Genomic DNA, 114140 nt, shown 5'->3' on the forward strand with positions numbered 1-114140 from the left:
GCTCCAGCTGTGTTAGAAGTTCACAATTACTTCCCCTCCTTTGTTACTCATTATTTCCTGGCGAATTTTCTTAAAAAAAAAAAAAAGTAGTACTTGAGTGCTTTGGTTAACAGCTCGAAGTCACTATTGTTTTGGAAAAGTTGATCTGTCTGTTTAGCCAGTTCTGCAAGAATTTTACAGAAGAAAGTTTGTATAATGACATCATCAAGGAGCATGACCCTCTGAAAGTAGTTCCTAGGCTGGGCACCAGTGAAGCGGTATTTCCTCGGCATCCTTCACTAAGCTTTACACCCTCACTCAGGTACTCTTCTTCCTTCCCAGATGGCTGTATCCCATTAGGAACACTCTCCTTTCCCTCCCTTTGCCTGGCTCATTCCTCATCCATCAGACTCCCTCTCTGTGGACATTTTCTTCTGGTAGCCTTTCCAGGCTCCCAAGTCTGGGTGAGGTCACCCTCCTAAATGCTTTCACTCACCTGGTGTTTTGCACTGCCCTCATGGCCCAGTCTTGTAGGTATGGATTTACCTGTCTCTGCTCATCTCCCTGCAGATTGATAGTGCTGTGAAGAAGACCCTGGCTGGCCAGTCCGGTTCCTAGTTCCCAGCCCAAAACAGACACAAAAAGAAGTGAATGGTGGGGGGCTGGAGCCAGGAAGTTGGGGGTGTGTGTGGGATGTGGAGAGACTGTGTATTATCTTTGCAACTTTTCTGTAAACCTAAAACTGTTCTGAAATTTAAAAGTTTATTGAAATTAAAAAAGAATCATAAAAGGAAGGAAGGGAAGAAAGGAGGGAGGAAGGGAGGGAGGATAGAGAGAAAGAGAGAGACAGAGAACAGTTGACAAAATCAGCATCTCATGAGTGAATCATGAGCCAGCAACTTTTACAAATGGTTCTTCCTTACTTAATATTTACCATTTTAACCCAGTGAGGTAGGTGATTATTAAACTTACTTTATAAATAAAGAATTGTAGCCAAAAAAGTTTAAGCAACATTGACCATTTGGTTAGTTAATAAATAGCAGATCCAGGAATTAAACTTCGATATTCTTGTTCCTGAGGCCCTGCTCTTTCTAACCCGCTCTGCCCCCCTCCACCCAATTACCCTCAAGTTCAATGAAATAATTATAGATGCTTTGTGGGGAGGAATGTGTTTCATGATCAAATGATTTTAGAAAATTCTGGGTTAATTTAAACAGGTCTCTTAATCCAAGACTTCTCAGAGCCTTCAATATGCTAATATGCACTGTGACTGTCTAAGAGGGGGCTATGATATATACTGTTCCCCAGCCTCTGTCTTCTTTATAGAGTCCTTTGAAGAACACCTTCTGAATGACCACCTTAGGAACGCTGGTGTTCTGCGAGAAACAGTTCAGACATCTCTAACGGTTATTTTTATTTAACAATGTATTCCTACGGGCCTCCAAGCCTTCAAGGGCAAAGAAACACAATTTTGATAACAGAATTTCTGGCACTCTACCAGATGCGGGAGATACTCTGGACAACCGTCCTGATTTTACTGAAACCACACCATATGAGTTAAAGCCTGTTCTACTCTAAAGATATCCTTGCCATTGAACATTTCCTTCTGAATAACATTTAAACACACATCTGCCTATTTGAAAAAGCTGGGAGGAAGAAAACCCCCAATACCTTTTTACCATCAAGACTACTTTTATTTCTTCTCCACGAATGTTTTAAAAATTGTTATCAAAAAAACTGCTCTTACTAAATGGCAACAAATTGATTTTAATAATCCCCACTTGCAGTGCACGTTCATGACTGTTTATCCTACATCTTTTCCCCTTCTCCCTGGTAACAGCATCTCTAAGTTGCCTTTGTTCCTCTTCCCTCTTCTTCGCTATTTGATGTGGGTGGTTGTACTTGTCAGGATTCTCTAGAAAAACAAACACAATAGGATATATATAGACAGATATCAAGATCTATATAGCTAGATCTATCTATTTCTCTATCTACCTATAGATAGATAGATAGACCTATGTATATATAGAGAGAGAAAGATGTAAGGCATTGTTTTATTTGATTATGTAGGCTGGCAAGTCCAAAATGTGCAGGGCAGGTTAAGCAGGCTGGAAACCCAGGGAAGAATTGCAGTTCTCGTCCAAAGACCATCTGCTGGCAGAATTCCCTTTCTCTCAAGAGAGGTCACTCCTTTTCTTAAGGCCTTCCATTGACTGGATGAGGCCTACCCACACTATGGAGGGCACCTGCTTTACTCAAAGTCTATTGATTTAAATATTAATCCCATTCAAGAAATACACCTAGAAACACCTCAGATAGTACCAACTGTTTGGGTACTGTGGCCTAGTCAGAGTGACACATCATCCTATGTGTCAACATAGGATTAACCATCACAGTGGCATTGACACCAATCCCAGGGCCTGTGTGTGTATGTAGTGAGGGGAGAGGAAGACAGGGAATCCCAGTTGGTTAAGGCAACCAGCATATCACATTCTGTCGTGAGCTTTCCTGGAAACAGTGGGACACAAACTCTTTTTTTTTTTCCTCCACTGCATTTGAAGTGGGAATATTTGAAGTGTGGAACTGGTGAGGTGGTTCCTGCCAGAGCTGGAGACAGAGTCAACCCACGGTGAGAGAAAACAACCCTGAGAGGCTGAGCCTAGGAGTGTCGCCTGAGTCCTGGATTGATTGAGTCCTGAAATTGAAACCTAGACTACCCACAGTTACCTGGCTCAGTACATTCTCAGTGTTTGCTTCTTACAGCTAAAAGAATCTTAACTACTATGTCATCAGAGCTTATAATCAGTGTAAGAAACTCTCTGTTATCAAAATTAGTTGTTACAAATGGACTGTTGCAGTTTCAGGCTCAAGTAAGGATAAAGGCCTAAATAAGCCTGTAGAGATGGCCGAAGGTCTAGCGCATCACTTCTACCAAAGAATTTTTCTATAGCTAGAGGGCACCAGATACCACATCAGCCAAGTGATGAAGAAAATTGAATACTGTTTCCATCCATGGATAGAAATATATTTGAGTTCTTGGGAAATGGAAGAAAGAAGAGGGAATGTTTTGATTTGGGTATGTAATCTGTGAACCTGATCACTGAGACATTTTCATCTCCCAAAGAAGATCTTATTTCTCTCAGGGTTAAAGAAATGACATATCCAAAGCACCTAGCACACTCAATAAATACTACTTACTGCTTTGGCACTGCTCTTCCTAAATGAGGTGCCGTCACAGGACAGGTTGCTAACTGGGGTCACAGTTCAGGTAGAAAGAAAGACAAGTTTAGTAGCTTACAACCACTTTCCTGTATTATTTCCTATATGAGTGTGTTCATGGGCCCAGAGGTACAGGAAGGTACTTTTCCTTTTTCTCCAAGGAAAAGTGCTTGGAGCCTGGCTGACAGAAGCTGGAAAGCTTGGCCCTGGGACGTGGAGCAAGTTACTCAATCTCCCAAAGTATATTGTACCTACGATATACTTTATTATTAACCTACCTCTTCAGCAAGAACTTGAAAAAGACAATGGATTAGAGAGCATTTAGACTGCAGTGGCTAGGACGCAGAGAGCACCCTGAGAAGCACGTAGTTGGAGAAAACAGCTCTTCTGTAGGGCCTGAGTTTGTAACCCATTGGGCACTCCTCCCCTGAGTGCCCCGAAAGTACAGATTTTCTATGAATCCACACGCGGAAAGTGGGCCCGGGCCCACCCAAGGTGTTCAGAACCGACACACGAAAAGGTAGGGACCACTTTTCAAGAAGTGCTAATCTGGGGCAGATGAGATTTAAGGCTTATTTTAAGGCTGTATTTCTTAAGCCTCAGTCTACATTTTGCCATATCTGTGGTCCACTTGTACTTTCATTTAACTAATATATATTTTTGCTTTGTTTCTTAAGTAATTTATTTTTAAAAGCAAAGCATTACTTTGTAACTATAAATGGAAAATCAGCATTCCTTACCAAAGATAGAAGGTATCCATAAAAATAAATACACAACCATTGAAACAAAATATTTGCCTGCGTACCACTAAAAATGTTTCCCAAACCACCTGTGGTAAGGATACCACTACACTTCTGGAAAGGTTGGCCTAAGACATGAAAGTCTCTGCTTTAGCCTTCCTCTCTGCCTCCAGAATGACAGCCAGAGAAAAGACCAGCAAACCTGGACCTCAGGCCCATCTCTAGGTAATGTCAACAGCAAGAGATGTCAGAGCAGCATGGGGTTAGGGACAGTCATTGCCTGTTAAGCCCCATCTAGTGCTGGAGGAGTGTGATTGGGGGCAACCCTCCACCAGGGCACAAACCTTTCCCTATTAGAACAGGCTGAGTGACAGATCAAGGGAGATGATGGATGTGGAAGAGGGGAGGGTTACAGCAAGTCCTGTAAAGCTAGAGAGAAAATGCAGAGTGAGGTATTAGAGGAGAGATGATAGGGGAACAGGAGGCTAATTTAGAGCACAGAGCACCTGGAGAGAAGGAAGAAGTAGATGGTTTTCTGCAGAGGATGGCCTTAGTCAACTAATACAGAAGAGTCAGGAGGATAGACCCGTGGATTTAAATCCTAGTTCAGTTACTTCACTAGCTCTGAGAAGCTTTACATAATATTTAACCTCGTTCGGCCTCAGTTTTCTCACCTGGCAAACCTAAGTGCTTGCAGTGATAATGATTTGTCTGGGAGTTGGTCTTGTATTTTGTAATATTATTTTAATCTTTGCAATGTGCAAATGTCCTCTCAAGACTACGTGATCACCAACACCTTTCGTAGGTAACAACCTATGTGGCCTTGGCCCAAAGTTACCAACATTGGTGCCCTTTTATTTATCTGTACTGCTTTTCCTTCTTCACCAGGTCAGAGAGCATAAACATTGCCTGCAGCCCCTCATCTTGGCTTCTCCACAAAGGAAACAGTATATTTTAAACTCTTTGGAAAAGAAATAAAAAGAAATCATTGGCTCAGGCTCCTCGTTCTCATGATCATCTATTGTTGGCTCTGATCAGGTCTCTCTCTTCATATGTGACTTGACCATTTAGACAGGCCCAAAGGTTTCATGAAGAACTAAATGCAAATTGCATGCCCAGTTTGTGCTATGTCTGTGGTTCATTTGCTGGTTCAAGTCCACCAAATGGGTATTGACAAAGAACAAAGATCTTAATAACTTGCTTTGTGACGTGCCTCAGTGATTATAACAAAGTTGTTCAAACCCATAATGAGAAATGCCCAAAAAGGGAGGGTGTCATGGATATATGATTTAAAATTGTTTTAAATTTCTAAGCATCCTCTCCTCCCATATACACACCACCTCCTAGGAAGGATGGTTCTCTAGAAGACTCTCCCAAGTGTTGTAGTGGGTATGAGTCTGCTGGGTTTGGAGAGGCTGAGACTGAGCAAAGATACAAAGCAGGCATCGCCCACTCACCTGGCTTTGAAATCTTGGAATTTCCAAGTCATCCAAGGGGCTTTAAAATTTTTCTTCAAACTTATTTTTATTTAAACCATGAAAATATGTTGGGGAGAATTGTTTAAGGAGAAAGGAATGTGAAATCCAACAAAACTAAGGTATTATTCATAATAATATCCAATAATATTAATTAGATTTTTTTAACATCTTTATTGGAGTATAATTGCTTTACAATGGTGTGTTAGTTTCTGCTGTATAACAAAGTGAATCAGCTATACATAAACAGATGTTAATAGTAATGTCTAACGCTTAATAATAACTAATCTTAACACAGACATTTGTGCGTTCTTCGCCTTCCTATTAACTCATCTAAGCCTCATAACTACCCCATGAAGTAGGTCCTGTTACCATCCCATTTCATAGACAAGAAACTTGTTATAGCAACTTACCCAAAGTCACACGGTTATGTGGTAGCCGAGGTGAAGTTCTGAAGTCCATGCTGAATCTACTTCCTCTTCAAACAAGTTACATCAATGGCCTTATGATCAAGACATAAACTCTCTAAGCAAGTACAGAACCTGATTGTTTTGTGGTTCCGTTGAACACATGGTTTCCCATTGATTAATGTCATACTTTTATCATTTTATTTTCTTCAATTTCAGGCTTTATTTCCTAAGACTTCATGAGTTAAGGGTACTCTTTATTGTACTGAGCGATTCTACCAAGTAAGAAATTTTGCTGTCTTTATATCCATTCGCCCCTTCTAAGAATCATAGCTCTTGTCCATGTCAATTGGATTGAAATGAAGACTGTGATGATTAAGATTGTGTGGCCATAACTCCACACTCGAACTCAATGCTTTCCAAACCTTCATATGGAGATAAATCTCCTGGTGATTTTATTAAAATTCAGATTCTGATGCAGTAGGTCTGAAGAGGAGCATGAGATTCTGCATTTCTCACAAGCTCCCACAAGATGTAGATGGTACAGCTGGAGAGGACCCTTGCGTTGGCAAGGTAATCAGCTCAGGGAAACCAGCCATCAGTCCAGTTGTCTGATCTCATACAGATACAAACAAGCTGACTCCACTTTTAACATTTTGACCAGGTGTATTATTATTTGAGGATTTCTTTTATGGTGTTAGGTAGGGAATGTAGGGAAGTCAACAAACCAAATAATGTCATAATAAACGTATTTTTATCCGGTTTCCATTTAGCTTATTCTTATACTCCCTAGGCCAAATTTTCACTTAGCAGAAACAAGTCTGCCCTGACTACATAAATAAATAGTTTCTATCAAGAGAAAGAAGGGGAAAAAAAAAACTTAGTTCATTTTCAAACACACTGAGCTTTTATTTCCGTGAACAGAAAGAAAACTGGCAAGAAGCCTGCTGATCCCCTCAGCCAATCAGAATAATATGACCATAAATGTCCATAAATTCCCCCCTCAGTGAATCTCTGCCTTCTTTATTTCTGTCATGGGGACATGTATCTCACAGTTCGGTGCCACATACTCTGCCTTTTATGTCTTACTTTCCCCTTCTCAAAAAAAAAACAAAAAACCCACATTGGATCTCCCATGTAAAAATTTTTTTATGTTAAACTTAGTACACGTGCAGCTTTTGATTACCTTTTAATGATAATATCTAACACATTTAGAGCATTTAATATGAGCCAGGTACTATTCTAAGGGTTTTATAAATATCATGTCATTTAATGCTAATAAAAATCCCGAGAGAGGTCTTTCTTATACCCATCACATAGGTGCAATAAAGTGAGGCCCCAAGTGGTTAAGGATCTTGCACTTGTCACATAGTGAGTAAATTGTAGAGCTGGAATATGAACCAAACAATTGCTTCTTACATTTAACAGTGTGCTGCCCTCTTCCTGAGCCAGCACATACTAGCTAACTGAGCATTTGCTATGCATCAGACCCTTTTCCATATATTATCTCATTTAATTCTACCCACATCTACAAGGAAAGACTAACTTTTTAAAAATTTTTGATTTATTTACTTTTATTGTATTGGAGTATAGTTGATTTACAATGTTGTGTTAGTTTCAGGTGTACAGCAAAGTGATTCAGTTATACATATACATATATTCATTCTTTTCTTATTCACATAAGCAGGTACCTTGATCAAATTCTCAAGTCAAGTAAGGGACCCAGGTCTGTCTGACTCTAAAGCCTGTGCTCTTTGCACAATATCTTGATATCTACCACCTTTTTAGTGAATGAGAGTTTGCCTCTTGCTTTTTTTTGTTGTTGTTAATGTAGGGCCAATTGGAAACCTTTGCATACACCAGAGCACAGACTAGAACATATATTATCTGGTTCTGGGACTCTTTCTGAAAGGGTCTAAAATACCTTGCCTAAGTTTTTCCTACCCTTTTCCCCACCTCACCTTTCCTACCTCTCTCACAGTTCCCTCTTCCTATGACCTCATGTCTCTCATCTCTGCCCATCTACCTCATTGTGGCCTTATTAACAAAGTAGACATTGGATGGAATTGGAAAATATCCCTCCCTTGCTTTCGCTTGGGGCTTCCCCACAGTGTGGGATTGCATCTCTTCATTTTGCTTTCTTTTCCTTAGATACTAGTCTAGCCCTCATGCAAAATAGAATTTCCTATCTTCTTTTCATGTTTGTCAGTAGAGCGAAAGTTCATAAACCACAATGATGAAGGATAAAGCATTGGCCAATTTCTTCAAAAGAAGCATTTCCTCTCTCAGCCCAATGATTGACACATTACTAACATTTATGAAGAGTTTAACTGCACTAGAAAGCATTTTATGCACAATCTCATTTGATCCTAATATCTTACTATTTAAGATTATCCTCATTTTACAGGTTAAGAACCTTAGGTATGGTGAATTTAAGTAACTTGCCTGAGTATCGCACGCCAGTGTATGTTAGAGCTGGGTTGGACCACCTGTCTTACCCCTCTGTCAACTGACCCCACTTCCTCTTTGATGGTGTATTGTCTTTTGCCCTTTGCTTTTGCTGACTTCCTGGCAGTTGGCCTCCCCACACCCTCTCCCCACCCTGTCATCAAACTGCCCCTCTGGAAGGACCCTCTTCCTCCACTTTGACAATCCAAATCCCACTTCTCACATAAGAAAAAATTGAAAACTCGTAGCCTTCCCTGACTTGCTTCACCCCATTGGGACCTTTCCAAATGTAGAACTTTCTCAGCACTTTCTTTTCTTTTTCATCGTTTTATTTATTTATTTTTAACATCTTTATTGGAGTATAATTGCTTTACAGTGTTGCGTTAGTTTCTGCTGTATAACAAAATGAATCAGCTATATGCATATGTATAGCCCCATATCCCCTCCCTCTTGCGTCTCCCTCCATCCCACCCTCCCTATCCCACCCCTCCAGGTGGTTGCAAAGCACCGAGCTGATCTCCCTGTGCCATGCAGCTGCTTCCCACTAGCTATCTACTTTACGTTTGGTAGGGTATATATGTCCATGCCACTCTCTCACTTTGTCCCAGCTTACCCTTCCCCCTCCCCGTGTCCTCAAGTCCATTCTCTACGTCTGCGTCTTTATTCCTGTCCTGCCCCTAGGTTCATCAGAACCAGTTTTTTTAGATGCCATATTTATGTGTTAGCATACAATATTTGTTTTTCTCTTTCTGACTTACTTCACTCTGTACGACAGACTCTAGGTCCATCCACCTCACTACAGGTAATTCAATTTCATTTCTCTTTATGGCTGAGTAATATTCCATTGTGTATATGTGCCACATCTTTATCCATTCATCTGTCGATGGACACTTGGGTTGCTTCCATGTCCTGACTATTGTAAACAGTGCTGCAATGAACATTGTAGTACATGACTCTTTTTGAATTATGGTTTTCTCAGGGTGTATGCCCAGTAGTGGGATTGCTGGGTCATATGGTAGTTCTATTTTTAGTTTTTTAAGGAACCTCCATACTGTTCTCCATAGTGGCTGTACCAATTTACATTCCCACCAACAGTGCAAGAGGGTTCCCTTTTCTCCACATCCTCTCCTGCATTTATTGTTTGTAGATTTTTTGATGATGGTCATTCTGACTGGTGTGAGGTGATACCTCATTCTAATTTTGATTTGCATTTCTCTAATGATTAGTGATGATGAGCATCTGTTCATGTGTTTGTTGGCAGTTTGTGTATCTTCTTTGGAGAAATGTCTACTTAGGTCTTCTGCCCATTTTTGGATTGGGTTGTTTTTTTGATATTGAGCTGCATGAGCTGTTTGTATATTTTGGAGATTAATCCTTTGTCAATTGCTTCGTTTGCAAATATTTTCTCCCATTCTGAGGCTTGTCTTTTTGTCTTCTTTATGGTTTCCTTTGCTGTGCAAAAGTTTTTAAGATTCATTAGGTCCCATTTGTTTATTTTTGTTTTTATTTCCATTTTTCAAGGAGGTGGGTCAAAAGGATCATGCTGTGATTTATGCCATAGAGTATTCTGCCTATGTTTTCTTCTAAGAGTTTTATAGTGTCTGGCCTTACATTTAGGTCTTTAATCCATTTTGAGTTTATTTTTGTATACGGTGTTATGGAGTGTTCTCATTTCATTCTTTTGCATGTAGCTTTCCCAGCACTAATTATTGAAGAGGCTTTCTTTTCTCCATGGTATATTCTTGCCTCCTTTATCAAAGATAAAGTGACCATATGTGCATGGGTTTATCTCTGGGCTTTCTATCCTGTCCCATTGATCTATATTTCTGTTTTTGTGCCAGTACCATACTGTCTTGATTACTGTAGCTCTGTAGTATAGTCTGAAGTCAGGGAGCCTGATTCCTTCAGCTCCGTTTTTCTTTCTCAAGATTGCTTTGGCTATTCAGGGTCTTTTGTGTTTCCATACAAATTGTGAAATTTTTTGTTCTATTTTTGTGAAAAATGCCATTGGTAGTTTGATAGGGATTGCATTGAATCTGTAGATAGCTTTGGGTAGTATAGTCATTTTCACAATGTTGATTCTTCCAATCCAAGGACATGGTATATCACTCCATCTGTTTGTATCTTCTTTAATTTCCTTCATCAGTGTCATAGTTTTCTGCATACAGGTCTTTTGTCTCCTTAGGTAGGTTTATTCCTAGGTATTTTATTCCTTTTGCTGCAGTGGTAAGGGGGAGTGTTTCTTAAAAATTTCTCTTTCAGGGCTTCCCTGGTGGCGCAGTGGTTGAGAGTCCGCCTGCCGATGCAGGGGACACGGGTTCGTGCCCCGGTCCGGGAAGATTCCACATGCCGCGGAGCGGCTGGGTCCGTGAGCCATGGCCGCTGAGCCTGCGCGTCCGGAGCCTGTGCTCCGCAACAGGAGAGGCCACAACAGTGAGAAGCCCGCGTACCGCATAAAAAAAAAAAAAAAAAAAAAAAAAAAAAATTTCTCTTTCAGATTTTTCATCATTAGTGTAAAGGAATGCAAAAGATTTCTGTGCATTAATTATGTATCCTGCTACTTTACCAAATTCATTGATTAGCTATTTTAGTTTTCTGGTAATGTCTTTAGGATTCTCTGTGTATAATATCATGTCATCTGCAAACAGTGACAGCCTTACTGTCTTCTTTTCCAATTTCAATTCCTTTTATTTCTTTTTCTTCTCTGATTGCTGTGGCTAAAACTTCCAAAACTATGTTGAATAGTAGTGGTGAGAGTGGGCAACCTTGTCTTGTTCCTGATCTTAGTGGAAATGGTTTCAGTTTTTCACCATTGAGGACAGTGTTGGCTGTGGGTTTGTCATATATGGCCTTTAGTATGTTGAGGGATGTTCCCTCTATGCCCACCTTCTGCAGAGTTTTTATCATAAATGGGTGTTGAATTTTGTCAAAAGCTTTTTCTGCATCTATTGAGATTATAATATGGTTTTTATCCTTCAATTTGTTAATATGGTGTATCACATTGATTGATTTGCATATATTGAAGAATCCTTGCATTCCTGGGATAGACTCCACTTGATCATGGTGTATGATCCTTTTAATGTGCTGTTGGATTCTGTTTGCTAGTATTTTGTTGAGGATTTTTGCATCTATGTTCATCAGTGATATTGGCCTGTAGTTTTCTTTCTTTGTGACATCTTTGTCTGGTTTTGGTATCAGGGTGATGGTGGCCTTGTAGAATGAGTTTGGGAGTGTTCCTTCCTCTGCAATTTTTTGGAAGAGTTTGAGAAGGATGGGTGTTAGCTCTTCTCTAAATGTTTGATAGAATTCGCCTGTGAGCCATCTGGTCCTGGGCTTTTGTTTGTTGGAAGATTTTTTGTCACAGTTTCAATTTCAGTGCTTGTGATTCGTCTGTTTATATTTTCTATTTCTTCCTGGTTCAGTCTCGGAAGGTTGTGCTTTTCTAAGAATTTGTCCATTTCTTCCAGGTTGTCCATTTTATTGGCATATAGTTGTTTGTAGAAATCTCTCATGATCCTTTGTATTTCTGCAACATCAGTTGTTACTTCTCCTTTTTCATTTCTAATTCTGTTGATTTGAGTCTTCTCCCTTTTTTTCTTGATGAGTCTGGCTATTGGTTTATCAATTTTGTTTATCTTCTCAAAGAACCAGCTTTTAGTTTTATTGATCTTTGCTATTGTTTCCTTCATTTCTTTTTCACTTATTTCTGATCTGATCTTTATGATTTCTTTCCTTCTGCTAACTTTGGGGTTTTTTTGGTTGTTGTTCTTCTTCTTTCTCTATTTGCTTTAGGTGTAAGGTTAGATTGTTTATTTGAGATTTTTCTTGTTTCTTGAGGTAGGATTGTATTGCTATAAACTTCCTTCTTAGAACTGCTTTTGCTGCATCCCATAGGTTTTGGGTCATCATGTTTTCATTGTCATTTATTTCTAGGTATTTTTTGATTTCCTTTTTGATTTCTTCAGTGATCTCTTGGTTATTTAGTAGCGTATTGTTTAGTCTCCGTGTGTTTATATTTTTTACAGATTTTTCCCTGTAATTGATATGTAGTCTCATAGTGTTGTGGTCAGAAAAGATACTTGATACAATTTCAATTTTCTTAAATTTACTAAGGCTTGATTTTTGACCCAAGATATGATCTATCCTGGAGAATGTTCCATGAGCACTTGAGAAGAAAGTGTATTCTGTTGTTTTTGATAGACTGTCCTATAAATATCAATTAAGTCTATCTTTTCTAATGTGTCACTTAAAGGTTGTGTTTCCTTATTTGTTTTCATTTTGGGTGATCTATCCATTCGTGAAAGTGAGGTGTTAAAGTCCCCTACTATTATTGTGTCACTGTCGATTTCCCCTTTTATGGCTGTTAGCATTTGCCTTATGTATTGAGGTGCTCCTATATTGGGTGAATAAATATTTACAATTGTTATATCTTCTTCTTGGATTGATCCCTTGATCATTGTGTAGTGTCCTCTTTGTCTCTTGTAATAGTCTTTATGTTAAAGTCTATTTTGTCTGATATAAGAATTGCTACTCTCACTTTCTTTTGATTTCCATTTGCATGGAATATCTTTTTCCATCCCCTCACTTTCAGTCTGTATGTGTCCCTAGGTCTGAAGTGGGAGTCTTATAGACAGCATATATATGGGTCTTGTTTCTGTATCCATTCAGCAAGTCTATGTCTTTTGGTTGGAGCCTGCCTTCTCCAGCTTAGGGGCTCTGGAAAACCCTTTCCTGCCCCAATCCACAGTTGTCTGAGAAGAGCTTAAAAATCAGACTCCATCACTCTGGAATATGTCTACTATTTGTCCCTTTTATGGATAAGAGTAAGCGAAGACAAAGTTTGTCATTACATTTTGCTGTGTTTTGGTGGTAAAATCCCAGTGTCAGACACAAATTCAGACATATCTCTTTGTCAGATTTTTGGATTCATAAATACCAAGTGGAAAATTCTAAAGCTGCACAAAGTGTCTAATTTCAGGACTATCTAAATGCAATATTAATATTCTGGTATGATGTCCTTCTTCCCACCCCCTAGTACTCACTGCTAGGGCTGAGTTGTTTTTAGCTGGAAATAGCTCTATTCAGATGGTCCCCGCATTCCTAACTGAATGCCCTCTCTTAGGAGCAGGGGCCTGAGCTCCAAGGAAACCTTGGGATAAAAGTGGGGATGGAAGTCAGAGAACACTCAGCAATTTGCTGCATTCAAAAGGGAACTCAGAGGAGAGGACAGTCAGGTCAGCAAGACTTTTCTGGGATTTCAGAGTGTTTCTGGAGAGTGGAATAGGATGTGGAGATTGGAGTGATGCTTCTTGGAGAAATAGATCTACTTGAATGGAGTGGTGACTTTGCCTGTGAGTGGAGAAAGAGCTGGTAAGCTGCAAGCTTTACTTTTTTACATAAAAGTAAAAATTTTTCTTAAGCATCATATCCTGCAGTTTAACATTAAGCGTGAGGAATTTATGGATTCCCTGAATATTGAAAACACTGTTCTATCACTAGAAATGCATTTAAATTCATCTTTCTTTAGTTATTAGTGTGGTCTGCTATCAGCATATTTTGCAAAAAGTGCCTATTTCCAGAAGGATTAGAGGCATTCATTCATCATCAAAGTCCAGGCAGAGTTGATCATTTACCAACATTCACGTGAGAGACGTTTACTGAGCACCTGCTATGCCCTTGGCACTTAATAGACACTGGAGATACCGTGGTGAACAGTCAGGGTCCCTGCCCTAGCCTAGTGAGAAAGGTGCGTATAATGAAAGAATCATACACTATCACAAATACTGATAAGTACTACGAGGTGAAGTTTGAGTGCTCTTAAATTACATACTGAGATCTAGTTGGGAGGGAGTGTGGTGTTCAGGAAAGGCTTCCAAGAAGTTGATCATCTCAGAGATCTGAAAATTCTGAGTGGGAGTAAACCAGCCAGAAAAGGATGATGAGAGATGAAACCAAAAGGTCTGAAAGTTTCCTTTGCACAATAAGACAATACGCCATTCTGGGCGGGTTGTTTCCCTTCAAATAGAGACATCAAAGTCATATCAAGGCAGAGTGACGCTCAGGTTACAACATGTGTTTAGGCACAGTTGATGCCCCAAACATACCAGAATGTGGAAATATTTGTTTCTTACAAAGCAGTTTTTTTTTTTTTTTTTTAAAAAGATGGAATATTGACACTAAAGTCAAGAAAGTTTTTCGGGAGATGAGAGAAGTGGCAGGGCAAACAAGGCACTGGAAAAAGCTATTTTAATTTTATGGAAATAATGTGTCCCAATTTCCCCCACTCCCATCACTTAGGATTACACTTGTTGGTTCAACCATCAAGATCCTACTTTTAGGGGTCTTCCCTGGTGGCGCAGTGGTTGAGAGTCCGCCTGCCGAGGCAGGGGCACACGGGTTCGTGCCCCGGTCCGGGAAGATCCCACATGCCGCGGAGCGGCTGGGCCCGTGAGCCATGGCCGCTGAGCCTGCGCGTCCGGAGCCTGTGCTCCGCAACGGGAGAGGCCACAACAGTGAGAGGCCCGCGTACCACAAAAAAAAAAAAAAAAAAAAAAGATCCTACTTTTAAATTGTCTTGAGTACCATTCAATGTGAGGGAAAAGATCTTAATGCAACGTAGATAGTAATTTTCCAAGCCCCTACACCTTTACGTTTTCTGAGATGTTTCTTTTTATTCAGAAGGATCTTCTACCCAGACACATTTTCCATCTGTATGTAGTCTGGGAAAAAAATAAAACAATGTGGTGTTTTACCACCAAATGCCAAACCCATATAAAGTTCTGATGGACAGAAACTTTTCCTTCTGTATGTCTGGGAAATCTTCCATCCACATCCACTTTCCAAGAAAAAGACTTTAAAAGGGGTGAATGAGGTATAGGGGTCTGTAGAATTTCCACAACACATACACATTTTGTTACTAGAAAAGAGGACAGAAATTCCTAAATCAGCAGTTGCCTGAAACATTTTTAGCAGAGCCTCATTCCAGGCCAGCCAGTGAGAATTAAGCAGGAAAAGACTTTGTGACTCAGAAGCTGCCTTCCCTTATAAAGTCAAGGTTCTCCCGAGTGGTATTTTGACTACTTTTGGAGGAGGGGTTGCCTGCATCCAGTTCTCTGAAGAAGCCAGAATTTTTTGTTCCTCTCTACCAAAAAAGTACTCCATCGACAAATATGTGCGCAAGATACAGACCCTGCCTGCATTCTTTCAGGTCAGCGGAGTGCCTGTAATACCAGCATCCGCAGCTGGGTTTTGGGTAAAGTCTTTGTTGTCATGGGTTCAGGAAAACAAACATGTTTTATTGCTCTATTATGAATTTTAAACCCAAGGTGACCAAAGACCCTGCCTGAAGTCTTCCTGGGTTCCTGTGCCTGTGAGGAATCACCTACATTACATATAAGAAAATTACTGCAAAATAAAGAATTTCATTAATGCATAGGTGGGACCATTATGGAAACACAATTAAATATTGTGATTAGTCAGATAGTCTGGATAAATGAGAGTTGCTAAATCTAACATATCTGAGTTATAAGTTTTCCAAGACTTACATATAGATTTATTATACAACATGCAAGCTGTCCACAAATAATTATCTATACAACCCTACTGAATTGAATACTTTATTTCTGAAGAACTGTCAGGACCATGCCACACCTTCAGGTCACAAGTGAAAAATCTCAATTATTGTTATATGTTACACCAAAAAAAAAAATTTGTTATTTGGACACTATAGTTTGAATTCTGGATAAAATATAAGATTGCAGTATGATGATAATAACAACAAAATCTTGAGATTCATTTAAAAACCTGAAATTTATATTTATTTCTAGTAAGGTCCCAAGTTAGGGGATGGGGGAAGACTTGTCAACCATCTTCCTATTTTTTAATTTAGTGATGATTAAAATGGGTTCAGAGTATAACCTTTAAAAATTGCGAATCACTATGTTGCACACCTATAACTTACAGAACATTGTACATCAATTATACTTCAATAAAAGAAAAAGAATAAATGCATAAGGTAATCAGATATATCACCAGAAAAATAAAATAAACTGGATTCAGGGATGTGAATTTATGGCTTCTGGACTGGCTGAAGTATTCACAGAGATTCAGCCTGTTTTTTTTTTTATTGGCCTTTACAAGACATGGCCTATGATAAGAAAACTATGAAACAATTTGTTCTACTTTATATATTTATCTTTAATCTTTGAAAGTTTAAGATACAAGGGTTCTTAGGCTTATTTTTGTTTGTGTTTGAAGGTTGCCAAGATGTGCTGCATTTGCAATTTGGGTTCAGGTAATGTGGAGTGTGATCAAATGCATGTAAGAATGGAACAGTGCTGAGGAACATTCTATTACAAGTCACCAGAATTCAGTATTCCACTGCGTTCTCCTGTCAGTACTCACAACAATTTGATGGAGTAGATGTTATAATATTACTGTTTTACAGATGAGAAAACTGAGGAGCTGAGATGCTGGATAATTTGCCCAGTGACTCAGATTAGGTTGAGTTTGAGTCACAACTGACTGGTGTTTGAATCCAACTTAATTCTGAAGCCCATATGCTTTCCCCTACTTTATGAAGCTTTTCATCACATACAGTGAGAGTTTTGGCCTGTTCCAACTATCTCAAATTCCAATCAGGTTTTAAAGAATTGGGAGTTCCTCAGCCTGAAATTACCCTATAGGGTCTCAATTTTGTTGGAAAAGGAAGTGAATGCCTTGAATTCCAAATTGTAGCATTTAGACTTCTTGAAGCATCCAAAGATATCTCATGGGACCCTTCCTGTTCACTTTCTTTTCTAGGGACTAAAAGTGTGTCTGATGCTAGAGAGAGAGTGTTGTGTAAGCTCCCGGCCGATCTCGGCACACAGCCTGCCCTCCCTCAACGCCAATCAGGCCACATTTGCTCTCTATGGAATCATCTCACTCAAACCTTAGCATCATCTAACAGAACCCTAAGTTTCCAAAGCTTCCCATGGCACTCTGGACAACAAACATTTCAGCATCTCCCGACACCTGATATTCAGCTGAATTAATCCTCCTTTAGGTGACAGCTTATAATATGCCCCCTGGATTGGCATTTTATAGTTTTCAAGACACTCGAGCAGTTTATGTCTTTCTGTAAAGTCTACCAGCTCAGGAACCCGGTGCAGTGGTTGAGCCAGTATCGTTGTCATTTTGCAAATGAGGAGACTGGGGTGCAAGTCATACACAGCCAGTGGATAATAAGGTACCAGGTCTTGGGGCAGAATTTCAGCCACTGTATCTGGGTCACACTTTCCTTCTGTGAAAACTATCAACCTCTTTAGCCTATTACCTCATAGATGCCATCAGGCCAGTTTATACTATATATTTTCAGATTTAATATTTCAATCAGAGATAAGTGGAAGTAAAAAGGACATTAAAATATATAGGCCCACACACTTATAGTTATGGATGACAAAACCAAGGCCACAGGGGTTAGTGAACTGTTCAAAGCCACACAGACACTTAGTGACAGAGCCTAAAATAGAGCAAAGCCTTTGGGTCTTGCCTAGTTGCCTTCCCCTGTCTCTGTGTCTGCTCTCTGGAGACATGTGCCTGGGACCTGTAATCTAACTAGAGATGATAATGATAATAATGAACCGACCTACACAATTTTCCTATACTTTTGATAGTTCTATGTCACATTATCTGCCTACACTCTGCTCCAGTGCTTCTGGGTTGCTCTTGTTTAAATGCACATCTTCAATCCCCACCCCAAAGAATCTGTTTCAGGTGAACCCCAGGAATGTTCATTTTGAGAAACTAATGAGTAATTCCAATGGCTAAGGTTTTATAAACTTAGGCCACGCTTTAAGAAACTCTGCTCTAACTCACTATTTTCAAGGACTGGGTTGGGAAATGCATTGGTTAACTGTATTTAAGCCTTACTTTCTGTAAGGCTGTCCCAGAGACCAGTTATAATGGTGATCAGTAATCGGTTAGCAGAAAGTCAACCCAAACCAGTGGTGTATCATAAAATAGAGACTCCTCCAATGAATCTGTTGTTCCTTTAGTAAAAAGTTCCTCTGCTCAGAAATCCTGGGAAAATCTGCCCCTTGCAGCAGAAGTGCAAAGAGAAGCCTAAATGGCCACCCTAGGCTGCTTTGCTGAGTAACCTGACCTCCCAAACTGTGTGGTCCAGCCTGCTTGGCCGAGGGCTCTGTTCTGGGCATTGGTTTTCAGCAGCGGGTGTATACTGATGCAGCTAGTGTGCCTGACCTCCTAAGGCTTCGATACTAGACAGCCACAATGTTTAAGAGAAGGAGGGCAATGCTAGAATGTTGTAATAACCCTGAAATGTGCTAAAGAAAGCCTAGAGCCACAGCACTTCCTTATCGTATGCATCTTATCTGTTCTTTTCTTAAAATACATTAGGAAAACTTTCTGAAAATAACAATGTTATTTTCAATGTCTGAGATGGTCATTGCAGCTCTTTTAAGGTTTGGGAGAAATAGGAAGTTGCTTAACTGCATTCCTGTGTTCCCACTCTGTGTGGAAGGGCTCTGTGCCCTCAGGGAATAACGAACACACAGGCTGCCTGTAAAAGTTGGCAACCTAATGGTGGGCGCAGGGCACACATGAGAAAATGTAGAGGCTTATAACAAGGAAATGTAATGAGGGAATCACTGGAGTGATAGAACATTCTCCACGTGGAAAAATTAATCTAAGAAGCTTTATTTGAGCAGGCTTTTGAAATAAGGCAGGAACCTGATTTAGCAGAATAAGAAGTAGGAAGGTAACTCAGGCTCTGGAAATTGGACGCATGAGGGCTCTGAGGCAGAACGGTCTAAATTTGAAGGAAAGGGGAAACTCAGGACATTAAAAATGTTTGTAAAGCTTGAAGTGGAAATTGCAAGGGGGCAGCAAATAGGAGGTGTGGAAGGAAGCCTCCTTTGAATGTTCTCGCCCTCCTGATAGTTGAATTCTTACAGCAACATAGAAGGAAAGAGGTCTATTGGTACAAGATATATAGATACTATACGTATATATGAAATATTCCTAATTGAGACCACCTCCTTCACTGGATTTGTTGCCCTTTTGCCTGCTCTTCTGTGTATCGTGTAAAGTATTGTTTTAAACAAACCCTTGATAGCAATCCACACTTCTGCTCCTCCCCTTTTAAAATTAATAATCTATTGAAATACTGTAGGATGGAGTCCCAGGGAGCACTGGAATTGTGATTGGACTGGTTGTTATTATTTTGTACCTCAGTTTACAAACTGAAGTCCCCCAGAAAGGACTTAACCTCCTTAAATTTTTTCTTAATGTGAATTAATTGCCATCGTTGAAAAATCAGGGGATTGTCCATAAAAATTGCAATTTGCCTTCTCTTAAAAAGTGGAAAACCAAGCAACTCTGAACTAGCATATCAACAACAGATGAGAGTTGAATGGGGGAGGACCCCTTTACAGGATACCTGGGTTCCCTGTTCATCAAAGTTATCACCTGACTTTTTCAGTCATTTTTGCCTCTCTAGGCATTTAGATTTGCAAAACTTGCTGTAGATTTTGGGACATAGATGACCGACACATGGCAAAAATGTCATATATAAGATTGTGCACACCTAAAAAAATTAGGAAGTAGAGAGGTCAATCAATGCAGAAGTTGTTCTGTTGTTAATTCTGTTGTTCATACCTTCTGCAGCATCATCAGTAAAACCTAGTCTCAAAGCTTGTGATTTTTATGGACTGGTAATGCCTAGTACTTTCTCACTGAGATTTAGCAAACACTGTCTAAAGATAAAGACAAAGAGGATATGGAAGAGAATGTCAGAACTAGAAGAAAACCGAGAGGCAAAAGAGCTCAAACTTTCATTTCAGAAATAAGTTCTTGAGATTCGGCGATGCAGAGATCTTGTCCCCAGTCACAGTAGCTTCTTCGTGGCAGAGTCAGAACTGTGGAATTCCCATATCAGAGGTCTTTCTTTTGCACTGTGGCTACTCCCGGCTTGCCTGCACTAAGTTTTCTTCTGAAGTGTGTAAATCAGCCACTATAAGAGCTGCATGTTGCGTATTTGTAACAGGAGATATTATTATTGATCTTTCTCATTTTTTAAGGAACAGAGGTGGACAGTATCATTCAACCAAGAAACTTAGTATGGTGTCACTCATACTGCAGCGAAAGACTGGAGAGCCAAACAGTAAATGGGTACTTAAAAATCTCTTCAAATTTCCCACATAGTACAGGAATCCATTCTACAATAGCCCTGAAACCATCTGGCTTCCAATTAATTCATTCAATGGACAAGGTGTTCTCTACCCCATAAGGCAATTTGTCCTCCGTGTTATTGGGTTGTTAGAAATTTTAACCTAAGTTTCTAGGTAAGGGGGAATGAAATCTGTTTTCTCGTAGATGTGACCCATAGTTGCTAGTTATATTTTCTCAAGAAACATGTAGACACCCACTCTCCTCCCTGATATCACTTCAGGCCTTTAGGCAAACCTCACGTCTCCCCAAGAGCCTTTCTTTTGACTAAGCGTTCTTGGGTACTCAGAGCCATTCCTGTCTGTGGCCAGACTTCTGGGTCACTCACAATCCTCACCATCATGAGGATTCTCACCGGCCATTTCCTTGATAATTTACATGTAACACTCTGCCGATCAATGCCTTGAGAAACCAACAGATTGAGTTTCTAACTGCAGTTTGCTAAAGCCAAACTGGGATCCAGGTTGCAGAGACTTTCTCTGGTTTATAAACAGCAATAATAAAAAACTTTCCTCTTGGTGTAGCAGTTTGTTACTAGCTCAAGGCTTCTGTTAAGGACAAATGAGTCTCTGAATTACCTTTTACACCATAAACTCTCTCAACAGTTCATGTGCCCAAACTCTTGCTATTGGTTTCATCTTCAGCTTGCCTTCCCTGTATAGTTTTTCTGAAGTCAGCGACTTTCATAGATGTACTTCCCAAGTAGGAGCATGGTTGCTTCTCACCCGTTGTATGTGTACTACGGCCTTCAGATAACTTTGGGAATGACTCCTTCCTCTAAGAATACAGCTTACCTAATCCTTTGCTTTAACCTCAGGTCCAAAGTCATACACACTTGTATTTGAATCCTAAATCCGTCACTCAGTAATGGTGTGACCTTGGGTTAAGCTCAGCTGCAGTTTCCTAATTTAAAGAATGGATATATTAGTAGTACAACTGAAGCCTGATACATGCCAGTAGCTTAATAAATGTTCGTCATTGTTGTTGTTAATGCTGTTGTAGCTCTGAGGTGCCCTGTACTGCTCGTGTGCCACGTGACCCTCTTCCCACAGCCTTATATATCCCAGGATCCTGGGCCCCCATGACACCATTCCTCTGGTTGACATAGCTGATACTTTCTCTTCTTTAGCTGACTCCTCAGCAGTGTCCAGCACTCCCATCCAAAGCGCTGTATATATTCTCCTTGGTATGGCTTTTTTCTCCTCCAGCATGCTGGGTTCCAATTCCAAAACACTCCACGCTGGTAATATCAACAATTCTATGTTTATCCACTGTTTTGTGTCTAGAGGATCCAAGACTCGGTTTCTAGACTAAATAAGTGACTATCAGTCAGTCTCTACAGAAGTCCAGCAAATCCAACCGTCCACCATGTCATCCACACTCAGACAATCAGAGAGTCATCAAGCTGGAAGGAACCCCAGGACATCAGGTGATTCTGCCCTTCGGCCCAGTGATTCCCAAATTTTGGTTTGGATAAGCATCATTGGAGGTCCTATCAAAAATAGATTTCATGGGCTTCCCTGGTGGCACAGTGGTTGAGAGTCCGCCTGCCGATGCAGGGAACACGGGTTCGTGCCCCGGTCCGGGAAGATCCCACGTGCCGCGAAGCGGCTGGGCCCGTGAGCCATGGCCGCTGAGCCTGTGCTCCGCAACGGGAGAGGCCACAACAGTGAGAGGCCTGCGTACCGCAAAACAAAACAAAACAAGACAAAAAAACAAAAACAAGAAACATTTACTGCATGTTTTAGACTCTAGGAATACAAAGATGAAATCATGCATTTAGTCTTTGCCCTCTAGCCTGGAATTTAGGTGCACTATAGAAGAGCAATGCTGTGGGTCCCAGAGGAAAGGTGAACATGGTATGGTATGGGCAAACAGAGGAGGGGCACTTAAACAAAATGGGGCTTAGTGACACCTAGCTGAGTTGATATTTTGGACTTCTGACCTCAAGAACTGTAATATAATAAATTTTGTTGTTTGTAGCAGGTTTGTTGCAATTTGGTAAAGCAGCAAAAGGAAACTAACACAGAGTGTCACATTCTTTTGGTTAAACGTTTAAGTCTGTGCTTTTTTTTTTGTCTGAGAAACTGTCTCGCCTCTAGATCTAACTTTCGCTCATAGAACACTGGATGATGATAATAGCTAATAATCCCATAGTGTTCTCCACGGGCGAGGCAGTATTCCAGGCACTTCTCATTTATTAACTCTTCACATCCCACTACCACCTTGTGATAAGATATGATTATTAACCCTATTTTCATATAAGAAATCTAAGAGTCAGAACGAGGACATGTTATGGTTACCAGGGGGGAAAGCTTGTGTGGGGGGAGGGATAGTTAGGGAGTTTGAGATTGACATGTACACACTGCTGTATTTAAAATGGATAGCCAACAAGGATCTACTGTATAGCACAGGGAACTCTGCCTAGTATTCTGTAACAACCTAACTGGGAAAAGAATTTGAAAAAGAATAGATACATGTATATGTATAACTGAATCACTTTGTTGTACATCTGAAACTGACATAACATTGTTAATCAACTGTACTCCAGTATATAATAAAAAGGTTTTTAAAAAGGAAGAGAGAGAGAGAGAGAACACAGAGCTAGTGGTAGCTCTAGAACTTGAACTCTGAATCAAAATCCCTTATGTATTGCTCTAAAATTTTTTGCCTTTGTACAAAGACAAGGACTGAAGGCTGATTTTCACTGCATTTCCTCCTTATGCTTCAGGTTGTTTCTCTCACATTTAGTGTGCCAATTGTCTTCTCTTATGGGACATTCCTTCAAACTTCTCAGATTTTGAAATAAATAAGAGCACTGTGAAAATAAACACCATCTACTGAGTATTAGCATATCCCCCAAATACCTGCATTTACCTTCCCATAGGAGGTGTCAGATCAAATTAGCAATAAAAAACTTCTGATTTGCTCAAGCAAAGAACAGAACGGAGTCCAGCAAATCCCTGCAGATGTGGCTGGAATGGCCATTGTGCCAGCATGGGCTGGGTGAGTTTGTCTGCTGGGGCTGTCTTAGGAGAACTCAGCCTTTGATTCTGACAATTCCAGAACCTGGAGAATTCTGAGAATTAGAAACAGAAAGGATGCCTTGCTCTCACTGAGTCTCCTCAGGCAAAATGATTTCTATGAGCTGAACAAAATAGTTAATGAGTGTGATCAGTCTAGAGAAAACAATTTCTACAGCCCAAATTTTCAACTGCAGCAGAAAATCATTTTCCTTGCCAGACATCCATATTATATGGCTGTTTGCCAATACTGACACGGCCAAGTGAAATCCACATGGTACTGGGGGTAAAGATTAATCAAGAAATCATTAGGCAATTAGTGAGCACTCACTGCTTACTCAGCTCTGGACTGAGGATTAAAATTGTCCCAGATCTCTAGGAATTTACAATAAATCATCATTGGATAATGCTACCAAGATGGTGTGTGCTGTTTGTAGAAGCACACGTCTGGGCATGATTCTTGAATGTGCTTATAGCCTGGAATTTATTTTATAGTTTTCCTGAATGGCAACCAAGTCATCAGACACTACTGTTTTTCTAATTGCTCCATAACTTCTTGGATACATGGCTGAGAGCTCCAGAAGATATCTGGCCACTTGACTGGAGATGTCTCTGTACACACACACATACTCATCCAGTGCTGTTTTCTCTCACTGAGGAGACTTGGATGGGATATGAAAGTATAAATCTCAAACCCAGACAATGAGACCATTTAATCACTGGTTCAGAAATTTATTTTCAGTTAGAGGTCCTCCCTGGTTAGTGTCATAAATTTTAAAAAAGAAGGAAAGGGGCTTCCTTGGTGGTGCAGTGGTTGAGAGTCCGCCTGCCGATGCAGGGGACACGGGTTCGTGCCCCGGTCCGGGAAGATCCCACATGCCGCGGAGTGGCTGGGCCCGTGAGTCATGGCCGCTGAGCCTGCGCGTCCGGAGCCTGTGCTCCGCAACGGGAGAGGCTACAACAGTGAGAGGCCCGCGTACCGGAAAAAAAAAAAAAAAAAAAAAAAAGAAGGAAGGAAAGAAGGAAGGAAGGAAAAAGGAAAAAAAACTTGTAAGAAAAACTGAACCTGAATCATCGTTTTGTATGTCTGTTCGTGTCGTCATAGTCTGATTGCTATCAGGGCTGTGAATGCACACTGGTAGAATCAAGGGAGAAAATGACATAAGAATCAGGAAGGTGAACATCAAAACTCTTATTTTCGGTATTTAAAGAAACATTCACTACATAAACTGTCAGGGACTACACAGACACTGCTTGAGACAGAAGTGGGAGGAGGCAGGATCCTACCTCTGCTCAAATTGCCCTCCCAATGAAGAAAATATGGAATTTTTGCTTCACGTGTTCCCTGTGATAAAAACCACTAGATTAATTCCAAATGCCCAACTTTATGTTATATTGCATAGTCTTCAAGTTTGAACATTCACACAATTGTGTTTTCTGGTTGACAAAAACTAGAAACTGTTGACAAATCCTTGAAAAATACAGAGCAATCTGTTATCATTTAGTCTTAAGCCATATAAAATTACATAATCATCAATGGTGCAATTTCTCAAAGATAAATGTGTGTGTGTGTGCGCGTGTGTGTGTACCATAAATCAAATGGGTCAGACACAGTAACATGAGTGAAGGGCTGGCCACAGCTGTAAAACAGAGACATTCATCCTGGGATTTTTCTCATATGTCAGCAGAAATGCTCATGGTAGCTGTCAAAAATATTTCTACCATGAATTTAGTTAGAACCTTGGCTTGGCAAAGAGGAACAGGCAAATGTAAAACCATTGAAGTTATTTGTTGTCACCTGGGAATGAGAGCTTAAGGTCAGACTGGTGTTTACTCACTACCTTCCTCTGAGGAATGCCTGGGTCACCTGTTATCTGTCACCTGTCAGGTGCATCAGCGGGGCAAGAGGAGGCTCAGAGAGGCTTCCCTTAAACACGCCCTTTGCTCTCAGACTGCTTCTGTGACAGGTGCCTGCATGGACTCTGCTTGAAGGACAGCCCCTATCATGCTGCTACATCGCTCAGGACAAATTAGCAGACACAGCTAATGAACCAGGGCACCAAAATGGTCAAGGTCGTGCTGACTTCCAAGCGCCTCTGTGAAAACACGGGCCTTCAAACCTGTCTCCACTTCAATTCCTACTTCCATCACCCCCCGCCCCGCCCCAGACTTGATTCATAAACCCAGCACTGACGACCACAAAGTTCTCACTCCCTCTCTAAACTTATGGACCATTGCAGCATCTCTTTCTTCATTGCAGACCCCGTTTTTAGGGGAATTTTTAAAAGTCCCTGCTCCTCAGAGGCAGCTTCTTTCTGTGCTTGGTTCATGAGGAAATGACCCGAAATGCTAGCAAGACAGCCGTTTGGCATCTCCTGAGGAATGTGCGAACCATGCCTGCATCTGCCCCATGAGGCTCACTCAGTATCTCTGGGCATTTCAGCAATTGTTCTGAAGGCTTGGGGTGTTTATCTCCCACAGGCAGCTGAGCTGCCTGCCTTTTCATGAGCAGAGCAGTGGAATGCGGTGGAAGAGACCCAGACCTCCGGCCACCCAGATTAGAGAGTTTTGTGCTGAGGTCCCTATATGGTTGTGTTAGACTGAACGGAGGGCTGAAGTCTGTCTTTGTTCCTTGTTTGGGAAGCAAGTGGGAGGGGAGCAGACCAAGGAGCTATATAACCCTTCAGCGTTCAGCTTCCCCGAACACCAGCCAGAGGAGAGGAGCCCAGCCGAGCACTTTCAGGGTAAGTGGCACCGGCCCAGGGATGTGACTTAGATTCCAGCGGCTCTGACATTCCCCAGCATAATCAGATGTCATCTCTGGGGATTTTGGCCAGGCTCACACACTCTGAAAGTTTTGAATGAAGGTTGTACTACTAACACGATCGTAGCTTTTAGCTTTAATTATCTAACCTTAAAATCCAAGCTAAGACGCAGCCTGGTGTGGGAAAGGGTGGGGAGAGCAAGATGGAATGAAATCTATGTGTGTCACCTGCAACATCTGTTTATACTAAACCAACTGCCCGGGTCTTGCAGTGCATTTCAGAGACGCAGTCAAGCTGTCTGCAGTAAGTTACATGATGATTTATATTTAGGCACTGGAAACTCCAGTATCTGCTTGTGGTTCAGATTTGGTGTGGGGATTTCTCACTGGACTGTACTTTTGGTGCAGCTACGGTGTCTGGAAGTGGATTTTAGAATTGAACCGAGGTTGCCTAGCCTTTGATATTGGCTCTTTGTGTATTTGCATCTGGGCTCCTCTGGCTCTCATTGGTAGTGTCTTCTGTGGGAAAGTCTCTTGAGTGTAACTGTGAGCTTACACTTCAAGATATACGCGTCTCAGTGAAGTAAGTCAGAAAGAGAAAAACAAATACCGTATGCTAACACATAGATATATGGAATCTAAGAAAGAAAAAAAAGGTCATGAAGAACCTAGGGGTAAGACGGGAATAAAGACACAGACCTACTAGAGAATGGACTTGAGGACACGGGGAGTGGGAAGGGTAAGCTGGGACAAAGTGAGAGAGTGGCATGGACATATATACACTACCAAACGTAAAATAGATACCTAGTGGGAAGCAGCCACATAGCACAGGGAGATCAGCTCGGTGCTTTGTGACCACCTAGAGGGGTGGGATAGGGAGGGTGGGAGGGAGGGACACGCAGGAGGGAAGAGATATGGGAACATATGTAGATGTATAACTGCTTCACTTTGTTCTAAAGCAGAAACTAACACACCATTGTAAAGCAATTATACTCCAATAAAGATGTTAAAAAAAAAAAAAGATATATGCGTCTCGGTTGGTTGGTCATCTGCAGCAGAGCGCAGCAGGCGCCCCGCTGAATCTTTGTGAATAAAGAGAGAGGGAGCCGGGTGTGCGTCTGACAGCTGTTTGCGTCTCAGCCTGTGCGATGTCTGGTTTGCATTTCTCAGCCGGGCGGGACCTGGGAGCCAGCCCTGCCACCACAGGCTGCTCTTTGCTGTAAATCAACAGTTGGCAGCTTCAGCCCGGACTGGAGTTTTCACACTGAGATTTTCCTTCCATTTTGTGATTCATGACTAAATATGGTTTGTGTTTCAAGACTGTCGAGCTGGGACCTGGAGCGTTCCCCTCCCACTAACTCCTCATTTTTGGCACAAGATGCACTCGAGTCGGTTAGAGCAAACCCCCTGACCCGGGTGCTGTTCCAAAAGCAGACATTCGAGTGTGTTTTACCTAATTAGGAAATGCTTTGCTCCAAACCCAGCTGCTCATCAGGTTAGGTAAGAGTTGCAAACCACTGAGCTGGGTCCTTTCTGGGGACACAGATTTCTCTAACGACAGTGCTCCTTTAAGAGATTTTAAAATTCTTCCTGGACGTTTTCTTTCTTTCTTTTTTTGCCAAATAAAAACACATTTACCAAATGTTGAGATCTTTTTATTTTCTGCAGGCTTGCTGATCTGAGCGTTAAGTCTACTTTGTCTGCAGTGCATTCTAACACTCCCCCAAACCCTTCCTGCCCCAGGAAAGGGTTACTAAGGACATGTGTATTCATAGTGACCACACCATCACATTTTTAGAGCCTCCTAATTCCAAATATTTTATCCTGTTTTCAGCCCTTACTTTTGTTTTGGCAAGTCTGCTTAGCACATCCAGAGAGGCTGCTGGTCCAGTGCTGACAGCCTCTGACACATGCCTCCGACGCCGACTGCTTTTCCGCCTTCTCTCTCTTACATTTCTCATCTCTCTTTTTGCTTCTTAATCTGCTAGGAAGGAAGCCAAATCACATGACTGCCAAACATAATTCAGTGTCTGGAAAGGGAAGGGAAGGGTGGGAAAAGAAAGAGTAGGCCATTGATAAACCTCATTTTCCATTCTCACAAGTAGAGTCCACAAGTTGAAGTTTTCTGTGGTAGGCCTAGAGGGAGTGTGGAGAGAAAGCAAAGACTGGAAGTAAAAAGATCTGGATAATGACAATCATCACATAATGATGCTAAAAATTTTAAAATAATATTTATTCATAATGTATATGCCACCATAAATTATTTTTAATGCCTTTTAGAAAATCTAATCCCCATAAGAACTCTATGGGCTACATACAGATTTTACTGCTGTTTCATAGATAAAGAAACTGATTTAGAGATGTTACATAACTGACTAAGTCACATAGCTTCTAAGCGGTGAAGGCCACACTCAAATCCAGAGTGAGACTCCAGGATCCAAGCCCATAATCCTCACGTGCTGTGATTTTTAGTGTCCTAACTCTACCAGTTTTGGGATCTTGGACAAATCATTCCAACTTGAGTCTTGATTCCCTGGTTTGTCAGTTGGCGATAATAGTACATGTCCTGGATTTTAAGATATGTTCTCTCAGTTGAGGTTCATGCTCTTTGCAAAGGGTTATGTTGTATGAGACGCTGCCATGGAAGTTCTAGGCATTTGGAAAGACAGAGCATTGGCTTCATGGGAATGGTCTGGTGCAACTCAAACTGTAATAGCTTTTTTTTCTTTTCTTAGGTCCCAGAAATTTCCTTAAAAGAGTTGCCATTTATATCTAGGCCTGGGGGTGCAATGAGTTCACCAACTTAGAAGACTCTTCCTGAACCTTAAATCCTATCATCTCAAAGTCAGGCAGAGAACTCTGGGTGTCCTTCTCTTTAAAAACTATTTTTCACCTAATTCTGCTTAGAAAATGGAAAGGGTCTAGATTGAAAGCTGAAGGGTAGCCAAGGGGACCTGATCTCTGGTTCAACTTTGCCCGTAAGGCCCTGTGTGCCCTTGAGCAAATCACTTCCCCTGAGTTTTCTCATTTGAGAAACGAGGGCATTAAATGAAAACGTTCTCTAATAAGCCTTCAATTTCCCAGATCTCTAAGTTGTTAATTGTGCTCCAGCCTTCCAAATTTTGCTGTAGGATACAAGCTTAACAATGGGATATTTGAAATATTGCTTTCTTACTAAAAGAATACACGCTCAATTTATTTAGAAAAAATTACAGAACCCAGGGATAATCATTTAAAACACCTAGAAAACCCACCACTTCACAAATAACCCCCATCAACATCATGGTAAATACGATTAATCTTCTTCTAGTGCATAAAAATACATTTTTAATGGGCTCGTACAATGTTAATTTCTCTAACCTAGTATCACCTAAGAATATACCTGTAACTTATCCTTTTAGTTATCTTTTTTAATGGCAGCAAAGCATTCTACTGCATGATGTGTAAGGTTTTGGATTCACCCTGACTTGTTGGACTTACAGGGTAGCAGTGGTTTTTATTAATGGAATAACTGTGGTCCCTAAAATGTAAAGCACCTTCTTAGAAAGTTTTGATTGGTTCTAATGTTTTTCCAAGGGTAAAATTTAAAGTCTTCAGGATCCAAAAGAGAATTTTCTTTTAAACATTTTACATTAAGTGTCTCAATATATCCAAATTTTCACATGCTGCCCATTCCTCAAAATCTACGTTTTTGAAAAAAATTTGAAGTTATAACATACCTAGAAAAATGTGAAGATGGTTGGATACAGACAGCAAATTCCAGATACTTCTTTAACAAATGACTTGTCCCTGTGAATATCTGATCTCATGGTCTGATATTCCATATGTGCTCTGCAGTAGTTCATTCATTCACTTACTTAGTCAGTCTTTAAAGTGCTTGTGAGCACATGTGACGTGCCAGCCACGGTGCTAGAGACCTGTTGTGTGAACTTGGAAATCAGAGTTTTAGTTATAAAACGCTTTCAGTCTAATGAAAGTACTTTGAGATAAATGCTGTGTTAGATAAGAATCAGCAGAAGGCGCTCTAGGAGTGCACAGGAGGGGTCTCAACCCAGCCTGGAAGGTGGGAGTGGTCAGGTTAAGTGCCAAGACTGTTGGATAACAGCGGGGTGGCTTCCTCCCTGTTCCCTGCAGGACCCTGTGTCGCAGCTCCAGCCAAGATGTGTGAAGAAGAGGACAGCACCGCCCTGGTGTGTGACAATGGCTCTGGGCTCTGTAAGGCTGGCTTTGCTGGGGACGATGCTCCCAGGGCTGTTTTCCCGTCCATTGTGGGACGTCCCAGACATCAGGTGAGGAAAATTTTCTCTGGAACAGAGAGAAACAAGGCTATAGATTTGGTCCCTCTATGTCTCTGGTACCCGCTATGGGCATTCATAGATTGTCTGTTGCTCTCTGCCCGGGAATTATGTAACCATGTTAAAAATGTACCTCTGATGATTGACGTCTAGAAATAAGTGCCAATTTAATACACGATGTTGATAGATTCTCTATTGGGTGTCTATCAGATACAAAGACTGACCCTTTTTCATAAATCCTTTTTGTCTAAATGTAATCATTGTCATCAGCATCAGAAATATTTATGAGTTATCTGATGTATTCCATAGCTACTCTTTGGAAAGAAACTAAAATAAAAGCCCAGGTCACTCACTCTCACAGAACCTAATGTTAGATGAAAATCAGCATTGTTACCAAATGTAATTTTCCATCTGTTAGCTGTCAACAAAATACATGTGGACAGCCACACGGTAATTTTACATAGCATTATGTAGAAACAAAATGTTGATGGCAGCCACAGGGTAAAAACTTAGAGTTTCATCTCAGAAATTCTCCTTCACAGCAGAAATGTATTTTGCACATGGAGCCTATCTGATTGATATTTAAGCTTTCAATTTGGCATAGATTCACAAGAGCAAAAAATAGAAGCCTCTCCCCATGAATGAACTCTGTCCCTTTGTTGAACTTCTGGAATGGAGATATTTTGCATAAATCACTACTTATGGAACTATAGTAGCCACGACTGTTTTGCAATTTTAAGTCACTCCAGTGCAATTTTAAATTTTAGTAATGAGAATTCTCTCTTTTTTAAAGCTTCACCATAATGATTAAAAAATACATCCCACTACTTTAGGCAGATGTCAGTGTTGATTGGTATGAATTTATCTATGAGAAATCAAGCACAGAGTGATCATTTGTAGAAAAAATGTTTTTGCTCATAACGGTTAGATATACTCTTGGGTAGGTGGCAAGTTCAAAAGTACAGTTTAAAGGATTTATAAGGGGCAAAATGCCATTTAACTAATATGTAAAATTTTACATATCCATTCAACAAATAATGATTGAGTGCCGAATGTGTGCCAGGCAATTTGTCATAGTGGAGAACAAGACAGATACAATCTTTGCCCTAAGAGAGCTCATCAAGGGATGTAGAAGATAAATGACACAAAGTTGCCTTACCCCCAGGGTTCTCTGCTATTTGAGAGAACTAGTCAGGCCTGTTTCCAATCAACTAAGGCTGTTTCGTAAGAACTTAGTGACAGTAGGATTCAGCAAATCATTGTTGGTACCCGAAGGAACTTTCTATCGCAATGATTTAACCCTTTGTGTTTGGACTGTAATCAGTTCACAAGTTCTGAGAGAGGCTGGCTCGTGATGTGTTGAACCTTTTTTAGGGGGTGATGGTGGGAATGGGACAAAAAGACAGCTACGTGGGTGATGAAGCACAAAGCAAAAGAGGAATCCTGACCCTGAAGTACCCGATAGAACACGGCATCATCACCAACTGGGACGACATGGAGAAGGTACCGGGAGATTCATGCATAATTCCTGGGGCTCCTGTTTCCAAACATCTTGCTACTGCTGAGGAAAAGAACTGGCTCACTTTGCCCAATTGTACTTTTACTTGTTGATGTTCCTTCTAGATTATTACTAACTGGAAAAAAGAAAATCCTGAACTGTTTCTTTAAATTAAAAAAAAAAGCAAATCCTTTGCCTAACAGGGTTTATAAACCAATTAGAGTGAGCTAGCTCTGCAGATGAGAACAGTAGCCCTTAGACAATGGTGGGTATTAATAGACTTGCTCAGTCCACTGGCTTGCCCTCCGAGGACAAGCATTATATGAGTAGCAGCCAGGAGAACAAAGGGTTGCCTTCACCCACCCATTCTTGAAAGTTTTTCATTAACTCACCCCGAACATTTAAAATATATATATATATATATTTTTAGTTTTCACTATAGAAAGCTATACATTCATACATTCCTGAATGTTCCTCAACATATTGAAGCCCAAGCACATGACAAAAATTTTTAAATAAATATTTTTAAAAGTATCTCCCTGTGTTGCCTTAAGTGAAGTCTTTATCTCCCAGACCCATATAGAAGAGCTAATGAGGAGAAGAGTTAAATCCTAGGATTTTGATGTTTGTTATTAGGCATTATGGAAACACAAGTGATCAGAGAAAAAGCAGAAGAAATAATGAGAAAGTGACTTAAATTTTTTAAATGCAGCAAATATATTAGAACCAGAACATCTGGACTTTTATATATCTGTCACCTCCATACACACACACACTCTCTCTCTCTCTCTCTCCCACTAGTGTAAAAGAAAATAGTGTTGCTAGGATTTATCAGTAATAATGCTGAAACTTCTGCTTCTCTACAAAAATTCTGTTTCCTTAGGTTTACTGAGTCTAAGATTCTGGATTTGGTTAAGACTGCAGTTTTCACTGTGAAGAAGATATTAATAGTAGGAAAATACTCTTTTAAGAGATTCTCCATGGAGCTGGCAGCGTCTCAGAGGGACGCACCTGGAGAAAGATCCTTGGAACAAATAACGCATTCCATAATTTTTAAAATTTAAATTCAAAGGGTCTTTGAGAGAGAGAGAGAGAGAGAGAAAGAGAGAAGAATAAGAGAGAGAGAGAGAGAAGAATAAGAGAGAGAGAGAGAGAAGAATAAGAGAGAGAGAGAGAGAAGAATAAGAGAGAGAGAGAGAGAGAGAAGAATAAGAGAGAGAGAGAGAGAGAGAAGAATAAGAGAGAGAGAGAGAGAGAGGGATTGGTTGGTTTTTAAACGATGCTTCAGAGTATCCGTAGTATATAATACGATCGGTAGAATTTCTTTTCTTCATTTTTTTTTTTTTTGATTTCTTGAACACTGTGCTGCTTTTACTCCATCAAAGGAATAGAACTTTCAGGAGTCTCATTTCCTTTCTAGAAACAACAAATTCAAAACCAAAGTAACTGCGATAAGATAAACACTCTTTAAAGTCGATCTAGCTTTTATTAGTGTATGAGCTTTGGCTAGCAGTTCTTGTTTTATTTTGTTTTAATTCTGAATGAATTTAATATTTCTGGTGCTAGTGGAGAATTTTCAGGCTTTTAAAAATAACTAGTTAACTGAACCTTTTTCACAATGGTTTGCTCTTTATGGCATCCAGGGATTAAAGGGGATGCTCACAGGGAACTCTACTTAATACTCTGTAATAACCTATATGGGAAAAGAAGCTGAAAAAGTATGGATATACGTATACGTATAACTGAATCACTTTGCTGTACACCTGAAACGAACACAACGTTGTGAATCAACTATACTCCAATATAAAATAAAAATTAAATTAAAAAAAAGAAACAGCTCAAAAATAAAAATAAAAAAAATAAAGAGGATGCTCAACCATGAAGCAAACACAAGTATGTCCAAAGTACATCGCACGGACATGCTAGAAATAGACACTGGCTTTTTTTGGAAACACCTGAAGGCCAAATGTCTGCCCATGAACGAAAAGTCCAGAGTGTGCTGACCAAGGCAGGCTTCTCTCAGCCCTGGGGAACAAAGAGGGGAATGGAGCGGAGGAAAATTTCCCTCAAATATTAAAAGTGGCAATTAGGCAATTAGGTCAGCTTCATTCATCCTTTCATATATTCATTAATTTGTCCTTTTACTTGCTACTCTAAGTCGTTTGCCCATGAATATTAACTAAAGTGGAAATAGCGGGTAAAGAAGATATTGTTGAATAATAGTAACATTTACTCTGGGCTAAATAGCGACTCTAGGGTTCCCTGACTTAAGTCTCACAAAGACATACAAATTTTTTTTTTTTTCGGTATGCGGGCCTCTCACTGTTGTGGCCTCTCCCGTTGCGGAGCACAGGCTCTGGACGCGCAGGCTCAGTGGCCATGGCTCACGGGCCCAGCCACTCCACGGCATGTGGGATCTTCCCGGACCGGGACACGAACCGGTGTCCCCTGCATCAGCAGGCGGACTCTCAACCACTGCGCCACCAGGGAAGCCCACAAATTATTTTTATATTACCCATGGAGAGATTGTGGCTGAGAAGGGTTAAAATTTGCCTAAGCTCACATAACCAAGAAGTGGTTAAGCCAGGATTTGAACCCAGGTTTGATGCCAGAGCCTGTACCCTTAACCACTACTCCATCCTGCCTCATAGGCCTGGGTTTGCGTTTTTGCTCATTCACCTACTAGCTGTGAATCCTCAGCAAGTTATTTACAGTCCTTGAGTTTCAGTCTCTGCATCTGTAAAACGGTGGACACATAATGAGTACTTCTAGCATTTTATTTGAACCTGGTTCCCTTAGCCCATTCTGATGGCGTTTTGAGGACTGCAGTGCCCCTACAGCGTCACATCATTGTGCTTTTCCTCGGTCCCCCTGCTAGATCTGGCACCACTCTTTCTACAATGAGCTTCGCGTTGCCCCTGAAGAGCATCCAACCCTGCTCACCGAGGCACCCCTGAACCCCAAAGCCAACCGGGAGAAAATGACCCAGGTAAATATGCACTCCAGGGCCCAGCACTTTGGTGTCTGGGGAAAGTCCTGTGTTAAAGGGGTTGTGCAGGACAGCAGCGAGAAGGCCACCAAACAGTCCACTCACAGGCTGATAACTTCCCAGAATTCCAAAGGCCAGGAGCATCCCGGTGGCGCTGACATCCTTACTGCAGGAACAGCCCCTTGGTTCCAAGAGCAACAGGAAATTTCCAAGATTTAACTGAAAAGGTGACATGTTTAGGTTAAAACCTTCTAAGGAGAAGTCATTTCAAAGGGCAGGATAACATAAAATGGGGAATTTTGGTTCTGGAGTCCAACAGATCCCGGTTTGAAAACTCGATCTGTCCCTTAATCAGTTATGTGACTTTAAAGAATCCACTTAGTTTCTCAGAGCCTCAGTTTCCTTGTCCATATGTTGGGAGTAATATTAGTACTATTATTTTTCAAAGGATTGATGTGAAGATGAATGAGGTAAATGCTAAATGTGTTTCGTGGTACCTGGTATGATAACCTTCAACAAACAGTTATTATTGTCGTTATTGTCACTTGTCTGAAGCTCAGAAGTTTTGGATCAGGAGACCATCCATTCCACCGGCCAGACAAGATGTCCAGTTTGGATGAGCTGCTAAATAAACACACCTAGTGTCAATTTCATGCTTGCTGTGGTTAGGCACTGGGCTAAGCATTTTATACGCATTGTCTCTTTAAATCTTAACAACGTAAAGCAGGAGCTATTCCGTATGCTGATCATATAAACGAAGAAATCGAGGCTCAAGGACATTAGGTGATTGTCCCAAGGTCACACAGCTAGAAGTGGCAGAGCTTGGATTTGGCCCATGATCTTTTGACCTCGGAGAATAATAAATGTAAACACTGCAGGGTCTTTTTCTCGGAAGAGTTCTAGGCGCTACACCAACACACTAGCAGCTGTTCTCTACAGGGGAACGTCTGTGTGCCTGGGAAGTGCTCATGTAGCAAGAGATGTTGTTTCTTATGGGGGCTATTTTTCCTGTGAATGGTGAAAAATATAGTTGGGAATTATGGCCGTCTAGCAAATGATGCTAGATATTCACTCTGGTGAATAGACCAGGGAGGGTTTTGCAGATGGAGAAATGGTGGTCTGTGGGCATCTCCGTGGGCACAGATTTCTAATGCTTGACCCGGAGGGACTCTCGTTCTAATCGTGTCCCTAGACTGCATGAGCTGCCACATTGACATTCATACTTGGTCCTCTGTTACCAGCAGGCGGTTCTTTTCTTCCAGGAATCAGGGCTCCTTCACTGCAGCCAGAGTGGCCTCAGATTCTAGGGCTGCAACTACATAAAAAAGTGGAACAGGTTAAACGAACCTCAGACCACAGAACCGGGCTCATTCAACCAGTCTGAGCTTCAGGTTTAAAAGGCCTTTTTCGGGAATTCCCTGGCGGTCCAGTGGTTAGGACTCTTGAGTTTTCACTGCAGAGGGCCTGGGTTCAATCCCTGGTCAGGGAACTAAGATCTGCAAGCCGCGTGGCCAAAAAAAAAAAAAAAAAAAAAGGGGGCTCTTTCATACACCAGAGAAGTATAGATGCTGTCTTTTGTTTCTTTTGGCTTTGATAACAGTATTAAGTCCTGGGCTGTTCACACTGGAGGACACTTAGAACCCTTCTCATCCAAACTCCTCCTCCATTTGTAATCAAGAGACCTGGAATGAAGCCCACGTTATTCAGCTGTTAGTTTGGTGAATTCTCCCAGGTCATGTTCAACTCAGGGCCAGGGCCAGGACCAGAAGCTAGACCCTCCTTATACCTGTCTGGTCATGTATCCCCCTCTCCATGCCATCAGGCCTCTGGTATAATGGTTTCTTCATTTACACCTTCATTTCTCCTTGACTAGTAACCAAGGCTGCCCTGGCCCTCCTTTACCTTAGTTTCCTCTACCCAGAACCACGTGGGCCCTCTGCATTCCTCAACAAGATGCTGTCTTGTGCATTCTTGGTAAGACTGGCAGCATCACTAACTCAGCTCTTTGAATTGCTTTGCAGATCATGTTTGAGACTTTCAATGTCCCAGCCATGTACGTGGCTATTCAGGCGGTGCTGTCCCTCTACGCCTCTGGACGTACAACTGGTAAGTGGTTGGGAGGGGTGAGAGCCTCAGTTAAATACACCATCAGTTACAGGATTTAATGGTTCATAAACATGCGGGTTGTGATGGATTGGGGTTTAGTTCAAATTGACAGGGTTAATTCCAACCCTCAGAGGTCTTCTTCTCACCTTTAAAATTAAGTCCTTTAACTTGTATTTCCAGGAAGACTTCTCCTATTGTTTCCCTCTTCCTGTTCTTTCCTTTTTTTGTCTTTATCCAGCCTTGCCCCACTTCTCCTATCAAATGCCTTCCTTCCTTTCAAATAAGAGGCTTAGAGATTCCCCTTCTACTAGACCAGTAAGTGATCACATACCAGCTGCCCTGGTGACTTTTATTGTGTACAACTGTCCCCCAGGCATTGTGCTGGACTCTGGAGATGGTGTTACCCACAATGTGCCCATCTATGAGGGCTATGCCCTGCCCCATGCCATCATGCGTCTGGACCTGGCTGGCCGAGATCTCACCGACTACCTCATGAAGATCCTGACCGAGCGAGGCTATTCCTTCGTGACCACAGGTGAGGCCTTGGGGAGATAAAGGGAGGGGGTGTAAGGGCGCGGTGTTCTTCCGGAACTTGGTGATTATCCAAGGAAACAATGGGAGGCAGCCTTGCAGGTATCAAGGCCTGATTCTAATGCCCAGGGCAAAGCAGTGCGTATTTTGCTACGTGAAATCGCTAAACGATTACACTATTTCTTCAAGAACAGCAGTTATAACCATCTGGTATTATGAGCTAGTCAGAGCTGCACTATTTGAACATTTTTTAATCCCTTCCATTCACACATAGAGACTGAAGTTGGTATGGCGTGGTGATGGGCAGTCTTTGGAGACATCTCAGTAGGACTTGGGTCCCAATTCTGCCACTCACTAGCTGTGTGACCTTGGACTAGATGCCCAAGTTCACTAAGCCATAGCCTCTTCATCTGTAAAATGGGAGTAATCATAGACCCTTTCTCACAAGGATGTTGTGAGTAGTAAATGAGATCATGCACGTGGAATTCCTGGCCCTGAGGAGGCATGCAGCCCTTGTTAGTGACTATTAATAGCAACCCGCAGGCAGCGACACATTTGTCTTCAGACTATAAACTGGTGTTCTGCTGCCCAGAGGCAGACTATACTAGAGACGTCAGGACGTCCTCAGTGCCCTTGACCCTGGCCGCCCGCCCTCCCTTGGCCAGTTTGGTCTTGTCCAAATGTTTAGGTTTCTGGACATCCCTGAGGCTTATTCTAGACTCCAAGTTTGAGCCCTGAAGATGTTAAAATCTCCTTTTGCAGTAGGCAGTTGAGTGACTTCTGTTCCTCCTCTACTCCCTATGAAGAATTCCAAGATGCTTCCAGAAGGTTCCCAGGGGCCCAGAGGGAACCAATAGCTTAGAACTTCAGAGGGCAGGGGTCTGAAAGTGGTCTGCCTGCCCACTTCTTCCAGGTACCACTGGGGCCTTCTCAACTGGGTCTTGTCCCAAGCCAGGGCCTGCCTTTTTCTGGAAGGTGATGAATTTTCCAAGGGTTTGAGCTAGAATCGACCTGGCCCAGATGACACGGGTCTCTGGAGCTTTTGAAACTGTAGGGGCCTCTAAGGGGGGGCTTCGGCAGGCGTCTTCCTGGTCAACTGAAAATCCAATATAACAAACTGTTATAAAGCACTTATAATGGAGATTCATTAGTTAATCGTGCAAAAAAGTTAACGTATTAAGGATTTCCTGCTCTTTGCCTGTTTCTAGCCAGCTCATTTTCATCCTGTCCTGAACTTTCCAGACAATATTTGCTAAGAACCTTCTGTGTGAGGCACTCCGCTGGGAACAGAAGCGGTTCAATAGTGGATTTGTAATTTAATTGCCCTGATGGATTTGGGGGTGCGGAATGTAATGTCGAACTTATACACTTTGTGGATGGAGCCTGTATCGTAGGAGAGCCTGCAGTAGGGCAGGTGGATTTTGTGTGTGTGTGTGGTATGCGGGCCTCTCACTATTGTGGCCTCTCCCGTTGTGGAGCACAGGCTCCGGACGCACAGGCTCAGCGGCCATGGCTCACGGGCCCACCCGCTCCGCGGCATGTGGGATCTTCCCGTGTCCCCTGCAACGGCAGGTGGACTCTCAACCACTGAGCCACCAGAGAAGCCCGGGCAGGTGGATTTTTACCGCCTGTGCAAACCATGTTTGTATCTCGCTGACAGCTGAGCGTGAGATTGTCCGGGACATCAAGGAGAAACTGTGCTATGTAGCCCTGGACTTTGAAAACGAGATGGCCACTGCTGCGTCCTCCTCTTCCCTCGAGAAGAGCTACGAGCTGCCTGACGGGCAGGTGATCACCATCGGTAACGAGCGGTTCCGCTGCCCAGAGACCCTGTTCCAGCCCTCGTTCATCGGTAGGCAGCACACCCTGCTCCTGCTTCTGGGGAGACCACCCTCTCCTCCTGCACCCAGCCAACCCTCAGCCCCCAGCACCCTTCTGCGTGTGGGGACATGTGACAGGGGCCACAAAACCAAGTGCATTTCTAAACCAGGGCAAAGGAAAGAATGTCACATTTTTAAGAGTTAAGGAGACCAGAAAAGGAGTTTTCTTTTTAAGAAAACATTGTCTATGTTGTAGTCAAGCCCAAAGCATTCTTGGTGTGTAGTTTACAGTGAAAGAATCAGATACTCTCTGTGCTTAGGACACAGTGGAGCCGCCGGATGGATGGATGGGAAGGATAGGTTGAATGCTGAGTTTGGGAATAATAGGGGGAGAGAAAAATGAAAATGCCCAATCCTACGTTAGCACTGACCTTGGGAGACGGGTTAGCACAGTTGTTTACAGAGGGCAGGCTCTGGGAGGGGTGAGCCTGGGTTTGAGTCTTAATTCTCTATTCATGACCTTGGACCCTGAAGTCTCAGGGTCCTCCTCTGTAAAATGAGGACTGTCATAGTACCTGTTTCATAGGGTGGCTGTGAGGATTACACGAGCTGGGGGGGTGTGGGGCACTTAGCCCAGGACTTGGCCGAAATGAGCATTCAATGCTTATTAGATATTGGCTGTAATTAATCACTAAGCATTATTAGTATTACATCACAAAACTGCAAAGATTGAAGAAAAGCGAGTCTTTGTCCGAATAAAATGAAGCTTTTTTTTTTTGGATGATTCGGCATCATAAAGCTTTGAGGAGTAAAAACAAGGTAGCAGCCAAAGAGAGACTTGGGGAAAGTTCTGAGCAACGGCTGCAACATTGGCTCAGCATGGAAGCTTCTGCTGGCAATCTGAAGACTTTGCTTCTTATTTGAATCATTTATAGTAGTGAGTCTATTAAAAATTAGGGATATGATGTTGTAGCCCCCCACCCTCCCAGAGATGCTGAGGCAGGGCTTCCTCCCTAGACAAGAGGTAGGAGGACATGGGGCATTCAAGGATCTTTCGGTCCTGAGATGGCTGGTTCCCAGAGCATCATGCCTGCCTAGCTTCGGTCCAGTGTAAGATCATCCAGGTGCTCTCATCGTCTTCCACGTCAACCTGGGCTTTATTCACCACCCAAGGACCATGGCCTGTGTCTCTTTTCCAGGGATGGAGTCTGCTGGCATCCATGAAACCACCTACAACAGCATCATGAAATGCGATATTGACATCAGGAAGGACCTCTATGCTAACAATGTCCTGTCCGGGGGCACCACCATGTACCCCGGCATTGCCGACCGCATGCAGAAGGAGATCACGGCCCTGGCACCCAGCACCATGAAGATCAAGGTACAGTTCCGTGACGGACCCATGTGTGCTGCTGGCAATGCCAGCCCTACAGCCAAGAGGTGAAGGACTCTTCAGAGGCTGCATCTTGGTCACACGCACTCACGGGTTTTAGAGCTAGGCAGTGGTTAAAAGTCCACAAGTCCCATACTTTGAACGATATAGGTCAGTTCAGTTCATAAAGAAGTTGAATTATCTTGTACAAAATTTAATCTGTACTTATCCTTGTCAATCAGCTACTTTCAGCAGCTGCAGTGAAGGTCAATAGAGCCCCCCATGTGTCCATATCTCACTAAAATACACATTTTGTTGTTTTTCCTCATCACAAAAATAGTGCATGTCATGTATAGAGCATTACAAATATTACAGGTGAGCCAGACTTATTTCTGAAGAGGTGTAAACCCTGTAGATTCAATAGTGTATACTCCTCCTCCAGTACTGAATGTGACTCCATCTCAGTGGCCAGGAATTAGAATTTTATCTTCATCTCCCTGTCTGACATACCCTTTGATACAAGTGCTCAAAAGCGCAGCATGACCCCAGGATGACCAAGCTCAGTCCTTGAGCCATCAGAACCCCTACAATGTGTGAGTTTTGAGTCACAGTCAAAGAAACTCAGATTAAAAGGCCATCATTCTTTGGAGGCAAACTTACACGTGGCTGGTGACTTCTCAAAGGCTGTTATCACTCTGAAATCAGGAGGCCAGGCTGGGACCTTCTGATCCACGTCCCAGGGAGCAGGAGAAGGGGCCCCCTGGGGGCAGTTCACACACACGAGAGGTGTTCAGACAAGTTCTCTGTGATTTGCACTCCTTTTTTGAAAGGGTCTGCAGCTAACATAACAGGGAGGGATAGAGGGAAGCCTGCTGTCTCTCCACCTTAGAGGCTCGGAATTCTGCGGGTTAAGAGGAGAGAGACTGTTTTCTGAGGATTTGTGATTCTCGGATGCCCCTCCGATGGGCACTTACCACCTCATCTTCCCACTCCGGAGGGAGGGACATGAAACCAGCTGCAAGGGTTGCTGACAAAGACAACCTAGGTTGGGGGTATATGACAGACACTCAGCTAGAGTTGGGTAGTTTCTAGTTCTTCAAACTTGGAGTGTTGAATAGAAATGAATGTAGAACTTTGAGCTCCAGTGTGATGAGAGCAAACCATTAAAAACCTGGCACAGTAAGATGGTGACATTAGGGGAAACTGACACTGAATGGGGGTGGGGGTGGTCTATAGGAACTCTCTGTACTGTCTTTACCACTTTTCTGTAAAACCAAAATTATACGAAAACGAAAAGTTATTTCTAAAACAAAACAAAAACATACCTGGGAGAGGTCCAGGTTTGCATACTGGGTCTGATACGTACCAACCGGTGTGATCAAGGTCAATTACTTAAACCTCTCTCAGCCTCTGTGTCCTCCTTTGGAATATGGGAGTAATTCAGTACTTACTCTTCAAAGTGGTTATGAGGATTAAATGAGATAGTACATGTGTTCGGCACATGGTAAGTGCTCAGTAAATATCACGTACTTGTATTAAAAATAAATGTTCAACCAGAGCTCAGATAAACAGAAATTAAACCCTTTCACCACCGTTTCAGAAATACCTTATCTGTTGGCCCAAGTGTCCATATTCATTTCTACCCAAGTCTGATGTGGAATTTGGAATTACTCAACTATAGCTATTTTTAGAGTTGCTGTAGGGAGACATACCCTGCTCTCTGAGCCTAAACCATTCATTGATTTAAGAAATGTCAACATGTCCTTACATGTCAGGCCTATGCAGTGGGTAGGGCCAGCCAATGCAGCCTAACCCGGACCTATCCCAGGGGAATGTTCATCCCAGTGGGGGACGCTTGGGTCCCTCTGTGTTAAACAGTGCATCTCAGTGTGCTTAATCAGGTCTATAGTAAGTTCCTGTGTGGTAAGCTCTGGCACAATCAAAACTTCTCCTCGAAGTTGCTGGTGTTTGTGTCCACAGAGCGTATGTGTCGTGCTGAGTGCTGAAGAACAGCTTATGAAAGTCGGGGACATTGTCAGGGTTTAAGTACAGGCCGTGCAGGATTTGGGGCCAACTTTCAGTTTGCCCAGTAGTAGACTGAATGCAGCAGGGGTGTCATAGATGCTTTGGAATAGATTGTGTAAAAGGAAGCTGGGAAACCAAATGTGCTCATTGAAGAATATTTAAATCCACAACTTATTCACACCCCATGGGTTAGGGTTCAGGTTTGGGTTCAGCATCTAACAGCCAAGACTGTCCCTGTTGTCCATGAAGCTTCAGCAGGGGTCACCAAATTCGGACCATGCTGGAATGTTCTAGTGCATTAATGGCCCTTCTTCCTCATCCTGACCAACAGATCATTGCCCCTCCCGAGCGCAAATACTCTGTCTGGATTGGCGGCTCCATCCTGGCCTCTCTGTCCACCTTCCAGCAGATGTGGATCAGCAAACAGGAGTACGACGAGGCCGGGCCCTCCATCGTCCACCGCAAATGCTTCTAGAACACTTCCCTGCTCTCTGTCTGTAGCACACACTGTGAATGTTTTGTGGAATAATGCCTTCAATTCTTTTCCAAATCATTCCTAGCCAAAGCTCTGACTTGTTACCTATGTGTTTTTTAATAAATCTGAAATATGTTACCTGTAACCTGTCGCCTTGGCCTCTGATCAGCACCGGGCCGATCACGTTATTTCTGTTAGGCTGACCTCACCCATTACAGAGTGGCTCCCTCTAGTGGTACGGCCGAGGACATGACAACCAGGATGTGTAAGCTTCCCAGGAAGAGATGGGACAAAAAAAAAAGAGAGAAGGAGATGGGACAGCTGGGGACGTGGTTCTTCTGCATCAGAGTAGGAAAACCAGATGTTTAAGTAATGTTTATTCCTGGGACAACCAAGTCAATTCAGGTAATGTTTGAAGGGCACATACTAGAGATACAAAGAACAAGGTTCTGTCTGTATGGGACTTACAATCTGTGGGGAAAATGGACATTAAACAAGTAGCTAGGGTGCATCGTGAGGATTACAAAAGTGGAAATATACGGGGTAGGAGCTCTTATGACCTCAGGGGAGGCCTCCCTGAGGAAGTAGTGCTTAAGCAGAGGTTTACAGAGTAAGAGATAACTAGGAAAAAAAGCGGGGGGGAGTGAGAGGATTGAGGCTGGACAAGAGGAAGTAGGGCATATAGGGAATGTGTTCCAGGCAGAGGCCCAGAGATGGGACAGGGTGCTGCAGAAAAGAGAACACAAAGAATTGAACCCACACATAGACTTTAGAAGTACGACTATACTTGACTATAATTTTCCAAAGTAGAGTTCATAACATTTTCTCTGTGAAATGTCTGTCTTGAAATCAGACACCGATTACAAGCTATTAAGGCAACGCTGAGTGAGAACTTTGTTATCTCTGATTCGCTTGCCATTCCCGAGCATTTTCTTACAGGTTAAATCAATTCCTCATCTCAATTTCAGAAATGTATCTGGGAAACGAACACCCTAAAACCACCACCTCTCACTCTAATTTGTTCCTGATGGCTCCAGCTATTCCAGACTGTTCTTTACGTGGCAACTTCATGCCCCTTAAAGATGGAAGGGAATATAAATGATTACCATTTGCCTGATTGGTTTTGTAACATGTTATCTTCAAGGAAAACAGATGATGACACAGGCTCCTCTGTAGCATAGTTCATGACAGTTTTCAGTGGCCTAAAGCTCAGGGGTCCTTAAGCAGGTTTCCTCTTGTTGGAGAAAAAGCACTGTAGTCACACCAAATTAAAAGATGTCCTTTTCACATTCTCATATTCCTCTTAGATCCTGTCTTCTATTTCTTTCCCTCCTCATTCAGTTTTTGAACCTTATTCCTCAGTCCTCTCCTTGGATCACTTCTTTCCTCCCCCACTTTAGATCTCTCTGCATCTGCTACAATCTAAAACGCCTTAAGAAACGGGCTAAAATCATTTAACTTCAACCTTCCTTTACAAAACGGCATCACCTAATATATTAAGCAGGTGAATCGTATCCTCCAAATTTAGAACTAGCCCTCATTCTTAGAAACAGAAAAAGTTGTGATTTCAGATGGATGTTCTGATGTAATATTCTTGTGAATTCATACACCACTGCATTTAATGAAAAGCAAAAGTAGTATTTTAGAGCGCTATTACTGTGGCGCTAGTTGGTTGCAGCCCAAATAGTTGACCATCCTTGATAAAATAAAATTCTTCTTCTGAATTTGGTTCTAGTGAACTTGATAAAGGCCTGGGACTGGTCACCCACAACAATAAGACTGTGATGAGAGTGCGTTCTAGAAACCTCAGGCGCCTTCATCATCACCTCTGATTTTATTATTAAAAGTTGGCTTTAAAAGAATTAACTTAATAATGTATTGCTCTGTCAAAACTACAATGAGATATCACATCACACCTACTAGGATGGCTATAATAATTAAAAAATAAGTGTTGGCAAGGATGTGAAGAAATTGGAACTTTGTACATTGTTGGTGGGAATATAAAATGGTTTAGCTGTTGTGGAAAAGGTAAGCGTAGAACTACCGTGTGACCCTGCAATTCTACCGCTAAATATATACCCAGCAGAATTGAAAACATACACTGGAACAAGTACACGTTTGCACTTGTACAAACAAATAAGTACATGCATGCTTATAGCAGTGCTACTCACAATAGCCAAAAGGTGGAAACCACCCAAATGTCCATTGATGAATGAATGGATAAACAAATTGTTGTATACACATACAATGGATGAAAAGGAATGCACTGATATATATGTTAAAATGTGGATAGACCTGTAAAAGGTTACGTTAAGTGAAAGAAGCCAGACTCAAAAGTTCACATATTTTATGATTTCAATTATATGAAATCTCTAGATAGAAAAACCCATAGAAACAGAATGCAGATTGATGATAGCCAGGGGGTGGGGGAGGGGAATGGGGATAAATGGCTTAATGGGTAAGAGGTTTTACTTTGGAGAGATGGAAATGTTTTGGAACAAGAAAGAGGTGATGGGGCTTCCCTGGTGGCGCAGTGGTTGAGAGTCCGCCTGCCGATGCAGGGGACAGGGTTCGTGCCCCGGTCCGGGAAGATCCCACATGCCGCGGAGCGGCTGCGCCCGTGAGCCATGGCCGCTGAGCCTGCGCGTCCGGAGCCTGTGCTCCGCAACGGGAGAGGCCACAGCAGTGAGGCCTGCGTACCGCAAAAAAAAAAGATAGAGGTGATGGTTGTACAACACTGTGAATGTACTAAATGTCACTGAATTGTTCACTTTAAAATGGTTAATTTTATGTTATGTGAATTTCACCCCAATAAATTGCTTTTTAATAAAAAAATTAAGATTATGTATTGCCCTGGAAAAAATGTCAGTAAGTACAAAGCTTTATTGCTGAAAAAAACCTGCTACATCGGTTAATTCACACACCTCCTTTCTGTAGGTAATGAAACCTTGCCCAAAGTCAAGAATAGAGTAAATTCCTTCTGGTTGTTTGTTTTTCTTGTTCATCAGCCTTTATATTAGGAGGACACAAAATGCAGCTTATTTTTGAACAACCTATAAATGCTTTTTCTTGAAAAATTGAAGAGAGGAATTTTAAACATCCTCTTGGGACTCAAGAATACAGATTCACCACTCATTACATTGACACATCTGGGACACACCCAGATAGTGACTAATTTGAGTACACAATTTTAGTTTTTCACAGTCAATGCTGGTTAACTCGATGCAGATGAATAGTTAATCCTCCTTGACAGAGGTAAAACAAGACAAAACTAAACTAAACTATTTGTCTCCATTTGGTTTTAGAATGTCTTTTGGTCTAGATAATGCCCAAGACATTGACTTCAAACAAATTAAGTAAAGCCGGTCTGCGGTCTACAGTATTCTAATTCTACCCTCTCTCCCCCAGGGTCCTTCTCCATTTTCCTGTTTTCTCTCCCTCATCCTCTGCATCTCCCCAGACTAACTAAACTAATATTTTTGTCAGCTGCCCCCAAGAAAAATATATTCTTGCCTCGTGAAAAGCCAAGATGCTAGAAAAGGAAACAAGTTTCTTAAAAAAACAGAAGAGTTCTTTGCATATTGGTGTCTTCACAATAAATAACAAGCTAATGTCTTCTAAGAATAAGGAGCTGAAAGTTTACCTTTCTTCCTTTATCTCTGCCAAATACATGACATTTCTCAAGCATCCTTTTCACAGAAGACATTCGCCTGCTAGAAAATTCTGCAATACATGCTGGAAGAGAAACGTCTGCTTTCCACATCTGGGACAACTGTAGCTGGCTTTGCAACAGAAATTTTGATATAAGTCCAAACCATTATAATAAGGCAGTTTCCAGCACGACCGAAGTGGGTGCAGCAGGGGATGAATTGGGGGGAAAAATACTGAACCAATTCTAGGATGTGGCCTTAACTGATACTGTATCTCAAATATAATGCCACTTTTTCCACAAGTAAAATTCTACTAAAAAGAAACCAAGAATAACTTCAGTAGCTGAGAATAATCCACAGACATCCTGCTTTGCTCCAAGGTCTATGGAGAAGAGAATGATTTCTGCATGACAACAAAGAAAGTCATTTCCATTCCATCTCTGAGAAAAAAAGAAAACAAATTCAGTAAATATTTTCTGAGTATTATATTAGTTTGCTAGGGTGGCCATAACAAAATACCACAGACTGGTTGGCTTAAACAACAGAAATTTATTTTCTCACAGTTCTGGAGGCTGGAAGTAAGAGATCAAGGTGTTGGCAGATTTGGTTTCCTCTAAGGCCTCTCTCCCCGTAGACGGCCATCTTCTCCCTGTGTCATCACAGGGTCTTCCCTCTGTGTCTGTGTCCTGATCTCTTCTTCTTGTAAGGACACCAGTCACATTGGATTAGGGCCCCCTCTAGTGGCCAAATTTTAATTCAATTACTTCTCTAAAGGTTCTTTCTCCAAATACATTCACATTCTGAGGTACTGGGGGTTGGGACTTCAACACGTGAATTCTGCGGGGGGGACACAACTCAGCCCATAACAAGTACATACCAGGTGTCAGGCACTGAGTACAAACAGACCAGCATTCAAAACCAAAGGAAATTCTCAATACTCTGTAATGACCTATATGGGAAAAGAATCTAAAAAAGAGTGGGGCCATATATATATATATATATATATATATATATATATATAAACTGATACACTTTGCTGTACAGCAGAAACTAACACAACATCGTAATCAGCTACAGTCCAATAAAAATTTTAAAAAAAATACAAAGGAAGCTCAGGCGTAATTGATTCATTTTCTACAGAGGCACAAATCTGAAAAGAAATTAACTAGCTTTGCCTTCGAAGGTAAGGAAGTGACAAATGGGGCTCTGGAATGGATTCATATTCAAGAGGGAGCTGCACTGCCTGCTGGGAATGAGATCTTCCAGAGGAAGCTCTTCCAGGGAACGTCTATGGTCACACACCCACCCACTCATGCACACACACACAAACACACACACACTCACACTCACACCACACACACACACACACACACACACACTCACACACACACACACTCATACGGGCCTCCACGGTGACTCACGTGGGCTCTGCTCCCGGCCAGCCCAGCCCTCCGCGGCGTGGCCACATCTCTGATGGTTCCTCTTTCAGACACAGAACATCAAGAACTCATTCTTCCACGCAGGGCGAGTCATACGTTTGCAGCCTCCAGGAGTCCTTCAGCTCTGTGACAAGGTCCTCCTGGGAAGTCTGGTTAGTTGGGTTTGCACCTGGCAATAAGAAAACCATACGCCCTTCAAGAGCAGCTTTTCAAACTTTGTCTCAGGCCTGAGATTCTGTGTCCCCTTGCAAGGGAATAAAAATGCCAAGAATGCCCCACTCCCTTAGGGAATATGATATATCTTTTTAATGAAAAATGAATTCCCTTCTAATTCGCTGTTCAGAAGCGATATAATTGGCTCTGAATGCTCAGAGTAGCTCTTTCTATTCTCTCCAGAAATCTAAGAAGCCAAATGTTCTTGGCTTTCAATTGAGTCCTTTCTATCTCTAGGTACCATTCAATGCATCGTTTTTTCATCAGATACCTCTCATTGGACACCCTCTTGGTCTACTACTGTATCTTTGGTTTCCACTCTCAGGATATCGTTCATTTCTCAACTCTCCCTAGTCCCAACAGTCATCGTTACTTGAATAAATTACATAATCTTTTCCTGTGATCAAGTATGTCAGAATATCATGCTGTCCTTAAATGGTAAGACGTCGAGGACAGCATCACTCGGGGGAAAGTGGGCTGTCCGTGGAGCCAGGCTCGCAGAGCTAATATGCCCTTAGCTGTGGGAGACTATAGACTCAAGTCCCCGTGCATTGGGCAAGCAAAGCTCTTGCTTCTGGAGCCTGGGACCTGAACTCTCCAAGCCTACAAGTTGTCATAGGCAGAAACGAGTCACTGAGCTGCCCACAGTAGGCTCTTTATGAATGAGAACTAGAGTAGAAGCTAGGTGACATGATACCTGTATTAGGGAAGAGACAAGTGGGGGCGGAATGTTATCTCGTCCAAGCACAGAGTGCAGGGAATATTCCTCCTAGGAATACAGAAATCCTTGAACTAAAAAGTGGATGCTAGTACATGCAAACAAGATCATTTAGGCAACTCAGATATAATGCCAGGAGGACAGCAAAGTCTGGGAAAGCTGAGGTTGGCACAAAAAAACATTGGGAAGAGAGAAGGTTAGATCGGATGAGATTGACTTCCATTCTCTCCTTTTATTGGGGCTACATTTTCTTCATAATGTTTTCCTACCAATTCAACTTGCCAACATACTCCGTCAGTCCCCCATTCCTTCTATTAATCTATTATCTTTTGATCCAGGTAAATGCCTTTCTTATCTGGGTACCAGTCACAAATTCCATTCCAAGCCTTGGTCATATTATAACTTGGTATTCATGATACCCTATTCAGTTTAAATATATTTTTCTTCCTATTCCCTGTGCCTCGGTTTATATAGATACTTTAATTATGAACGTTCTTTCCAAATGATTTTATTTATTCTTTTTGGTTGAGAATTATCAGTATTTCCTATACCTCATTTTTTCTCCCTGTCATCCCTATTGACTTTCACAGAAATAGCCTTTACATTTCCATCTGAGCCTTTTTTTATTCCTCTCTCAAGTGTCTCTGCTTTTAGTCCTCTAAATCAAGTTAATGAATCATCGGCTATCTCAGGTCCTCTGACACCTGATCCCTGAGTAGAAGCTCAGGGCTCTGGTCTCTACACTAAGATTGACTACAGACTCTGAGCCAGGATTCGCTGACACTGAAAACACACGATGGGCTCAGCTGTCTGCAGCCGTGTTTCTTCTCACATCCTCTTTGACCACCGCAGGGAAAAGTCTCAGAAACATATGGCCTGTCTTGGAAACCCCCTGGTACTCAGAATTTCTGAGTTCTGTGGAACTACATTTTACAGGAATAAAAATAATACAGCAAAACATCTAAAGCTCTGAAAACACATGCAGAGACCTCTAAAAATACAACAGTATAACTTTTAAAAATTGTGAATCACTACGTTGTACACTTAGAACTTATATAATATTGTACACCCACTATACGTCAAAAAAAAAAGTTAAAAAATTCCAGACATATTGTTGTTTGCGGCACAATTTATTATCTGGTCATAGTATTTGGGCACATTAATAGGTATTGATTTAACTCCATTGTAACCTCTCTTGAGACAAAGCAACCCAAAAAGAAAGCTTCAAAATGTGCAAAAGTAATAAATATCAAACTTTCTGATCTAAAGTGTATAAATATAAAATGTCAGTCATTTCTGGAAACATCTTAAGAAAATCCAGCAACCACAGGTCCATGGGTAAGTGTCTGGCGTGGACGGTGCTAATCTTCGGAACATATCACCTCAGATCCAGTACGATTATTTTTATGTCTTTTACCAACACATGTTTGCATATCTAGGAAAGAAAAAATTGGCTTTACCTCATGATGTTTAACATGATTCTCTTTAGGGAGGGAGTATGGATTTCCTAATTTAAAATGTTTCTAATTTTAAAAATATTTCCACTCAGAACAAATACAATCGTATGTATTCATTTTCAACAAGAAGAAAATGTTTACAAAAGGTGCAAGTAATTTTCATTTGAAATAAATTCTAAGTTCAAAATACTTTCTCTGACGTCACAGCCAGGGAACAGCCAAGCAAACAGAAAAGGACTCAAATAATGTTACTTTGGGGCTATACAAAGCTAATCAAAAAAATAGGATTACAGTTTTCATTGAACTGTTATGAAAAACTAATTTGGCCATATCAAGCAGAAATAATTCAGGACACATTTAATATCATTTTCTTTAATAATCGTTTGCTTGCTGGGACCCTGGAGAAAACTGTTAATTGTTTAAGTATCACACAGATATGTAAATGGAAAGGAAACTTTATGTATAATCAACTCTGCTACAGAAATACTGTCATTCTTTTGTAAGTAAAATAGTAATGACAAGAAATCAGAAGAAAATACAAAGATTGCTTAATTTTATGAGATAAGAAAATTCCAAAGTAAGCAATAAAGTGTTTTATCCTATATTATATTGCTACTATTTCTCTCCTTAAAAAAAAAAAAAAAGGCTTATGTGTTTTATAGCTGGAAGTCTCTACCTCTTAATCTCCTTCACCTATTTCACCTGCAAACCCCCTTCCCTCTGGCAACCACGCATTTGCTCTATTTATGACTCTGTTTTGTTTTGTTTTTTAGATTCTACATATAAGTGAAATCATATGGTATTTGTCTTTCTCTGTCTGACTTATTTCACTTAACATAATACCCTCTAGATTCATCCACGTTGTTGCAAATGGCAAGATTTCATTTTTTTATGGTTAATATTTCATTGTGTGTATGTATATATCTCACATCTTTTTAAGCCACAGGGGTGTAATATATAGCGTAAGGAATATGGTCAATAATATTTTAATAACTTAGTATGGGGACAGATGGTTACTAGACTTACCATGGTGATCATTTCATAAGGTATGAAAATGTCACTATATTGTATACCTGAAAGTAACATATTACATCAACTATATTTCAATCAAAAAAAAAAAGGAGGGGGTGAAAAATAAACACTATGTGCAAAAAATAACCAACGTTGTCTACTCACACTGAACAGCCTGGGGTCCTTGGTGTGTGGATGAAAGCCCTTCTTTTTACAAGCAGAAACCTCAAGCATGCCAGCACTGGTGAGCCTGAAGATGCCGGTGCTAAGTTTCAGAGTGAAAAAAAGGTACAAAAATTAAGGATCATTTGGGCTTTCCAGATGCTTTCATTTGAAGGGCACAAGCATACATATTCTTCAAATGGAATGGAGAAAGAAACGACACACTAAAAATTCTACAGTGATTTTTTTTAAACTAGTGTTGTGCTGCCGGCCTAGAGGAAGACTGAAGAGACCAATGCTACTGCCAAGTGCCTGAACTGCTGTGTGAGACCTTGGGAGAAAAGCTGAGACCCCATAGGAGGAAATTACAGGTGATGGATATTTCTAATTTCTCTAATACATGCATATCTCATTTTATTGTACTTCACTTTATTGCACTTCGAAGATACTGCATTTTTACAAATTGAAGGTTTGTGGCAAGTCTGCATTGAGCAAGTCTACTGGAGCCATTTTCCAGTATTTGCTCACTTCACATCTCTTTGTCACATTTTGGTAATTCTCACAATATTTCAAACTTTTCCATTATTATATTTGTTATGGTAAAGTGTGATCAGTGATCTATGACTCGCTGAAGACTCAGATGATAATTCGCATTTCTGAGCAATAAAGTATTTTTAAATTAAGGTATGTACATTGTTTTTTTAGACATAATGCTACTGCACACTTAATAGTCTGCAATGTAAACATAACTTTTATATGCACTGGGGAACCAAAACATTCATGTGACTGACTTTATTGTGTCAGTTGCTTTATTGTGGTGATCTGGAACTGAACCTGCAATATTTCTGAGAAATAAATAGTATTTATAGCTGCAGCAAATATTTACTGAGTGCTGGCTGTAGTGCCAGGCACTATGCTAAGCCCTTTATGTAGACTATCATCTTGTTTCACCTTCACATCAATCTGTGATGGATAAGTATCAGGGATGAAGAGACTGAGGGTCACAGTGGTCAGGTATCAAACCGGGATCCCAGTATCAGTATGTCTGATTCCTCTGCTCATAATCGTGCTATGATAGTCACTGTCCTCCACATTTAGGAAAGTTTTGGAGATAATTAAGCTAAGGCTGGGAATTTTCTTCTCTCTCTTTTTTTTTTTTTTTTTTTTGGGCCGAACGATTCAGCATGTGGGATCTCAGTTCCTGGACCAGGGATGGAACCTGTGCCCCCTGCAGTGGAAGCGCAGAGTCCTAACCACTGGACCGCTAGGGAAGTCTCCAAGGCTGGAAATTTTCTCACAGCAGAAATCATACAATAGAACTAAGATCTCAGACGGCAAACTGGAATAACATCTGCTTTATCCACTTCAAGGTCATGTAAAGAAGGAAAACCAGTAATTCTACCACGGAAAGGACCTTTAAAAGCAAAAGATGGCAGACCTACAAGTTACGGGAGCCAGCAGGCACCAGTCTCTTTTTCCCAAGGGCATGGTTTGCCTACTTATCCAAGTGCTACAACCTGGTGTGTGGACACACTTGAACCTAGCAGACCCAGACAAAGCCTTACTTGAACCCTCTCAATAGTCACACTTACTCTTTATGCTTCGGTGAACAGACAATGGCAATGGCCTCTGGCAACATGAGCTGATAAGAACAGTGAGTGTGGAGGTCAACACTGGATAAGAATGCAGTTTGGGTTGGATGTGTCTATAAAAAGAAAAGAGGACACTCTTATTGGACAATCCTATTGGACAGTCAATAGCTGAGTGCTGGCCAAAGTCAGAGCCCATGCCAAGAAAAAACTCTAGTTATTTGCTTTTTCTTTTTTACCATCATTAATCAAATGAGGATTCTGAAAATGTCTTGCTGACATAATCCTTCCCTTTATGCATCTATAGAATAACTACAACTTTGAGAAGAGGCTCTTGGGAGCATTTATGTACTTTCTGCTTATTAGGATAACATAAAACTGAAAATTTGCCAAAGCCTTTACATAGATCTTCATTTAATCATCACAACTCATCTGGGAGATATTTAGTGTCTCAGTTTTATGTGCAAGGATCCTGAGACTCCTTTAAGGAACTTGCTTGCAAGGAGCACAACTGTGACTGGAAACCCAGAGACACTTATATACAACACCGTGGACATAAAAGGCAAAGTTTCGCTGAATATTCCACACTATGCTGGTATCCCTTCATGGATCCCCATTCCCTACAGATGAGGGAACAGAGCTCTCCAAGGTGTTGAAGATGTTTGGAACTCATCTCGCATGACGGGAGGGAAGGGGAGACTATAAATTAAAAGAGCTGTCTTCCAGGTTTGGGGCTATATACAGACCTGTGTTTAGGAGAGACAAACAAATGCACCCGCATGATTTGTAATTCACAGTAAACCCCAACCACCCTTGAAAAAGGGATGCAACCACTTAAATCAGGTATCCAACATCCCTGTCATGCTGGGTCCTGGCTCCATCACTCCCTAGTTGTATGACACTGCAAAGATTCCATAACCTCGTCATGCCTATTTCAGCAATTGTAAAATAAGGATAATAATCATTTTCTTCATGGGATTGTTATGAAACTTAAATGAGACAATCCATGTAAAATTCTTAAAACAGTGCCTAGCAGAGAGATAGGAATCAAAATCATTAGCTTTTATGATTGCTGTTGTTATTGCTGTTTTTATTGTAATGTTGTCATTTTTTAAATTTAATTTTTATTTTATATCGAAATATAGTTGATTTACAATGTTGTGTTAGTTTCAGATATACAACAAAGTGATTTGGTTATACATATACAGATATCCATTCTTTTTCAAATTCTTTTCCTATATAGGTCATTACAGAATATTGAGGAGAGTTCCCTGTGCTATACAGTAGGTCCTTGTTGATTATTTTATATATAGTAGTATGTATATGTTAATCCCAAACTCCAAGTTTATCCCTCTCCCCCTTTCCCCTTTGGTAACCATAAGTTTGTTTTCTATGTCTGTGGGTCTATTTCTATTTTGTATATAAGTTCATTTGTATCATTTTCTTTTAGATTCCATGTATGTGAGATCATATGATATTTGTCTTTCTCTGTCTGGCTTACTTCACTTAGTATGATAATGTCTAGGTCCATCCATGTTGCTGTAAATGGCATTATTTCATTCTTTTTCGTGGCTGAGTAATATTCCATTGTATATATGAACCACATCTTCTTTATCTATTCCTCTGTCGATGGACATTTAGGTTGCTTCCATGTCCTGGCTATTGTAAATAGTGCTGCAATGAACATTGGGGTGCATGTATCTTTTTGAATTATGGTTTTCTCCAGATATATGCCCAGTAGTGGGAGTGCTGGGTCATATGGTAATTCTATTTTTAGTTTTTTAAGGAACCTCCATAATGTTCTCCATAGCAGTTGTACCAATTTACATTCCCACCAACAGTGCAGGAGGGCTCCCTGTCTCCACACCCTCTCTAGCATTTACTGTTTGTAGACTTTCTGATGATGCCCATTCTGACTGGTGTGAGGTGATACTGCATTGTAGTTTTGACTTGCATTTCTCTAATTTAGCGATGTTAAATGTCTTCATTGGAGAAATGTCTATTTAGATCTTCTTCCTTGGAGAAATGTCTATTTAGATCTTCTGCCCATTTTTTGATTAGGTTGCTTGTTTTCTTGATATTGAGCTACATGAGCTGTTTGTATATTTTAGAGATTAATCCCTTGTCAGTTGCTTCATTTGCAAATATTTTCTCCCATTCTGTGGGTTGTCTTTCCTTTTGTTTATGGTTTCCTTTGTTGTGCAAAAGCTTTTAAGTTTAATAAGGTCCCATTTGTTTATTATTTATTTATTTATTATCTTTTTTTTTTCATTACTCTAAGTGGTGGATCGAAAAAGATCTTGCTGTAATTTATGTCAGAGAGGGTTCTGCCTATGTTTTCCTCTAAGAGTTTTATAGTATCCCATCTTACATTTAGGTCTTTAATCCATATTGAGTTTATTTTTGTGTATGGTGTTACAGAGTGTTCTAATTTCATTCTTCTACATGTAGCTGTTCTACACTTTTGCCAGCACGTCTTATTGAAGAGACTGTCTAATGCTGTCATTATTAACTAGAGGGCATAGGCGCATAGAAACCGCTTCATGCCTTTACACATAACTATGATCTGTTGAAGAAATGCAAGATTTCAAAACCCCTTTCTACTTTATTTAGTAAAATGAAGGTAAAATCCATTGATACCTATTTATAGAAAGATAAATGTCCGGCAGGGAAAAAATAACTATTGGTCTGCATAGACCTAGATCAACTGAAGAATAGAAATTAACTTTTAAAGCCCAAACCTTTAGTGAGGGCATGAGTGGGAGGGTCTGACTGCCTGTTACCTGATTCACTGAAAACCTTCTATTCAAAAAAAAAAAAAAAAAAAACCTTCTATTCATACATAGAGCTTTCTATGCCTTGATGAAAAAGTAAGAAGTGTTCAAAGAAGCTCTATTGCTATGGAGGCAGCAAGCAGATTGTCAGACAAATCACTTTCCCTTCAACTTATTTCCAGACTGAATGCACACTGTTAAGACATTCTGTTGTTTGTTTGTTTTTTCATCGTTTCTGTTTTGTGTCTTTGTGTTGCACCTTAAGATATTCTGAGTCCTTCATTTCTGCCAAGAGGAATCACTCCAGCTCCAATAAGGACAGCTCTCTCATGGGAGAATGGTGCTCCAATCCCATGCCCTCATTCTATGGAGATAAAAATGATGATGATGATGGTAATGACGATGATGACAACATCAGCAGCTGATGCCATTTATCACAATTGAATAACATGCCAGGCACTGAACTAATCACTTTTCCATGAATTAATTTTACAAGATGAGATGAGTGCTGTTATTATCCCCATTTTACCAGATGAGGAAACTGAGCTAAGCAGAAGAGTAAATAACATGCTTAAGGGCATAGAACTAGTTAAGCTGAGACGTCTAAATTGAAATCCAGATCCGTCTGATTCTGATTCAACCTTTCTTTCCGATGACCAATTTATATCCAAAAAATGTTAGCTCTGGAATTTGTTGCTATCGTTATGCCAATAAAGACCATCACAAAAAGTCATTACAACCACTGAAGTTTAGAAATACAACATGTTACTGATTTCATTGAACCACAACAATCTGACATGGTAAAATTTAAAAGAAGCAAAGTCTTAGGATTCTAAAATTATGCTAAATTCATTATTTAAATGATTTCATTGTTGCATATATTATATGTACATGTCATAAAGGAAAATCTTTTGTTTCTGATCTGGGAAATGTTTTATGAGATAAACTAACACTGACTTTTCAACATAAGCGTAGTTTAACTGTCATTCTTTCTCAGTTTATGTTACAATTGCTTTGCTACAATTTGTTTTCCTTTAACATGCATTCTTGTTACATCAAACTAAATAATGCCTTTAAAATGACCCAATTTCTAAGCAAACGGTAAGGCGCATACTGGTAAGGAAAACAAACAGACATACAGAAAATTTTTGCAAAGTCTTCATTATAAATAATTTCTTGTATTGAGAGGTGATTTATAGTTTTCAAAGGGCTTTCACATCTAGTATGTTGCTTACAGCTCACACAAATCAGTGAGGGAGAGAAGGCATTCATTAGCTCTACTGGATCAATGAGGGAACCTGGAAACAGGAAGCTAAGAGTCCTGATCGAAGGACTGTACAGGCACACAGTAATTTGCAGGTGGAGCTAGGACTAGTCTCCTCTGCCCTCCTGAACTACAAAACACCAAAAGCTTGGTGATTGTGTGTGTGTGTGTGTGTGTGTGTGTGTGTGTGTGTGTGTGTGTGTGTGTTGAGGTGTGGGTGAGGATGTGTGTCCCGCCCCTCCTCAATACTTCTCTATAAAGCAAGTAAAATAAAAAATGGCTCCTTCTCACTCTTCAGAGGCCCTTGGAGGTCCCTAGGATGTGCCCTGGAAACCTGACTAGCATCTCATGCCGTGAGATGACTTGTTCCTACCCCAGGCCCAGATGCGTGAGACTGAATGGAAAAATGTCCCCAGATAGATGAAACCATGGATAGGAAAAGTACACTATCATCACCAAATATCATCAGCTACAATATTCTGAGTTCCTAGAAAAAATGTGCTAAGAAGTTCACTGACATTATCTCACCATCACATGAAGTCCATTATTATGGCCCATTTTATGATGATGAAGCTGATGCTTAAATAACTTGCCAACATTCCTATAGTGAATTCCTAGCAGAGCTGATATTTAAACTCATGTCTTTTGATTTGTAAGCCCTTTCCTGCTCCTATGGTGGCCTGGTGGATGTTGGAACCCAATGTTTTTGGCCCTACTCCGTGGCTGTTTATACAGCGACGCATACATCCTTGGCCAGCAGGGGAGGTGAAGTGGAGGGTAAGGTCCCTATTTGATACGTACAAACACCTTTTTAAAAGAGACCTTTTCAGAAATTTTCTTAAAATAATTTACTTTAGACCCACAGCCATGGGAAAGAGAATGTTAATAATTGTCTAATCATATGAGTTAAAAATCTGCCTAGGTCTCCATTAGACTACATAAAATCATCAAAACAAGTCAGCTGATTTCCAAATGTTTATCTCTCTTCCAACTTGGGATGGTAGGAAAGAGCATACTATAGCCCTCTCCAAATCTGGATTTGACAGATGTAGACACGGCCTAACATTGAAGAAAATGCTTTAAAACGATGACATTTATTCCACTTGAAAATTTTAAAAATAAGAAACTATTTCTTAAGCTAAACTTCCTCCAGAAGGAGAACAGCCCGCCAAAAAATAAATAAATAAACTGAAACCCCAAATGTGAAACATACATGGATCCATCCCAGAGTGAGGAGATTGTGCTGATCCTGAACACCAAATAATTCTTCTACATTCTCCACGTCACAATAGTCTGGTCCTGCAGACTGTTTTGGCACGATTAAGTGGGTAATAGTAAATTCATTATGCGTCTGAAAAGCAAATAGCAAAGAGAATAATAAGCATCTGACAGAAAAAAAAGGCCTGAGTAGGAAGTATAATGTTTTAACAAGACTAGAAAGTGCCCACCACTTACATCATCATCCTCTCACCCCGATCCATCACAATTCAAAAGCAAAGCCCCACACCTGAACACGGATCATCGCCCAAAATTTGAGAGTCAGTTGTTTGGAGCCTGAAACCCATTTTCACAATATAAAATGTACCATAAATAGGAATTAGCATCCTGGGCTGGTCCCTGGAAGTTTAGCTAGTAAATAATGGTATGTTATATTACATCTGCAGTGGAAAAAATCAGAACAAAACAGTAGCAGGTTTATTTGGCGGGGAGATGCTAAGTAAATAATCTTGTGGTTTTATTGAAGGACATTTCTAAGGTTTGTGAAGGTTGATGGTCTTGTTTTTAGTTTATTAATTGTTATTTAATTTTGCGTGAAGATTTACGACTTTCTTCTACTACGGGGGGGGGGTTGGGGGGCGTGGAATTCACTGGGATTTTCCATAATTAAGGTAATGTTTTGGATTGGCAATTAGATAAAGAGAAAGGAAAGACAAATTGCCCCTCTTAGGTAAAAGATAAGAGTTGAAAGGAAGAGGGTTGTAAGGTAGTGATAGGATCCTCAGAAAAAAGAAGTTTGTGTGCTGAGGAGCTGTCCATCCTTGCCCAGCGCCATCTTGTCTCTAGTCTTAGGGCACTTCTGCAAACTGGGCCCTATTCCTTTGGCCTTGATTACAACACTTCTCTCCATCCCAGCTCCTCCTTTCATGGCTAACTTTATGTATTCTAAACGTATGTAGTATAAACATTGGCTTTCAAGGAACCCCTTCTTGACCGTCCCAGGCAGGGTTTCCCAGTTACACCTTCCCATGATACCCTGCACTTCCACTGAGAGCACCCAGCTCCATTTATAATTAATCATCTCTCTGGTTCTTTATAAGCATCACACGGCAAAGACTGAGGCTGTCGTAGGTGACTGAATGCCTGTCTGATGAAGGAATGAATGAAGAATGAATCAATGAATGAGTGAATCAAACTAAGTACAAAATGTGGTGTTGGGGAAGAAGCGTCCATAGCATACTGCCCCCTGCAGGGCAAAGAAGGTGGCTGTGGGGAGGAGACGGCAGGTCATTCTCCTTTGCTTGTCTCCTGTGTTTCTTCTGCCCTGGGGGAAACGTGATGATGCAACACTGGAATACAGTAGGAGAATGTGTGTTGAATGAAACATCCTATTCAGTTAAATAACAGTTTCCAAGTAAATGTTTAGGGATGAAAATGTGTCTGGACTTAGAAACATAAACTGATACCCCACAGAGGGTACAAAGGCACTTCCAAAGAAACATTGTTCCTCTTTCTTGAAGTAGGAAATTAAATGTATCTTCTCTCTTTTATCTCCTTCTAGTTTGATATTGTCTTTCATCACTTATTTCTGATAAAATCTTCCATACTTAAATATGACCTGTGCTATAAGATTGCAGTTTGTTGAAACTACTGCCTTAAAGAAAACAACAAAACCCTAGCTTTATTCGCATGTATCTGAAAAAGGGTGGCGAGATTATACCTACCACAGACAAAAGGGTGGTGAGATTATACCTACCACAGACAAAAGCAATGGAAATTTGATTCAGGAAACTAGATGGTTCTGGAAATCTGAAAGCCACCCTTTTTCTAAACAAAGATTTAACTTATGGTTTGATTAGTTAGTTCTTTACAATAAACTTTCATAGTATCTCTAAAATTTTACAATCCATTTTCTAGAAGGATAATTCCATTAATAATGACAGTAGTTTTATGAAATTAATCTATATTAAGTTAATTTCATAATGTTTACGAAACTTAGGATGCTCTTGTTCTGCTCAGTTTATCACAAGAAAGCCAGCTCTACTGAAAGTATCCTGTGCAGGGAAGATATGAAACAAACACCATACCAGTTTCCCACAGAGTATTCCACAGGTTTCTATTCCTCTCACTGTATTAGATTCTGCCAGGAGCAGAAATCTGTGGCAAAGATCTCTTGATAAAACGACGTATCTCAGTCCTTCAACCACTAAATCTAAGGAACAGAAAAGGGAGAGAAGACAAAAAGAAGAAACCTTACATCCCATCCTTCAAAACTGTTTTTAGCAAGTGATTGCAGGTAAATATAAATTTCAAAAATGAAATAATCAGGTGCTCCACTTTCTGTATTTCATTTTAAAACTTGTAAAAGTGAACATCGACTAGAAGGAAGGTAAAATTACCCCTTGCGTATAAATTATTCATATACAAGTGGGAAGGTGCAAGCACGTTTACATCTTTGTGCCTTGTATCAACTATTTACATGTATGTGTGTGTTTTCTTTTGGCACAAGGTGCACAGGCTGCATAGACTACATCTCATATTCTATAAGTGGTAGGATTAACCTTTTTGTGGGTTTGCCATGTGTTACTTACATCTTATGAAAGTTGGTGATCATTAGGTAAGAGCACCATGTTTTTTGAGACAATTGGCAGTAGAGTAATTTATAAAATGGTTGCTTATCATAACTCTTTCAAAATAAATGGAAATATAAATTCCACTTAACAGTGTCTGCTGGGAAATTTTCCCGTTTGGTGTTGGAAAGCTGCCAGCACTGATGTAGCAGTCCAGGCAGCACTAACTTTTGGCAGAAACACATAACCCCTTTGGAGGTTAACACCCATGTGTACAGATCCTCCTGGGCCAGGGAAACCCTAAATATTTAAATTTAATGACTGAACAAGGTTCTGAACAAACAAGTTTTCCAGCACCTCCTTTCCTCTCCAGTGTGTTTACCTTTAGGATTCAGTGCTTCTTGGACAAAATACGTGAAAGGAAAAAAAAATGCTTGGAATTTTTCTCTCTTAAGATCTCTGTACCACGATCAAATACAGTGCTGTTTATCATGGAGCCTCTGTTCTACCAGGGGGTAAATCACGTTTCCGGAATTCTGAGGTTACATATAGCAAAAGTCAGGTGATATTGTCATTCACACCACATCATGTAGGGGAACTACCACAACTAACAATAAAATGAGGGGACCCCTCCCAGATGTCACAGAAATACGGTTCCATTAGAGGAGATTCCACGTCTTGTGGGGTGCATTTCCTCACTTACTCTGAACAGCACTTAGAGTTGCAGCTGGCTTTAAGGCCCTGTTTACGGGAGGCGAGTGGCCAGCGTAATTGGTTGCATCACTTTTATTAGGCTGATCTGCAAATACATTCAGCAAGGAATTGTTCTGGTGTGTGGAAAAGCAGGACAAAGCACTCCCATCAATCTGCTCTGACTGCGCTGGAGTTTCCTGGCTTCGCATCTGACTCCGGGCTAATTCTTGCTTCTTGAGCTGATCTTCGAAAAACAAGAACTGCTCCGATTCTAGCTGCTGCTGGCGCATCTGAGCGATCCGCTTCCTTTCTGCCTCTATCAATCTCTGATGCTCCAGTTTTTTGAGAATTTCAGCTTTATATTTGTTCTAAAAAAATGTGGTTGCCAGAAGAAAAGGTTAGTTTCCAAGGCAAAAGCATCAAACTGGGATTAGACAGTTTCAATCTTCTAGGAGACGGAGAGACACAGCTAGATACTGCGATATGCCCACAGGGACACTCCTGAGACTGCCAGGAAAATATGTAACATCGTGGCAAAAGCCCCTTAATCTGATTACAGGAGCAGTTCTAAATCCACTCATATTTTACCAGAGACGGGCCAGGAAAATCAAGTTCCCTCCACCCTCCGGTGCTTTTAAATATTAGTAATCAAAGTCAGGATTGTCTGCACAGCCTGACTGATCAGACCATACCTCAGAAATAGTTATATCACCCTGGACTGCACTGTCCAATATAGTAGCCACTAGCTACATGTGACTACCTAAGTTTAATTCAAATGAAATGAAATTAGAAATTCAACTCCTCAGTTCTCACTAGCCACACGTAAAGTACCACGGGCTAGTGCCTCCCGTATCAGAGAGTGCCAAATAGAGCATTTCCATCATCACACAAAGTTCTGTGGGACAGTGCCACCCTAGAAGCTTTTGCATTTGACTCTATAACTCATACTGCTGGAACTTTATGGAGAAGGGGGAATCACTAACAAATGGTTCTCAGAATGTGGTCCAATCAACTCTATCAAAACAAACTACTAGGAGTTGTGTTAAAAATGAAGATTCCCAAGCTCCCCAGTCTTAACAAAAATATCCAGGCATTATTAGGTCAAAGAATAAATCTTTAACAAGCTTCCCAAATAATTCTGATGAAAACTAGACTTTGGGAGCTACTATAAGGCAGGGGTGAGGTGGGGGACAGAGCTTACAGCAGTGTAAGCTTACATCAAAACAGCTTACAGTTTGATATGCACTCTGGGTCTTGTTATAGAGCAGACTGGCCTTCAGCGGGTCTGGGGTGGGGCCTGAGAATCTGCATTCCAACAGGCTCCCCGGTGATGTGCGTGTTGCCTGTAGCAAAGGCTTATCAGTGTGTCTGTTCATCTGTCCAAGGCATAAAGCCTGCCATTCCATCCCCCAAAGATTTCTACATGTCATATACTTGGGATCCTACTGTGGACTAGGAAGTAACTGGTGTCACCAAAGGCAGACCAGGTAACAACTGCTGAGGCCGCTCCTCCCAGAGCGCTCCTGAGAGGACCAGCATGCACATTGCTGAGTAGGGAAGGGAGCTTAACTGGGCTGTTAAATTAAATCCCTTCCTGCTGTTCTGTCCAAGCCGCCAAAATCACTTTTATCTTTCATAGTTCAAATCAAATCATCAGTAACCACACTGGAGGAAATCTTCTCATTTCAACATTCCTTCTGTCACTCAGTGCAAACAGCTCACTCAAACCTGCCTTCTAGCTATACCAAAGGAAGCAGAGAAGGCCTGTGACCACACTCCGAGGTAACAAGATTGGACTGAACTGAGAGTCAGTAGAAGTGACAACTTCCAAAGCACATAAACACATAGCCAAACAAAGAAGCAAAACAACCTTTATCATTATGCTGTAAACATTAAGAGTTCAAGTGTTGAACTGGAGTATCTTATAGACTGACTGGTCAGCTGCTTCTTTCAATGCCCTTCAGTCTCAGACGTCATTTTCATTTTCACTCTCTATTTAATAAGAATCCAGGAGCCATCACCCCTTGGTGATATGATTACATTTCACTCATATGGTTAGCCATTATTCCATCTGATGTGATACTGATTACAATATTTAAGAATCAAATTCACACTTCCAAGGCATACGTAATTAGACACATCAGAAACTATATACTGTTCTCCCTACCGCTCTTACTGTCTCCTTTCATTGCTAAAACGCAGCCATCTGGCTCAAGATTACATTGGCAAGAGTTGGTCAAAAAGCTCTGCTTAAATCACTGTAAGAATCTATTTCCTAATGCTTCACTTTATTAGATGTTGACAGGAAATAAAAATACCACATCCTTGGTGCAAGTGCTTAACCAGGATATCAACATGAATTTTTTATGGGTTTTACGTCACTGTATTTTTAATTTTTAATTTGAATGCATACGACATTTGAAAAACTCATTAAAATGAAATTCAAAAAATATTTGCACAGAAAACAGTCATGCAATAAATGTATCAACTGAACTTACTTCGCTTTGCAAATATTCTTGGTATTCTACGTTATATTTCTTTAAAAGGTCCTTTTTCAATTCATCTGTCCTTGGGAATGCAATCTCCTTCAGTTTCTTTTAAAAAATATATATATACATATTGATTAGTGGGATTTTCAGTATAGTCAGCTTTCAGATCATCAGCTGAGAAAGAAAACCAGCTGGTATGTGCATTAGAAATCAAGACACAAGTAACCAAAGATGATCGCGGAAAAATCAATCTTTTCTAGGGCTCCAAAATATAACTTTTCAGTAGAGAAGAGAAAAAATTATCCCCTTTGTAAGACCTTTATCGACTTCACTGGTTAGATAAGCATTTTATTTAGTAGGTACCTCATTTTTAGGTAGTGGGTTTGTAACCGCACATTCCATGGTAGGTAAATTTTATGGCATCATAGTTAGAAGGGACCTCAGAGAACACCGTAAGTAGGGATCCCTAGTCTTAACAGACTGTAAAAAGGAGCTAAGGCACTTTTTATAAAAATATAGATTCCCAGGCCTAACCCAAGACCTACTGAGACAACATGTTTAGAGAAGGGTTTGGGATCTGGATCTCAAACAATTTCCCAGTGATCATAATTTAGGAAAATCTGATACAGTCCAAGCACCCACCAGCCCCGCCTTTGTAGAGATGAGGAAACAAAGGCCTAGAGGGATTGAAAGGCTTGTCCAATGTCATACAACTAGCTAATGGCCTCATTAGGACTAAAACTCCTAACTCTAGCCAATCTTTTGTCATCCATCCACCCATCCATCCATCTATCCATCCATCCATTTATTCAAGCACAAACAGAAAATGTATATGCTTTTGGAGAATTCTTTCCCTACAAGTAAAAATAAGAACAACCCTAAATTAGAGTCAAAGATTCACCTTGGCAGCCTAAGACCTTGGTTTCCATACAGAATTTTCTGAGTTTACGTGAACAAGAGAATTGAGGGGAAATGCTACTCAAAGGCCTGGTAATGAATGACCCTTCAGATAGTGTACAGAAATTTTAAAATGTAGATGACCATTTGACAAAAATTTGTGTTCTGCTTACAGGCACCCCCAGGCCTGACATAGCTGGTAAGAAAGCTTTTATTCTGTTATGTGGTAAAATAGTTTTTGAGAGTCATTTAAAATTTCATACTGTGATTGACTTTGTATACATTGTTTTACCTTCCATCATATAAAATCAATCCAAACTACTTAAGACAAATGGAAAACATTTAAAAATGTTATCTAAAAGGATATATTCTTAGCTAATGATATTTGGAACTATATATGCAGCAAATGTTGATGGTAAATAAATACATTTCAACAACCTTCTTTTTCCTTTGGAATATTTCAGGCCACTCACTAAACACTTTGTTGTCTCATAGGCTAGTACTGTAAGAAGAAAATGACTAGAACTTTGTGGCTGCCTTAATAATCAACACTGATATTCAAATAGGTTTTGGGTTCAGAATTGTATGGAATAATCAAAACCAGCCAAAATGACTGTCTCAAATAAGTATGGGGAAATAGACAACCATTCTCTCAATCTCTGGGAGGAATCATAAAATAATTCCTTCTTCACGTCTTAATATGATTAAGTACATTCTTGATCTTTTTCTTCTTTTTTTTTTTTTCTCGTTTCAAGTAGACATCCCACAGCAATGATGATTAAAGGTCTAGGAAGAGATCGAAACATCATAGCTAATGGAATGAATCTTTTGTGCTTAAACTCTTGAGAGGATGAGACAGAGGAGGAGAGGCAGGGGATGAATCAATAATGGATACTTGTGGAACATTTGAACCCCCGGGGGAGAGTCTATCCCACAATACCTTCATAATATCCTGCTTTTCGGGTACTGCACATTGCTGGTAATCTCGATGGTTAGGAAGCTTTTCTACAAACAAACTGCAGAAAAAGAAAACACGTCCTTAGCATTAAATGACAGAAAAAGCTCAATGATGGCTTCTAATTTGAGAACGAGCCTCCTTTTCAAAAAGGACATGGTTAATAACATTATTTAACCTATATTCTTTCCATTTGCCTTTCCATCAAAGGTTGGCCCAAGTATGATTTTGGCATTACAGGGTAGTTAACTGTAAGCACTGAGGTTAAGAGAGTAAAGTTGGGATGCTCCCTGAAGAGACCACATCACTTTGGTTTTTCTGGGGTCTTTGGCACTATATCCCACTTGAGCATCATTTTACTTATGTGTAGTGCTGGCAACACTGAGGATCACGTGAAAATGTAAGAGTTTGGAAAGATGGATGTAACCTCTTCTCACCATTGAAAGACTCAAAGGGCCACTGATGAATCAGTAGTGGCCATGGTGTCTATGTTAAAAACTCTTAAATGAAAATTCATAACTCAGAGAAATGTCAGCCAGAATCCTTAATGGATTAGGAGGTGCTAATTAAGAGTTAATTATTTTTCATCACCTTTTGAGGAACAAGGGACAATAAAAATGAAGGGAAATCAGTACAGCAAACCAGATACGTTGCTTCCAGGTAAAGTGAAGATATTACTTCCACGAGGGCAGGAAATTCTGTTTTTGTTTTTTCCTTATTGATGTATTCTTAGCCTGTAGAATGGTGCCCCTCTCATAATGAATGTTCAATAAATATTTGTTAAATGAATGAAAAGCTCTTAGAGCAAATACTGTTTTTGATCAACTAATATGTTATAACTACTGATGTTCTGTTGTTTACAAATCACACATACACTCATCATCTCAACTACAGAATACAGAGGAATGGTATTATAACTCTTATCTCTCAAATAAGAAAATTAAAGCCTAAAGAAATTACATAAGGTGTGTCAGTTGCCTAGGGCTTTTGTAAGTAGCATAAAGTCGTAGACTTTTGAAGAGACCTCAGAGATTTTCACCCATAAGTCTTTCATTTATGTAGATGAGGAACTGAACTCACAGAGGAAAACTGAATTACCTATGGTTATATCGTTAATGACAGGAGAGAATTCAAATATTCTGATTACTCAGTAACTCAGAGAGTGTAGTGGCCCTTTACCACACTTACATGTTGTGTGCAAAACCCAGAAGAAGGTGAAAAAAATATTATAATTTAGTAACTTATAGTTCAGAAACTAAAATGGAAAATGTGTGCTATCAATGACAGTTTATAACGTCCAATTTCATGGTTATTGCTTAACTTTATAGAAACTTGATTTTTCCCAGGTAGGATGAATGTTGCCAACCATTCTCTAAATTTCCAAGAAGTTAATTAACTTGAATAAAGTGCAGAGCCCACTTTGCACACCATATTAACTGCCTTTAATTTCGCCCATGGTAGAATCATGGATGCAGTATTTAAAAGTTGATCTTGTCAGCTTCTCGAATGGTCTCAGGTTAAGTCCCCAACTAAACTAATACAATTAATCAATGTGTGATTTCCAGTTAAAACAAAAGTAAGGGGTTCAGCTCAGATGAAATAATTTTTGGTAACAGGAGATCCTCCCAATAAGTAAGCTGGCAAATTGGTATAGAAAACCCAAATCCCATTTCTTTTAGTTCAAACTGGGATATCTTACTAACAAATATCTATCTAATGTGAAGTGTGATTTTTTTTTTTTTTTTTTTGCGGTACGAGGGCCTCTCACTGTTGTGGCTTTTCCCGTTGCGGAGCACAGGCTCCGGACGCGCAGGCTCAGCGGCCATGGCTCACGGGCCCAGCCGCTCTGCGGCATGTGGGATCTTCCCGGACCGGGGCCCGAACCCGCGTCCCCTGCATCGGCAGGCGGACTCTCAACCACTGCGCCACCAGGGAAGCCCGGTGAAGTGTGATATTTTTACATGGCTGTTTTGATGGAGCCACTTTCACTCAATATTTTGGAAGCTCTTTTATACATACAATTCTTACACAGCTAAAGAACTGCCTTAAAAAAAATACTAACTACAATGTGAAACCAACTACTACACTCTGTCCCGGAATCAGTTCCTTCCTAGGATCGTCAATTTATCCCCTAGTCGCAACCCATCCAATTAAATATTTAAAATGTTAATGGCACATTCCAGGTATTGTAGACGGAGCTACAATATGATGTCTGCTTTCATAAAGCTTGCATTCCTGTGAAGGAAGAATGACACAAAACAAGAAATTTTATTTGTGAAGAGAGGGAAGGGGCATGCTGGTTACTGCGCTGGCCTGTTGAAAGGTGTCTGACATCCCTGAGCTTCGCCCCATCCCTGATTATTCATCCCTAAGCCTCAGAGATGGTGTAAGGCCGCCTTTGAGTACATTACTCGGTAACTTAAAAACCTGGACATCTCATGCTTTGGGAGATTGTAAATTCAGTCTGAATGTGAAAACATGCCGGCATCTAAGCGGTCTCACCAAAATACCATGTAAATATTTTCCCCAATTTTCTCATTTTGAAGACCTCCAAAATAAAACACTTACGTTATAAATTTATTATAGAGAACAAAGGCATTTTCCAAGTTTCCTTCTTCCAAATACACGGACGCCATTCTCTCCATTTCTACTCCGGATCTAAAGTAGCGGCGCGGAGTGATATCTTCATTGATGGTGATATTACAACCCAGCTTGCTTAGGGCGCGGACTCGCTCTTCCGGGCTGAGGGAAACATCCCTGTGGTCCGGCACGGCAGCTAACTTTTTCTGCAAAGTCGAATTTGAATCTCTGGTTATAAGAAGAAATGAACATGACTGAAATTATACATGTATTTTCTGTACTAAATACCTGACATCGATACCTAAGGAAAGTTTTTCATAAAAGTTAATGGTACGATAAAAATAATTCTTTTTGCTTAAACGTGTGGTCTACACACCAAAAAGATACACATCTCCAGGGTAAACATACACTCTTTTGGACTAAGACCTCTTATAGGTTTCAGCTACAATTATGTGGCAGTTTCTGGGTATGCAAATGTTTTAGGTCATTTTAGGTAAAATATCATTGACCCTTATATCCTCATGGAAGCAAACCAAGAGATGGATTCCTACCAGGGTAGGGATCATGTCATTATACTTGAAGGGCCTCCAAGAGATGGCTTGGATTCGAAGTTACTATCAGGATTCAATTCTATTCCAAAACACATCTGGTTTTAAAAGTAGCTTTCAGGGCCTCCCTGTATCTTTACCAAGTGAATAAAACCCCACCAATAACTCCAGGAAAAACCTTTTCAAGCATATGGCCATTCCCCCCACCCCTTTTTTAACATAAAGACTCTCTCAGAGCTTGACATAATAGTAACTACACCATTAATTATTCCCTGACTGAGAAAATAATAATTATTACTAAAAAAAAGTCTGTGATATTAATATATTTGTATTTTATTAATAAAAACAACATCTATACACATCTGAAAAAACATGGAACATATACATTCAGGATAATTATTCAATTCTTCAATAAAAAGTCAGTGCTTCTGAAAGGTGAAAAAGCCAAATTTTTTCTGTTAAAGGCCATATAGCAAGTTTCTTAGCCTCAGTGGGACATATAGTCTCCATGGCAGCTACTCAGCTCCGCTGGTGTGAAAGCAGCCATAACCCCACGTAAACAAATAATCCTGACTGTGTTCCAAAAATATTGTTATTTGACCACAGGTAAATGTTTCAAATGTTTCAATGACATCATAAAGTTACTGGAAAAAAAAAATCTATGGAAATTAGGACATTTTCTAAAGCAGACTTCTAGCCTCCTGGGTGCACAAAAGTAACTCGTCCGTTTTTTATTACTATACAGTCTACCCTGAATTATAATTATTTGTATACAAGTTTGTTTGTTTGTTTTACGGTACGCGGGCCTCTCACTGTTGTGGCCTCTCCCGTTGTGGAGCACAGGCTCCGGACGCGCAGGCTCAGCGGCCATGGCTCACGGGCCCAGCCGCTCCGCAGCATGTGGGATCTTCCCAGACCGGGGCACGAACCCGTGTCCCCTGCATCGGCAGGCGGACTCTCAACCACTGCGCCACCAGGGAAGCCCTGTATACAAGTATTTTTGACTCCTTATGAACTCCATGAGGGAAAGGAATCATTTTACACTCATCTCTGTCCTCTGGAATGTAGTATATTCCCTGCAACACAGATGATAACCAATAAATGTATCAAATAAAGGAGGAAGAGAGACAGGGAGCAACATGATTATAATTAGATTATCTTTTTATCTGAAGGAAAAAAATAAGATTTATTTTCCCTTTATGGGAATGGTGCTGCCTTTCCTAAGTTTAAAATTGATTTCAGAGATAAACTGGGAAATAGCCTAAACTCTTCATCAATCTGTAGTGTTTCATTTGCATATGAACTTCTTAGATGTAAATAAATTTTCCAGAGGAAAAAGCCTTAGTGTTCATTTTTACATTGACATGTCCACTAAAATTTTAGTTATTCCTACATAATGTTCTAGAAAAACACACAAGGCACTCCATAAGGATGACTCCTTCCTCTGCAGAGGTGGAAATGGGTCAGCCTTTATTATCCCACAGTGCCTTGACAATATGGGGTCAGAAAGTGAAAAGTTCCTACAATTTTCTGCTCCTCAAACATACTCTCAAAAGCAACTGAGCATCTGTGAAGGACTTTTTCCTCAGAGAGAGAACACTAACCTATTTCAGAGCAAGAACCAGGCTCTACTTCTTTATGTTCTGGTGCTAAGCTTTGTGTGTGTAGGGTATTCCGCTGGTAGCAGTATACCGCTGCTCCCAGGGCTACAGGGGTAGTAAGTGGGTTTGGGAGGGTCATCAGGAGGAAGGGGAGGGTAATGACAGCTTTCGTTTAGCAAGTCCCAAGGACAGGCTGGCAACATCAAAACTACGGTTTCCAAAAGTTGTAAGGCACAAAGTACAAAAACAGGGCCATGGAGATTATATAACGTTCCTATATTCACATTCAGAGACTGATCTGGGACACACAATAAGCTCATGGGATCCCAAGGCCCCTGTTATTTCCTCTCCAGCACGTTATTTCTTCTAAGATGTAGCTCAGGAAGGTGTGTATTATGTTGGCTGTAAGGGGAAAAGATGAAAAGGATGAGAGTTTCAAGTATTCACACATCTACACAAAGATCCCAAAGCAGCATCTAGGTGTTAAATAGAAAGTTATTTCCTTGGTCATTACCACACAAGGTAAGCCTCTACTTTTTATCTGGGGAGAAGCTGAGGCACAAAGAAGTTGAAGTACCTGCTACAATGTCATTGGTGTTGTGCTAAAGGACTACACTCCTGGAATCAACCAGATAAATTAACATTTCACACTTCCATGGAAAAAAAAGCATTATTTTTAATTCTAGCAAAGATGGGTTTATTAATCACTTCCTCAAAGGAGAGGACCACGCAGATGGATGAAAACGGCAAATGCTCAACTTCCTGAATTGTGAGTCATTTCACATTCAGTGTGTTTCTGTTCTTCTTTTTGGGTTTTCAGACCACATGTAAAATATTGGTTGGTGCCACCTACCAGGGAATTCACCGTTAACGGCTGATCCATGTTGTCCTGTCTACAAAATGATGGTGTTTATTGTTTCTTCTCAATCACTTCATCTGTTTCAAAGACAAAAAGCAGAGCTAAGGTTATTTCTTGAGAACTCAAGTCTCAAATCCCAAATGCCAGGCTTATTTCTGCCTCAGAAAAAATATGAACAAATTGAAATAACTTATATTATCTGAGACGACTGGAAATCTCTTCCTGAAAATACAAAACTGCAGGTGGTTATAAGGTTTCTTGAAGCAGACTTTTAAAACAGGAAGTGTGAAGAGAATTAGTTATTGCCTAGTACCCAGTATGAATCTGCTGGGTGTTATCTTAGAATACTATGCAAGGTTATAAAGTGGATTTACTTGCTTCGAAAGGAGAAAGAAGGTCATTGTGATTGAGAGCATGGACTCAGACCTGGAGCCCATCTGGGCTTAAACTAAGTCTTACTGGCTGTGGTAGGTAGAATTCTAAGAGAGTGCTGTGATTCCTGCCCCTTGGGATCCACAGGTTTGTGTAATCCCCTCCCCTTGAGTGTGGCCAAGACCTATAACTGGCTTCTCATCTCAGCAGAACATAGCAAAGGTGATGGGAGATTACTCCCATGTTTATTATATTCTGTCACATGGCAAAGACGAAGAGATTCTGCAGATATATTAATGCCCCTAATCATTTGAGGTTCAATTAATCAGAAGGGAGATTATCCTGAGTGGGAGACCTCTCTTGCTGACCTGGAAGACTCAGCCATCCTGAGTTCCACAGCAGTAGGGAGATGAATTCTGCCAAGAATAACGGCTCTTGGAAGAGGACTCCAAGCCTCAGATCAGATCCTTACCCTGGTCGACGCCTCCATTGCTGCCTTGTGAGACCCCGAGCAGCGGACCTAGTTGTGCCGTGCCTAGACTCCTGACCCACAAAACCGTGAGATAACAAATGTATGTTGTCTTAACACATGAAGCTTGGGGTGATTTGCAGTGCAGCAATAGAAAATGAATACTCTAGCTGGGTGACTGCAGGTAAATATCTAACCTTTCTGTGCACCTGAATAAAGGGGGAAAATAAGAGTACCTATGTCATGTCATTGTGGTAAGGATTAAATGACTTAGCACATAAAGTGCTTAGAACAGTTCCCAGCACATAGTCAATATCATATCAATGTCCACTATTACTAGAATCTTGATTTTGCAGTTGAGGAAACTGAGGCTCAGGGATGTTAAGTGAATGTACCCAAGTTCAAATAATCACTCGATAAATGTTAGTCTCCTTCCTTTGTATGCTAGTTTAGGTCGAGCTCTGCATGATCACTTCCCACTTCTAAATTTATGTCGGCTTATATATTCCACTAATCACTTATGCGACTCTGAACACATATTTTCTCCTCAGTTCCTCATTCATGAAATGAGGGGGTTAAGCTACACTCTTTCAAGTTACAACATTCTGTGATTCTCAAAAACTTCAGAAGTAGATTATTCAATCCTTCCGTGCTATTTTCTGACCTGAATCCATGGCTGGACAATCCTTCCAAGGAAAGTCACTTAGTGTGTTCTGATCTTTCCCCTTCATCCTCTCCAGTGATCCCTGGAGTACACATCAAGCTGTCGGCCTGCAGGTTGCAGAAATGCCCAAGAAAGAAAGGACCTACAGAGAGCCCCAGTCACAGTGTAGTTTTAAAATCCAAATTAATCCTGGGACCACTGAATGTAGGCAATCCCTTTGGGGGAATTACCACTTCTCGGTGAGAATAAAACGGAAAAAAAAAAAGACGTTAAAAGAGTTAAGGAGACAGAACAAAGAGGCTTATGGAGAATTTGAGGCTGGGTGGGGAGAGAACAGGACAAGGAAATACTAGGTACTCATTGATTAGGGTCTCCTAAAAGCCAAAGATGAATTCTTTTAGGGGTTACTCAGATCCTTAAACAGAGCGCAAATAATTTAAAAAGTTGGAAACATTAGCACAGCACTTCTAAAATCATATAACCCTGAGACTTGTTTAAAATGCAGATTCCTGGAACTCAAAAGGATTTTGGATCCCCTAGTTTTAAGCCCACCAATAGCATTGTTAGGATGTGGTGCAGGTGATTTTCATACATGAGACTTCCAAACAACGCTTTGAAAGACACTGCATCTGAGAATGTATCAAGCAGGATTCTTAGTTGCAAGCAAAGGCACTGACTCTTGAATCCACAGAATGATAATGGAAAGGTCACAAATTTCCAAGAAGGCCAGAGAAATTGGGCCTGGAGGCTACATACCCAGCAACATGACCCCAAATCACACAGCAGCACTGGTCTGCTGCCTGTCACTGATGGGCGGGGGAGCCAGCGGCTTCCATCACCGACACCAGCTGCTGTCTGGGAAACCACCTGTGGAGATGCCACATATTTTTTCATGTCACTAGTTTCTGTTTCAAAATATGAGATGGAGGTGCCTGACTGGCAGAACCTAGGTCACACGCCTGCAGCCAGGCTGCAAAGGTGGTTAAAAATGCAAAACGCAAATATCTAGCACTTCACACTTCCATAGGAGGCAAAGTGGGATGTGCCAGGTGAGGAAAGGTAGATTCAGGGCTGGGCGGCCAAAAACAACGGTAAGTGCACAGAAAAATCAAACTTTTCCGCAATTAGCTTCTAGACATATAAAATGCTTAATTCAATATATCTTGAACACCAGAATTTATTAAATTCCTATAGATGAAAACCAATAGTTAAATCTCTCTTTAACTCTATTAACTCCCACACACAAATTTATTTATAATTCAGAAACAGAAACCAACTCCCCTCAAATCTAATAAGGAAGAAGTTTATACATTGGTCAGTTAACTGCTTCTTTTTGGACCATTAACTACTCAGTAGCAGTGGTCCTGCCTTAATTCCTTTATTTTTCAATCTGCAGTCCTAGCACTTATCCCCTGCAATATAACAATTACCAATGTCAGCATAAACAGGTTATGTTCTCAAGACCAGTAGATGTCAAAGTGTGATACAGCATCCCCAAGGGGTCTGCAAGGTCAATATTATTTTCGTAATATTACTAAAACATTATTTGCTTTTTTTTACCATTCATCTGTATAGTGGAGAGTTCCATAGGGTACAAGTTAATGGCTATGCTCACTTGTATCTTCTTGTAAATGTCTGCTACAATTTTTAATATGATAAATATAAATAGATATAACCCACAGAAACAAAGCTTTTTAGTGCCCTTAGTAATTTTTAAGAGTGTAAAGTGGTCTCATGACCAAAAAATTTAAAAACCCGCTGCTCTAGATCAACTATGCAAACAAAGAAAACAAAACCTCGCCATGCTACTTCAATCTAACCAGAAATATAGTGGGCCATGAGAATCTAAAAGATGAAAAAATAATTGTCAAGTATCACCTTCCATTTGTACTACTAAGGTCTCACTAAAATAATTAGAAAACTGAGGGCACAATAAGAGATACCTTACCTCACAGAACCCAAGACCCACAAGAGCAAATGTGGCAGACTGCTATATAATCTGCAATACCCATTCTCTTTTTCTAATATAAAAATATAAATTTTTAGTTGATACATAGCCTGGATGTCTCTATGCCTCAACTGCCCCCAAGGAAATGTGGAAGCAGCTCTATGATTCTGCCCTTTGAAACCAGCATCAAGTAATGCCAAGAACAATATCGAATCTGTTAACACAGTGTTTCTTTTGTGACCTTTTTAGCCTAAATTATTAATTCCCTTAATTTTCCTTCTCTTTCTTTTTTTTTCTTAAATACTTTTTTTTTGGGGGGGGCAGGGGTGCTAAGCTCAGAATCCTGACTTACTTGCATACACAGAGCCAGATTTTCCAGAATACAAAAGACTAACCAGGCAGGAAAGAGTCTCCTGAGAGACCGGGCACACAGGACAGCCAGTGAGACCATCGCCCAAACGTGTCGTTTTCTCACTGGTACTCCTTTCAGGTTGAGTGCTGTAGGGAACTGGATAAGCAGGGGCGGCAGATGAGAGAGGCCAGAACACCTCATGCCACACGCTGTAGTCTCATTTCTAATTGGCCAAAAGCAGCCTTTCTTCTCCCCACTGGGTTAGAGTTCAGGTTTTCCTGGAAGAACATGGTGCAATTTACTTAGTTGGAGATAAAGCAAATGATCATAACCTAGACTGTGGGCTGCAGTGACCTAATCTGATTTAGATAAAAGGAGGTTAAAGGGTCACTCCCACGCTTTAAATGACAGAGGCAGGGGGCTTCCCTGGTGGCGCAGTGGTTGAGAGTCTGCCTGCCAATGCAGGGGACACGGGTTCGAGCCCTGGTCTGGGAAGATCCCACATGCCGCGGAGCGACTAGGCCCGTGAGCCACAACTACTGAGCCTGCGCATCTGGAGCCTGTGCTCTGCAACAAGAGAGGCCGCACACCGCAATGAAGAGTGGCCTCCGCTCGCTGCAACTACAGAAAGCCCTCACACAGAAACAAAGACCCAACACAGCCATAAATAATAAATAAATAAATAAATAAATAAATAAATAAAATTAAATGACAGAGGCAGAAAGGAGTATCTCCTGAGTCACAGGAGGCTTACAGATTGGGACCTGCTTCAGGAAAAAAAAAATGACCTAAGCCCATCCTTGCTTGTCATTTGGAAGGATTCAGATGTTAAAACCAAAGATTATTTTTTATACTCAAGAGATTATTTTTATACAATATTTGTAAATCAGAAATTATCATCTGCTGTGACCCAGATGATAACATTATTTGTACTAAAATATTGATAAATATGAAACTTGATCCGAATATTAGAAATAGCTTTTATTGTCTTTTTTATATACTTGTAAGTACTACACGTGAGTACCTGCTAGGTATCAGGCATTTGTCTCTTATTCCTAGAAGGATATCCCAAGTTAAACATACCTCAGCAGTGTGGTTAAGATTAGATCAATCAGCAAGAATGCAGTTGCTACAGGAAAGATTATTAAGTAAAACACCATGCCCAATATAGGTTTTGTATTTGTTTTTTTTTTTTTTTGCGATACGTGGGCCTCTCACTGTTGTGGCCTCTCCCGTTGTGGAGCACAGGCTCCGGACGCGCAGGCTCAGCGGCCATGGCTCACGGGCCCAGCCACTCCGCGGCACGTGGGATCTTCCCGGACCGGGGCACGAACCCTGTCCCCTGCATCGGCAGGCGGACTCTCAACCACTGCGCCACGAGGGAAGCCCCCAATATATGTTTTAAATTACTTTTAGGTAAGTCTAGGCTACCCTGAGGGCAATCAAGTTGCTCTTTGGGCCAGAAAAGAATTATTTCTCATAGTGCAGTACAATTTTTATTCTGACACCAGAATGAGATGGTTGGGTGCCCTTAACCCAGCAGCTCAGGGTTTGGGGCTGTATATGTGTAGGAGAAACCAGCTTCTACCACTTGTGAGGTGGGAGTGCTATGGTGTCTTATTTAACCCTTTTGTGTACTTTATCTTCATCTATTAAATGGGGGGAAATAACACCCTTCCAGAAGAACTCAGTGGAAGCTTACATGAGGTTAAAAAAAAAAACACACAAAAAAGAGAATTTCCTGGCGGTCCAGTGGTTAGGACTCTACGCTTCCACTGCAGGGGGCGTCCACTTCCATCCCCAGTTGGGGAACTAAGATCTCGCATGCCACGCAGCATGACCAAATTAAATAAAGATCATTAAAACACACACACACAAATTCTATTACAGTTCCTGGCATGCAGTAGAAAACTCAAAGAAAATCAGTCCCTTTTCACATCAAATGGTTAGAAAAGTAAGATGATGTACGTAGGCTTCTATTATACATAGCAGAGATGACTAATGTTTAACTACTTGCTTCATTGCAATGAGTCTTTGACAGTCGCTGTCAGTTGTCTATCCAACAGCCGCCCACTCTCCCCACCCCCGCTTCTTCCTGCCAGCAGGGCCCAGCCTCACTAGAGATATTCACGTTTCCAGACTCCCTGGCACTCAGGACTTGACTAGTTGGCAAGTGACCAAATCTTGGACAATGGGACCAGAAGGGAGAAATCTATTGGGAGGACTCGGAGATACTTTCATCTCTAACACAAAGAGATAGTCTGGAGAATATGTGCCTTTTCATCAGCTGGACATGTGTCTTCATGTAAGACTTGAAATGCAGCAGCCGTCTTGCAACCCAGACGGGTCAAGCCTAAGACCCAGCTGGATGGCAGAGGTGGAGGGTAGAGGGAGCCTGGCTCCTTGCAGACACTGTTGAGCTGCTGAGCTTACCTTGAAACCATTCTCCTCTGAACTGTTATTGTGTAAGACATAAGTACCATTGTTAAAGGCACTCTTAGGATTCTGTAATCTGCTGCCTAATTGATACAGGATTCCTCTGGCAACATAAGGAAATGTTTACCTATGTGAATCCAACGGTGAAAGTGGTAATTCTGAATACTAATACTAATACTAATATTAAGAAGAAGAAGGGGAAGAATTTGTGAGATTTAACAATTTTTGAAGGAAATATTTCTATAATATTACATTCTTCTTTGATTAAAATATAAATATTATTTAACTCTTTCTTCATGATTCACAGTTTTATTTCAATGTACCTGCCAACAGCAATGCTTCCCTCCAGTTCTAATTTGCTTTCATCTAGAAAATCACTTAAAAAACAACTTCTTTACTAAACTTCTCTGACTTCAGTCTTTCTCTCCTTTTAGTCTATCTTGATTACTGATAAAATAATTTAAATTTATTTGTAAAGTTAAAGTTTAACTGGACATGGGTCTGAAAGGATCTCCTGTGAATAAACTATATGCTGATTACAGTGACTGCTACCTGATTTCTAATTTGGCTGCTCAAAAATCATTTTTCTTACCTTTTCTTTCCTCTACTGTCTTCTACATAAGAGCAAGTTGAGTTCTGGGCAGGTGAGGTAGGACTATGTATATCACCTTTAATTCAGCAAAAGAGCTATCGTAATAATAATTATATTATTATGATAATATAATATCATATTATAGTAATGGGTTACTAATTATATACTAACTAAAAGCTTTCCTTTCCTGGTTATCTGAAGTAATGCATTGACCTCCATTCTCAGCCCCCACAACCGCCTTATCAAATAGGAAGCAGTTGAGTCTAGAGATTAGACATGCAGCCTCCAGGGTCAGACCACATGGGTTCAAAGCCTGACTCCAAGCAATAACTGCAGAATCACAACTACCCAGACTGCAAAGTGGGGTTGATAACAGTAACTAAGGAAAGACCTGTTGAGAAGGTGAAGTGAGAAAATGCTTGTGAAACCAACAGCGAGATGCTTGGTGTCAGGAAGCACTCAGCAAATGATAATGACCATAATCTCCATTTTACAGGGGAGGAAACTTGAGCCTAGACTAGACAAGCAACTTAAGTAAGTGGTGGAGCAAGGACTCAAAATTAGGTGTGTAATATCCCAGAGTTCATACTCGTAGTCACACAGCGATACTCGCAATTAATATTTAATAGCTGATGGTGAAATCAGGGGAGGGTCAAATTCTTGGACTTTGGACAAGAGTGATAGGATTTATTGCAGAAATGAGACTTCAGTTCAGCATTACATCTGTTTCATAGTCTTCCGGCCAAAGAAATAAAAGGGCATCCATTCCCTCCACTTGCTTCTTAGTCAGAGTGACGCGATGTCTGTGGACTGACCACCTGGAATATGTAGCGAAGAAATTCAAATGCATGATTATTCGACCAAGACACAGTTTAATTCAAAATATGTGCTGGTTTTTAATGTAACTTCTAAATTGTGGTACTCAAATTACTTGGCCATAAAAAAGAATGAAATAAATGTCTCTGTAGCTACATGGATGGACCTAGAGATTATCACACTGAGTGAAGTAAGCCAAAGACAAATAACATATATCACTTATGTGGAATCTAAAACATAATACAAATGAACTTATTTATAAAACAAAAACAGGGCTTCCCTGGTGGCGCAGTGGTTGAGAGTCCGCCTGCCGATGCAGGGGACACGGGTTCGTGCCCCGGTCCGGGAAGATCCCACATGCCGCGGAGTGGTTGGGCCCGTGAGCCATGGCCGCTGAGCCTGTGCTCCGCAACGGGAAAGGCCATAGCAGTGAGAGGCCCACGTACCACAAAAAAAAAAAAAAAAAAAACAGAAACAGACTCACAGACATAGAAAACAAAGTTATGGTTACTGAAGGGGGAACGGGGGAGAGGGATAAATTAGGAGTATGGGATTAACAGATATATGTTACTATATATAAAATAGCTAAACAACATGTATTTACTGTGTAGCACAGGGAACTATAGCCAATGTCTTATAATAACCTATAATGGAAAAGAATTGGAAAAAATATATATATATGTATAACTGAATCAGTTTGCTGTACACCTGAAACTGACACAATATTGTAAATCAACTATACTTCAATAAAAAAATAAAATAAATTCTGGTGTTCAAAAGGCATTTCATATGCTCACAAGTATACTAATTTATGATTCTGTTGTACTTTTTAAATGAGGTGATTCAATTAATATCTTCATAAAACAATTAAAAATTCATAAAACATTTGGAAAATGAATTTGAAGTGTTGGGGAGAAATTCAGTTAATTTGCCAAGATAGATTCATATGAGCTTAATTGTGTTATCTTGCTGTTGAAATACTAAAATTTCATGGAAATTATGCATTCTAAAGATGAGCCACCCATAAGCCACTAAACTCTAACATCCACTTGAACATACTTCCCTTTTTATTGCAATTTGCTTTTAAGAAAATACTATCCAAGGTAACACTCTTGCACTGTTGGTGGGAATGTAAATTGATACAGCCACTATGGAGAACAGTATGGAGGTTCCTTAAAAAACAAAATAGAACTACCATACGACCCAGCAATCCCACTACTGGGCATATACCCTGAGAAAACCATAATTCAAAAAGAGTCATGTATCACAATGTTCATTGCAGCTCTATTTACAATAGCCGGGACATGGAAGCAACCTAAGGTGTCCATCAACAGATGAATAGATAAAGATGTGGTACATATATACAATGGAATATTACTCAGCCATAAAGAGAAATGAAATTGAGTTATTTGTAGTGAGGTGGATGGACCTACAGTCTGTCATACAGAGTGAAGTAAGTCAGAAAGAGAAAAACAAATACCGTATGCTAACACATATATATGGAATCTAAAAAAAAAAAAATGTTCTGAAGAACCTAGGGGTAGGACAGCAATAAAGATGCAGAGGTAGAGAATGGACTTTAGAACATGGGGAGGGGTAAGGGTAAGATGGGACGAAGTGAGAGAGTGGCATGGACATATATACACTACCAAATGTAAAATAGCTAGTGGGAAGCAGCCACATAGCACAGGGAGATCAGCTCGGTGCTTTGTGACCACCTAGAGGGGTGGGATAGGGAGGGTGGGAGGGAGACTCAAGAGGGAGGGGATGTGGGGATATATGTATATGTATAGCTGATTTACTTTGTTATAAAGCAGAAACTAACACACCACTGTAAAGCAATTATACTCCAATAAAGATGTTAAAAAAGAAAAGAAAATACTATCCACAAGTTATCTAATTCAATGAAGCACAATGAGTCAGAAATACATTTTTTAAATAACATCATCTTCTTGCCTGCCAGATGCCTGAAGCCCAGAGATGAGGTCAGTCCTTGGGCATTATTAATCAATTTTATTTAATTTTCATAAATTTCCTAAGGGCAGTGCTTGAAAGGCATGAATTTAGTCCAGCACTACTTTCTTTCTTTTTTTTTTTTTTTTTTTTGCGTTACGCGGGCCTCTCACTGTTGTGGCCTCTCCCGTTGCGGGGCACAGGCTCTGGACGCGCAGGCTCAGCGGCCATGGCTCACGGGCCCCGCCGCTCCGCGGCATGTGGGATCTTGCCGGACCGGGGCACAAACCCGTGTCCCCTGCATCGGCAGGCGGACTCTCAACCACTGCGCCACCAGGGAAGCCCCAGCACTACTTTCAAAAGCAAAAGCTGTCCCAGAATACCTCTCATACGCTGCTTCTCCAGTGTTCCTCAACCAAAGGAAATATTCTAACTGTTCAACGTATTTCAATAGACAGCTGCAGTCACATTTTTGGTTTTGAACTAGACAATCTCTTCAACGAGGTGGACAAAACCAAAACAGGCTGTGTCCCTTCATAACTTTCCCTGGCAGGTTACTTTTAAATGTTTAAAGAGCCCCTCCCTATACTGCCCAAGTCGTTAGCAAGTGGCCATCCACTGTTTCTCTTTGTTCGCCCCACTCACTTCCTTCTTATTTTCCTTCACTGCAGCTTATACCCCTCTACTCTGATGTAAAGTTTCCTCTGAGTGTGGTTCCTGGGCCACCTGCACCATAATTACTCAGTGGAGGAGGAGGGTGGTTGTTAATAAGAAACAGATTTCTATGCCCCATCAAGTCAGAATTTCTGCCAAGGGTGCCCCACAGAGCTCTATTTTTATCAAGCAGCCTAGGAGATCTTTATGCACATTGAAACTTGAGACTCACTGCATCAGATAAAACTGCTCTAAGACAGTTACAAATAACCCCCTAAATACCTGCCTTGATCAGCTGAACAGTACCTACTTTCGAACAAACTCCTGCTTTGCTCTAAATGAAGTAGAGGCATTTCCTTTTTCCTCCCACTTCCCTCACCTTGCATCTTACCTATTAATTTTCTGTCTTTTAACATACTTTTATTCCATGGGACACATTTCTTTCAAGGCTTCATTTAAGGCTTAATCTGAGCACTGTGTCTACACTCCATCCACTTTCACCAGGGTATCCGACTGTGATTTCTCACTCAATAGTTCCAAGGCTAATAACTACTGTATATCTTTCCCACAAGTATCAGCTCCAAGTAAATTCATTCATTCATTCATTTATTCAACATTATTTATGAAGCTCCTACTTCCTGCTAGGAACAAGTGAGCAAAGACACAGAGGATATTGATCTTTTGAAATTTACCTTCTGCTAGAGGCAGGAGGTTGAGCACAGAGGTACTAAGATACTAAACAACTAACTGCACAAATATATCATTAAAACTGCAGTAAGTGCTACAAATACGAAATACAACAGAGGTGGTTATGCATTTTTTGGCAAAAATATCTCAGAAGTGGTGGTGTGTCCTTCTCAGTACATCAGGAGACACTGATTTGCCCTGTTATCAGCAATGTTTACTCTGATCACCTAAGTTATGTCTGCCATGTTTCTCCCCTGTAAAGATACTATTTTTCCTTTTGTAATTACAAAGTGTCTTATAGGGAATTACTTTGCCAATATGCAAGTATACTTTTGCCCATTCATTTTAGCATCCAAAGATTATTCTTTTCTGAAGTGATTATTACTGTGGTGTTTGAAAATGGTGAATTTTCTATTTCTATCCTTCTTTCTATATTTATTAGTTTAGTTGGAGTTTTTGTTGAAGGTTGTTTAATTTTTTGTACAAAATTTTAAAATTTTAGGCTGTCAAATGGATCTATTTTTTTCTTTTATGATATCTGGATTTTTCATCATTCTTTAAAAGGTCTTCAAACTGACTGATGATAAAAATTTTTTTTAAATATGTCTACCAATCTTTTCTCCTAGTAATTTTATGGTTAGTTATTTTTGAATAAATACCGTTGATCTGTGTGGAATTTATTTTTATGTAAGTAGTATGACAAGGATACAGATTCTTTTTATCATTAGGCAAAAAGACCCTGAATCTCTTCAATTTTGCTTAGCTTCTTATTTAATTCTCAACTCTGCTCAATAAGGTGATCTGCCCAAACTAGGAACTAAGTACATATTTATTAAATTGAAGTAGTCTGTTAATTGTACCTCAATGAAGCTGAAAAATAAAAGTCTGGGAGTGATGGATAAACTTACATAGAGAAGAGATATTGGCAATTCAGAGAGGAGGCAAGTATGCAACTGTGTTTGAGATACCCCAGGACTGGACTGAGAGTGGTAAAAAGAATGTAGAAGGATTAATAGCTATTGGGAGCGATTCCGAGGGGAAAAAAAACATAGAACCTGGAAGTTAAGTGGACAGACAGGGATATAGGAGCGTAAGTAGGCAAAGATACTGCAAATGTTGGCATCTAAGGGAAGTGGAGATGGTGATGCTTCTGACTTCAACAGAGAAAACTTCTGTATCTCAGTAAATGGCATCAACACCCAATTACACACAACCTGGCAAAACTTGGAAACAGTCACCATGCATCTTCTCCCTCCCTCAACTCCACATCCATTCTACCACTTATAGTTGCTGAGTCACCCTCCAAGATATCTCTCAAATCTGCATTTTCTCACCATCTTTCCTTACAGTACCCAATCTGTGTCACCCTTTACTCTGTCTGCATCGCTCGAATAGCCTTCTAATTGGTCTATTTGTTTCCATCATGCTCCCCTTTGTTTAATTCTATATACAACAGGTATGCTATTCAGATATTGTCATTTCTTCACTTAAAACCCTTTAATAGCTTTCCATCACTGTCAATATCATGCATCTTTAATAGGTCCCACAAAGCTGGGTCTGATCCAGCTGCCAACCCACCAGCCTTCTATTCACCCTCATTTCACACTTCTACTTCCTCTGTATCTTCCCAGTGTTAGTTTAAGCTTCTCTTCCTCAGGCAGATATTTTTGACCACTTCCAAACTAAGTCACACTCTTGGTCATATACTCATGAAGAAATACCATACAAACCCAAACTGAGGGATTTTCTACAAAAAAGTCTGGCCAGTGTTCTTAAAAAGTGTCAAGATGATGAAAGACAGAAAGACTGAAGGAATGTTTCAGATCAAAAGGGACTCAGGAGACATGACAAAAAATGCCATGTGTGATCCTGTATGGGATCCTGGACCAGAAGAAGGACACTGGTGAATGTGAATAAGATCTGTAGATGAGACAATATAGTATTGTAACAATGTTAGTATCCTGATTTTGATAACTACCGTGATTATATTAACTGTTAATATTTGGGGAAATGGGTAAAAAGGATATACAGAAATTCTGTGTACTATTTTTGCAATTTTCTGGAATTCTGAAATTATTTTAAAATTAAATATTTTAAAAATGTTCAATTAGTACCTTAACGATCCCTTCAACAAGTAAAATGACAACAAAAAGAAAAAAGTTTGCATCATATGCAACATATATAATATTGATTATGTCTAAACTATAGGGCATATTTGCAGAACAGTAAGAAAGAGATACAAAGTTGAATAAAAATCAGCAAATGGAATGAACACGTCATGAGAGAAATATAAATGGCTAAGCAGCACGTGAAAAATATTAATTTCACTAGTAATTAAGAAACTATGGATTTGAAATGGTATTTCCACTTATTTGATTGATAAAATTTACATGATTGGTCATACTTAATATTGATGAAGACTGGAAGAGAAATTGGCAATTAAAAAAAAAAATACACATTCCTGTTGACCAAGCAATTCTAAGTTTCCCCCATAGACTGTCCTGCCCAAATAATACACACACACACACACACACACACACACTCTCACACACACACTTGCTCCCACTGTAGCATGGCTTAAAAATATTACAATTTTGGAAATTAAAATACACAGCCATCAAAAGGAGGTTATTTGAAATAAAGAATCTGTACAGGAAATGAAGCCATTAGAAAAGACTTACATCTATACGTGCTGAACCAGGAAGTTGTCCGCGTTACAGCATTAAGTGAAAAAAAAAAGCAAGTTGTAAAATAGCATATAACGTATGACTCCCACCTATTTTACAAAGCAAGTTGTAAAAAGCATATAACGTATGACTCCCACATATGTATTTAATGTATGTTGGCATTTGCAAGAAAGGTATCTGAACAACATGCACTGGATTTTTCTCAGCTGTTCTCTCAAGGATGAAATCATGAAGGATTTCATATTTAACTTATTCATTTCGGTACAATTTGTTACAAGTATGTATCACTTCATTATGACAAATTATACTGTTTTTAAAGCCTATACATTCTCAGTAGGTAGCTCCAGATTTGAAGCCTAGCCCTGCCAGTTTCTAGATGTGTGGATTTTGATCAATTACTCCCTGAGTCTGTTTCCCTTGTCTAACGTGAGACCCTTGCCTCACAACGTTATGAAGGTAGTGGTAGTTGAAACAGTTATTCAAGGGCTTTCTAAACCCAGAGAGGCTATCTGGCCTGATGACTGGGCAGCCTTGGTGTCACACCATAACATGCAGCTGCTGGAGAGCAGTTTATTGGCTATAGACCTTCAGGAAAACAGCACGGGAGAACACTGCTGCATGAACCCTTCAGTCAGTCCTGCCAAATTCAAAGCCCCAAGTGCTCACCCTGCTCCCTTCTGCCTTTCCTTAATCCTCTCTTCTGGACCACGTACCATGTGTCCCTAGCACAAGAGTAAGGCTTGTTTGCATCAGGTTAGTCCCCTGCTCAAAAAAGCAACTGACAACCTAGTGTCTACCCGAAGAGGTCTAAACACCCTTGCTGGCCCTCAGTGCTGTGCATTACTAGACTTTGCTTTCCACTGCTTCCCAATATAGAAGTCTTGCCCTACTTTTCTTTTTGATCAAACCCTCTCTGCCCTATCCCAACATCTGTCGTTCAGAAGGAGGTGCAACATTCTTTCCTGCCAACTCTGTGGTTTTCTGATTTCTTCCACCTGAAAACAGGTATTAATAAGAAAATTAAACACAGTGTTGGGTGCCATTATAAAAACTCCAAGGCAGCCTTGATGGCTATGTTATTCCATAAAAATGTATATGAAAATCAGAGGAATAAATGCATCAAGCTTAAAAACAGAAGCACAAATTTGCATATAAAATTAGATTTAGCTCCTAAATAGGTTTTTCTCTAAGTATGGTTTATTGACCACCTGCATCAGAATCCTCTGAAAAGGCTGTTAAAAGAAGGCTCCCAGGCCCCGCCCAATCTTACTGAATAATAACCTATGGGGGTGGCACGGAAGTGATTCTGGTTTTTTGAGACTAGTTTGCGATGCACTGCCCTAGTTACCTTTCTAAGTCTTTCAATAATATTACACTTGACAAAAGACAAAGAACCTTGATGCCATAAGCATGTGATGGTCATTTACATTTCTTTCAAAAGCCACATTTGAATTTCTTGAACTTTTCAATACTTGGACAAAAAAAAGTTCCACACCCACCAATGATTGTAAGTGATTTTCATCTTTTTTTTTTTCCTTAAAGTACTATATTGATTCAGTAAGGAGTTTCTCTGCCCCATTTTTACAAAAACAGGAACGTATGAAGGATTTATTCCAGGCTTCTCTTTCCTAATCTCATTCCATCTACCACTTCCAATTGTTCCTCTTGTTAAAGAAAATTTATCCTGTGGAACAGTTTATAAACCAACCTCTCAAGGACAAAACAGATTGGAAAAGGAACTGAAGTCAATCTGTCAGAAGACTGAAGCATGAACCCACAGGCATAAAGTCCTGTCCATATTTCTTCTCAGTGGTTGAAATGCATACTTCCGGTGTTAAAAGACAGGGCTCCAGCAACAGGTTAAATAAAATTATACGGTCCTTAGATGAGCTGAATTTAAACTTGATCACCATTACTGACTGCAGTTTTCTTTATGCCGTTAATGAAAAGGTGCACAGTTGATTACTGTCCTAGCCACTAAAGTTTGAAGTAACACTCCCAAAAAAGACCCACAGTGGAGTTTCCCCCAGTACCTGCAAAGGCAAAACAGGCAGGCAGCGTCAACTGGGGACTGGAAGGGTTAAAAATGAGTCATCACTGGCCTCCTGTTTCCATTAAACCAGGGTCAAATCAAGTCAAGCAATCAAAATGAATAATTTGTGATGAGTCCCTGAACAGCTATCTCTTGTATGAGGCTGGGCTGAATCTTTGGTTCATTTACGGTGAAAGCACTGAAACCTAAGCATAGCAAAAGTTTAAAAACAAAAGACCAAATTCACCAAAACTCAAACTTAATCAAGCTTAAACTCACAAAATTTTAAAATAGTTCCTTTAAAAGAAACTGGACTTTAGTTAAATAATTATGTAATTTGCACAAAAGGGTAAAATCAAACAATGCAGACTGTATTTTTAAAAATGAGATTTAAAAAATTTTCCTCAACTAAATAGTATCTGTGAACTTTACACAAGACCAAGAAAAGTTTTTGCCTCCTTAGAAAAAAACAATACTAGTTACAGATTTCTGAAATTTATTTATGAGAATAAAGAATTATAAGGACTAATGTAATGTTAAAATATTGAAATCAGTGATGACATACTCCTTGCTAAAGAAGTTCTGGAGGAATGCAGAATTTTTGATTCTTTGTTGCTACAGCAGTCTTCCCACCTATAATTAAAATCTGGCCTCTCTTTTTTTTTTTTTTTTTTAATTGAGGTATAGTCGAAGTATAATATAATGTTAATGGCAGGTCCAATAATAAAAACGCCTGGCCTTTTATAATTACACGTAATTATGTCAAGTCAAAGAACAGCTAAAATTTACTCTGCTTTTACTCTATAAAATATTCTGAATAAAAATGGTTATGAAATGTCATCATAACTTCACCATGGCTTCTGAATGGGAGATATATAAGACTCTGAGAGTGTGGACAAAGGTGGATGGCATAGAAGTTTTTCAGAATACTGATACCTTTCCAATAATATAATGTACACATACTCATTCGTAACATCTCTCTTCTCCAGTGATTCTTTACATCTAATGTAAATGTCTCCCTAATATGTGTTATACAGTATATATTATATTACATATAATATGTAGTATAATGTATATATTTTATAATACATACCTTATATATAATGTATACATTATATTATGTATACACGACATACACTGTATAAAATGCACCTAATATATATTATATAGCTAAATAATATTACATCACACAATATATATAAAACATATAATGTATATATTATACATTATATTAGGGAGACATATCCTGCTGCCTCCAGCGAAGGATCACTAGGTACAAGGAAAGATATTACAAATGAATATAATATGTATTGCATATGTCAACTGTTAGGCAAAAACAAAAAATAACCTACTTTTAAAGCATATGTGAAAACACAAATTGGACCCCTTCTTAAAGTATTTAATGAAACACATTTACAAAAAACCCAAACATCAAGGAAAAACAGCAAACGTTTTGTACAATAATCTGGGTACTAATTCTATCTATATAGGAGATGACAAACTCTGCAGTGGAAATGACTGGAGCCCTGGATCTCATTAGGACAAGCCCCCACTTTTCTCTCCCCAGTCAGTGTCCCCAGCACCTGGCATGTGATCAGGGATACACACAAGTTAGGCAAGCAAACACCGGAGTCGGATTGTCTGGGTTTGACGCCCAGCTCTATCACTCTATCCCAGCCTATGGCCCCGAGTGAATTACCTGGCCTTTTTTGCCTCAATTTTTTAATCTGCAAAATGGCACCTATTCCATAAGGTTGTTTTATGAATTAATAACAATAGTAACAACTAATACATGTAGCAGTTAACCTTGTGCCAGACACTTCTCAGTACTTTTCATTTATACCTATTTATTCATTTAATCCTTCCCCAAACCTTATGAGACAGAAACTAATATCCCAATTGAAAGATGAAGAAACTGAAGCTCAGAGAAGTTAGTAACTTAATCAAGGACCCACAACTCGTAAATGGCAAAAAGAATTCACGTTCCCAACCACTCCATCATCCTTGAGATAACAAATGTAAAGGCTGAGTACAGTGCCTGGCATATAGCACATGTTTAATAACTAGTATTTATTAATAAGTATTTGTCAAACGTTTGCAAGATTCTGAGGTTACACCAGGGCTCGGCAGGAAAGAATGCTGTGATCAACTGGTGGAGGTGTTCCGTGGATGTGGAATAGGTGTGTGATCACACTATGCCCCAGGTTTACGATTCCTCTTCCACATAAAACAAAGAATCCTGATGTCTGGCTGTCTGAAGTTTTCCCTTCTTCATCTCAGTGTCTCTGGGATCTTATGTCAGGCTGTCATTATCTGACATCACATTTCACCTCCACTCTCTCCTTCTGTTAACCCACTCACTCCCCATCCAACTGCCAAAGTGCTCTTCCGAAAAGATGCTTTCATTACATACTCCTTTCAAGGAACCTACCTTGAATTGGCTACTTGATCTAAATCAAAATTCCACCCCCTTGCTTTCAAGGGACTTAATGAGACATGGAAGGAACATGCCTTTAACTCTAGTTCAAGGGCTCGGGTGCCTACTTATCAAATGAATACTTGATAAGAATGGCCATGTTTCATTATGCAGAGAATAGCAGTAGTGTTTGTGTTACTTCACAACAGTAATAAGCAATTTTTAAATTTTATTTATTTTGGACACAGCCCAACAGGAAAACCTTTTGAAATGTTTAAGGATCTCATTTGATTTTTATTCAGGATGAAACAAGCTTGATTGGAGGACAAAAAGGGAAGAATATCAGAGAAAAATCTGCATTATTATATGCACCATAATGTTAATATCCAGACAAATTTCAGTCAGCTTTCTAATCGTTCATCCTGAAATTAGATCATGAATCATAATCACAGGGTAAACCTCCAATGACTGGGGACGTTAAGTCGGAGCTATTTAAAAAAAAAAAAAAAACGGAAGGCATAACACTCTTCATATTCAAGATCATACAATGCACTCATTTATTTTGAAAGGCTAGCTAGAGCTAATCAAAACATACGAATTACTGGTGTTTATATCAAGGGGCTGCTTTTAATAAATACAAGTTACTCAGTAGCCAGTGGTCTGAATTAATGTCTGTAAGCCAACCACATCAATGGACAAACATAACGTGGATTTAATTTAAAATTTAGAAAGAAAATCAAATATGAACTTTGAAGACTTAGCAATTTGCCAAAAGTTTAACTGGCTTTTCTACTCAACATGAGGAGATGAAGGATTGTACTAGAAGTTCATCTAATTTGCTTAGAAATGCAACTAATTTCTGACAAAAGGCATATCCAGATGTAGCCACATCTAGATCATTCCTGAGTTGAACATTACGATGTCAACTCAGGATTTCTGAATGTACACTCAACACATCCAACTGGACAATTCACATGTTCAGATAGCTGAAATAAGCAAGTCAGTAAGTACCAATACAGTGATTTTTTCTTTGTTTGGTTTTGTTTTGTTTTAGCGGGATCGTTATTGTTCCTTCAGTTGAGGAAGTTGGTCTTAGTTGACTATATCAATTGGCTCCAATTTAATGAAATGTTTGATGATTCATATAAAGTTATGGCTAAAAATAATCAGTACTAGAAGAGGTGATGTAGTAAGGTTGGGAAGATTCTAGAATTGGTATTCATTTAACAAATATTTAATGGGCAGCTGAGATCCATTAGCCCTCAGGGGTAGAGAACTGACTCTCACATTTTCAACGATGACCATGAGTCATTTCCCGTAGTTTCAATTGAAGCTACTCCTAAATCTTTCACAGGGGAGAGAAAAAAATGCTAGGATTAGACAGAATCACAAACCCAGTGGTTTATAAGTGTGTCTAATTGGTAAATGTATCCTCCCTGAAGGCACATGGCATTTTCTGGGCAGCATCTACTATTTCTTCTACCCCTCCGATCCTGAGCAAGAATTACCAGGTTTTGCTTCTCTATAAAAGGCAACCTCGCTCTCTGGATTGTAGCTGTAAGTAGTATTGGGAAGAGTCCTTGGAGGAGGAATGTGATCGAACTGTGTTAAGACCTTTGTGCCGAAAGTAAACAGAGGTAACTATTACTAACAATTCTTTATTTTTTATCAGTCCTTCTCAGAAGCTAATCCCCAAAACAGTCTCCTCTCCAGGAAATAATCTCTCTGCTGAGGACACCCTTGGGACCACGATGCTCCCACTTCTCCCTCCAAGCCTTTCAATGGAAATGAGTCCTATAAAACAGAGCAAAAGTATGCAAGAAACTGGCCCTAAAGACCACAATATGGGTAAAGGACTTGGATTCTCTGCCTGCTGATTTAAATGGTGCTTATGTTACAAAAGACTGTAAGAAAACACGTTTCTTCTTAAAATTCCCAAGAACCAGCTAATACATAAATTACAGGTGAAGTAGTATGTTCAAGAGCAGATTCCCAAGAGGCAAGCAATTTGCTGTATACATGCTTGAACAGAAAACAAGCAGCCTGTTCATTTTCCAGGGAGATTCTAATAACATTTCATGCCTTTGAATGAAGATGTAATGGAGCAAACGGTAAACAAGAGGTACCTACTTCCCAGTGCCTTCCCAAAGGCATTGACTCAGTATTAAAAAGAAACATAGATATTTACAGTGTAGCTATAAAATGTCTACAATAATAGAGTCACAGAGTACATTTTTTATACGTATATATTTTAAAACAGAGTACCTTTTTGAAGTTCAATTTAGCATCCATCCCACAAACATAAGACTGCCAACTGAAACAAGATCTGGAAAAGCATAGAAGATAGTGGCTTAAACTCTGTGTAAAACAACCATAGAAAACTACTCCCCGAAACTTGAAACAGAAAATCAAACATTCACGTGTAATTGAACGGCTGGAACAAATCTGCCATATTGACCTTGACAGGGCCTTGAATCATGAGATCATAAATCAGCATCCTGGTGATATCCATTATAAACTTAGAAATGCCTTAAAACCTAAGACTTCATTTTATTCTCAGTGATTAGCAAGATGTTTGGAAAGCACTGTGCTCTCTGGAGCTTACTTTGAAAGATTCAAAGATTCGAACACCGATTTCCAGAAGGCCACCCCCAAGCCACCCAGACACTTAAGATTTTCTTCAATCCTCTCGATCAGCTTCTGTTTCCTGAATTACTTATTGTTTATTTATTTATTTTCAAATTTCAGTAATTACAGCACCTTAGGCTCTTGGCTATCAGCGGTGTGGCTTGTTTCAGAGAGTTCTGGAAAATTATGTTTTAGTGACATTCCACTTCTTTGTGTGTTTCATTAAAGGCTCTCCGTTAAGGCTTATAAATTATTCAGGTGAGGGAAAATGCCTTATGAGTGGCTCATAAACGGCGTAACAGTGGCTCATAAACGGCCTAACAGTAAGCATCATCTAGAAAGGCATGACACACGGTCCTGCAAGGACGCCTGCTTTTCCAACCGGCGTCCCTTCCCTCCCCACACCACGCACCCCCAAAGACAATGCGGGGGGTCTCTCTGAACGCCGACACCATCTCCGAGGCCGCGCCCCAAGCCTAAACCAGAAACACCCGCGTGGAGGTAGATCACTGCGGGCGTCCCACCCTGCCCCCAGGAGCCACGGCTTCCTGCTTTCCCCATCAAGGTGAAACTAACCCCTCGGAGCCCGCTGGGGGGCGGACAGAGGCAACGCAGGTTGAGGCAGCCGACCGCAGGACTCGCAGGAAGGAAGTGAGCGGCCGCAAAGCGCATTTTCCTCCCGCGGAGCAAGCCCGGGACAGGACGTCGCCAGCGGAAGAGGGGCCGGCGCGCGCCAGGCCACCGGGCACACGCGTCCGCCGTGCACACTCGCGTGTGCCGGTGCGCGCGCACACACACACACACACACACACGCGCGCGAGCGCGCCTACTCACCAGCAGCCCCTGATGTCCGGAGCCCGCGTGGGATGGCGACTGCAGCGGCTGTCCCCGCGCCTGCCGTGTGGCCTTGGCATCCGTCTGGCCGCTGCAGCCCGGGCCGCGGTGGCTTTTGCTAGAAGGCACTGCAGTAGGGTGATAGGGCACCCAGCGAGCAGGCGCCCGCTCCCTTCACTCTGCCGACCCTCCTCCGCTTCTCTGCGGACTGATGGAGCTTTGCTACCTTCACTCGTTTGGCTTCTGTGCGTTCCTCTCTTCCTCCTCCCCTTCGCTGCCGTAGCTCCCCAGCGCCCAGCGCAGAGAGCTCCCTCGGAAACCCACGCGCAGGCCTGGCGATCCCGAGCCTGCAGCAGCCGTCCCTGATGCCGCCGCCGCCGCAGGAAAATAAACTGTCACTGCGATGGTCCCGGCCTCCTCTGCCCCGGCCCCTGAGTGCCGCCTCCGCCTCTGCCTCCGCCCCTTCCTCGGCGGCGGCCTCCCGTGTTCCGCAGAAAACGCTCGCGGGTGGAAGCAGGTCCCCGCGGTTCGGCCTAGAGCGAACGTGAAACAATCGGGTGCGACTTTCTCTTCTGAAACCCTGCCCGTCCCCTTCTCAGCCCAGAACCACGTGAACTCTCATTTCGCTCCACCATCAGTTTCACTGAGGGGGACCAGAGTGGGTGCCTTTTAAGTGCACACGTGAGGTGATACAGCTGGATTTGACCGTGAACTCGCATCGCAGTCAGAGGAAGGATAGGGTTTTCGTGAAAATCCCACTTACACCGTATTAGGAATTCCACCTTGAGATTTATCCATAACCCCCCCACACACCGTGAAACAGTTTAGTCCTCTTCCCCTCTCCCCGCTCTGTGTCCTGGGGTAATGCAGGCTATTATGATATCTTTGGGATATTATATTATTATCATGTGCAGTGTTTTTAGTATGGTCCTGGCACTGAGCCAGGCACTCTACGTGAAATCTTATTTCATCCCCTCCACAGCCCTTATAAAGGGTACTCTTACTTTTCCCATGACTGAGGCACAGAGGAGCAAGGTAATTTGTCCCAGGTGACCCACCTGGAAAGTTGTAGAAGTTAAGATTTAAATTCTGATCAGACACCAAAGGCTATTCCTATTGGCTTTTAATGTGTAAATCTCTGAATGTGTAAACATTATACAAACACTACTACTTCTGAGTGAAATGCAGACTTTTTTTTACTTTTTCTGAGTTTGGTTGGGAGGTTACTTCCAAGAGAGGGAAGTGACTGCAGAGAGAGGAAATGGAACATGAACTTTTTCTAACCTGCTTTTCTTCAGGAGACCAAACTTCTAGCCCTGGTTCTGTCACCAAATGAGCTGTTTGGCCTAAGGCATTTCACCCTCTTAGGCCTCATCTCCCTGCACTGGTTTTTGAAATGGAGAGGTCTGGCTATTACAGGCAGCCTGCAGCCTTGATTTTTAAGAAGCAGTGGTATCATTGTTTTTTCTAATTTTGAATTTGAGTCTAAATTTTAACAAAAATTCAGACTTTGGGCATGTGCTGGAAAGTTGGAAGGACTGGCAACTTTTGCTTCATGGTGGGTTCTAGCAGCCATCAGCTAGAACTAAGTAGTAGGTGTATCCTTTAGACTGGGAAGATGCTCTTCAGTTTTCCCCAGTCCCCACCACTCCTATATGCCCCATCCCCTGACATTGAGGATATGGTAGACTTTTGAGTGTGTAGTTCAGAACTAGATAATCTCATGACCTACTAGACAATCTAAAATTCAGTGATAATTAAGAAGATTAATCAGGGGCTTCCCCAGTGGCCCAGTGGTAAAGAATCCACCTTCCAATGCAAGGGAGGCGAGTTAGATCCCTGGTTGGGGAACTAAGATCCCACATGCTGCAGGGCAACTAAGCCTGCATGCCACAACTACTGAGCCTGCACGCCTCAACTAGAGAGACCACGTGCTGCAAAACTACAGAACCCACATGCTCTGGAGCCTGCGTGCCACAACTAGAGAGAGAAAAACACGCATGCCACAACTAGAGAGAAGCCCGTGTGCTGCAACGTCCCATGTGCAGCAATGAAGATCCCGCGTGCAGCAACTAAGACCCCAGGCAGCCAAAAAAAAAAAAAAAAAAAGATTAATCAGATTCCTAAAAAGTATTATGAAACAAAGAATGCACATAAACATTTATAGTGGTCATTGATCATAGTCTTGTTGCCTAGAATCCCAAACTCTCATAAAAGGCAAAATAGCTCAGCACTCACTGTCTCCTCCCCTTAGCAGCTAGCATCATGGGACCTAAGTTCAGCCAATCAGAGTCTCCTACCCAAGTCTCTGAATCTGCAGTCTGATTCAAAGGGACCTTTTAGAAATAATACCATTATCTGTGGAGTAGCTTTCGTGCCCATAGACAGCAGTGCCAGCAGTCAGAGGTGGGACTGTCCAATGGCAGTACCAGTGGTGTCCTAAGTGGGCTGCTTGGGTGGTGTGGCCTGTTCTGATTCCAGCTACCAAGCTGCCCAGCCTGTTTCATGAGCCGGATTCTCCAACCTTTCTGTCTCTTTGGTATTCTATGTAATGGCCTTCCAAGACATTTCTCTTCTGCTTAAGTTAACCAGAATTGGTTTTAGTGTTTGCCATGAGAACTCTGACACAGTGAGGTTGGGTTGATCCAAGCTCTGCCTCCCTTTCATTAACTGAATTAGTGAAAAGTGGGCACAGAAATATTTATACATCTTTTATCTTAGAGAATGTTAAAGTGTTCTATAATTTTGCTTGCACTTTTAAAGATCCTATTTCAATATAAATCCCTTTAAAAGATAGATTTTTTTTGCCTTTATCAATTATATTAACAAAGATTGTATATAAGTAAACATTGCCCATCAATACTGGTGAGGATGCAATGAAATGAGCCCCCTCATCTGGTGGTATAATTTGGATACGCTGCCAGGGAAGGAATTTATCAGTATGTTAACAGAAGCTGTAAAATACACACATCCCTTTGCCCAAAGTAATTTCACTTCCAGGAAGCAATGTATCCTAAGGAAATCTGAAATGAGGAATCAGATTTTTCCACTGGGATATTTATCACCAACTTTGGGCATTAGAGTTATGTTTATGATGAAGCTGCTTATGATACAATGTTAAATAAATAAGAACGATACAAAACTGCAAAAACATATAATCTCAAATAGGTAAAAACACAGGGAAAACATCTAGGAGAATTTATTAAAATTATCCCTAGAGATTAGTTATAGGCAATTATAATTGCCTTCTTTATACTTTACTGTAATTTAAATTTTCTATAAAGGGCATGATTTCATCTTCTTTAAGGAAAAAAAGATTTAATAATTAAAAATAAACAATATTGGAAGCCAGAAAAATATAAGGTTGTATCTATCACAGTGCCTCATTCAAAATAGGTACATAATAAATGTTTGAGAAAAGGACAAAGGTAGGAATAAAGGAGAGAGAGGAAAAAATGAAGGACACACTATTTCACAAAGAAGAGTGATGAATTAAGGGACTCCCCTGTCTTTTGTTTAGTTGATGGTACATATAGAAACAAGACATTACATTCTAAATTGCTTTATTAAGTAATGCTGCATTTGAGTATTTCCCAAATGCGATAAGTGGCAAAACATTAATACCTTTCTCACGGTATAAGTAACAGGGAGTCAGCACTCAGAATTTTCTCCCGTTCCACAACATCAGAGATAGAGCTGTTCAGAGAAGCTGGATGAGCACAGGGTGCTGGTATTCAAGAAAAAGAGGCAACCTCTTGCCTCTGATTGGCCATCACATGGAGGTCTGCCACTCTCTTTGGGGCACCCAAAAGTCCACGAGTTTGGAGTAGTCTTTATTCTCCCCATCAGTCGACATCCTAAGAGAATCTTATTTGTTGGAACTGACAGTACCAGGAGAAAGTGGGCAGTGTTGAATTTACATTGATTGAGGAACTGAAATTAATTTGTGCCCTCCTGTAATTGTTTGGTGTTTGCACATAAAATGGTGCTCCTTGGGGAAATAATCGCCCTTACAGGAGGTCCTTGCTGAGACCAGATGGACTGGAGTTCTTGTTCTTTGTTTCACAGATTTAGAGTTTCCTGGCTCTGGATTATCTTTAAAATCAAGGGGGAAGGGCTTCCCTGGTGGCGCAGTGGTTGAGAGTCCGCCTGCCGATGCAGGGGACGCGGGTTCATGCGCCGGTCCGGGAAGATCCCACATGCCGCGGAGCGGCTGGGCCCGTGAGCCATGGCCGCTGAGCCTGCGCGTCCGGAGCCTGTGCTCCGCAACGGGAGAGGCCACAACAGTGAGAGGCCCGCGTACCGCCAAAAAAAATCAAGGGGGAGAATGAATTAAAATACCCAACTCATTCTATTAGAAGAAAAATTCATCTCATAGGCTGTGTACTTAAAAGCATGTACGTCAGAAATTACTATATTCTTAAAAACATGTGTTCTTAAAACTCTGGGGTTTGCTTTTGTTTATACCAATAATTCTCAAAGTATGGAAGTGACCCTTGAAATCTTTTCAGACAGTCAAAACTATCCAGTCTACTCAGCAAGGTCAAAACTGTTTTCATGAAAACACAAATCCATTCTCTGACTTTTTTTTTCATTCTCTCATGAGTTTGCAGTGGACTTTTCCAGAGCTACATGGATGATGTCGCCACAGCTAGAATGCAGGTGCAAGTGTGAGAATCCAGTCATCTCTTATGAAGCCAGATGTGAGAGATTTGTAATAATATAAAACTGTGCCAATTTTCTCACTAGTTTTTGTTGTGTCTGGGAAAAATATCATTATATTGTAATGAAAATGAGATGTTTAGTTTAACGTGTAATCAGTTTATTATTTTTAATAGATTGATAAATATTTTAGGTTTCTCTATATTATTTTCTAGTATAGTAAAAAATGGATAGATATAACTCACTTAAATGAAAGCTCTCTAGAGTCCATGGTAGTTTTTAAGATTAAGACTGTATAGGTGCACACCTGAAACTAACACAACACTGTAAATCAACTATACTTCAATAAAAAATAAATTTAAAAGAAAAAGACTGGGGGCTTCCCTGGTGGCGCAGTGGTTGAGAGTCCGCCTGCCGATGCAGGGGACGCGGGTTCATGCCCCGGTCCGGGAGGATCCCACATGCCGCGGAGCGGCGGGGCCCGTGAGCCATAGCCGCTGAGCCTGTGCGTCCAGAGCCTATGCTCCGCAACGGGAGAAGCCACAACAGTGAGAGCCTCGCGTACCACACACACACACAAAAATAATAATAATTAAAAAAAAGAAAAAGACTGTATAGAATCCTGAGACTGAAAAGTTTGCAAAAACCAGTAATCTGTGCCATTAAGGAACTAATAAGCTCTGAATAACCTATTTTGTCCTCAAACCTCGTTGAGGAATTATAACTGTGGCAACTAGCCTGTGTCAGCAAATGCAGAAAGCAAGTGCTTCAAAAATGGAAACTGCAGGTACGTTTGACCTTTTCCACTCCTGAGATTTATTTTGCTGCTCTCTTCCTGTTAATTACTTAGGCTTGGAGAATTCTATGTCCATTATGTTCTCATATCCAGCATACTGGATATGAGGTGAGGTTTCAGAATTTCTGGAACCTCATCCCACTGAGCCTAGTGTTTCCATCAAAACATGGGAATGTTGGCCATGTTACAAAGGTAGCTGGGAAGCTCTTAAGGTAGTTATGAACCTGATAAATATGAAAGCATTTTGGAAATTACAATGTGCTTTACAGATATAAGGCTTACTACTACTTAACATTTCAACATCCAGACAGACATTTGATGAAAATGTGAATTCTCTCTTCAGCTGACATTATTTAATCTCTTGGATTTAGGTACATAAGATATTGATAAATGCGGAACAAATAGTAGTAGCGTTTGGAGCAATAGATTTTTTTCTAAAGACCTTTTTTTGCAGGTTGACTTACAGATAAAAAGGATGTGTGGGGAGGGACAGACAGGTGGAGCGAGAGCGGGAAGGAGGTGGTAGAAAAGCATCTGACCCTCACCCTCACTGTCAAAACATACACTGTGATGGTCACATCTCCCCTGCGGCTACTTCATGCAATAGAAATCCTTCTGTGGTAAGCTTTGACTATTATTTAACAGCTATTCAGTAGGTTTGAGCAGAAACAGTGCAAAACACACAAGATAGCACTGTACTTGTTATTTAAATTTAAAATGTCTTTGGTCAACAGAAAAAGAGTACCTTCTGTTTATAGAAAAATGTGCCCACTGGAGTTTTCACTGGACTGAATAATACCTTCCTAAAATACAACTATTAAACTTATCTATTGCTATGTAAGCAAAGACATGACCTTTTCCAAGGACAAATAGTAAAAATAGCAGATCTCTAAATATACATTTAGGCATGAGCTGCTGGGCTTAAAGCTTAGGCTCATAATGTAGATAAACACTAATATCTTTGTCTGCTCGGGCTGCTGTGACAAAATACCACAGACTGGGTGGCTTAACAACAGAACTTTTTCTCATAGTTCTGGGAACTGGGAAGTTCATATCAAGGTTCTGGCCGACTGGGTTCCTGGTGGGAGCTCTCTTCCTGGCTTGCAGACACCCACCTTCTCACTGTGTCCTCATATGGGGGTAGAGGGGAGAAAGAGATCTCTCTCTCTCTTCCTCTTCTTATAAGACCACCAGTCCTGTAGGATTAGGACCCTACAATTATGACCTTATTTAACCTTAATCACTCCCTAAAAGTCCTGTCTTTAAGTACGGTCATATTGAGTCACATTTGGGGAGACCCAATTCAGTTGCTAGCAACCTATTTGCCATTTGAAGTAAGTCCAAAATAGACCTTGAATGAAGCCACATAGTTTCATACAAGTCACATGAAAACTGCAGGGTTCTTTGACTCCAAGGCACAAAATAATCATGACTCTGTCATTGTCATACACTCATTTATTCAGTTTCTCTGACTAAATGTCAAACTTTGCCATCACAGGTCACTCTGTCATAATCCATTATGTTTTCAGAGACTCGAATAAACACAAAACACACTCTGCCCTCCAAAAAGTGAAGGGAGAAATTCTAAGAGGTTGTTGTTATTGCCTTTCTTTGACTTAGTCATGTTTTTTTACTCAGAAAGATCTTTATCGTTCTTTGAGGTGGAAAATAGAGTACATTTTCCCGAAGAAGCAGAGTTTTCAAATTTGAGAATCAGAAGTTACCACACATATCACCTAGTCCAACATTCTTACTTCACAGAGGAGGAAACTGAGATCGTGAAAGTGACGTCGACTTGTCAAGGTCACTGTAGACTGCAGCACCACAGCCGCGTCTTGAGTCTGTTCCATTACAGTCAGGAAGCGTGGTTAGCTCGCCACTAGCTAGTGTTGTTAGATTTTACCTTTACCGACTGTACATTCCTTTCCCAGACATGATGCCAATTGGTTCTCTTAACCCTGTGAAACCAGAAGGCCATATGTGAGGCCAGAGGGTAAAGGGTTATGCTTCTAGAAGGGGTACAATCTAAAAGTGTGGAGGACAGAAGACTGCAAATCTGCAAAACATATGACAATAAGGGTCAGAATTAAAGTGGAACTCAAATGCCACATAGAAACAAATGGGTATCTGTTACATAGTATAAAGGATAAATGAATTTGTGAAATTGGATATGAAGTGGCAGGGTAGTTGAGCACAAAAAATGGGTACTTTTAGTTGGACAAATTGTAATCAAAGGCAAGTTGGTTAATTTCTCTAAACCTCAGTTTCTCGATGGGTAAATACAATAGAATTTTTTTTTTCTTTTTTGGCTGCACCACAAGGCATGTAGGATCTTAGTTCCCAGACCAGGGATTGAACCCGCGCCCCCTGCAGTGGAAGCACAAAGTCTTAATCACTGGACAGCCAGGGAAGTCCCAATGGAATTCTTATGAAGAGTAAATAAAATCATATCTTTAAAGCATCTAGCACTATGTGTAAGGCAGGAAGGGGTTGAAGGAGGTTTTGAAGCCTGGACTACAAAAAGAATGGTGTTATTGTTAACCTAAAGCAATAAAATAGCCAGTTATTTTTATGGCAAAACGGGTTTACTTGGGAGGAGCAAAGAATTGCAATTCAGGACATGCAGCTATGGCAAACCACATGCAAGTCTGATGAAACAAAAGAGAGGAAACTCTACTTTTATAGAGGAGACTGGGAAGGTGGGAGGGGCTGTTATAAAAAAAGAAGTCCAGGGCTTCCTTGGTGGTGCAGTGGTTGAGAGTCCGCCTGCCAATGCAGGGACACGGGTTCGTGCCCCGGTCCGGGAAGATCCCACGTGCCGCAGAGCGGCTGGGCCTGTGAGCCATGGCCGCTGAACCTGTGCGTCCGGAGCCTGTGCTCCGCAACGGGATAGGCCACAACAGTGAGAGGCCCGTGTACCGCAAAAACAAAACAAAACAAAACAAAAGTGCAGTGGAAGAGACTGGGAGGAGTTCAAAGTACAGTGGCTTTTCATTGGCTGAGTTGTGACAGTCTCTCATTAGCTGAGCTATTACCAGGCAAGGAGAAAATTTTCCTTCCTCCTGCTGGTGGTAGTAAAGTAGTGTCTTTTCCCGCCAGAGGTGCAAGGTATGCCTCTTTCTGTTGGAATCTGTATTTTTTTAAAAATATTTATTTATTTGCACTGGCCCTTAGTGGCAGCAGGCTCCTTAGTTGCAGCATGTGGGCTCCTTAGTTGTGGCATGCAAACTCTTAGTCGAGGCATACATGTGGGATCTAGTTCCCTGACCAGGGATCAAACCTGGGTCCCCTGCATTGGGAGCACGGAGCCTTAACCACTGCACCACCAGGGAAGTCCCTGTTGGAATCTGTATTGATGGCAAGTGGTATGTGTGGGAGAGCTCGCTCTTCTGGCCCCTCAATTCAATTTTTGTGAGATTTCCCTTTATTATTTTTCACATTATTATTGCTAGAAAAAAAATCAAGCAATAATATAGGCTATATGAGACGGTGATGTGTTGGAGATGATGAAGAGCAGTCAAGTGGAAATGCCTAGTAATCCTGGGAAGTTAACCTTAACGTGTAGATTTGGAGGACATTTGCTGAGTGGTAATAAGTAAAAGCCAGAAAATGGATGAAAGCCTCAAGGATGAATGGGGAAGCCCTGGGCACCACGGATTGAACCTTAACAAATGTCCACATGTACTGGGCTGCAGAAGGAAGAAGAGCCAGAAAAGGGCAATCTTAGAAGAGAGCCAGGCGTAACTGAGTATGGGGAATATTAATTACAAAACCGCCACCCTTTACTGGCCCTTCTCTGAGCCAGGCCCTGTGCTGAGTGATTTGCTTACATCACCTCACTTTATCCACACAACCCAGCAAGGTAGGTCATATCATCACCTTCTTTATTTCCAGGTGAGAATATGGAGTGATGCAGCCATGATGAGAGCTGGCAGTCTGAACCACAGGGACAGAGGATCTCAAGAAGTAAGGGGTGGTGAACAGGGCCACATGCTGCAGAGATGGCAAGGAGAACAAAGTCTGAAAGAAGGCAATTGGATTTTCCCGTTTATGTCACTGGTCGTGAAGAGTACATTTTCAGAAGAGAGGTGGGCACATCCACCATGTTACAGGGAAGTGAAGAGGGGGTATTGGGAAAGGAACGGGGAGCCAGCTGTGCACCAGTTACCCCAAAGGAAAGCAAGGACTAGATTGGTAATCAGGGGGTAACAAGAGCCCAGTAGCTTCTTCCTCCAGGCAGGGAAGCTGGTGGCAAAAGGAAGATAGAAGACTGTGGAATATGGAAAAAGTTAATGAAGACAGTAAGATCCTGAAGGATGGGATCAGTAATGCAGGCGTGAGGACTTGTTTTCAGAACAAGAGAACAAAACTTCCCATGTTCTACTGCCTTGGAACTCTTTCTTAGCACACTCTTGTATTCAAAGAAACATCCATTCAGCATCCAGGCTTTAGATAGCAAGTTAAAACTTTGCTGTGTGACCCAAAGATGCCAAAGGACTTGTTTTCATGGCTAAATGGGTTTTTTCCCCTCATTAATTAGTATCTTGTAAATGGCAGTTACTCCAGGGTTTTTGTTGTGTTCCTTTTCTACTCCAAGCCCCTTGTCTTTATTGTGAAATCTACATAGCTTCCTAGACTCTTTCCAATGACTTATTCTCACATTATTCAAATTCCCTACAAGGAGAGACCAGGAATTAACCTATAAGCAAGAAGCCGCTCACCACCGCCTGCTACCTCTCCAAGTCCAAGAAGAGAGCGGAAAATTGAGAACATATATGAACATGTATTCTTGTCACATGCAAGTCATCTGTGGCAGAAGGAAAGGATGAAAAGAAAAGTATAGGGTCGAAGGCCTGTGGTATCCATCCCAAAACAAAGTTCTTTGATTTAACATCCCATCAGGTAGAGGCGCTTCAGGGAGATAGGAACAGACATCAGCCATGCAGTAATTACTGACCCCTGAGTGTTCAATTTTAGGATTCCAGGTGGGATCTAAGGAGTTAAGGTTTGAGTGGAAGACCCTTTACACAATCTTGGTTCAGCATTTTCCTCCGTACTTGGATCATCAGAACCATGAACATGGACCATGTCTGCAAAAAGTGAGGACATTTACTGCAATTATTAAGAGAAAGGACTTTGGAGTCAGCAGACCTGGGTTTGAATCTTAATGCTGCCACTTTGCAGCTGTGTGACCTTTGAGCTGTGAATTAACTTCTCTGAATGTTAGTTTCCTCATCTATAAAACAGGGATAATAATATACTTCAAAGGGAGTTTGTAACTATTCACTGAGCTGTTGTAGTAAAGTACTTAGCACAGTGATCAGCACCCTGTGGGCCCTCAATAAATAGTCACCAATACAGTTGATAGTGAAAGAGGAGTCCCGGTTAGCAGGGCAGTCAGATGGGCGGAGTCAGATGGAGAGACATCCCTGAGCCATCCTGCAAGTTCTTCAGCCACAGAATAGTGTGTGTATGGAGTGGGGTCTGAGGGCTGGGGGCACAGAGTCTGCCTATCTACCTACAGGCCATTTAGCATGCAAATATCTAAGCTTACTTTCCTGGAAAGTGGTGTGCTCTACTTGTAAGCATTTGGATACTCTTTCAGCCCTGATATCTGAGCCCAAAAGAGATATCTGCAATGCAGGCTAGACTAAGGAGACAAAATGCATCTGTCAGCAGATGTTTCATTAAGATCTGATTCAACTTGATTAAAATCGGTATAGACTTAGCCTAAGGAAGCTGTTGCAATAGGAATAACTACTCTAGCATTGTGTTAGTGCCTAGAGAATGATTTGAATTCTGGAAGCTCTTGGATGACAGGGGATGGATTTATAAGCGATTTTTAGTTTCTTCTTTTTTTGTAGTTTTTCTAATTGTATGATTTTTCTATTTTTTCAATATTTCTGCCAAGAACACCTATTACAAGTATAATAATAAATTTTTTAAAGGTATTAAGGAAATACATCTCTCTCACTAAACACACCAGTGTGAAAAACCAGTTTGAAAGGGGAATTGGGCCACTCTGTTCAAGATGGTTTGGAAGGAATTCCCTGGCGGTCCAGTGGTTAGGACTCGGTGCCTTCACTGACGGGGCCAGGTTCGATCCCTGCTTGGGGAAATAAGATCCCACAAGCCAAGCGGAGTGGCCCAAAAGAAAAGAAAAAAAAATGGTTTGGAGAGGAGAGGGCTTGGAGGTAAGCATCTGGGAGTAAGATGGAAAACTTTGGATTTATCCCCAATATGTTCTTTCCTTTTTTTTTTTTTTTGTCTTCCTGGTAATGGAAAAGAAAATCTGTCACTGAAGGACAGGGATATCTGAAGCTGCCAGAGGGGTTGAAGGTGGAGGGTGAGGCTGGGATATAGCCTTTGTTTCAGGAGACAGACCTGGTTGATCGGAAGGTTTTATAAAAGCTAAGGCCTCCAGTGAGTGTTCTGCTGAGGGTATCTAGGCTATGCCCCTGAGGCCCTGCCTTAAACTAAGAACTCCCAGTGGGTGCTTTATAGAGTAAATCTAGGATGAGACTGAGGCTTGGCTTAGATACCCTTGGTATCCACATCTGCTTGCATACTGGCCTGTTTATGACGATAACACATTCCTCCCCTCTTACCCCAGGCTTGGTAGGGTACAGTTTGTGATGGCTAATGTTATGTGTTAAGTTGATGAGGCTTAGAGATGCTCAGATAGTTGGGAAAACATTATTTCTGGATGTGTCTGCGAGCATGTTTCTGGAAGAGATGGCATTTGAATTGGTAGCTTGAGTAAAGAAGATCACCTTCACCAATGTAAGTGGGCATTATCCCATTCAAAGAGAGCATGAAGAGAACAAAAAGGCAGTGGAAGGGCAAAATTGCTCCCTCTGTTTGAAATGGTACGTTCACCTTCTCCCGCCCTCAAACATAGGTAGGTGATCCCAGTTCTTAGGCCTTTGGGCTTAGACTGGGACTACACCATCAGCATTCCTGGGCCTGTAGCTTACAGATGGCATATCATGGGACTTTTCAGCCTCCATAACAGTGGGAGCAAACCCTCCCCATAATACATCTCTCTATATACATCTCTCTATATTTACCTCATTGATTCCATCTCTCTGGAAAACTTTGACTAATATACCATTTAACCAATGACTCAACCAACATTTTGAGGCAAACTGCACACGATTTGCTTCTTATTATTATAAAACTAGACTATTTCTAAAATAGAGACCTCAAAGAGGAAAATAAAAATCATTGGTGATCTAACCACCCAGAAAAACCAACACATTTTTCTATTTGTTCTCAGATTCATCTATACACACACACACGTGTACGTGCATATATACACTCCATATATCACTCTGTATACTTATTTTACCAAATTAGTATCAGAATATACATTAGAGTATTTTAAATAACCTTTTCTTCCTAACATATTGTGAACATTTTCCCACATCTATGTTTTTTTGGCAGTGCCACATGACTTGAGGGATCTTAGTTCCCCGACCAGGGATCAAACCCAGGCCCATGGCAGTGAAAGCACAGAGTCCTAACCACTGGAATTCCCCCTACATCTTTAAATATATTCCTAAAATATAATGTTTACATCCAACTATGTCAGCTCAACAGATCATTACTGGATGACTTTTTTTAATACATCTTTTTAATGTTACATTTATTTTATTTTTATTTATTTTTGGCTGCGTTGGGCCTTCGTTGCTGCGTGCGGACTTTCTCTAGTCGCAGCGAGCAAGGGCTACTCTTCATTGCGGTGCGCAGCCTTCTCATTTCGGTGGCTTCTCTTGTTGGGGAGCACGGGCTTCTCTCTAGTCACGTGGGCTTCAGTAGTTGTGCCTCGTGGGATCTAGAGTGCAGGCTCAGTAGTTGTGGCACACAGGCTTAGTTGCTCCACGGCATGTGGGGTCATACCGGACCAGGGCTCGAACCCATGTCCCCTGCATTGGCAGGCGGATTCTTAACCACTATGCCACCAGGGAAGCCCTACTGGATGACTTCTAAATGACTGGCACCAAGAGAGATGCTTCAAGAGTCCTGGTTCTGTCACTTACAAACTCTTCACCCTTAGATAAGTTACTGAACCTCTCTATGCCTCAATTTTCAGATCTCTAAAATAGTAATGATAATATCTACTTTGATGTTTGCGTGATGATTAAGTAAGACAATGCTGTTAAGGTATGGTTCCTAGTGTATAGCAAACTCTCAGCCAATATAAAATAACATTATTACCATTATTAATAATGTTATTTAGCTTGTTCTGACCACACTTTTCAATGACATCTGTTATCCTGATCTTGCACAGCTGTTCCATTTCCCAGCAGGAATTCCCACATTCTTTTCTCTTCTTCGGGGCCATATAGTTCCAGGACACATAAGTGCCCATGTTGGTTTAGAAAGAACCAGCAGTCTTCACTTACATCAGGGCACATAAATCTACCTTTACCTTTTATCATAGCCACGTACACTCTACAGTTTACCATCCCATTTAAACCTAAAGAAGCCCTTCAATTCAAAATTACTTTTGGGAAGAGATTATTTTAACAACAGACTATGTATATAAAATGAAAAATAAATTAGAAAGCAACTTAATATCTGAAAACTGTTTCATAAAACTGTTAACTTTCCTCATCATTTGGGCAAAAAGGTAGGACATCTTTAAGAAGCACTGGCACTTTAAGAAAAAAGTGATGTGAACTAGTGGGAAAATAACCAAGATATAAATGAAATACACATTGTAATTTAAGGTGTGTGAAAATATACATACAGGGAGAACTAAAGAGCTTGGGAAAAATGCATGTAGACACTGATAATGAATTTTCTCTGGGTGACTTTTAAAAAACTGGTTTCTTTATTTTCCAACTAAAAAAAATAAGCAAGTATTACTTTATTGCTTCAAATGAAATATAGCAAATGGTATGTTTTTAAAAGAAATAGAAAGGGTATTAAAATTTATAGCAGGTAGGATTCCCTCCTTCTTTTAAAATTAAGCAGTAAACCAGAAGATGACTTCTAAGGCCCCTTCCTTCTCTATCAGTCCATGATTCTTTAAATTAAGAGGGAGTATTATGTGACATTTAATTAACTTGAAATGTAGAGTTGGAATATAATCAAAGTAGCTGGTCTTGGAGGGAAGATGATGCAATATACACAATCCTTCTTGGAAAACTGTTAGAAAAGTATTTTTCACTATCAAGACAATAGTGAAACTTTGAATAACTTTTTTAGATAAGAAAGTCAATATCAAATTGTGAACTGTTTGAGAAGTAAACCTTCAAGCCTAAGTTTTTTTTTTATGATTCTCAGCAATGATAGTGTATGCTAATCAAGAAATATTAAAACTAAGACCATTATTCAACAATCAATAAACAAAAATTACATCTTGCAAGAACCATGAAACACTATCCTAGGGAGCATTGCTGTGGAGAAAGAGAACAACAATTGAAAAAACTCATCAATGGTCCTCATGAAGCTGAGTTTCTCTATATTCTTGATTAAGACAAAATCTCTAGGGTTCTAGCAATTTGCAGGCCAGAGATCCAGCACCTTCAGAAACTGTATTATCCGGGGATTTTAACTCAGGTCCAGGATCTTGAGGTGATACAGATACCACTTGCTTTTTTCAAGACTGGACCGAGGAGAGAGCTTATACCTGCTTTGGGGGATGAGAAGGCAGATGATTTACCCAACACCTAAGAGACTAAATGAACCAACCAAAAAAAGGACCAGAAATGGTTATGTATAGGCATTTTCTCACCACTTCTTTAATATATCAGTCAGCATTGATAGGTGTGAGTGAAAGAAATCAAGCAGAAAATATTGGCCAGAGCTCACTAACCCCAGATGGGTCCAAGAATCAGATTTGGAGACAGTGCAGCCTGGGCCAGTGCTGAAAATAATGCTGCAGAACTGGTCTGGTAAAGGTACCACTGACACCATTGTTCAGCTGAGTCACTGCAATTAACACCACCAGTTCCATCAACACTGGTCCTTGAAGTGTTAGAAGACACTTCTTCATTGGCGTCTTGCATTTCTGCGTGTCTTGCAAGCAGAGGCACTGGTTGCCTTCGTTTCAGATTATCTTTCAAGGATGTTTGCACAGCAGAAGCCTTAGAAGAGGTAGTATTTCCCTCCAGAGCAAAGAGTAGACATGCTCACTGCCCATTATAAAAGATCCAGGTTCTTCTCCTGTAACACAACCACTGCGTGTTCAGGCATCTATCTGGCCCATTTGCATTGCTCCCATGAAAATTAGGATCAAGTGCATATGCTAATATTCATCCAGCTTGATGTGCCATGATTAATAGAGTCCTTTGTCTTTGACCAAGGGTTTAGTGTCTTCTACTAGCATCCACCCAACTGTGGCACGTGAACCTATTAAAGTAGGGCAAAACCTCATACCCATCAGTTTTTGCACCTTGCTGCTAGAATTACTCCCATTGCTGTCTTAAGAAACTGTAGGCCACCACTAGAATGGAAATGGCAGTCTCAGCCTTTTTTCTCTTCCAAACTTCCAATTCTAAGCTCAGGTGACAGTTGCTTCTAATCAGTGGACCCTAGGTCATATGTCCATGTCTGAGGTGAACAGGAGTCCAGGAAATCCAATATTTGTCTTTCTACAGTTTTCACAGTGGGAAAGTCTCCAAACATAGCTTTTAGGAACACAGGAAAAAGTACAGACAAGTGTTCACTACATCAGTAGTTATTCTATATTTCTCAAATTGATACATAGCAGGAATTCTTAGGACTCTGTCAATGGTTAGAGCTAAAGAAAGTGGTCTATAATATCCCTCAGGGAAAGGCTTTAAATTCCATGGCTCTTGGCAGTGATGTTTATGACACATGGCAAAAAATACACCAGATGGCACTCTAAGTGGTAATGATACTTCTGCTTTCTTCGAACTGTTTTGGATGATTTGGGGGATTTTTTGTTTTGTTTTTGTTTGTTTTATGACTTGTTCGTAGAAAGGCAAGCTGGGATACACCAGAATCCTTCCAAGAGAAGAAGAGAGATATGGCCAAATTCCAGTGTTTCCTTTCATATATCTCAAATAAGATGGTTTCCTATGGAGCCATGGATTATTCAGAGCTAGGATGAGGCAAGTTACAGGTGACCAAGGCCTGCCAGAACCATAGGTGGAAGCCAGTCACCACCACTTGGGATAACAAGGAAAGAGGCAAGACTGAAGATGGGAAGATTCTCTAAGAGAACAGCGAGTTGCTAGGAGTGGGCAAGCAGCACTGGGGGAGAGGGTCCTAGAAGATCATATTCGTTAAGTCCCTTTATCATGTAGAAGCCTTGACCTTGGTGTATGTATGTGTGTTTTATTTTTAATTTTAGAGTAGCATACATACAGAAACATGTGCAGATCATAAGCTCAATTAATTATCCTAAAGCAAATATATCTGTGAAATCATAACCCAGATCAAGAAATAGAACATTGCAAATACCCCAGAAATTCTCTCAAGTGCCTTCCAAATTACTCCCTTTCTCTTCCCCAAAGGTAAACACTACTCTGATCCTGACATCATATATTAGCTTGCTGTTTTGAATTTTATAAAAATGGAATTATAAGTATATACACTTTTGTGTCTGACTTCTTTGTTCAACATTATTTTTGTGTGATTTATCCATGTTTTTGCATGTAACAATAGTCTGTTCCTTTTTATTGCTGTGTAGTATTCCATTATATTACCATATCAAATTTTATTTATCCATTCTACAGTTGATGGAATTTGGGTTGAGTCCAACTTTTGTCTATTACAAATAATGCTGCTTGAACATCTTTGTATGTCTTTGGTACTTACATTTTGCTTAAATATATACCTAAGAGTAGCATTTACTGGTCATGGGATAGTCATGTGCAGAATTTTAATAAATACTTCCAGACAATTTTACAGAGGGACTATAGCAATTTATACTCCCACCTGCACTGGGGCTAAACTTTGAGGGACATCAAGCTCTGAAGCTGTATAGAATCTTCCATCTTGGATCATCAAATGTCTTTGAGTCGTTAACAGAATTTTGGATGGAATGTAGGTAAATGTTATTTATATACATAATGTTTTATTAATCCCAGAGCAACCCTCTGAGGTACGAACTATTAAAACCTCCATTTTATAGGTGAAGAAATAGAGGAATAAATTCCATGAGGCCAGAGACATTATCATTCTTTTCTGCTACTGGTTTTGAGCATTTAAAATAGTGCCTTGGGACTTCCCTGGTGGCGCAGTAGTTAAGAATCCGCCTGCCAATGCAGGGGACGTGGGTTCGAGCCCTGGTCTGGGAAGATCCCCACATGCCATGGAGCAACGAAGCCCATGCGCCACAACTACTGAGCCTGTGCTCTGGAGCCCATAAGCCACAAATACTGAGCCCCCGTGCCACAACTACTGAAGCCCGCGTGCCTAGAGCTCGTGCTCTACAACAAGAGAGGACACTGCAGTGAGAAGCCTGCGCACCGCAACGAAGAATAGCCCCTGCTCATCGCAACTAGAGAAAACCCAGGCGCAGCAACAAAGACCCAATAAAGCCAAAAATAAATAAATAAATAAATTTATTAAAATAAAATAGCGCCTTCCACATGGTAGGTAATCAATATATATTTATTGACTAAATAAATAAAAGTAATATGAAGGTTTTTTGAGCAAGTCGATCCATCTCTGAGTCCAGAGCATGTGCTCTTAACTTTTACTACTGAAAAGAGATGCACTCCATTCAGTGATCACACTAACTGCATGTCACTGTAAGGCTCTACCGATGGCAAGATGCAAAAAGAGCTACTGAACCCAGAAATGAAAGGAGGTTGGATGGAGGTAAGATTTATCAAAAGAGGAGTCCAAATGTTTTCCTCAATCTTTTGATCCCTGATATTTTTGATGCAAATGTATCACCAGTCATTCCAACAAGCATATCTGACCCAGCATCTAATATTCTGGCTACACCGTATAACTAACCCAGCTCTTGATGTAAGGAATCAGAGAATCAGGAGCTGGAAGGGACATTTAGGGTCAATGAGTTACCCTGCCCAAAACTGGTTTCTTCTAAATCAAGCCAGGCCTATCCTCTTCTGGAGTCCAGAGAGCTCATATTAAGTGCATTTTGCCATCTTGCATTCTCCCTTTGTTTCCAGGGGAAATTCTATCTATGGAGAAACCCTGACTATATACACTGCAGTCATATTCCTATGTTATGTAGTCTGATTATAAGGGGAGAAGTGGGAGGACAGAGAATACTAATCAGTGGAAGCAGTCAGCTTAAAAAACATGAATTTCCAGTGAAAACAAAGTAGCAAAGAATTAGAGATCAAAACATATTAACTAATATCATATCAGTTATGAATTGTGTTCATTGTTTCAGTTATCTCTTACAGTGTAACAAGCCACTCCAAAATTTACTTAGTGAATCAAAAAAACTTATCTCATGATTCTGAGAGTTGGCTGAGCTCTGCTAGGAGGTGCCTTTATCTCACATTGTGTTTGCTGGGATCACTCATGTGGTTGCATTCAGCTGGGAGCTCCTGGAGCTGGAACATCCAAGATACTGTCACTCAAATGTCTGGTGCCTCAGCTGGGTAGCTGAAGCCACCGGAGGTTGGGTGGGATTCTCTCTGTGGCGCCCCATCATGTGGTAGTCTAGCCTACGTTGTTGGGGTTTTTTTGTTTTTCTTTGCGGTACACGGGCCTCTCACTGTTGTGGCCTCTCCCGTTGCGGAGGAGCACAGGCTCTGGACGCGCAGGCTCAGCGGCCATGGTTCACGGGCCCAGCCGCTCCACGGCATGTGGGATCTTCCCGGACCGGCGCATGAACCCGCGTCCCCTGCATCGGCAGGCGGACTCTCAACCACTGCGCCACCAGGGAAGCCCTAGCCTACGTTTTTTAAACATGGCTAGATCCCAAGAGAAGGTGAAAAATAAACTGGCCTAGGTACAGAATCGGCATAGCATCCCTTCTGTCACATCCTGTTAGTCAAACAAATCACAGGGTTGTCCCATATTGATGGGAAGAGCAATATGCGTGCACAGGAATGGGAGGAACTGATGACTGTCTTTATAATTTCCTACGTTTGCTATGATTCAGACACTTCTAATCATTAGCTCTTTAACTTTGATGATTACCTTTTCAATTCTCTGATGAAGAAACCAGTAGTCAGAAAAGTTGTCTGAAGTCATCAGCCTTTTAGTAACAAAGCCAGGAATAGAACCTCTGTTGCTTAGATCCCAAAGCCCGAGTTCATTTCAATTATGCCACGGCATCTCTCATTCTTGAAATATTTAGTTAAGACACCATTTCGGCATAAACTTAAACAACTCTGAACTCAGAGACTTGAGAAATAATCTTGTCTAGCCCCTTCACTTCACAGATGAGGAAAGTGAAGTCTAAGTATGTTCAAATTCACATAGAAAATCAGAGCAGGAATTGGAAATCCGGTGTCCTAACATTTCATACCACCGTCCAAGCCAAGGTCCAGCACTGTCCTTAGGGGTTGGAAGCCCATGACAGTGCCTGCTGTGTGAGCTCACCAGACTGTCCAGCTGTGTTGGCTGCATTTCCCCATTCTCTCATCTGAGTGTTAGGGGCTGCCAACTGTTGGGCTCCAAGATGTGCTCAGTCATGCAGGAGGCAGAAGTGAACCAATAGACATTTCTCACCTGCCCTATGTGACAAGGAGCTACAGGGAGAAGAGGAGCCGTGAGGCGAGGGGTTGGGAAATTGTATAGGAAACCTGACCCTAGCTCCTAGCTAATTCAGCCTTCTGTTTGACCACCTGAAAATGAGGCTGTTAGCCTCAGAGCTCACGTCAGGAGGGCCTGCTCTGAGAGGGGAACATTCTAAGAGTTGTGGATTTCTCTTCTGACTATTTATTTGGTCAGCGTTAATAAGGCCTGTGTTGAAATGCAACAGGACAATAGCTGGTTGAGTTGGATTCTTTTTTTTTTAATTTAATTTGTTTATTTTTGGCTGCATTGGGTCTTCGTCGCTGAGCGTGGGCTTTCTCTAGTTGCAGCAAGTGGGCTTCTCATTGTGGTGGCTTCTCTTGTTGCGGAGCATGCGGGCTCTAGGCACACGGAC

General features: G+C 40.8%; 2 protein-coding genes across 11 annotated transcripts; one reads left to right on the forward strand and one right to left on the reverse strand.

Annotated features, from left to right (window-relative positions):
• Nucleotides 1–26132: 26132 nt before the first annotated feature.
• ACTA2 (actin alpha 2, smooth muscle) lies at nucleotides 26133–43703 on the forward strand. Its single transcript, XM_030865015.3, has 9 exons — nucleotides 26133–26263; nucleotides 30418–30572; nucleotides 31953–32081; nucleotides 34955–35065; nucleotides 37087–37171; nucleotides 37545–37706; nucleotides 39363–39554; nucleotides 40722–40903; nucleotides 43251–43703. Exons 2-9 carry the CDS (start codon nucleotides 30444–30446, stop codon nucleotides 43392–43394), a joined length of 1134 nt encoding a protein of 377 aa, XP_030720875.1. The 5' UTR covers nucleotides 26133–26263; nucleotides 30418–30443; the 3' UTR covers nucleotides 43395–43703.
• Nucleotides 43704–47575: 3872 nt separating this feature from the next.
• STAMBPL1 (STAM binding protein like 1) lies at nucleotides 47576–94222 on the reverse strand. Of its 10 annotated transcripts, none has more exons than XR_011376776.1 (12): nucleotides 85706–91953; nucleotides 72076–72158; nucleotides 69062–69279; nucleotides 66479–66554; nucleotides 64651–64746; nucleotides 62163–62520; nucleotides 60977–61101; nucleotides 58885–59022; nucleotides 53637–53749; nucleotides 52048–52147; nucleotides 48466–48652; nucleotides 47576–47881 (listed from the first exon to the last, which is right to left on the reverse strand). XR_011376776.1 is itself a non-coding variant. In XM_070043838.1 (12 exons), exons 3-12 carry the CDS (start codon nucleotides 72103–72105, stop codon nucleotides 50793–50795), a joined length of 1311 nt encoding a protein of 436 aa, XP_069899939.1. In that variant the 5' UTR covers nucleotides 72106–72158; nucleotides 92425–92485; nucleotides 93622–94222; the 3' UTR covers nucleotides 50524–50792. The 10 variants fall into 10 exon arrangements, 9 of the variants coding, with proteins under 9 accessions (XP_060142033.1, XP_069899939.1, XP_030720870.1 ...); XM_070043838.1 differs by lacking the exons at nucleotides 47576–47881; nucleotides 48466–48652; nucleotides 85706–91953 and adding exons at nucleotides 50524–50849; nucleotides 92425–92485; nucleotides 93622–94222; XM_030865010.2 differs by lacking the exons at nucleotides 47576–47881; nucleotides 48466–48652; nucleotides 85706–91953 and adding exons at nucleotides 50524–50849; nucleotides 92425–92485; nucleotides 93364–93529.
• Between the last annotated feature and the right edge of the window lie 19918 nt (nucleotides 94223–114140).

Source organism: Globicephala melas, chromosome 16 (assembly GCF_963455315.2).
Source record: "Globicephala melas chromosome 16, mGloMel1.2, whole genome shotgun sequence".
Taxonomy (NCBI): domain Eukaryota; kingdom Metazoa; phylum Chordata; class Mammalia; order Artiodactyla; family Delphinidae; genus Globicephala; species Globicephala melas.

What these genes read in the sequence shown, in the direction of transcription:
- ACTA2 (XM_030865015.3), top strand. Translation starts at nt 30,444, where the DNA reads ATGTGTGAAGAAGAGGACAGCACCGCCCTGGTGTGTGACAATGGCTCT. An exon ending in ACTGGGACGACATGGAGAAG is followed by an intron (nt 32,082 to 34,954) that starts GTACCGGGAGAT and finishes TCCCCCTGCTAG; the next exon opens with ATCTGGCACCACTCTTTCTA. An exon ending in CTATTCCTTCGTGACCACAG is followed by an intron (nt 37,707 to 39,362) that starts GTGAGGCCTTGG and finishes TCTCGCTGACAG; the next exon opens with CTGAGCGTGAGATTGTCCGG.
- STAMBPL1 (XM_030865008.2), bottom strand. Translation starts at nt 72,105, where the DNA reads ATGGATCAGCCGTTAACGGTGAATTCCCTG. An exon ending in GAATACTCTGTGGGAAACTG is followed by an intron (nt 59,023 to 60,976) that starts GTATGGTGTTTG and finishes TTTGCTTTTCAG; the next exon opens with ACGCATAATGAATTTACTAT. An exon ending in AGGACCCCAGGCTGTTCAGT is followed by an intron (nt 50,850 to 52,047) that starts GTGAGTAGACAA and finishes TTTCTTTCCTAG; the next exon opens with ATATGCAAACATGTGTTGGT.